The sequence below is a fragment of the Topomyia yanbarensis genome, chromosome 3 (genome assembly GCF_030247195.1).
Source record: "Topomyia yanbarensis strain Yona2022 chromosome 3, ASM3024719v1, whole genome shotgun sequence".
Classification (NCBI taxonomy): domain Eukaryota; kingdom Metazoa; phylum Arthropoda; class Insecta; order Diptera; family Culicidae; genus Topomyia; species Topomyia yanbarensis.
In genome coordinates, this window is record NC_080672.1 from 143,796,210 (window position 1) to 143,904,259 (window position 108,050).

The 108,050-nt window shown below is 38.7% G+C and overlaps 7 protein-coding genes and 5 long non-coding RNA genes across 20 annotated transcripts; 9 read left to right on the plus strand and 3 right to left on the minus strand.

Moving 5' to 3' along the window:
• Positions 1-3,170: 3,170 nt before the first annotated feature.
• Positions 3,171-28,966, plus strand: LOC131688366 (uncharacterized). 3 transcript variants are annotated; one of them, XM_058972572.1, is made up of 7 exons: positions 3,171-3,307; positions 13,080-15,761; positions 15,833-18,743; positions 26,405-27,591; positions 27,656-27,779; positions 28,021-28,200; positions 28,262-28,966. In XM_058972572.1, the coding sequence occupies exons 2-7, from the start codon at positions 13,147-13,149 to the stop codon at positions 28,553-28,555; spliced, it is 7,311 nt and encodes a 2,436-aa protein (XP_058828555.1). In that variant the 5' UTR covers positions 3,171-3,307; positions 13,080-13,146; the 3' UTR covers positions 28,556-28,966. The 3 variants fall into 3 exon arrangements, with proteins under 3 accessions (XP_058828555.1, XP_058828556.1, XP_058828557.1); XM_058972573.1 differs by lacking the exon at positions 3,171-3,307 and adding an exon at positions 3,930-4,133; XM_058972574.1 differs by lacking the exon at positions 3,171-3,307 and adding an exon at positions 4,179-4,496.
• A 628-nt stretch (positions 28,967-29,594) lies between these two features.
• On the minus strand, positions 29,595-73,108 carry LOC131687263 (uncharacterized). The gene is made up of 9 exons (XM_058971335.1): positions 72,781-73,108; positions 71,590-72,708; positions 43,388-44,902; positions 35,506-36,521; positions 35,393-35,450; positions 31,176-31,406; positions 30,874-31,119; positions 30,010-30,813; positions 29,595-29,947 (listed from the first exon to the last, which is right to left on the minus strand). The coding sequence occupies exons 1-9, from the start codon at positions 72,967-72,969 to the stop codon at positions 29,663-29,665; spliced, it is 5,463 nt and encodes a 1,820-aa protein (XP_058827318.1). The 5' UTR covers positions 72,970-73,108; the 3' UTR covers positions 29,595-29,662.
• LOC131694250 (zinc finger protein 28 homolog) lies at positions 35,006-37,210 on the minus strand. The gene is made up of 3 exons (XM_058982797.1): positions 36,829-37,210; positions 35,506-36,521; positions 35,006-35,450 (listed from the first exon to the last, which is right to left on the minus strand). Exons 1-3 carry the CDS (start codon positions 36,979-36,981, stop codon positions 35,222-35,224), a joined length of 1,398 nt encoding a protein of 465 aa, XP_058838780.1. The 5' UTR covers positions 36,982-37,210; the 3' UTR covers positions 35,006-35,221.
• LOC131694251 (zinc finger protein 417-like) lies at positions 40,016-42,538 on the plus strand. 4 transcript variants are annotated; one of them, XM_058982800.1, is made up of 3 exons: positions 40,016-40,102; positions 40,161-41,126; positions 41,178-42,538. In XM_058982800.1, exons 2-3 carry the CDS (start codon positions 40,210-40,212, stop codon positions 41,407-41,409), a joined length of 1,149 nt encoding a protein of 382 aa, XP_058838783.1. In that variant the 5' UTR covers positions 40,016-40,102; positions 40,161-40,209; the 3' UTR covers positions 41,410-42,538. The 4 variants fall into 4 exon arrangements, with proteins under 4 accessions (XP_058838783.1, XP_058838784.1, XP_058838782.1 ...); XM_058982799.1 differs by having other exon boundaries at positions 40,057-40,108; XM_058982798.1 differs by having other exon boundaries at positions 40,065-40,088; positions 40,144-41,126.
• On the minus strand, positions 42,938-45,049 carry LOC131694249 (uncharacterized). Its single transcript, XM_058982796.1, has one exon. The coding sequence runs from the start codon at positions 44,894-44,896 to the stop codon at positions 43,256-43,258; it is 1,641 nt and encodes a 546-aa protein (XP_058838779.1). The 5' UTR covers positions 44,897-45,049; the 3' UTR covers positions 42,938-43,255.
• Positions 67,536-70,558, plus strand: LOC131694252 (7-methylguanosine phosphate-specific 5'-nucleotidase). Its single transcript, XM_058982802.1, has 3 exons — positions 67,536-69,559; positions 69,707-70,133; positions 70,190-70,558. Exons 1-3 carry the CDS (start codon positions 69,195-69,197, stop codon positions 70,304-70,306), a joined length of 909 nt encoding a protein of 302 aa, XP_058838785.1. The 5' UTR covers positions 67,536-69,194; the 3' UTR covers positions 70,307-70,558.
• A 392-nt stretch (positions 73,109-73,500) lies between the features above and the next one.
• Positions 73,501-75,364, plus strand: LOC131691195 (uncharacterized). The gene is made up of 4 exons (XR_009305733.1): positions 73,501-74,004; positions 74,061-74,201; positions 74,280-74,479; positions 74,543-75,364. It is a non-coding gene; the product is annotated as an uncharacterized LOC131691195 (long non-coding RNA).
• A 1,250-nt stretch (positions 75,365-76,614) lies between these two features.
• On the plus strand, positions 76,615-79,363 carry LOC131690990 (uncharacterized). Of its 2 annotated transcripts, XR_009305670.1 has the most exons (6): positions 76,615-77,184; positions 77,241-77,381; positions 77,460-77,659; positions 77,723-77,975; positions 78,286-78,553; positions 78,616-79,363. It is a non-coding gene; the product is annotated as an uncharacterized LOC131690990 (long non-coding RNA). The 2 variants fall into 2 exon arrangements; XR_009305669.1 differs by having other exon boundaries at positions 77,723-78,553.
• Positions 79,364-79,794: 431 nt separating this feature from the next.
• On the plus strand, positions 79,795-82,362 carry LOC131691231 (uncharacterized). 2 transcript variants are annotated; one of them, XR_009305741.1, is made up of 6 exons: positions 79,795-80,364; positions 80,421-80,561; positions 80,640-80,839; positions 80,903-81,155; positions 81,466-81,733; positions 81,796-82,362. It is a non-coding gene; the product is annotated as an uncharacterized LOC131691231 (long non-coding RNA). The 2 variants fall into 2 exon arrangements; XR_009305740.1 differs by having other exon boundaries at positions 80,903-81,733.
• A 612-nt stretch (positions 82,363-82,974) lies between these two features.
• On the plus strand, positions 82,975-85,723 carry LOC131690974 (uncharacterized). Of its 2 annotated transcripts, XR_009305666.1 has the most exons (6): positions 82,975-83,544; positions 83,601-83,741; positions 83,820-84,019; positions 84,083-84,335; positions 84,646-84,913; positions 84,976-85,723. It is a non-coding gene; the product is annotated as an uncharacterized LOC131690974 (long non-coding RNA). The 2 variants fall into 2 exon arrangements; XR_009305665.1 differs by having other exon boundaries at positions 84,083-84,913.
• Positions 85,724-86,154: 431 nt separating this feature from the next.
• LOC131691241 (uncharacterized) lies at positions 86,155-88,084 on the plus strand. The gene is made up of 4 exons (XR_009305745.1): positions 86,155-86,724; positions 86,781-86,921; positions 87,000-87,199; positions 87,263-88,084. It is a non-coding gene; the product is annotated as an uncharacterized LOC131691241 (long non-coding RNA).
• Positions 88,085-100,124: 12,040 nt separating this feature from the next.
• On the plus strand, positions 100,125-102,438 carry LOC131691549 (DNA/RNA-binding protein KIN17). The gene is made up of 3 exons (XM_058978056.1): positions 100,125-100,240; positions 100,300-101,268; positions 102,122-102,438. The coding sequence occupies exons 2-3, from the start codon at positions 100,300-100,302 to the stop codon at positions 102,314-102,316; spliced, it is 1,164 nt and encodes a 387-aa protein (XP_058834039.1). The 5' UTR covers positions 100,125-100,240; the 3' UTR covers positions 102,317-102,438.
• The last annotated feature ends 5,612 nt before the right edge of the window (positions 102,439-108,050 follow it).

A 108,050-nucleotide genomic window follows, 5' to 3' on the forward strand; every position in this document is an offset into this window, starting at 1 on the left:
TAACTATTTGAAGCCTTTCCCATACTTTAAAAATTGTGTAGATACCCAGAAGGCATAAATGTGCGATCAACATGGGCAACGTGCCATTTGAGCCAGACGCTATTGATTCCTGATTTGAACAAAAACTAATGAAAAACACCAACAAATGCGTTCCAACGTGAAAAAAAACTTTTTTTGCGATTTTTTTTAGAACTTTGCGTGAAGCGAATTCAAAACTTTTGTACATTATGGTATATCATTCCAATAACATGCTGTAATTTTTCTATGCAAAAATATCGACAAACGACTCGGTGACGAAGCTCTTTGTAGAATTACGGCGCCGGTGGTTGAGTGGTAAGCGTGACCGCCACTCATTCCAGTTGGCCTGGGTTCAATTCCAGCCGAGTTCGTTGAGATTTTTCTGAGGTGAAAAATCGTCACGTTTTCCTTCGGAAGGGAAGTAAAGCCGTTGGTCCCCGGTCCTTGAAATTGGTGGATCGATATCTAGTCCAGGTAGTTGGAATCAACTTCTATACTCTTTCCAACAAAAATATCCTCCTCCCGTGATACTTGTGGAGTGCCCAGTAGTATATACGGCCTCTAGCAAAAGCAAGTATCGGACTAACCATTCCTTCCCTTTCCTTCCGCGATCTACGTTCGGGCCTGGCCGGTGCCGGTATTGATCAAAAACACTTTAGGATTACCAGGAGTTGCACATTGAAAGATGTTTCGCTACTCCCAAGCATAATTATCTACTGATTCCCTGTGCAACTTCATCTAGTCCCGATCGATAACGGAGTAGCAGCCAGGGGTGGTCGCACAACCTCAAGCTCGGTGATGAAGCTTTTTGTAGAATGTCTCTGGGAAAAAAATGATTTGCGGTGTTACCTGCCATTTAAAAACTACTTAACCGATTTCTTTCAAACTTTGCATACACATCCTATGTAAAGAATATCTAACCCCTACGCTGAGTTTTTGCGATAATTTTTCGATTGCCCCAAATTGTGCCAGAGCACCTACTTAATATTTATTTTCCGATGGGGATACTGTAGTTAGTATTCTGGCTCCAGCAACACAACCCATTCTAATTAAAATTGGTTGTGTCACTGACGCCAGTTCATTTTTCGGCTGATCTTTACCAAGTGCACGCAAGGTGCTTATACCGATTACTGAAAGTCTGCTGACCGATCCTAGCGCCGCCTAGCGACTAGATGTTGCTAGCCGATGCCATTTAAAAAACGATAATTATGTTTTTTCACACATTGGAAATATGACTGGAAAATAACATCCCATCGCAAAAAGTACAGTTACTTTTGGGATGGGTCGAAATTCACTTTAAGAGAAAATTCTAGAGTAACCATCATTCACAATAGTCTGGAGCACAGTTCACAATAGTCAACGAAAGAGATAAGAATACTTTTTTGTTTACTAGCAACAGATGTGTTTGATGAATGTTGGTTTGGAACTTCCCTTCAACGTAATTTTTTTGACAACGTGAATAATATGGCCATAGATGACAGACATTTAACCAACAAAATGTATGTAAAATCTGTGTAAACGTCTATTATCTGTGCTATGGCAGTGCCTCTTAATTATGCTCCTGATTTAGAGCCGCCATTGTATGTGCATCAGACAATAACTGCCGGGCGAATATTAGTTCGTAGAATTCGTCGTCTCTCGAGTCCAGCTACTCTTCAAATTCCTCGAAATTATGATATCTGAACAAAAATGTGTTATTAAATTCAACCATACAATTTTTATTGCTTCAAACGGCAAAATTATTGATATAAACAATTTCATAAAAGCAATAATTAGTTTTTAATCTCATTAAACATTTTCAGTTTAAATTATTGTTTTAATTTCAATAAATAATTATTGAAAAAATGAACGATATTTGTTACTGAATCAAAAAAAAATTCAATTTAATTAATAAATGCAATATTATTTTCATCGAATTTGCAATTATTACAATGCGAAGAAGCTATAATGACAACTATCTGGTATTTTCGCAACCTTTTCACGAACGACGACCGGTGCGGTACAGAGTGCCCAAATATAATATTAGGGCATGTTCAGGAGCGTTTTATTTTGTATAGCAGTTTCAAAGTTGAACTGGAACTGAAACATTCACATCCCCAGCAGAGCGGTTTGTTTTATAATTTCGAACAACTTTGTTTTAAAATTTAAAACTGTTATACGACGCCGTTCTATTTGTTGCTGATTTTAAAACACGTTTATAACTGTGTTTTAAATACGTGCACAGTTTTCAGCACACTTAGACCCGATAGACTGGGGAAAATAAATTTGAATGCAGTGACGCTGAAAGCGTGACGGCGTGACATGAATTTTAAACTGAATAGAACATCCACTAAAACTGCTTCTGGGGACAGCAAGTTCTAGTTTTAAAATTTTCAGTTTTATATAATAGAACTGTCAAAATTATGAATCTGAAACTGAAACACTCCTGAACATGCTCTTATATGCGGGGCAGGATTTATACTAAATAATAAAAAGGGATATGAGGATATGTTTAGGTAGTAACGAAAAATATTTCGAACAGTTTTGGTTTATTAAAAGGAAAAAACCTATGTCCTGATTTTGTCAATGTTCCCACTACATCATGGTGCTGATAAAACATATCATTACTGCATTTCGCAATGTTGATGATTTTGAGATACACAGGACACTAATGTCTTTCACTGAATTAAATTAAGTTACTTACAAACGTGAAATTTCTTATCAGGTAACCAAAACACAATAAAATAAGTTAATATTTGGCATTAAATGTATGGAGGATAGTACCGTACAGTATCGCAGTGACGCTTACCTTCTCTCCTTGTAACGCTTTTGTAAAAGTCGTTTAAACACTGAACCGTTTGATGCAGTTGAAAATAATGCTAACGGTGCTCAGATCATAAACGCTGCCTTTTTTGATCGACTCTAAACATATGATTACCTCCCAGCAATGTTTACCACCTCCCAACAGCACTTCCAACACTCCTCAACCACAATAACAACAACCACGTGCTGATGCCGGGCAGTTGAATAACAGAGAGAGAATGAACCCATCGAAGGGAAGCACGTGAGAACAAAGTGAGAGATTTGAAGACAAGTGAGCGTGAGTGCGCTCCCGTTTTCTCATCCTGATTTTGACAGCCACATTCTGAATCGACCGATCTAGGAAACAAACGCTTCATACATTTAGCTAAACATACGTCAAAGTGTGACGACCAAGTGTTCAGTCGTTTCAAGTGATATTTTGGTTTAATTACTTATTAGAATTTAGGTTTAGTGTGGTAATTTGTGACTTGGTAGCTGTAAACTACCGGTGGGTATTGTTTTCCAATGTTACAAATGCAGTTTACCGCAATATGTGTGATGAAAATGTTAGCTTTACCTACGGCAAGGTGGCCGCCATTTTCGTTTTCTGCTTCGACGGATTCCACCTGACAACCGTATTGTGAGTGTGTGTTTACACTGCGCACGTCATTTTTGTGTGATAAATGGTAACGCTGTTGCTTGAAAACGACGCACCTTGGAGAATATATCGTGAGAGTAGAAGTAGAAATGCATTTTATCCAATCGATTAGTAGAATTTCTGACTACTAATTTGAGCGTGCAAATAATCAGTATGACAAACGTTTTTTGTGAAGATTGGAAAGCTCTTGTTTTTGCGAACCTAGCAGAAATCCAACATGGCGGACAGCGAAACAAGATGGCCGCCATGTAGGTCGCTTAGCTTCTACGTTGCACGACGTTACGGGAAAAGCAGCCAACTTCACGATTTGTGTTTACATTTGCTGGTGCTCATGTCCCCCTTCGTGTTAGCTTAGTTGGCTCGTTATGTTTTGTTTTCCCAATGTAGCTGTCTCGCGCGCGCGTTAGTACGATACCATTACGAAACTTTTTTCATCACTTGCTCACGGGACGTATTTTGGCTCTCACCTCCATAGAGGCATTCATCGGTCGCACGTAGCCGAAGAACCATCACAGCTGAAACTGTTGTGTTACAGAGGCACGGTAGCAAAAGGAAACGCAAATCGTGAAGTTTGCTGGAAAGGATTTCCGAACGTGCTGCCCGATTGCACCAGATAAAAAAGTTGCTTTGTTTGATAAGGCGATTTCTTGCCAAGAGATGCAATGAAAATCTGACGGTAAATTGCTTCGAATTTTTTTCTGTGTTCGTCGAATGGTAGTGTTTTTTTCAGTGCGCATTAAAAGGTTAATGACAGCCATCTTATCTTTTGGGTTTATTAATAGTAATTTTGTGAAAAAAGAGGAAAAGGCGTTAGGAGGGCTGGGTTAATCGTGTTGGTTGATGAAAAATCAATAAATTTTGCTTAAATGAGTGGAATTTTCGTAAGATAATTAGTTTCTCATTAAATGTGAAGTGATTGAATGTGGGTGTGTCAAAACAACATTTAAGATATGTTTAATGACATTACATGTACAATATAACAGATTAGTACAAAACTAAATTGAAGTGTGACACCGGATGCAGTACAGTTTAGTAACAGGTAAAAATTACCCTGAAAAAAGTTATTACCGGCGTCCATTTTGTTTTCTCGAGAATATGTCGCCATGTTGGATTTTCATGCATAAATTACAACGAATATAAAATTTGAATAAGTGTTTATATAGCTTTTTCTTTCGGCTATTCAATATTAAGATGATATAATATTGTCAATTGACCTGCGCTGTGTATAAGAATACGAATTTCGTATACGTTCATTAGCAAAAAAACCTTCTCATCTTTTGTTGCCAAAACAGTGAAGAAGAGAACATTCTCTTAATATTTGTTTTTATGCAAACGGATCTATTAACTATGGGTAAAGAGCCCATTTCTATCTTTTTCCCAATCATCACCTTATCCATTTGAAGTCGATTCGAGCCAAAATACCCAGAAATAAAAGGTAGGTGACAATCGACCCTTGTATGGTTATTGGTAATCTTCCAAAATGTATAAAAGATAAGCAATTACATATATTTTCTATAAAAAATCGCTTTGCTTCCAGCAAAAATGCAATGGAATGTGTTTTGTAGTCATCATATAACAATTTGAACCAGTTACATACTGTTTCGAAATCCAATAAAAATGGGAACAATGCTGACCAGTTTTAAGGACGTTTATGTCGTTCGATTTGAAGCAGTTGATCCCGTTTTCTATAATCAATATAATCTACAATATTAATCTATGCAATGAGTATACATATTATAATGTACAATGCATGATGATCATAATGGTTATTGATGCATTTTTCCCACTTATCAACAAACATAAGTTTAAACTAAACAAAAATAACTTATTTAGTGCCACGTAATTAATTTTTGGGTTGCAAAAAGCGAACTGCAGAATCTCAAATTGACAATGGATGCTTCTTGAAAACAAACTATTGAAGTGTGGTGAAGAAAGGTCTACTTTATTGAAACTTTTTTCTGATTTATTTAGATTTCTATTGCGATCACTATTAATCTGTATTTTCACTTCAAGCTCAACAATAAATATGTATCAAAAACTATCATTGAATATGCGAGGAGATATATAGCTAAGATATTGATAGTATCTTTTACGCATTTTAAATCAATAAAGTGCATCATTAGTTTCCATACAAAATCATCGAAAACTCATACCTATAATCTTTGTGTTATAGCGCGCGTGTATGGTAGCAATAGATTAGCTTACCTGTATATTTCAATATTCCTTGGGTTAGAGCACCATTAGCCATCTTTGTTCAAAGCATTCGTTGGACAATAATTGGGACACCCGTTTTAAGCTATAGTTGCGCTTATTATACTAGTTTTTAGAAGCGAAATAAAGTTCTTGATACCAATTTTTAGGCAATCCATTGAATGAAGGGTGAGTAATTAATTAAATAACTCAGTTCTCTCCCTATTAGGCCATAATTGCATGCTCAACTTTTTGACATTAAAATTGGCTTTAAAACGGGTTGAGATAAAGGTTGCAACACTTGTTTCATTTACTTGTTTTATTTTACTACGACTCGAAGCAGCTCAAAGCTTTGAATTCACTTACATACTGAACGAAAAACAACCTTTTTACAAAAATATCTTCCGTTATTTACATACATAATTTGTATGTATGGGACATGTACTATGAACTAATTTTCTTGGGATATAATACAAGTTGGTTCCTGGTTAAGAATCTTTCGAAGAGTGATAAAGGATCATATTTGGAGAACAAAAATCGTTCTGCTCATACCATCAAATCTGAACAGTTACATAGTTACTGAACCTTTTGTGGAAATAACTTAATTAAAATACCTCTAACGCAAAAAGTATACTTTGTATTCCCATTCGATTAGGTCCGTTTGAAAGCTAAGGTAATTTCCTACTAAACAAAACCCTCATCTCTCAGTTAATGGGATTTAGGAACCATTTAGCAGTGAAGTAGTCAACATTTAGTGTTTTTGATTAGGTTTCTGTTAATTTTCTCAAAATAATGAATTATAAACATAATAATGCATATTATCCATAAGTTGTGTTTTAAAACGATCCATAATTTGTTCTACATCATATTCCTAATTTCTCGTTTTTTGTCATTTCGTTATTAAACTTTTATGTAATCAACTTGTAAGTATTTAAAAGGCTCTAGTCTTAAAAATATGGTTCACGTGCCTATTCGTTGAAAAGCTGAGAAAATTTCCTACAGAATTATGTACAAATGTCTTTTAGTTAAGAATACTAGTAAAGTAATTCAAAATTGACTTTTTCTCGGAGAGTTTTGTGATTACTCTAATTACATATTGATTAACAAAATTTATCATAACAATTTTTCATTTAATGCCTCTTAACATGCTCTACAACTTGTTTTATTGACCGCACAAATGCGGGGGAAATCATTGTCTTTGGATATTCAATAATGTTGTTAAAATGATTTTGTGTCGTAACGAAATGACTCTGACTGACTGGAATTATAGAACTTGCTTAAATGAAATATTTCGATAATAATCGTGGTATCGTTTGTTATTTGCCTTTTAGCCTCCAATTTACAGTTCTCTAGTTTCAATGAGTTTGTAATTTGAAATACAAATGATCGAGCCTTTTCAGGCTTTCGATTCTCTCACTGATAAAACCATAAAGTGGAGGCTTTCGATTCTTAGAAGCGATGCTTCTTGAAGTCAGAATTATAGCTTGCCTTTTCGAGGGTTAAGGAAAATTAATTAAAGATGGGTGGGTAATGTCAGAGACATAACCGGTGTGAAGTAGAATACACTTTAGGCTATTAATACGAATGCTAAAATTTTGACTATCTTCTGATAGGTTGTATTAAAACCAGCTATTTCGTTATTTCTAATAGAAATACCGAAATATCGGTACACGTACATCGAAACCTAACATATTCGAACATATTTATCCTCATATCGTCGCTGTTGTGCTATCTTATGGCAAATGCCATTTTGGGGTAAACTGAGTTAGATATGCCACATTACTCGTCTAACGAATCTCTACAAGATGGCGTTCCCAGAATTTTGAAATTTTGCTTGGTTATTGAAATCTAGCGAGAAAAGTGATTAGAAATTGTGAGTTTTTTGCTTCAAATCATTATAACTTGGGATTGGCTCAAGCTATAATGAAGTTTTAGTTGCTTTTAGGTGTAAAAATGTCTTAGGAACACAATGCCATAATAATTTTCAAAAGACAAATACATGTATTGGGAGAAAAACGCAGTTTTAGCTTTAAACTGGAAATATTGCCTATTTGGCAACACTGTAACCAAAAATAGCCATTTTTCCAAATTCCCTGACTCATTTCCTTCAAAATGCATCTAACAGATTGTTTATAGACCAAATTAAACGAAAGATATGAATAAAAATTAATAATTGATGCTTTATTTGTATGAAAAAAAAATCCATACACGATTATGACATGTCATACAATTTTTTCATCAATACACACCTATGACACGTGTGAGTGCGACTTTTGTTTACATTTTTAGTGAAAACTCGCAACAAAGTCAACCGATCTTCGTAATATTTGAGATATTAATACATAATAGGTAGAAGCATCAACTGTCTCCTCTGAATTGTTTCTACCATTTACAAGTTTCATGATACTCAATCTCAAACTTTAAAAATCGTTTTTCTCGAAATGTGCAAAATGGCGCCCCAAGTAGCAATTGCAACTTGTTGAAAGTTTTAAATGTTGCACAACTGCTACACAATATCTTTTATTGTTGGATATATTTGAAAAGAATTTCCACGGGTTTTTAAACAGATTGTGCAACTATGTAACCACAGAGAACAGACATCCATGATCGAACAAAAATATTTAAAAAACGTGTGTAAACATTTGAATTAATATACTAAAAACACTAGTGCCGCCACACCAACCTATCCCAACTATCCGTCAAATCGATTCCGGAACCGGTTCGAAATCCTGGATGGATTTTGCATAGAATCTTGCTCAAAGAAAACAACCGATTCCGACTCTATCGGTTGACGCATTTGAGCTGGAATTCATGCTGGAAGTCCGAATCGGTTCCGGACTAGTTTGACTGGGTAGAGGAATAACCGCTGTCAATTCTGTCGCACTCAGCCACAAAAAAAACATGACGACAGTAGCGCACCTGGTTTAGATATCCAAACTACCTTCGAAACCGTTAGAGATTTTACACAAGTTGAATGCTGAAGATGGACGTCTGTTCTCTGTGATGTAACTATAGAGCTGACCAATAGTGTTAAGTATGCAAACATCAATAACAGTTGTGAAACTAATCAGAAACTTTGCTAACTTGCACAAACAGTCTAACAAGTTGCAAATGCCTCTTTCTTTGCCATTCCACCCTAAAACAGAACAGTCCAACTACCCAGTGCTCGACAAATGGCACAGCTATTGTTTTCATTATTTTGCTGCAATTAGGAACATGTTGCACAACATACAAACAAAGTGCGCTTTTTCCATAACATAGTTGTTACCAAGAGAGTTACAAATACTATACAGTAACAAAGCGTGCTACTTGGGGCTTGTCATAAGATAGCACAACAGCGACGATATGGTAACCCTGAAAAGAGCATTTAATGAGAGTGCAACAATTCATTTGGCAACAGCAGAGAATCGAATATACTTGTACCGTTATTTCGCTATTTCCATTAGAAACACCGAATTAACTTATTTTAAACCTTTCAGGAATTAATAAAAATTGCAGCATTTGTATTAACAGCCTAAAATGTATGCTACTTCATTTCGGTAATGTCGTTGACATTACCTACCCATCTTAATAATCTAAAACAGAAAAATTGTTTTGAAAACCCAATAATTGCATAACCTAAGGCAACTTAAAGCTACACTTTTCTGATATCCCAACAAAAAACAAAATTACGTATTTGTCCAACGAGCTTTCTGCCCCGTTGTTGTAGTGAATTATGCCCCTTGATGTGGTGAAGTTTCCCCCGCGTTTTGCCTTGCCCATTTTTCAAAGTGTAATTTATAATGATTTTGAAACATTGCAAGCTTTACATGTTTTTGAAAATTTTGCAAAGGGTTATGATGGCGATTACAGGGGGAAATGTTGGTTGAATGATTTGAAATTTTGGTTTTTTACCAAATTTTCCTCCTTAGGGTGAAATATAGCGTAGTGGTTGAATGATATTTATTAGATTCTCCCAATTAATGTTCTATAGCTAAACTATGATCATATGTCCTTAGAGGGCGCGTTTTGCCCCATGTTTTTATAAATACTAATATACTCAAACCTTAACCAAGCAGGAAGGGGTGGTCGTGAAAATTCAATTCCATAAAATAATTTTTAATTAATATTTTGCGTACAGAAAAATGAAAAAAATTCTATTACGTATCTTTAACGTCAGCTGCATGGGAAGAAATTAAAAACAACATATGGCTTAATGACCCAATTGCTGGTGCAAAATCTTAGCAACGCTTTTGTGACGCTCGGTATAGGCTTGGTTGACTTGTACGCCTCGTCGGCATTATCCTGTTTGGATAACTATCATGTGGGATTCGATCACTAAAAAGAGTTCGCTCCGCTTGAGCCACAAGTTCGATGCAGTCTTGCCGCTGACGGCTGCTCCAACTGGTGAGGATTAGCCCCATGCACAGCTTTCTGCTTCCACTCTGCAATCTTCTTCGTAACCCGCAGATTGCAGTTGAAGTTGCAGTTCGCTTACGCTAGGTAAAGTGCGCTATAGTTGCGGTCCGCAGAACAAACTGCTTAATATACTCCATGTAGGTTGGCATTTTCCACAAAGTATTCAAAGAGTCGTCGCATCTGCGCTGCGCATAGTGCCTGGATATCGACTATTCCGGGTTCCCACTTTATCCTGTGACAATGTGAATTTCTCCATCACCGACTGAGTATTGCGCATTCCTGCTTGTCTAACGCCTTTCTCAATCTTCTCTCAAGTTCTACCAGGTCAGTCCAGCTCCATTTGATGACGCCGAAGCTGTAGGTTAACACAGGGACAGCAAACATATTGATTGCTCTGACCTTATTCCCCATATCCGGGAAAAACTTACCTCGGAGCTTAAGTTTTATGGTGGTGAGTTCCGGGGAGCTGCTGGAATCCGGGACACTTATGCGACTCGCCACAAACCATGTCCCGAATCATTTCGCCTTCGTCGATCTTATAGCCACCAGTGTCGACCAATCGCCCGAATAATAGCTGAACAGATCGACAGTTCTCTAAACCTTACTCCATGCCGATATCGTCACTTTCGACTAGTTGGACAACTACACCTAGCCGTTCCGTCGAGTCAGCATAGATCTTGAGATCGTCCATGTGGATGGTATGGGTTACCTCTTTCAGTGAGCTCCATGCCTTATCTGATAGCAATACCCGTTTCGACTGTGTGTCCTATTGAGGGGCTCATCGCTAAACAAAACCAAAGGGGGCTAGAGGAATCGCCTTGGAATGTCTCCCTTAAGATGCGGCGCGTTCTAAACCGGAACTCGTCTTCCCCACTTTTGAGTTGCAGTGTTGTCGTCCACCTCTACATATCGCCTTCCGCAGGAACCTCACAACTACAGGTTCAACTTTATACATCCCCAATACCTTGATAAGGGGCGGTGTGGAATGGGTGGTATGTCTTGTAATCGATATAGGCCATAATAAGGTTCCGTTGGTTACGCACTGCTTGTTGCGAGTCGCAATAGTCGTAGTTCGCATAACACCCTGTTGAAGCATACAGCCAACATAGGACGTACAACGGTCAGCTTCTTGTACTAAAAATTTTGGACACCGTCTGGTCCAGGTTCCACCCAATTTCTAAGGTATCGCGTAGCCTCTTGTACATAGTTGGTTTCGACGGAGACAGCTGACATCTCGTCAATTCTGTCGCCTACCGATTTCTCCTCGCGTCGTAGTCACGGTTGCCTTTCGCGATCTTGTACTTGGGACCTCCCAAATACTGGCCCCAAAGCGATATCCGGTAGACCTTCGCTGAAATTGGGCTTCTCGTGACTGATTTAGTCATAGATCCCTCGCTCGTAATCACTGAATATTCGATTTTATTATCCTCGCTTTGCACAGTCAGTGTAATGTATTTTTTGATAAGACACTCCATTTGAGTACTACGGCTGTCGAGTTTTTCCGTCAGCTGGGGAGCTTCCAGCATAAGAAGCTTAGTAGGTGCAATGATCGCATGATGACAATTTCGCATTTCAATAGCGGCACGTTTGTTCGAGATACTACTCTCCAATCTCCGCTGCCATGAAGGTGATGTTGAGGCGGGTCGTCTCTAGATGTAAGTCAGTATCCTAAACATCTAATGGTTGCCACCAGCTCCCTGCTAGGCAGCCATTTTGCCCTAGCCAACATCTGCCTCTGTTAAAAGGGACCATCCATAAATGACGTAGCATTATATGGGGGAGGGGGGAGTTTTGTATTTTGTGATGATGTGTGAAGACAGGGAGGTAGGGGGTCATGTCATGCTACGTAGCTTTTTTAAAGGGGAATAGGGGTTGACCTGATGTCACGAGAATCTTACCCGTTTCCTCTAACTAACATCGTTTTTGTTTTTTTTTAATTTTTTTACGGGGACAACGAGGGGGGTGAGGGTTACCGTCAAGCTACGTAATTACCAGGGGGTATATAGAAGTTTGTGACGAAATGATACGATGGGGGAGGGGGTGTTAAAAATCACTCAAAAAATGCTACGTCATTTATGGATCATCCCAAATCAATATAACCCAATGCTATTGCATGGACGATATGGGCCTAGAAGCTGCTAGGCCCATCATATGTTGATGACTGTCAAAGTCTGTATAACTCCATAGCGGATGACAGGGATGACACCCCTCTGGTTGCCACTGCAGCACAGAATACTATCAGCTGTATTTTCAAGTTCTGCGCACACTTCAGGTGCATTGGAAGAACTTTAGCATTGATGCCGTGAGGTTCGCAGATCAGCTTAAAAAATACTGCAGCTTCTGAATCATGGGGTGCGACATTGCATTCGTGTCGCGATACTGCGCAACCGCTTCGTCCATATTGAAGACCAAATCTCGTAGTAGCTGCCGATTAAAGGGTGGGTCTTTAAATTTTATTCTATCAAATTCTATTCTTTATATAGCGTACTTATATTCATTGTCAGGCAGCCACATTTACTTCTACCTCGGACCGTTGATGTTTCTGCTTTACTTCAATGACGTATTTTTAGTGCTGAAGACTCATCCCCGGTTCTTCGCAGGCGATCTCAAAACAATTTGTCTCATCTATTCAATTGAGGATGGCAGAATTCTCCAACAATAGCTTGGAACCTTCACTGACTGTGATGTAGCAAAAATTGATAATCCAGTCCTCATGAACGGCATTGTGGCAGTGCCCTGCCTGTCTCCGAATTTTTTTATGGCTGCCGCAAACCTAGGGAAAATTTTGCCAGGAACGTTCGAGCGAGTGGTGCACAATGAGGGTGGCGCGGGGTTGGGAGGATTACTGTTCCGACTGTCCTGTGTTTGCAGGTCTCCTTACATTCCTAAACAGCTTTTGAAAATAGACAGTGCCTAGGAAATTCATGTTTGTCCATAAAATGCATACACATGGCACACTTCAAATAAAACACAGTAGCCAATCTGAAAAAAACGAGCATACTTAACTACAACTGTTTCCTCTCTATTTCCGCAGGCATCGAAGCCGGTGCTCGGCAACCATGCTCAACGCTGACCAGTAATGACCTCCTAGAATTATTTTTATGGGTTTCGGAGAGCGGAACCGCCTAAGATCGCATCGCATTCCAGCCACCGAACGGGCTTTGTACGATCGCCTGTTCCGGAAGCTGGTCAAGCGATACCAAAACGGTGTTCCCGGACAGCTACTCTCGCCCGGTTTGCCGAGCGGACGGTGGAAGCCACGGAACCTGTACTATCGCCTGATGCATAAGCAGTATTTAACGCATGAATTGAATGCTCACCACCGCGGGCATTGTCTAGTGCTGAATAAACGGGTTGGAGCTCCTAGCAGGGGTATAATCCCGAGCTACTTCCGGAAGTGTATACTGAAGCAACGTCGCAAAGAAAAGTATCGAACTGACAGTGAAAAATCGAACGGGAGCGTGATTGTCGTGAATAGCGATTTTGGATCGAATACAGATACAAGCAACGACGACACTGTCCTTGTTGATGAAGAAGATCGCCATAAAGTCGGGACAAAGAAGCCTCTAGAGATTCCCGATCCGACGAAGTTCTCCATCCTTAAGCAGGAAATTAAGGAATATTGTGCCGTCCAGGAAAAGATTCAAATTGTTCTTGCAATGTTGAAGTCACGGGCAAATGAACTGGAACATGATCACGAGGTGGAAGACGAAAAGAAGCCGGAAATGGTGAAAAGTGATTCGGAGATAAAACATGAAGAAGCGGAATTTGATGCCGCAGAACTGGAATCGCTAGCAGAGAAATACTACGATAATTCGGATGATGAGGATGTCAAAGAAGTTAGGCCACTGGAAGAAATAGACTCTAAACCGGAAATAGCGTTTGTTGACATGAGTGCTTTGGACGACGATTCTGATCAAGATCTGGAGCAATCTGATTCCAAAGAGAACCTGATTCAACTCAAAAGTCTAAAGGATATTTCCACAACGGATCTACTCGACCCAACGTTCAGCACCATCAAACTGGAGCCTGTCAACAAAAAGCATTCTGTCGTTGATTCGTTGTTCAGTAAATTTAATTTGAAACTTCCAGATTCACCATCGAAAGCTACCTCTAACCCTTTGACTGAAGACGAAGAGAAGGTTATCGGAAGGCTTCGCGATCGTCGAAAGACGGGTTCAAAGCCATGCTACGTGGACGAGGAAGATGAACCAAAGAAACCGCGCCCATCCAAAATATTTGACACGATTCACAAGAAGTTAAATATCGAGCTGAATAATTCCAATTCTAATTCCTCTACAGAATTCTATGGTTTCGACGAAGGCGAAGTAGTTAAGCTGGATAAACCTACCGTTCCGGGGCTGCTACCGACGCCGATCGTAAAGAAATCTCGCCCAAATGCACCTTTCCTAGCGCATGGTACCTGTTCCGAGGACATCAAGATCGAGAACCGTGACGATCTGTTCCGCGAAGAAGGTCTCATCTCATTCGGTTCTCTTCCACCTCGGCTTGAGTGCCCCCGACGACCTGATGATATGGTCCGGCCAAGGACAGTGGCGCAGAAGCGTATTCTACTACAGAAGAAAAATGACGTTCGCTACCTCATGATTGATAACGAATCCAAGATTTTTTACGAACTTGAAAAACGTAGCAAAAACATTGACGCTGAATTGGACTTTGAACGAATGCAGGAACTACAGGATCAGAACATCCCTTTCACTCGAGATACATGGCGGGCATTGGCTTGGTTAAAAACCGAGAAGGGCAAATATTACTTCCAAACTCTCCGTGTCGACAACCATTCCATCAAGTTAAGTGGTTGCAGGGGCAACCACTCCAGTAAACGGCATAGTAAGAAGCAGCTCTCCGCTCCGGTAACCGTATCCCGCAAGCATTGCTGCCGTTGTCCCGAACTACCAGCAAACATTAATATAGATCTAAGTGCAATTGCCCCACCAGGTACAACGGAAGTGCTGGTAAAATCAGAGTGCGCAGAATTATCATCTGCCGTCTTCGAACCGGACAAGAAATTACTCTGCAGCGACACAAGCCGGGTAAACATGATTCGACCAGGACCTCTTTCATCTAAACTACGCTACAACAACGATATTCTTCGCCGTGCCGAAGAAGATGCCTATCTGGGTCCATTGGAAATTCTTGAAATGCCACGAGTGGAAATTGAAGTGATTCCTAGAATCGATCGACCCTTGGATCCAACCGTAAAATCGTACCTTAAAATGATTCTCCCGTTTCGAGGAATCACCGAGAAATGGGCCCGCTTTTCCGTTTCGACACTCAAAACACCGGATCGGGACGAGTCCGATTTCGGGTCGTTTTCATTCTCACTTCCTTACAACAACAATCAGCACAGGTTGCTTATTCGACGTAGATTGCTAGAGTCTACCACCCCTGCGAAGAAGCTTCCATTGTCAGCAGAAAGTTTGCAGAAGTTCGAGGCGGAACAAACGTTGCCACTAACGTTCCGAAAACATTTGGACGACACTAACGAGCCTGTTGATCCCGTAGAGAAGGAGTGTGCCGATGTGCTGTGTGAGATGACCGATGCTGTTGCAATTGGCTTGGCCGAAGACCTGTTCATTGAGCAGGATCCCGATTGCGATTACACGAAAGAGGATAAGCCAGTTCATAAACCAACCAGCGGACAGGATGTAGGTGGCAAATCCAGCGAGTGTGCGGCTAAATCTAAAAGAATGATGTGAGTAATTTTTGCAAAAACAGTTTTTTTTTCTCAATAAAATTTAACACCAAATGTTTTTTTGTTTTCAGACGTGAGATGAAACGTCTCAATGCGACTATTATCGAAACTATCCCAGAACAGCTGTCAACTACAGGTGTAGGAGAAGATCTAAAATCACGTTGCGACGTACAGTACTGCTCGAAGGGTTGCATCTGTGATGTGTTCACTGGCGGAAGACACACGACCAGTGGCATCCGAAGTCATTGTAGTAAAATAGATTGCATTTTCGGATGCGATTGTGGTTACGAGAAAAAACGAACGGCGTCAAGTGATGCACAGGGGAAAGATGGTTCGCCAGATCTGCGGGAAGATGGTCTCACTGCGCTGTCCAGTGAGGATGTCAAGTATTTGCGGGAGAAGGCAACAGCTCGGTTGGCCAAGGAAGAACGGGAGTTCACACCAACGGTTATTATGACCAACAATAGTACGGTACTAGTTCGGAATACGGAGATGGAGGCACGGAGACATAAGAAAAAACCAAAAAAGTATGAAGATTACTACAATGGGGACAGTGTGAGAAGTATTCTGAATGGGATCATTCCCAGTGAAGAAGAATCGAGCTATCGAGATGCTTCAACGAATCGTGTAAAACCAAATACGGTTATGGATCGTCCTTTGAGTACGCTGGATAAGATTAGGCACACCCACGTGGTATTGAACAAGTTACAAGATTTGGATGGAATCGAACCGTGGTGCATGATCCACTGTCTATATCGCTGCTACTGTCGAGGCAATGCCACATCTGGGAAACCGTTCAAATTCAACGAGGAAAATAATATCGTTTTACCTACGCCGGTGGTTGCTCCTCCGCCAGATGCGCTTCTACAGGTATACGAACCACGTCGAAGGCGTTTGTATTCGTTTGAAAAGCCGGATGATGTGGTGGAAGAGATTCGGCAACCGACACGGAAGCGTGATAGCTCGGAAGAATCATACAAACCGTGGAGCGAACGACGAAATAAGAAGAGGCGAACTCTGGACGACCAACAGCATGCGACATCATTGGAGGCCAAGGGACATAGCGAATCTGTACCTACTTCGACGAGAGCCTCCATTGAAAATTTACAGATTACCGACGGACAAACATGTCGGCGAGTGATTCCGATTAATAGGAATTTCTACAAAACGAGAAACTACTATCGAAAGGAGCGGTACCAACGAGATATTGCGGAATCCAAGCGTAAGAATCCCTTCGCAGAGAAACGTCTCCGACTGTTACTTGAACGGTGTGAGCAGTCCTTTATCGAAGAACGCAAGCGGGAACTAGAAGAGACGAGGCGAAGAACAGCTGCAAATACGAAAAACGCTACTGCGAAGCGCACACAGGAACCCATTTACATTGATATTGTTGGTGAGGACGAGAAGATCGGAAAGCATGCCTTGCTTAGTCCACTGTTGGACGCAAGTAAAGTACTACTATTTTGTGGGAAGAAAAAGTATTACGTAGAATGTGAGTCTATCCAAAGTGGAAAAGTGAATCTAATGAACATCGCAAAGAAATTCCGAACCACAGTGTACGTGATAAAGAAGGTTTCAAACGAACCGTTAGCTAAAAGCATCTCATTTAGCTATAAGCACCAAACCATCACTCTTCGAGGTCGAGCTTATCGTAAAAACCAACCATATGAGCAATCGGCTCATGAACATGTTGATCTGAATTCGAACTGTGACAGTGATGAACAATCATCCACTCCGTCGCTGGTACAGGAATCGGGTACAGAAACCGACGTACAGAAGTTGATGCTCGAGCAGGTGAACTCCGACATAATGCACACGATGCAGCACATCCGTGAAATGCTTCGGAGGAACTCCCTGAAACTTAACCCACCGAAAAAGGGCATCCTGTACTTATACCGGTGGGAGAAATTTTTGCAGGCCTTCAATGAAGAATTACTAGATGTGTGGGACATAACATTCCAAAACGGTGCCAAGCTGGTCATCATCACAACCGAAACCGCTAATAAAAGCACACCATCTTTCAAAAATACTAGCTCCGTTCGTCTCGTACGCCGGTGTACATTCGAAACCAAGGAAGTATCTTTGCTTACTCAGATGATACTATACCAGATCGATAATCCCGAAACGAACAAACTGTCATTGGTGCTTTTTGGAACGGAAAACTATTGGAGATTTTGTGGATTCATTCAATCGACTAACAGCACTCTGAACCAAGGCGTTGAAGTCCGCCCGACGCCAACATCTCATCCTAAGCTTGCCCCCAAGATCAATCGTTACTTTGAAGCATATGTGGCTAGTAAAAAGGTACAAACGGATGCATCCGCAGTCGCTACTACAACCAAGTTGTCCGCTTCTCCGACTCCAGTAGTAAAACAAACAACCTCATCTGCGACTGAAGTCCCAAAACCGATCAAAGAGGAAGAACCAATTCCAGTGCTACCCCCCGTGCAGCCTCCCATTCCGACGAAGATGTCAACCTTCAAATCTAACGTCAAACTAATGGAAACTAAAATCAAAGACTTCAAAAACATTGCCATCCCAAACGTTGGATCACGCCGCTGGTTTATGTTGAACGTTGTGAACGACTTCAGCGACATTTACATTCCGAGCTGGAAATCGTGTTTAACCTACGGAAGAATCCGACAGGCCATCCAGTTAGCCAACCGGTATGGGAAAACCGTCAAGCTGACGTCAATTGTGCTTCGAAACAGTCAAGAGGATGTACTGCCGCAGATCTATGCTGCTCCCGGGCAGGGTGATTGCATCTTTTTGGGACCGTACACGTATACGCAGAATATTGATCTGATGCTCTGTCAGAATGTAGATGGAAAAATGTACACCCGGGAGGAATACGAAAGAAATAATCATATCGTGCGGACGGAACAGACTACCGGCTCGTGGCTGTACATGAAACCGAGCGTGTTGACGGTGACAGCTATGCCAGTTTCAACGCCGGCTGCTAATCTGCAGGCGACGACAAAGGTAAATTGTTTGATATTCGTAACAAAACTAAAAAAAATATGTTTCAGAAGTGGAAACTTTTCTAACAAAAAAGCTTCAAAAAATAGCAGAAATTGTATTGCAATGTTATTAAAGATTTCACTCATTATTAATGTCCCTGGGCTTTAGCTGCTAGAATGAGGATTAAAAATTCAGAGCCTTTCTTATCATTTGTTTAAGTACCGCTTGAACTTCATAGGTAGTGTGTTACTAAGAACTGCAATTTCAGTTCCAGTGCTCAGATCGCAATAAAAATTGTAGTAAACGCTGCTGAGGATGTGTACTTTAAAAATTTGTTTAGCCAAGCACAACCTATACAACCCCTTAAGGGAACGACGGTAGTGAAACGTGTTTTCAAAACGTCGTGCTCAAAATTAATACCGTCTAAACCGTTAACTTTAGAAGTATAGTTTGTTCGGAAAAGTGCTGGTATTTATGATTGTGCAACTACAGGATATATCGTTCAGTGATTAATTCACCTCTAAGTGATATACGAAATTTATTTTCTGAATCAAATAAGATAAAGATTTTAGGTCTTCGGCAAAGTTGTAGCAAATATTACTATAAAAGAAGACATGTTTTAACTTTTTAGCCATTCTCCTCTGTTTTTGAAATATTCCACAGAAATGTTGGCGGTGTCGAATCACATATTTTTGTTACGCAAAGTAACTTCCTATCTGTTAGATTTAAAAATATTTCTGCAAGATCTAAGTCGTAATCGATTAAATCGTATCCTTTTTGAGTTTCTTGAAATTGTCGTCCAGTTTTGAGATAATTTGCTCCGTTATCAGTACTGGTTGATTATAGTTGCTTAGAATTTACATCAAACGTGTTTACGACGAACGTGAGATTCGTTCGAAAGCGCTTCGAACGAAAAGTAAACCCATTTGATTTTGCTGTAGGAAACGGGAATACAAACTAAAAAAACTAGAAAGAGAACTGCGGAGACTCCATTTTGGATCGATTGGATTCGCGTTTAGCTTTCAAAAAACAAATTCAAATCGAGCATTGCCTGTCCTTATAACATTGGACGTATTGCCATACAATGCCGGGGCATACGTTACCAAAAATGCTGTTTTCTGTTTTCGTGATTTTGTATTTCAAAACTTCGACAGTTTAAGAAGCATTGCCGTTCAGATCATTTTACATGTCTCATTTAAACGCCAGATTTCTCTAGATCCTCTGTAATGGTTTCACAGTTAATATTCGGTACTTTCAATGCTTTGGTTAGCGTACCAAGCAAATCAGCTACGTTGATCGAGCATATTTAACCCCAATCCACCTGCCTATATAGCCTTTTCAAACTGTTCGTTTTGTCGGTCATATAGGGTGACCATATCAGACGAGTAAAAACCAGGACAGTCGAAAGAGTACTGCTTCCCCCCCGTGGATCTTTTAATATTATCAATATGTAAATAAAAATAAATAAATCGAAGCGGTAGCGTAGTTGGTAAATCGATTGCCTTGTACGCAGCACACCTGGATTCGAGCCCCGACCCCGCACATAGGGTTAGAAATTTTCATAAGAGATTTTTCTAACCCGAAGAGGCGAATGACCTTAAGGTTAAAACCTCGAAATAAAAAAAATCGAATTTTATTGTGTATCCATCGGATCTTGTGTACGCGCTTTGTTACTTTGCGTAAAGATCTTATTTCTTATTGAAGATCGATTTATTTCATTGCCTCTTGTTGCTTATGGATCACTTAGTCCGCTTTCTCTCGGTTTATCGTTTTCGTTCATGCTATCCTCGCTGTTAATGTGCTATGGACTTTCACGATTACCTGGTTTGAGTTGTTTGTGGGGCCTACGGGTCACGATCGCGTATCCCTGTTCTTTGTTATTTACTGTATTATCGGTGGTGCTAGCAGCTGATTGGGAAGTAGTAGGCGCATCACAATGATCGGACACGCTGTGCGTAGGTTCTGTTGTTGCAGTATTCGTTGATGCCTGAGCTGCAACTCCGGTGGTTTGTGATTTAGTTGATGTTGATGAAGGGCTGTGTGATGGGTATACTTGCAGTTGTTATTGCTACGTTAGAGGTTTGTGTACATGGTTTCTCGTAGTATGTCTTCTTGTGTAACAACGTAGGGCACGCAGGGGTCTGTCCTTCATATGTGCACAGCGTGATTTGAGATTTGGTCAGGCGTTTTGCTTTGATTTGAAAGTTCACATATGACGGAATAGGTTCCGTCACTCGCATTTTCACGAAAGAAACAACGTTGGAAATACCTAGAAAAATTTTCTCCTGGTTTCAAACCTAAATCTTGCCTATTCCGGTATGATGGTTGTAATAAATTTATTAATAGTACCAAGGTGTAAATCGTGCAGACGCATATCAATCTTATCATTGTCAACATATACGGGTATCTTGGTCCTAATACTATGTTCACACTGCAGAGTTAAATCACGTTATAATAAATAGCAATAAGAAAAATGTCATCAAGATAGCGTTAAAACACGTTTTAACTCGTAGTGTGAACGTAGTATAACATTATCATGCTCAACGACGTATTGCATGTTGTCTTCCATAGCGTAGCTTTTCGTTATGGCCAAAGTTTTAATCGTTATCAGTAACGAGAGTGTGGTGGGCTTGTATAACGACGACTTCCGTTAGTCTGAACTGCATTTGCAAATTTGCTGTTGAATTTTGCTGTTGAGTTTCAAACATCTTAAAATGAATGATCGATATCGCACCGATGAAAGTAACGGTGCTTTATTGTTCACACTGGCTTGGGAAGAATTTTATTATTCGATTGCTTTGCTTGTTTATAATACTGGCATGGTACACATAGACAGCAGACTTTAGAAACGTTCGTTTGATTTACTGCACTGTTAACAAGCAGAGCAACTGAATAGGTACTGGTATCAACCCTGTAGTAATTCCATGATCCCCAGCTCAAGAGAGCACTCAATGAAATTTTTCCACGATGGTTGATATTTTTCTTTTTATGGAATGGTTTTCCAGTTAGATGAAAAAAAGCCACTAGCCAGTGAACACAAGTAGAAGCAGAAGCACCAAAACGCCGATGTGTCTTTTCAGAGGTACCAAAGGGAATTCTTCGAGTCCCGGATTGAAGGCGATTTGAGCCGAGAAGAAGCGCTGCTAACCATTGTTTCATCGATATTGACGAGGCACTCTTGAGAGATAAAAAAACCATCGGAAGGTACAATGGGGAGATTCGACTGTATTAAGTTTTGTTTGTGGCATTCCGATGGAGGATGAGTATACGTTGTAGTTATGGTTGCGGTCGGTCGTAACTCCGATCTGGAGCATAGTGAAAAGCGAAGACTGAATAAATCTAGGGGCAGATCACTTGTGATGTATTTTTAAAAATCAGCTAAATTAAATGCATTTCTTTCCATCAAAATAGAAATTCGTAATGTATTTTGCGTTGCGTGCAATGTATTTTGCGTTGCGTGTAAGACGTCAAAACCCTACAAAAATATCAGCCCTACATTCAACAAAACGTCGAATAAGTGAATCAGCGTAGGACGTTTGTTAAACAAATTTTTTTGCGAGGGAGTGCAAAGTTGATGCAAAAATGGAAATTAAATGCATTTTTTCTAATTTTATGAGAATTTGTTATATATTCTTAGAGTGATCTGCCCCTAGGAATAAATAGAAATATATTAGGCTTCCAGGAGAAAAACCAGGACAAATCAAACATTTTCCTCGACTTCCCAGGACACCAGGACAATCAATGCAAAACCAGGACATGTCCTGGGAAACCAGGACGTATGGTCACCCTAGGTCATATTCGCTACTAAACACATGACACACTTTGAAGGGGTTCTTTTTCTTGTGGTATAAAAGAAATCCTGGGAGAATTACAGAGATAGACAGAGCTACTGAGGAAGAAGAAATTACATAAAACCTCATAAGAAGGATCAATCTCATTTGATTTGGATTTTGACCTTATTATAGAAGATGCCGCATTATCATTTCAACACTGCGGCCTACAACTGATAGACTCTCCGAAAATTGGCATCAAACAGTCGCTATAAACGCAAAAATTGTAGAAATATTGTGTAATTATTTCAATTGAATAACTTGAATAATGACTAACATATAAACTGTACATTGTACAGTACTACCAGTACAATACAGAAGTATAATTGCGTTCTTTGTAAAGAAGGGCGAATCACTGTACTTTTCATATACTATTTATTTATTAATATGCACAGAATAGTATTGAGATATCTGATGTTTAAAATACGCACACTGAAATCTCGCATTTTTATACTACCGCCCTCTTCCCAAGCCCAGAAGCGGTTTGTTTGCCTTCCAATTCGCCGTGTAAAAGTTTTGGTTTCCTCCCAATTTAAACGTCAAAGCAGCACAATACCAACCCAGCTGGATAAGTCTATACATATTGCGCGCACGAAAGGTTCGTCCACGCGCTTCGCACGCGCTGACGTGCAAAAACTCTTACAGCCAAACCCGTGTGCGAGCGAAGAGTGTGGCGGTATGCTTCGCGCGCGCAGGATTAGATTGAAAAATTCATAACGCCGAAAATACTCAAATGTTCATTCCAAAATGTTAATGGCATTAAGAAAAATGTTTTGAGAAAATCATCAACCGACTCGTTAGTCGAACGAACGCCAGTTTTATACGAGGAGACTTTAACGCGTGGCCGTTATAGCTTGTTGGAAGCCCTGGCGAAGCTGGATGTAATTCTGTGCAACGAAGGTTCCGCTAAAACATTGCATAAAGACGATCGGCGATTCATTATCGACGTAACATTCGGCAGTTCTTCGCTGAATGATAACATGAATTGCTAACTAATACAATAGACTATTGGTCGGTGGAACTGTACTGTATGGCGGAGCACTTCGACAAGAGCCAAGCATACAGACAACTCCGCTCCAATTTCGAACGCCGATAAGCTGTCGGAAACACTAGCGAGGGAATTTAATGTAACGATCCCGAGGTAATTTTAACCGAGAAACAGCTAGCGTCCGGCGTATGGGTGGAATTAAAGGCTCAGAACCCTACGTGCTGCTTGCCTCAAAGCCAGGACACGCGTTCAGATAGCAAGATCAAAAGTTAGAGAAGAGCGAAAAGTGATATTCCGGCCGGCCTGGGTCACCTTAACGTGAGATGGTGTTGAGCAAGTCCACCGGCTACAAGGAACTGTGCAAAGAAGTTGACACCAACCCCTGGGACAACGCTTACCATGTCATGTCATGGCCGAGATCAGAGGTCCAACGACAACTGAAAGGTGCCCTGATAAATTGAGGGTCACTTACACCGCAGACAGTGGACATGTTGGTGACCATCGGGTCTCCACCGACCGGTTCCTTACACTGGAAAGAGGACTTTAAACTGAAAAAAGCTCCCGTCGAGATAGTATCCCCAACGTGGCGCTGAAGAACGCGGTCTTGGCTGTCCGGACATGTTCAGGAAAGTACTGCCTAGACAAAGACTATCTGCCAGGTGGATGAGAAATCAAGAAGATGGTGTTGCCAAAACCAGGAAAGCCACCAGGAGATCTAGCAGCATATCGGTCTATATACCTGCTGGATACTTTTGGTAAACTCCTGGAAAGAGTCATCCTCAACAGGCTGGTGAACTACGCTGAAAGTAAGTACGGGCTATCGCAGAGGTAGTTTTGATTCCGAAAAGGGACGGTAGATGGAGGTAAAGAACGCGTTCAACGGCGCCCGCTGAGTAGCTATCACCGTAAAGCTGCACAGTTGCAGCTGGTTCACCACAAGATGAAGGTAGTGCTAATCAGCAACCAAAAAAAATCTAACGCGCCGTGACCAATGCCGGCGGACCTTCAATTCAATGCGATGAAACCCCTGGGTGTGAAAGTCGACTATCGGTTAAATTTCAACAGCCACGTCGACTATTTATATGAGAAAGCTACGACACAGAGAAAAGGATCATGCTGAACATCGTAGGAGCAAGATGCAGCCAGCGGCGTCACCTGGCGGGTACCGCATCCTCGATACTAAGGAATGGCGTTCCGGCCCTGACTGCTGCGCTGAACTTAAAGCGGAACCACACGAAGTTTACAAACACGTTTCGCTTAATGACTGTTCGTGTCGCGAGTGCACACATAACGTCACGCCCCATTCTGAATCGCCGGATCGGCCTCAGCATTTTGCCAGTTTGTCCGCGGATGAGGAGATAGCCAGAAAACAGCGGATATTGTGCTGCAAGAACGAATGCCCTGGAGTAGTAGCAAGGCCCCTGCGAATGGAATTGCTGGCTCCAAACGGCGCAGTGAGATGCCGTCGAAATGCCATCAGGTTACTTTCTCCATCGAAGCAAGTATAGTGAACGTGCGGCATCCAACGGGCACAACACACATCTTCTCGCTGTACTTGCCTATATGATTTCAGCAGGACTATGTAGCCGGCTCCCAGTTCGTTCGATGTGCCGGCGATCGGATAGGATGTAACTGCCCGTTTTTAATGCAATCCACCACCACCAAGCAAATTTCCTGCGATGTTATGACCCTAGAAGTTACGAGTTTGTAGCTCGTCGTGTAGAAATTGGATGAAACCCGTGAACCAATTCTAGTTCTTTTTTCGTTACATGGATCTTTGCCGATTGTTCCGATCCCCGTTTTTTCTTGATTACTTGTAGCTTTATTTGTTTTGGACGATTTGTTAGGCCTACATCAACTCCCTGTCTCGTCGAAGGCTTACCATTTGGGAATTTTTTGTCGTCCATCACTCTACGTAACGGCAACCTTCAAGAAATACGTAAATCTTCCTACGGTATGGTTAAGGTGTACATTCCCTCATTCCCGCCAATATCGCAGAAGGCGGTGCTACCTAGTCATCACCGATCTATGTATGAAATGTCATCGTAAGACGCACGAGGAGGCATTTGATAGGAGTCTGCAAAAACGGGAAAGTATTCACTATTTGTTGGATTATGCTTGACATAACAACTTCCACATTCTGATACAGTTTTCCATTTAATGCACTGCCCATCATTGGTTACTTTCAAATGTTACAAATCACATTGCAAAACTGTAATATTGATTGGCCACCTCGTCCCTGCGATTTGATGTCCTTGGATTTCTTATGGTGCTACGTTAAGCTTTTCGCGGTGGGCATTGCGCGGGAAATTTATTCAGAACATTGAATTGTATGCCATACACTACAAAAATAAATAAACCACAGTTGCTGTCAACGCTTTTTGTATGTTTTATTCCACTTAAAAACGTTAAAGCCTACACCCAGGCATAGTGAACGTTTTGTTGGTGTATTCCAAAATGCGATATTACCTGCTACGAACAAACTAGGGCAAACCCATGTTGGAATATGAAAATTCTACGAGATTCGCTTTATTCATAGCCACCAGAAACGTTTTAGAGAGTTTCATTTCAAATATTTTTTTCTTAAACTAACAGACTTAGCCTTGAGTATTGTACATCACTCTGATTTTATTCCCTTACATTATTTCTCATAGCTCAAGAAGGCAAATAAATTTTATGCGATTTTTTGCATGATTAGAAAAATCAAATAGTCAAGAAATTTAGAAAATAATAATCAATTAAGGTGAATTTAAGGTTTGAACTATCTTGCCAGTTTTTATCAAGCTAGTTAAAAGTCAATTGCTATTACAATAATTCAAAATTCCACTCTATGTCAAAAAAACTAATCATCCACTCATTTCCAGATATTATCGCCCTCGCAAACGGCGACAGTAACATCCGCCAGCAACAACGATTGTGTCGTAATCGATGACGACGATGACGAGCCAGTGGCAACCCAGTCCAGCCCAACAAACGAGTCAGACCAAATACTGGATTCCCACATAAATAATAACAGTCATTTGGAATCGCTGATACATCAACTGTATGACAACTCCGACTCCGACGAGGGAACCAAAACGGAAGAATCGTCGTCGAATCCTGCTCCAAAACTAACCACTGCCCAAGACAAGCAACCAATCAAAAACAATATTTCGCAATTAGTTGATAAAACAATCGCCGAAAGTAAACAGCTTCGAGTGAACGCTATATCGAGCGACAGTGTCGCTTCCAGTAGACGAATGTCAGCCGGTGCCGATACCACTGTAAAGATGGTAACTGCTGAACAACCAACATTTGTTAAACTAACAGCCACAGCGCAGGAAACAAGCAACCTTAAAAGGAAATCACTGGGAGCAATCGAAGGAGTTGATTCAACCGCTCAAAAACCTAAAATAATGCGTGTATCCTTACCGGCTACCACTAGTACTGCCGATGAAGTTGTCTGTCTAGACGACGATGACGAAGATGATACACCGAAGGATTCTCCAGCCATTCCGCCTCCCAAAAAGATTCCTTCTAGCACAACAATTCTGAATAGTCAGCAGGCCGCTCTTATTGCCAGCAAGATTAATCTTCTAAATCCAAACCAGAAAGGCGTTATGTACAATCCCTCCACAGGAGTATTACGAATAAAACGCTCTCTGATGAATAGTCTTACGGAAGGTTCCACGTTGTCGATTCCGGCTATTGCATCCAGCTCCAAGTCGCAACCTACCTCGTCTGCTTCTTCAAAAACAATGCTGGAAAAATCACCTCCAGTCGTAAATCCTACCGGATGTACCATATCAAAACCATCAACCGCATCTCAACAACAATCTTCCCTGAAACAAACAGTATTTCCTCAGTCATCGACATCAGCAAACATGCAGCCCCGCGTTATCCCACCAAAAGTTCCAACCGAAGGGGCCTTGCGCAGTAACATCCCCGGCTTAGGTCTAGTTCCAGTTCTCTGGTCATCCAAAGATATCATTATAAAAGTACGTGAGCTGTCCGTTAAGCAGCAGTTCGTTCGACTGATGAATTTCGAAGCGGCCATCCTGTTGCTGAACCGGTATGGTACTAACGGCGTAGTTTATGTGGATGTACGAGTAATCGTTTGGTTTGATTTTTCTCAGGTTCATTCGGAAGAACACGTACACCTTCAAGCCGTTTTCGTTAACCATTGGATGGAAGTTTGAGCCCCGATCAATACCGTTACCAGCTGAGGAGAATCTCATCAACACTATTAGCTTGAGATGCGTAAGTATATTATCAACATTATCGTTACTAGAGTTTTTGGTGTTTGCGGCGATTGAAAAAGTATTTCTAAAACGATTTAGTTTTGATGAAATGAATATACGAGTGATCAGCTATTCACGATTGAGCAGCAAACTCTTATAATATACAATGGCAAAGTAAAGAGTTATGAAACAGAGGCATACCGCTTTAACATATATAATGTTTGCCCAATTCACGAATAAAAACTATTTTTCTTCTGCAGATTGTTTCTTCCGATGGTGTCATCGACTTGTACAAAGCGAGTGAAATCATTGCGTTCCAGAATACAAAACCCAACTTCTACGAAGAACTTCTTTTGCTGCGCCTCTCGATACTTTGCTGTAAAAAGGACCAATACGAGCAAGAAAAGTGCCATAAATTCTTCGAAAACATTTTCATGAAGGTTTGTGGATTGAACTCTGAAACCTATCGCACTACTAAGCCCTAACATTCACTATTCGCAGGCTACTGCCACCATCCGGGAGCTGAAATCAGCGTCGGAAGCGCTCACTACCCAAAGTACCTTCTTACAAGAACAACAGGCAAAACGGCGTTCCTATTTAAACAAGTTGAAAGCTAATATGGAAAACCGGTCATTGTCATCGGTCGGCCGGATGGTATCTAAACGAGTTTCCGTGCCGCAATCGATACTAGACCGTATATCGCAGTCCAATGCAGCAACAACTGATACTGAAACAGTGGATACTGCCAGCCAACAAAAACAAAAAGAAGCTGTGATTGTTATCGATGACGATTAGGTTCTGAATTGAATATTCTTGAACCAGTCGCTAGATTTTTAGGTATTCTAGAATACTTTTACTTCGTTCAAAACGGTTCAGCTAATGTTAAGACAATTTAATCTTTAATTCTCGGAAGAACAAAATTATTGCACTAGTCTAGTTGACGCGTTTTAGCTCATTTCATTAAAAATATGGAAGATTCAAAATTAATATTTCATAAGGAAAGCTAAATTGTTTGGATAAAGAATCAGTTTACTGTAAATAGATGCGCAAAATACAACTGAACTTTATTTTGTTTAAGGATCTCGGCTGAGTACACAAAGCATGTGTCCAGTTAAATAAGTCGACAGTCAACCCCGATCATGAAGTTTGAGGTTGCAAACAAATATAGTAAGCCAAACATCACAATTAAAAAAAAAATATTTTAAATCAGGCAAATATTGCAACTCACTGCGATGACATCCTTCCCGCCTAATTCACGCAAAGGATAATCTATTACCTATATCTCAACTGTATTTCTGAGTCGCGAATTCACATCTTGTATTGCTGTGCCAATAGCATACCTCAAATATTATCCGCGTATATTTGACTATGATTACACGTTCAAGGAACTTTAGGTGAGCGTCTATAAGTATTGAACGCTTGATAGTATGTGTTGGAAAAAAATATGTTCAGTTTTGCCATCGGTTTATCCTTCTCAAAACTCTAAAAGAATAGTAGTCGATTTATTAGGACATCACGATTCAAAATATGCAAAATAGCTGCTGGAAAAGTTATCGACATAGCTGAATGGTGCTTTTGAAAGTAATTTTTTGTCACTACCACACTGTGCTGGGACACGCCACACAACCGCGAGATGAAAAACCACAGCCGCTTTTTCAAAAGCGCCATTCCCCCGGTCAATGGTTTTTCCAACAACCATTTTGCATAATTTGAATCATGTTCAATTCTTATACATGCTCTTGACTTCAGCCTTAACGTAGGTTACTCCTTTTGCTTGCGAGGTAACGATTGTTCGGAAAATTGAAACAACTCTCGTATGTTCTTTCGACTCCTGTATAGATAGCTATATATTCTCATAACATAATCAAACAATTTAAACACATCCCTCTTGTCTTACCTATCCTAAAACTTGAGATGTCCTCTCTCGTCGAGCATATCCATCGCGACCAGTTCTTCGGCGTGTTTCGTCTTCAAGTGCACGCTGCGCGCTTTGTGATGGGCAAAGCCAATGCCACAGATTCGACACTGTAGCGGTTTCTCGCCGGTGTGCGTCCGCATGTGTATAATTTTGTGCGTCGATGTTCGGAACGTCTTCTCACATAGGTCACATTTGTGCGGGCGCTCGTTACTATGCACGTACAGATGCTTGTTCAACGTAGTTCTCATGAGAAACAACTTACCACAAACCTGCATTGATGTATATTGCAAAATAATAAATAGACCCTAGAAATTCATATCAATCGTTTTACCTGACATTCGTGCTTTTTGTCCTGTGTATGGGTCAACTTATGGCAACGCAGAGTTCCCGCGAACAGAAATGTTTTCGGGCATAGATCACACTGATATTTCCTATCTCCGTTATGAATTCGCTGATGACCCTTCAGATTGTTTTTCTCCAAAAATGCTTTTCCGCAAACCTCGCACTTGAAATCCCTTTTCTTCAAATGAACACTGTTAATGTGTGACTGCAGTTTGTTCCGAGAAGTAAAACTTTTTGGACATTGCTCACACTGATGCGGGCGAATATCCTCGTGGATAATCATGTGGCATTTGATATTGTTTACCAATGCTCCACAAATTGGACATATAGTTTTTTCTTTCGGTAGCCTATTCGAGCGTCTATCCCCCGCTTTTGTAATTATTTCTCGTGCCTTTCGTTCTCTTTTGCTAGATGAAAAATTTCTCAGTTTTACAGAGTTAAGAGGCTCATTTCTAATAACTACCGCTGTGACACCTTGTTCGTTCGTCTTCTCCGACTTCCAATCGCTATCCGAATCGTGATGGAGCAACATCCTTCCATCACTGTCATATTCGCTTACGACATCTCCATAAGGTAGACTGGTAGATCCTTCGTCAACTAAATTGACGAAATCGTTCAGATCTAGATTGAGGTCAGTTCCAGGGAAAATAAGCCCAAAACTGGCCACTTCCTTTTTTATCTCCTCCGTATCGAATTTCGGCACAGTACTTACTAATTCAGATCCCGCAGAACATGTTTGAACGTCATCCTTGGCGTGCTCTCGTATCTTTTCAATATTTAAGTCCTGAGGAAGCTAAAACCCAGCAGTGCAATGAATGTGTAATAACATATATATTGCTTTAGACTAACATACCTTTTTCAACAGCTCTTCGCAGTTTAATTCAGTGACATTTTTCGTCTTAGTTCGGCTGCGTCCAACATCTCTAACCACCGTACGAGCATCGGATTTTTTTAAATCTTCCGGAGAAATAGTTTTATCTCGTATCTTCTCTAGAATCCGCCGAGATTCATCGCACTTGTTCTTAAAATTAATTATAATGTTGCAGTTGCGCTCACATTTCTCACAAATGAAATTGGGCAAAGGATCTTTTTTGTCGATCTGTGAAATCAAACCCAAAATAACATGCTTTATTCTGCTGAGATGTACAATATTACCTTTTGGTCCAGCATCCGAAGGGCTTGCTTGATGAAATTCCGCACGTAGAACACATTCCGCCCCTGAACAATGCTGTACAGATTTACCAGCCGTTCGTTGGTCAGACAAAGCCGACATAACCGATCATAGTTCTCAACATAAAAACGAATCTTTTCTAGTTCCTTGTTTTTCTGTTCATTGACAGATTCCAGTTTCGAAGACTCCATTACCACCAAGCCGCAATTCAAATTCTAATTTATGATTTAAAACTATACAGAAACATCCGTCGGCTACGCGAAGCAGACGTAAACAAAATTTATGCACTATTTACTGCACACACCGGAGTTGCACCATTGCACTCGCCGAAAATGCACCGTTACTTTGACGAGCGGATCGTTATCGGTCCATTGATGCATTTTAGATTGGTTTCGGGTATGCATATTTGAGGGGTTCGCCAATATAGCATACTATAGAACAGCTCTACACTGAACTGCAAAAAAATATCGGTTTTATGTATTCAAATAGCCCATTTTCGGAAGTTATTCGAGCTGTCAAAAGAATGGGTACTTTTTTGTTTCCAACAATGAGAATTTTTTAATACATTTCAACCTCTCGATGAGGTAAAGCCAATGGGTATATTGATCCTAATAATGGGTGAAAAACCCTTTAAGAATAATTTCAAGTGAATTAACCTGCAAATTGTGAATCGTAGCGGAACCTGCAAATTATCGGCACGTAGCCGAAACCGTGCCGGAATCGGAACATTTCGGCAATGCTCTGAAAACAACGGCAGTTCCGCAATTATGACTGCTTTGGAAGCCAACAAAAATATTCTGACCAGTGACAGATTTTATTTAGTTTTATGGCTTTAGAACAGAATCCCTATCCAGTTATTTACGTGCCATAATGTCGGTCTAAATTGTTCAGTTCGTATTACGTTTAATTTCCCTTTTTGACAATAATCGTTTACGCCAGCTTGATAGCAACGCCCGGTTGAAGATGTCGGGCGTTCATTGAATAAACATCCAACGCATTGGACTAATGTAGGATGACCTAATCTCACTGGGTGGTTGACGTAAACGATATTTGCCAAAAAAGGGTCATAAAACGCATCACGAACTGAACAATTTAGACTGTCATTATGACACGCAAAAAGCTGGATACTTTCATGAGAAAGAAATATGTAATGTGAAATCGATGTTTTATAATGTCTTTTTTTTAAATACAGAAATAATTCTATTTTCAATATTTTTCAATCTATGGCGATTTTCATGAATGGGTATTTTTTACGCATTTTGATGCTACTGTTCTGCGAAATATAATGGATAAAACGTACCCAGGTTGACATATATGGCCTGTCCTCATTATTTGGTACAATCTCTTTGCCCATTAAGTGAGTTATTCCACTTTTATTAAAAATGCGTAGCTTTCTACGCATAAATGAGTACTTTATTTTATCAGTTTCCCAAGCAAGGAATATTACTGGACCGAGATGGCTTCCTTGTGGGATGCAGGATGTAGCGAGGAATGGTGCAGATACAGTCGGATATGTGGTTGCCTTCATCGAGGTAGGATCGAAACCAGCAGAAGTTGTCCATAAAAACCAAGTTTCTGCGCTATTGCGATATATGGTCGTTGTCGAAGGCCACAGATAGATCCATGTACACAACATCAGTTTGCAATCCATCAGCAAATACATATGTTGAGAACGAGAGCAGGTTGGTCCTAGATCGTTTACCCGGATAGAACTGTACAATAGAATTTACCCTACAAACCAACATAAAATAATAAATATTATAAAGTATGGTTTATGTTTTAGTGTTTCAGATTCTCCCCGTCAGTAACTAGCACCAACTGGGTGTCTAGTTAGACGATGTATCTAAACTAGTACCCAAAATAGCACTAGTTTGTCACTAAAATCCAAAAAGTCACACGTCTTATGTGAACACAAAACAACTGGCTTATACCGAGTGATGTCACGATAGTAAGCACAGAAGTTCTGTTTGCCGACGAGGAATATGAACCGAAACTGTCTTATGGTTTGAAGACTCAAAGCCTGAAATTATGCAAATTCCCAAATGGGAAAATTTTGGACGATACCAAAAAATAAAATTCCCCTTTGGGAATTTGTTGTGTTACGGGTTGTGGAGTGCGATCACATAGAAAACTCCGATTCAAACCGATACCGCGATGAATACAAAAAGGTGCTCTTATATATACTTACCAAGCGTAATAAGAATGAAAGACATTTCCATAATGTTATATTGTACGAACCAGCTATTAAATCATAGTTTGGAGAAATGAGAAAGGCACAATTGCACCTCTAGGTGGATTAAAACAGGTTTTTACTATAAAAATCGATTTTACATTGAAATTTACTGTAAAAACGACTAAGCTTATTGTTTTTGTGTGGTAGTATAACAGCATAACTTACTGTAAATTATTGTAAAATTACTGTACTGTCACAGTGAAAATCATGGTTTTGTTACTGTACATTTCTATTCGGGTAGGCATAAAACCATATTCATCGTCTGCAATGTAGTGTTTGTAGTAAAAGAAAATAGGATCTAAAACAAACAGCTCGAATAGTTTTTTTATAGTTTCCGGCACTTAAACACGAGATTCCTATACCATTTATTCAAAACGTCATATCTAACAAATATAAACAAACTGAGTTAATTATGCCAAATAAAAGCCAAGCATTGACTCTTTATCGTCCACAAATAATAGAGAAAAATAATAACTCTTTACATGGTAATTTAATCTCGAGTCAAAATGCCACATATAGTATACCAAAGCTTTGCTAATATTTTATAGATGTGATGTTTTACGTTGTGATGTTTTTCCAAGTCGACTGTAGTTAGCATCTTTTTCTAATGCCAAACCTCATTAATGTTTGCGCATTACCTCAGTCAATGAACTGATGCGGTGTAAAGCGGCTGAGAATGAGCTGTCAGCGAGCTTGTTTAAATTTGTTATCTACTAGTCTATCAGATTTATTCGAACATGGGGATTGATTCTTATTTCAAACATGAGCAGTTCTTTGTATTTTTGTCTACCCGATCGACTAAAACTTAAGTGTTCAATTCTTCATTCGATTTTCCCTTGAATCTGTATCAAAATCGAAAGGAATGTACATTTTGAAACGGAGTTTGGTGGGTTTTTAGAGCATTCCTTTGTTTGCTATATCGCATTAGCTTAAATGGTAGGATGAATGAGGGCGCGTTGTACACGAGTTTTCACTTCGCTCAAATAATTCTACATTTTCCAGGCCGGATTTTTGATTGTGTAACTTCTTAGGAACGAAACAAAGATGTTGAAATCTATTTAAACGCAATCCAGTAACCGTTGACCGAGTTATCAACAGAATAGTGTGACATCCTGACTAATGAGATTAGAAAGGACTCGTCTATCCTACATTGAGAACCATTGAAAACTATAACCGTATTTATATTATTCGCATTCACTGAATGAAAGGAATAATACGAACTTGGTTGAAAAAAGAATGTTCAGCCAAATAATCTTCTAAGTTTTGATACTTTCTGGCAAAAGGGTTGTCGGTTTTGTTTTTAATACTTTTTGAAGAGTAGTTTTCTGGCAACCTGCACTTTCTGGAAAATGCATTTCTGGGGAAAATGCATCGGTATTTTATTTTCTTAGGAATAGTTTTCGGGGAAATGTTGTAGAATCACATTAATAGATTTAAATACGCAATGACTCATCCCCTTAGGAAAAAAATTAAGCAAACCGAGCCATCTTGGCATTAAACCAGTGAACTAGCTCGAGAAATAATTCAAACGTCTACAACTATGCGATTAGTATTTCTTTCGACATCATACAGTCCAAATACTGAACACTTGCGTGCATTTTACTTAGTATATTTACATATCTACCGACATCATCATTATCTCAGCGTAAAAAGTAAGCGAATGCTAATCAGAGCATGGTTTTTGTACGATGACGACGAGTTTAACAGTTTACGGCACGTGCAGGCGTGCAACATCACGCATATGTTATGTAACTAACTCTATTGCTAGTACTAAGAGCTCAAGTGCTTTAAAACATCCTAATTTTCAGCACCAATAATTAGTTCTGACTCACACAAATCATTCGGTTCTGTGTGCAGTTCCCTTTTAAAGGCCACAAGTTTTCTGGGCGATTTCTCTTGGGTACGATCATGTATCTTCTTCTTATGCGTATGCATGTGAGTAGTTGTTGAAAACTTTTTTTGGCAAACATCGCATTGATACGGTTTTTCGCCGGTATGCGTCCTCAGATGCTTCACTAGAAGCCACCTGTAGAATAAGACAATTATAGATAAAAAAATTCAACTATGCTCACCTAACTTACTTGTAAAGAAACAACTTGGAGCAATAATCGCAAGCAAACTGTTTATCCTGGGTGTGAGATTTTTTGTGAACAGTCAGTGTTCCCGGTAGGGCAAACGTTTTGTTGCATCCTTCGTAATTGCATACATACTTACGTTCGCCACTATGGATAACTTTGTGATTTCGTAAATTACCAGAGTCGAGAAATTTCCTGTTACATACATCACAAGTGTACTTTCTGACCTTGAGATGTACACAATTTACATGTATTCTCAGTTTAGTGGCGGTTCGGAAAGATTTTTCACATTGATTACAAGCGAATGGTCGTTCTCCGGTATGGCACATCATATGATATTTTAAGCAAGTGGAAAATTTGCCGCACATCTTACACAACTGTCCTTTGTTTGATTTCATTGCAGAGATATCCAACTGTTCGAATACCTGTTGGCGTTCGTTCACTTTGTCATGTTCAGGCTTGCATTCAGTATACTCTCCATCCTCACGAAATACTGAATTCTGTTCGTCCGATGCAATATCGTCGTATGTTTCGATTACATACTCCGACTCAATCTCTGTTTCTCTTAGATCAACGTGATCATATGTTGTTTCATCTTGAACACTTTCTTCCTCGGCATCTAGAAATTCATAGTGCTCAACATGTTCAACAATCTGCGATAACTGTTGGGAGTTTGGTGACTCTATTTTCACACACACTTGGTCCGAGAAATTACTGCAAGAATCAATTTCCGCAATAGATTCCTCAACTGGGGGGTGAATTGGAACACTTTGAGGTGCTGCTTCGAAATTAGGTTCTATTTCAACATCCTCCAAACATTCATTTTTAAGCACTGACTGGGTATGAGACACTAGCAGAGGCTCTTGCGCTAGCTGCTGTTTTTGTTCTGCGGACGAAGAGGTAAGTGCTTCCACCAGAAGATCGTTTGCTTCCTGACACTGGTTCCTGAATTTGTAAAGCTGTCGTAAGAAATCTTTGCAATTAACGCATATCTTTTTGGGAAGGCCATCCTCTGGTTCTATCTGAAACGAAAGAGATATGTAAGTAAAAATAAGTACTGTTAAGACGATGTAAAACAAGAACAGGAATTCTAGAAGAGTAGGGCAGTTTATAAGAAAAGCACACAAACGAATCAAAAAATTCCAAGCAAAAGCCCTGGTCTTAAGTTGTTTAAAATAAACCAGAGTTGGTGGATTAGCTAAAGAGCATTCCAAACGATACGCTTTTCGTTGAAATGCTTGTTAAAAAGTATGTACAGAATTACATCCAAAAACAAAATCAGTCAATCACCTATATCATATTTTCGAAAAACCTTCTTGATATACTCACCGCTAGTCCCAGCATTTCAACGGTCTCGCGTACTAGCAAACCAAGCGACTCTTTCTGTGTCTTCGGATGTCGTTCGAAAATATTCACCAAATCAGAAAGGTTCAAGCACAATCGACAAATTTGGTCGAACTGCATCCGGTTTGGTCGATTCATGGCACCTTACTTGTAACAATAAAAAAAATCTGAGAATATTCAACAAGAGATTTCCTCCGCGTCGCAAACTTTTACATCGCAAGCACCAATGAAAACGTTCCTTCTCAGATAGTAAACAAAGGTACCGTACTGACTAATGTCAAATCGGTTTTAGATAAGGTTTTAGATTTTCTACCGGTCGTCCCATTCGATTAATTTCAAAACACCACAAATGTCACAATCCTTGGCTAAATGGATCAAAACAGCCCTCCGGCAACCCTATACCATCATATGGAGTTTGACAGCGACCTACATATGTGGGGCGTTATAGCTATAAAGCCCCAAACAAAGAATTATGTTCGGCACTATACACGATATTCAAGCATTTCACACGACGTTTTGCATCTTGTGGGATGATTTAATTATTGTTCATTTATTATTCAGAAAAACAACATTTATTAACTAATTACAGCTTTTAATCATTCGTTTCAAAATTCATGTTTTGATTTCCATAGCAGTGATGCTGGCTGTACAGAGACGTCGTCCTTGACAGGAGGCTGGATCAAAAGCAAGACGATACAGGTGTGCACATTTTTTTCTGTGTGTGAGTGCGGTTGTCATTTTTCTTCGGCGAAGCCGAAAAAACAAGGGGATATGAAGAAGAAAAGCACCAACAGTTGACGTAGCGAGCCCTTCTGTTGCCATAAGTTTTGTTTCGCTTCGGTCGTAGTTAATTTAATCGATTTTTTTCAAGGTAAAAAGTGTCCATAAGTGTTCTAATCGATAGATCCGAAGTGAAGCTCGGCCTCCATCTTGGATCAAAAGGTCTGAGCCAGGCTCCTGCTAGGTAGCCATTTTGTCCTAGCCAACATCTGCCTTTGTTATAATCAAAACAACCCAATGCTATTGCACGGGCGACATGGGCCTAGAGCCGGCTAGGCCCACATATCGACACAGATCTTTCATTAGGACCTAAGTCGCAATGTACTCAAATGGAGAAAAATCAGTTTCAATATTCGGCGAAGGTTTTCTAAATGTAGTTTTTATTGTAGGTATAAATTACTTTATGACCGTGTTTTTCCGGAAGCATTTTTCGTTAAACCTTATGACAATATAACAAAGAATTTAATTCCTATGTGCTTTTAGTGGGTAGAAACTAAAAAAATGCTTACGCCCAATTTGCATCCCAGTCATAATTTCGCCCTTCAGCAACCACCATTTGCGGAAGGGCTAAACCGTGTACATAATTTTCAGAAGGGCGCGGTAAATGGGCTAAACTGACTCTGTCTTTCTGGGTAGGGCTGGGTAAATGGGCGAGCTTGACAGTATACCTTTTAATAGGGCTCAGCAAATGGGCGCATAGAAATCCAATGTAAAAGAAAGGGCGCGTGAATCTTTTCTTCAAATTTCATGAAAACATCGAAATATTCGAATGTTTATGTGCAACAACTATCGAGTAGACATGATCATAGTAGATATTGCTTATCATTTATATAACAGAATCGCCGTTTATTCTTTTATTTGTGAATAATAACCGTACGCCCGCTTCTGTCTAAAAATGTAAGTTTGGCCTTTATATTCCATATGAGAAGAAGGGCCTAAGTCGAAATCTCGAAGAAAATGCATGTTTCGCCGTTTTGTTTTCTTTAATTATACATCGAACTAAAAACCATTTTAACTAATTTTCACCTCAATCTTGTAGTATTTTTGTTGCATAATGTCGTAATAGCGAAAACGCAGTTTGTTTACATTTGCGATTTAAGCCCTAATGAAAAATCTATGTCGATATGTTGACTACTGTCAAAGTCTGTATATCGACACAGATCTTTCAATAGGGCCAAAGTCGCAATGTACTCAAATGGAGAAAAATCAGTTTCAATATACAGCGATGCTTTTCTAAATGTAGTTTTTATTGTAGGTATAAATTACTTTATGACCATGTTTTTCCGGAAGCATCTTTGGTTAAACCTTATGACAATATAACAAAGAATTTAATTCCTATGTGCTTTTAGTGGGTAGAAACTAAAAAAATGCTTACGCCCAATTTGCATCCCAGTCGTGATTTCGCCCTTCAGCAACCACCATTTGCGGAAGGGCTAAACGTTGTACATAATTTTCAGAAGGGCGCGGTAAAAGGGCTAAACTGACTCTGTCTTGCTGGGTAGGGCTGGGTAAATGGGCGAGCTTGACAGTATACTTTTTAATAGGGCTCAGCAAATGGGCGCATAGAAACCCAATGTAAATGATAGGGCGCGTGCATCTTTTCTTCGAATTTCATGAAAATATCGAAATATTCGAATGTTTATGTGCAACAACTATCGAGTAGACATGATCCTAGTAGATATTGCTTATCATTTATATAATAGAACCGCCGTTTAAAGAATAATTTTGTGAATAATAACCGTACGCCCGGTTCTGTCAAAAAATGTAAGTTTAGCCTTTATATTCCATATGAGAAGAAGGGCCTAAGTCGAAATCTCGAAGAAAATGCATGTTTCGCCGTTTTGTTTTCTCTAATTATAAATCGAACTAAAAACCATTTTAACTAATTTTCACCTCAATCTTGTAGTATTTTTGTCGCATAATGTCATAATAGCGAAAACGCAGTTTGTTTACATTTGCGATTTAAGCCCTAATGAAAGATCTATGTCGATATCTCCATAGCGGATGACAGGAGTGACACCTCCTGGTCTGAGCCATCAAACGAAGAGAGAAAAAAAGATTTTAGATCACTTTCAACTATATACACGCAAAAATAAAACAACCTACAGAATAAGATCTTTTAACGTAAATTTAGGTACTTTTGCGTTGTGTGTCGCTTTCGCACTTGTTAGTGTTGTCAAAAACAAAACGAGAGATTCGACTCAGTCGAGGTCTTATAATTTTTGCCGTAGTTAAATGGAAACTTTCTACCACGAGATTGAGTCAAAAGAACTTAATTTTAGGTAGTTTAGGTAGAATACATCAGCGTTGCGAACAGCCTAACTGTATTAAATAATTAAAATTTTGTATTTGCTATATGCAACTAATTTTGACATTATATACCGGTGACGTATGGCGCTTGCCGTATCGTATGAATCGTGCTTTATTGATACCTGATTCTCACTCAATGAAGTCACAGCTGTTCGGTATTTTACCACCAGTGTTTGTATTTATTTGCATATTCTTACGCAAGCCTGCTAGTTTACACTGTGTTTCAGATCAAGGTGCGGTGTGTGGATAAACCAATAGAAACAAGGCGCAGAAAAAATGAACGATTCAGTTGATATTTCAGTGGAAAGTTATACTGTTATAAAAGCAGACTTTACGATCGTCTGCCGGTGTTGTTTGGCGTCCGATAATCTGGAAGACATTTTCTTGCAGAATCTGGCAATGAACGCCGATCTTGTAGAGTTGCTTCGACCGAACTACATTTCCGTGAGCCAGGGTGATGGGCTTCCGAATTTCCTGTGCACTGGATGCATAGATTCTCTGCGTGATTGGCACAATTTTCAAATAAAATGCACTGAATCGTATCGATTTCTCGAAGAGCTGGCCAGAAACCAAACCGAAGAAGCAGAAGAAATTTGTGTAGCTCCAGGGGTTATAATCGGCGATGTTAAGATCGAACAGTTGTATATTGAGGAGGAATCAGTAAGACTATTCGAGTCACAAGAGGTGCTGAGCAATGATGATCAGGATTCGGATACGAATGTGGAAAAGTTTGATCCAGCGCAATATGGTTCGATTGAAGCAAAAGATGATAACAGTAGGATGAATAAATTGGCGAACAAGAAACGTTATATTTACAGTCGCCAGTGTCCGATATGTGGATTAGTGTTGAAACGGGGTCTTAAGGAGCACCTGATGGTACACAATGATCCAACGGGAAGACCCTTCAAATGTGATCACTGCGATAAAACCTACTGCCGCAAGGAGAATCTTCGACAGCACCGAGAAAGGGAACATCTAATGATTCGATACCCCTGTGATATCTGTGGGAAGGTTTTCAGTACAAAGGATGTCCTTTCGGTGCACCGAAAGCTACACAATTCAGAAGTTCAGTATAAATGTGATGAGTGTGACATGGTTTTCAACTCAAATAAGTACCTTTATAAACATAAGCAGAAACATCTGGGAGTGAGGAAGTTTATCTGCTCTTTCTGCGGGAAATCTTTCATGGTTGGGTATGTGGTTATAAATAACGCAAATAATACGTGTAATCTATAATATTTTAGTCTTCATTTTAGGGAATACCTCAAAGACCACTTGCGAATTCACACGGGTGAGCGCCCATACGAGTGTAAACTTTGTAGCAAGAATTTTCGTACCATGAATCACTTGCGACAGCATGGCCGAACTCATCAGTCACAAGAGAGTGATGGACCCAGCAAAAAAGTACATTGTCGAAAGAACGCAAAGCATACGGCGGATGATGAGTTAAAAGTAGAAAAACGAAAAGAACACTAATATATAGAAATGTTTTATTGGAACAGTGTGTCAATATAAATCACATCGTTTACTCTATAAAACAATACTCTTTTTTATTTTGAATGGCATTTGAAATTTTGAAAAACTTATCGACAATAATTTCAATTTTAGGTGTTGGTTCGCTACAGTCTACACTTTGTCGTATGTTCACGTAGATTAGGGACTATTTATTATTTATATAACGGATATCAGGGGGAGTAACCTGACCATGACATGGAAAACAAATTAAAACGATTCGTAATTGGGACAGAATTGGCGGGAGAGGTGAAGAATATTTGGCGGTTTTTGACATTTTTTGTGCATGGTCCCCTAAGTAGCACAACCAATATGCAATCTTAAATTTTTGCTTTTGAGACGTCGAGGAAGTTCCACTCGCGCATATACCAACTATTTGAAGCGAAAAAGACGTCGTATCACTTTATAAATGTATGAAATCACATAATCAACCTAGTATGTCACCAAATACAAATTACATATTTGTATTTGATGTCACCGATTTTTAGCAGAAACTGTAATGATGTGATCATCAAGACACCAGTTTGGCCATACAAACTTGTAACGCTAGTGGAGGTGCGAAAACTGACGAATAAGAGTTGACAACAGCTTGAAGCAACATGATATTGCACCAAATGTATGTGATCCAACACTTGAACCCTCCATCCAGCCTAGCATAAGCCAGGCGCACTGTTATCGAGAAACTGGTATTATCCATTAACCCACGAAATTGTTTCCGAATTTTGTGATAAAAAATAACTTATATCACTTATTCATTGCCTCTTAAGGCTTTGGAACAATTCTTTCTAAGAAAACCATTGGTTTAAAACCAATTCTTGCGAAGAGGCACAAAACATAGCTGTATAGATCCAGGGGTTTGTGTTTTGACTTTGTCTCTTCAGAATCATGGCACTTGACTACTGCACCATGCCAACACTAGTCCATAATTGAAAGCACTAGTTATGAACACACTAAACAACTCCTAACTTGCTATGTACCGTAAGAGAAAAGTTCTGTTTGCGGAAGAAACGCAAACCCCTGGACGTGCATTTATGGGAAAAGGCAGTTTAGTTTTGTGCCTTTTCCCATAAATCGGTTTTAAACCAATGGTCTTCTTTGGGAAAATTTTTGCGTATTGCGTACATTGGCCAAGTTGGGAGACGTTTAGGGTGTTCACAAGTAGTGTTTCCAATTTACAAGAATGTATTGCATTCTACCAATAGAGGGAAATTTGAGATTACTTGTTTACTTCCCTACAGAGATATCGATTGTCCTTCATCCTTTGGGCGCTCATATTGCCTCACTTACTCCTTTAAACATCAAATGCATAGCAGCCACACCCTCGAGTTTCTAATATGATAGGATTCTTGAAACATACGGGATAATTATACGGTTACTACAACAATCCTTTTTAAACTTTAGACACTTGAGGCGTTGGGTGCATGTGGACTATGCAGGATTTTATTTGCTCTATCGGAATCAATTAATTTGTGTGTTCATACTTGTATTAAATAAAAAAAAACTTTTATTCAAAATTACATGCAATCAAACACTTTAGTGTTCAGTAGAACTAAATACTTGTACAATCATTATTTAAAATAAAGTTAATGGTAGACTTAAAGTAACGTGTATACATATGCATTTCATAAGACTCTATTAAAATAATAAATTGTGATGTTTCCTAATAAAATAGTGCCCACGTTAGACACACACATACAAATACCTACATAAACATAGACACAAATAAACAAAATTTAACCTACTGTCTGGCTTATAACACACACTTGATGTTATTCGTTTGAATTTCATTCATATTGAACGTCTGCCTAACCTACCATCTTCCTCTGTCTTGGCAGGTAAAGCTACAATCCGCCGCCTGAACGCTCGAGTCATGTGTCGCAATGGGAAATCTTTTAAATGGTCCCTTCCCGATAACTATGCAACCCCAAACGTTCAGGCGCACCAAGTGTTCCATCGGTATTTCGCCGACCACATTGTACAGTGTGATGTACTGAAGAGTTAATATCCGCAGTTTGCTCAATCTAACGAGTTGCACAAAATATCGGTAGCCAATACTAAGATAATTTTCGTGCTCATTGCGTATGCAGAGTTCCCGCAGTTCAGGACAGTGGGAACAAATACTGCTGAACAAGGCATTACAGTCGTACCCATGGCGTTCGGTGGAACATACCAATTCCAGCTGATTCAATTGAGGCAGATGGCGCATGTGTCGAACTAGTTTCAGTGAGCTGCTATTGATGTGTAAAGTGAGGTGTTGAAGATTCTCCAGTGAATCGAAAAAGTTTGGTGTCAACACCTGTTCCTCGTAGTAATCCATATCGATAATCTCGAGACGACATCCAACCTCCAGTAAGAAACGCTTGTAGTCACAACCGCGTAATGTTAGTCGTCGCAGTTCAGGCGTTACCAGTGTAAAACTACCCTGCGCGGGGGCCAATTCTACGTACTTCCACGTGAGTTCTTCTAAATGGACTAAATCAAGCGGAGAATTCAAGGAAAATAATGCCCCATTCATCCAGCCGTCCATGTGAACCTGTTTCAACGATAATAGACTCATGTTGTTGGCGAAGGACCCATCGTGCAGGCAAAAACCATTCAACATCAGCCGTTCAACTTTTTTGCAATTTCTAGTCAAATTAGACAGCATTATATCATTTGAGAAAACAAACTCAACGTAGCGTAGATTCGGCATGTTACGGAAAAGTAGGTTCCAGTCTCGCTCCTGGAATTCGTCACTGGCTCGACGTATCACCAATCGTTCCAATGTAGGTCTTTCAGTGGCAAAAAATCTCTCCCACATGGTGCAATTCAAATCAACTTCCAATGATTTCAGATTGTTGCACTCTACTATTTCGATCAGTGGGTCTGCCCAGTACATGGCTTCTTCGTTGGCTAACGAATCTAGTACTACAGATACCTCTTCCAAATTTGGAACTACCAGTCGAAATAGCATCCCCATAGGATTGGAACCTGTGTATACTTGTAGATAGTTGAACTTTTTAAGATTTCTAAAAGTAATTGTCTGTGCGGAAATCACAGGCCAAGCACGATCCATGGTAAATTCCAGGTTCAGCTCTGTGATCGAGTTGAACAAATTGGCGTTCAGGTTCATACAGTTAAGGACTTTGGGTGGATCTCCAACTAATGATACAAGCTTTACGTCCCATCGTTCAGCAGTCTCTGCAATAAGTTCAGACAATGCGGTGTCAGAATCATGGTTCAGCACTATTGTTATCTGTCGATAGTTTCGATTGCTCCATCGGATGACGCTGCGAAGATCAGTGGAGTAAGTCGGTCCTATACTGAAAATAATACTGCGAGCTAGGGCTGGACAGCTAAAGAGGACCTCATTCCATCTGCGACATACCAGCGAACAAGCAATACGATCTTTAAACTCTAGCTGGTGAAAAATAGTCTCCAATGGTTCCAACGGTAGTAATGTCCAGTCCATGTTAGACTAAAACGTAATTCACAAAAGTTCATACACTTAGACTAATTACAACAGATTAAAACAAAGCACTGTTTATTTACTCCTAGCCAAGCTACGACTGAAAATGTGATGGTGGTTCATGCAGGTGCGGGACCAGGTAAATCTCCCGCTGTGGAGGAGAGGACCTTGACAGCTGTTTAATGAAAAAAGCTTCAATGTTTTGCTCTCAAAGCATAACAGCAGAGCGGCGTTCGAAACGGTGAAGATCAGATGAAAAAAACATGGATTCCGTTATAGTGATGTAAAATTACATGTCATGATCGGTATTTACAAAAATTAAACGTAATAAATTTGTGACTTATTTGTTTGAATGTTTCACTGATTTTTTAATAGCAACCCAGTAAAGTTCAGCCGGAAATGAACTGGAATTCTGGCTGGTTCCAGTTCGTATTCCGGCTCCAGTGCAACAACCGATTCTAACTAGAATCGGTTGTGTCACTGGAGCCGGAATACGAACTGGCACCAGCCAGAATTCCGGTTCATTTCCGGCTGAGCTTAACTGGGAATAGTCTGCCGGCACTTGCATAACAGTCCCATATTCATGTTCATCAGTTTTGAGTTAGGTCTCATTTTTATTGTACTATCCAAATAACGCACTGAAAATAATTGATTTTTTCAAAAAATGAACAAAAAATACCAACTAATGTCAGTCCTATGAAAAGTACCCACACTGAGAAACAAAAATAGGCATAGTTAGCATACTTTTTATTCCCGTCTCTTTTCTTCTGCTGTGATTTTTATGCATTTTCATGCATATACTTCTAGTAAGCATTCAATGAGTGGATAGACCGAATATGTCCAATGCATAAAATTGCAGAAGAAACGAGAGGCAGATTGGCATTTTGCTACAAAGCTCAATTACCTGCTGCGACATCTACAGATTAATAGCATAAACAAGATAAGGTGGATGTTTGTGCGTTTTTCATATCTACGATAAGTAATTTGATGTAATTTTTTAATGTTTTTCCGTAAATACGCATCAATTATAGTAAATAATGGACTCAGAGGGGAAGAAAAACAAATTTGGAAGTTAATGATAATACTTTTTAGGAGATACACTCAAGTTAAACATAAGAAATCTTCGAAAATGTGTATACTGTGCTTCTAGGTTATGGTTCACAACCGACCGAGTTAAGAATATTTAAACAATCAATCATAGCATAACCAGTATAAATTCACTTTTGGCAAGAAATAGCTCTCATTTTGAACATACACAACCTCCAACGAAGTGGTTTTATACCGGTTCAGAAAGAAAAATTTAAATATATGATATATTATCCCCGCTTTGCATAATAAATCTATTACCATCTTGAAGGAAATTAGTTTTCTTCCACTTCACTTTCATTTTATTATACAACTAAGGCCAATTTTCTTAAAAATGCAAAAATTAGGGCATGTTCAGGAGCGTTTTGTTTTGTATACGAGTTTCAAAGTAAAACTGAAACTGAAACATTCACATCCCCAGCAGAGCGTTTTTTTTAATAATTTCGAACAGTTTTGTTTTAAAATTTAAAACTGTTATACGACGCCGTTCTATTTGTTGCTGATTTCAAAACACGTTTAGAACTATGTTTTAAATACATGCAGTTTTCAGCACAGACATTTAGACCAGATAGACTGGGGAAAAAAATTGAATGCAGTAACGCTGAAGGCATGGCGAGACATGAATTTTAAACCGAATAGAACATCCGCTAAAACTGCTGTTGGTGACATCAAGTTCTAGTTTTAAAATTTTTAGTTTTATATTATAGAACTGTCAAAATTATGAATCTAGGACTGAAACACTCATGCACAACATGCTGTAAACTTTTAAAGATTTGCTACTGATCTGACAGTTTATTCACAAAACATCCACCCCAAGCATGTAGCGCCCCCTACATATATTTTCTGGAAGCAAAGTGTTGCAGATTTGACTCTGTTCTGTCATAGTGCATATATTTTCTGTAAACATTGGTAAAAAAATAACTTTTAAACACCAAATCACCGATCAATTTGTTGATAATTGTTTATGAAAATGAAGGAAAACCATCATTTTACAAGATGATGAGTAATCATCTTACGAAATGGATGTAAAACATAGTGGTTTCTAATATTATTCGCAGTTATATGTGTGCTGTTCCGAAATGTAATTTGTTGAGCACCGTAGCCGCCACAACATTATTTCCCGTTCCTCCTAAGTTAAGCTAAACCTTCATGAGATGGTGTAAGTTCATGAAACTCTCTAGATCACGAGAGGAAAGCTAATAGGAAAGTGTCAGCTTTGCATCATACACAGCCGATCCTTCTCTCTGATAGTCTTCACTGAATCTCATACGTAGTCCAAAATATGAATTCAAGTTTGACATTGGTACTGATTGGGTCTCGGTTTCGAGTTGGAACTTTATTTATGGAACGATTTTTTATAACCGCAATAATACCTTGATTACATTTCGAAGAAATGTATGAGCCAAATAGTTGCAATTGTAATTTCAGAATAATTGCAAATAAAACTAAATTTCTTACTCGTTTCATTCATATTTTGGCAGTGGTAAGCTTTTTCCGAGAAGAAATGAAGTTTTTGTTATAAGCTACAACCTAGGGACAGATCACTCTAGAAATCTATAACAAATTTGCATCAAATTAGAAAAAAAAATGCATTTAATTTCCATTTTTGCATCAACTTTGCACTTCCTCGCAGATAAGTTTGTTTAACAAACGTCCTACGCTGATTCACCTTGTTCGACGTTTTGTTGAATGTAGGGCTAGTTTTTTGTAGGGTTTTGACGACTTACACGCAACGCAAAATACATTGCACGCAACGCAAAATACATTGTGCGCAACGCAAAATTCATTACGAATTTCTATTTTGATGGAAATGCATTTAATTTAGCTGATTTTTAAAAATGCATCACAAGTGATCTGCGCCTAGCATTAGACTCTTAATGGAATATCAAACTTATATGGTTATCATGTTGAAATTTGCATTCCTCTGCAGTTCAATTCTATCAGGTTTTCATATAGCATTTAAATTCCAGTGTCATACCCAAATTTATCAGCGCACTATATTATAACTATCATATTAAAAACATTTAGTGGTCCAATGAAATGTATGCGACACTTTGTTAAATGTATATGGAATGTTTAACGTGATAAAGGCTATGATGGTTTAATAAATTTATAAGAAATGTTACTTATTTAGATAGAAAGCTTTTTCCACGTAATAATTATATGAATCTCCAGTTTTCGGATGAGCTCCAAAATTATGGTGTTCATAGTATACCGATGAGTCGATTATTTTTCATAGTGAAAATAATGCAGCCATTATTTTCCTTGTAATGGAAGAATTATAATCTAAATAGAAGATAAAACATTTAATGTTTAATAATTCAGAACATATTTGTATATTTATATTAGGGTACCAATGATGAGGTAAAACTTTTGATTGAAGGATTTTGTTTTTGCAATTTTTTTGAGGCTCTAAAGCTTTTGCAGATTACTCGTCTTGAAAATTCAAAAATTAGATACAGAACCTAAAAATCAGCTAAATTAAATGCATTTCTTTCCATCAAAATAGAAATTCGTAATGTATTTTGCGTTGCGTGTAAGACGTTAGAAAAATTAGCCCTACATTCAACAAAACGTCGAACAAAATGAATCAGCGTAGGACGTTTGTTAAACAAACTTTTCTGCGTGGGAGTGCAAAGTTGATGCAAAAATGGAAGTTAAATGCAATTTTTTTCTAATTTGATGCAAATTTGTTATACATTTCTAGAGTGATCTGCCCCTAGGTCTAATGTCGCAATCATTGGAAATTCCATTAGCGCTGAATTATGAATATCATATAATATGAATGCAGCGATTCCGCTCAGTGTAGTTCACTTAAAAAGTTCAAAATCACTAAAACACCGTACAATTCGGCTTTTCGTGCTCTTTAAAATGTGCACTCTAGAAAAATCGTTAAATGAAATTTTCGTTCTGCTTTTGTGTATTTCATTCCGGTTTGATCAGAGCAATAATTCCGAAAGTATATTCTCAATTTTTTCATGCTGGCGTACACAAAGCTTTTAAAGAAAAGCTTTCAATTTTCTCTCTGTGTGCGTAACATAAATTTGGCTAGCAAAACAAAATTGAAACATAATACAGATTCAGACAAGATAAGTACCGAGCGTGAGCGAGTTTTTGCACGCCATATGAAGTGTTCATATTGTGTTTCTAAAGAAAATTTTCAGAAATATCGCTTTCAAAATCACCTACGTTAACATAAGTGAAGTTTTCGTCGGTGACCCTAACAAGTTAAACGATGAGAAATCTGAACAAAGCTAGAGAGCGCACAATGTTGTCGCGACGGATAAAACCTCAAAGCTTTATTTTGGAGTTTTCTCATATCGTGTGGAAAAATAACTATATTTTGCCGCTGTTAAAAAGTGAAATATCTAGATGATAGGTTCTGAAAAAACCATAAAACCACGAAAAAAATAGTTTTTAGCGTTTCCATAACTAGCACCATCTTGGTACCAATTAGATGATAAATCTAAACTAGCACCAAAATTAGCACTAGTTGGACGCTCAATCCTAAATCCAAAAAGTCGTCTTGTATGAACTAAGCAACTGGCAAGTTCCGAGTGATGTCTACTGTTATTTAAATGAGTATCACTTTTATTCTTGCTCACGACAAAAGTGAGGATTCGTTCGATAGCGATTCGAACGAACAGTGAGCCCATTTCTAGGGGCAGATCACTTGTGATGCATTTTGAAAAATCAGCGAAATTACATGCATTTCTTTCCATCAAAATAGAAATTCAAAATGTATTTTGCGTTGCGTGTAAGACGTCAAAACCCTACAAAAAACTAGCCCTATATTCAACACAACGTCTAATAAAGTGGATCGGCGTAGGACGATTGTTAAACAAACTTTTGTGCGAGGGAGTGCAAAGTTGATGCAAAAATGAAAATGAAATGCATTTTTTCTAATTTGATGCAAATTTGTTATATACATTCCTAGAGTGATCTGCCCCTAGGCCCATTTCAATATTTATTTGTAAAAAGGGCGATACTCACAAATGTAAACAAAATATTTTCTATCCAGCTTTTTACGTGCTATAATGGCGGTCTACAATGTTCAGTTCGTAATAAGTTTAATTGCCCTTTTTTGACAATTGGGTCATTAAATGAGAAAAAAATATCTTTTTTATTACATACATCGATAAAGCTGATTTTCGTGATTGCAACAATGTTTTTTTCCAATTCAGGAAACGTGAAAATAATATTAAAATTTAAAATAAAGGAATATGTTGACAGTTTGGATTTGACACTATCAAAAGCATTTAACATATCGAATTTCACGACAAATGATGCCCTGTCAGAAAAAATTAATTCAGCTTTTTGTTGGTGGCTGCGTTCTCAAAGGCGCACCCCATTTTGACAAGTCGTTCGTCCAGTGTCAATTTTATCAATCCTAGCAGGCCCTGTTTAAAACTTTTCTTGTGTCAAACAATAAGCGTCAATTTTGATTGGTTGTTGGTGCGTTTGCTTATAATTACCTTTTTCACTACTTCGCGAATCAATTTAAACACTGACCAATTAGTTCATAATCGTAATTCTGGTTATATGAAAACTGCTGTAAGTGTCGATATTTAAACCTGAACCGTTTGTCATAACTTTGCCCAAAGCACTGAGCGAACATCTCGGGCCCAGTCGATATTGATGATCATGATCGAATGTAGGCTTCCAGCTTGTTCGATGTTGAGCCGCCAGCATTTTCCTCGATTGCACACAGCCAGCAATTGCACGGTGTACTCCGAAGTCGATGGCTAGTTCCAGGTTATGTTCTAAACATAACTCAGGGTAGTTATCTCCGTGAAAACTACGTGACCTTTTAAGTCACATAAATACTTATAAACATGTACAGACCGATATGAAGCTCGGGCATCGGCATCGGAAGCTCGGCCCTCTGAATCATGCTTTCGAAGACGAAATTTGGAATGATTAAATAGGTGAAGGGTGGAAATTACAATCAAATGGTTTTAGTTTGGGTAGTATATATTTGAGGTAGCAATATAAATTATTCGATAAATAAAAAATACTGTAATGAACAACTTCATATCAATTTACGATAAATGTTGTTAACCACCAGATTTATCATAATCGTCATCTTGGACCATTTGCAGGGTAAGGATCCAGTCTAGATGTCGCATTACATGTGGTGCAGCAGACTTTCCTAGAAAGGGGATATTCACTAGAAATGAAAATTTAATAATTTCGATGGGAAACATACCTGTATGAAAATGTTTACAACACATGTAGTAATTGTTCACATTTCGGGGATTCATGTTTAGAGTTTCGAGTCCCCGCGCTTGCCGAAATTTCTCACGCGCAAAGTGGCCAGTAGGAGAGGAAATCCGGTTTTGACCTTTCCACAAACTGAATCCAAATCCGTCCACAATACAACGTGTTGACATTTGGATTCGCTATATGTTTTTCAAAACAGTTTAGCAACATTCCCTCTTCTACGCAAATGATGATCACAACGAGAAAAGGCTTCTAATAGCAAACGCACGAATATCAATAAAAAAATTTATTTTTATTGTTTGACACGAGAGCGAATTTTAAATAGGCATGCTAGGATTGATAAACTTGGATAAACACTGGACGAACGACTTGTCAAAATGGGGTGCGCATTTGGGAACGCAGCCACCAACAAAAAGCTGAATACATGTTTTCCCGCAGGGTTATTTTTATTTGACATAAACACCATCCATATAGTTTTTCTTTTCATTTTGGGTGTTGTCTTGAAAGGCCAGATGTAAACAACCGCCGTTTTCCTATGTATGGTTGCCAAGTTTACATATGATTTATTTTAACAAACAAAAATCGTTTTTACGTATTACCACAATTTTTTTTTTGAATAATGTTATATTATGTATATTGGACCTAAAATTTATCGAATGGAACGGAAAACTATATATAGCTTAATGATCCAATTGTGCCTTTATCATTTGTTTAAACTATGATTTAAAAGCTGGTTCGAAAAATATAACATTATGGAAATGTCTATTACACTCGTATTACACTAGGTAAGCATATATAAGGGCACGACTGTCACGAACCTGAAAAGAAGCATGTTGACGCTGACACGCTTGAAACAAACAAAAATATAAAATCAACGCTTTTTTTGTGAAAAGGGCGATACTTACAAATGTAAACATAAGGCTTTTTTCATACATGCGAATGAGGGCCTTGAAACGCAACAAATTAACCTAAAAATTTGGATTCTACGATATTGCTTTCTTAAACTACAGCAAAAAATACAACGGGCGAAACTGTATTTTTGTTTATTTAAAGTTTCGCCCTCCACGCTCCATGCAAACAAACAGGGCGATACTTTTTTTGCTAGCAGTTTAGAGGCGAAACTGTTTTTTTCGTATTTTTTTAGGATTATCAAGCTGATACCAGCTGTAAATAGTAACAATGATCGCTATTAAAAAAAACCCGGACGAAATCGGTGGTGTAAAACGGTAGTTATTGTAATAAAACGAAAGGGCGATACTTCAATGCTGATAGGTGGGAGCGAAAAAGTAAACAAAGGGGTGATACTACCATTTTGTCAATTTCAATAGCAAAAACCTATTTTAATCCACCTAGCGGTGCAATTGTGCCTTTCTCAATCATGAACACGTGAATGTTTGCATTGTTTATATTCATTAAAAGCTTTCAAATGAATATATTACATTTTATTATTATACATGACATGACAAATATACAAGAAAAAATCACTATTCGAGTTCTAAAATTTTGTAAAAGAAAAAACAGCTACATTAATATTAAATTGAAAAACCTGTTTTAATCCACCTAGAGGTGCAATTGTGCCTTTCTCATTTCTCCAAACTATGATTTAATAGCTGGTTCGTACAATATAACATTATGGAAATGTCTTTCATTCTTATTACACTTGGTAAGTATATATAAGAGCACGTTTTTGCATTCATCGCGGTATCGGTTTGATTCGGAGTTTTCTATGTGATCGCACTCCACAACCTGTAACTCCGGAGCCGGAAGTCGGATGGAGATGGAATTTAATATCAGTTTCCCACCTTTCATTTGAGACTAAGTTGATCAAATCGGTCTAGCCATTTTCGAGAAACCAATATAATCGTTATTCAGAATTTGGATGCTTCCGGATCCGTCGATGGGAGCCAGTGTGGCCAAAGAGACTTTGAATGACTGTTGGTGACCTAGATATACAAATTCAACAGTGGTGTTTACATTTTGGAAAAAATTTCCCCTTTTTACATTCATCGCAGAATTAGTTAGAATCGGGATTTGCTGCGTGATCGTACGTATCACCCTGTAATTCAGGAACCAGAACTCGGATCCACACAAAATTCAACAGCAGCTGATGGACCTTTCATTTAAAATTAAGTTTGTCAAAATCGGTTCAGAAAATTCCGAGAAACCGATGTGGACAAATCAACAAATTTTGTTTTGTAACCATACTCTTCAACTCGTAATCCGGAACAAGATGTCGGTTGAAAATGAAATTCAATAGCAACCTATGGGAATATTATACCTTTCATTTGAATCTTAGTTTGTAAAAATCGGTTCAGCCATCTCCGAGAAACCGATGTGGACATTTTGTTAACAAATCCGCACATACACACACATACATACATACATACATACATACACACATACATACACACAGATATTTTGCGATCTCGGCGAACTGACGCGAATGTTATATGAGACTCGGCCCTCCGGGCCTTGGTTAGAAAGTCGGTTTTTGGAGCCATTGCAGAACCTTTCTATATAAGAAAGGCAAAAGAATAATATTTAATTAGCTTAACAAGCATGAGTTCAATGTTATCTTCATGTGATTATAATTTGGAAAGGTTGGTGGAATGGGTTTGAACGTGTAGGGAATGGGGGGTTAGTAGAGTGGGAGTGGAGAATGCGTCAGAAATCCTTCATCTTATTTCGTATACGGGGTGGATGAAGGAAATGCGGGCGTGAGGGTGGTCCAAGAGGAGGGGAGTGATGAAGGAGGGAAGTGTAAGGGCAAGGCGGGGGGGGGAGGTGCTGCGACGCAATACTCAACTGCATATTTTGCCTTCCATTTGAGACTTGGTTTGAGAAAATCGGTTCAGTCATCACCGAAGAACCGATGTGACTTTAATTGTGGAATATGCCCGGAATTCCGGACTTCCGAAATCGTCGATAGTGGACAATATATTCAAAGAATGTTTGATTGGCAATCAGTGATCTAGATCTGCGATTAGAAGTAATTTGGTGACCATTTCAATAGTTTTAAGCCTCTGAGGTATTATGATTGTACCGATTTATATGGGAAATTCCAGTGTATCCTTACTAACACCCCTGTAACTCCGGAAGCAAGAGTCAGAACAGAATGAAATTCAGCAGCAGTCAATGGTATTACTGTATCTTTCATTTGAAATCAAGTTTGTAAAAATCGGTAGAGAATTCGTTGGGGAGTGGGTGTGATATTAGCTTAGGAACTTGGCGGATTCCCCGGGGGCGGCATGAACTGTCATAGGTGGCCAATGTGGTCAAAGCTGCTTTGATTGATCATTAGTGATCCAGACCCGCAAACTAGAGTAATGTTACATCAATTTTAATATGTTTTACATCATTTGAACATCATGGTGGTACCAGTTTATATGGGAATTTGCTGTGTGACCGCACTCTTCAACCCGTAACTCCGGAACCAAAAGTCGGATCAACTAAAAATTCAATAGCAGCTTATGGGAGCGTTATACCTTTCAGGTGAAACTAAGTTTGCGAAAATCGGTTCAGCCATCTCTGAGAAAATTGTGTGAGTTTAAATGACACACACACATACACACACACATACATACACCAGTGCTGGGAAAATAATAATCAAAAAAAATCAAACCGCAATCATGGCTGATAATTATCGCTTATGATTTTTTCGAAAATTCTCACTGCCGATAAAATCTTGCCGTGATCACTTTCTTAACTATCAAAAGATCATCCCACAAAAATCACTACCGATTTTTTCTTGGCCTCTATCAGTGGTGATTTTGATCTGTGGCTGAATTTGATAATTGAGAGGGTAATCCCGGCATGATTCTATCTGCAGCGAGCAATTCGGAAAAAATCACAAGTGAGCATTATCAGCCATGATTGCGATTTGATTTAATTCTTGGATCGATGATCATTATCTATTTTCGAACATTATGGATATGTTAGGGGTGTCAATGAGCCAAGCTGAAATTTTTTTCAACTTTTTGGGAAAGTGTTTTATATTGAAGGGCAAGTTGAGGGCTGTTGAAAATCAATAGTTTTGAACATTTTCAATGCACAGGGGGGTCCGCCGATGTGACAAAATGGATTTTTTTTCAACTTTTTGGGAAAGTGTTTTATATTGAAGGGCAAGTTGAGGGCTATTGAAAATCAATAGTTTTAAACATTTTCAATGCACAGGGGGGTCCGCCGATGCATCAAAATGGAATTTTTTTCAACTTTTTGGTAAAGTGTTTTATATTGAAAGGCAAGTTGAGGGCTGTTGAAAATCAATAGTTTTCAGGCATTGCATTTATCGCTCATATGAGTAAATGCGCCCGGATAGTTTGCTACTGCGACAATAAAAACTCACATTTTCACACGAAAAGTTATTGGCACTGACACAACTTCTCATGATAAATACAACGTGTTATTTCTCCGGATAAATAAAACAGCCGGAGAATGAGAGAATGAGTTTATCACGGTATCCTTCTTGTGTTCCCTGCTTTGCTGTCGTTATTCCAAAACACGATAAAACAAGTCTATCATACTTCTTTGCCGCTTTTCTTTGTAATTAAGTGTATTTTTTGCAGTTTTAATTGATTTCCACGAAATTAAAATTTTATCACCTTCTCCGGTGAGAAGGAAAAAGTCAAATAAATTTTATCCGGAAAATCATTCTCACGCTATTTGTGGAGACGGAGAATTTTGCGACTCATCTTATCTCGGAAAAGTTGGACATCGGATAAGCTACTTCTCGCGTGAGTGAGAGAGAATTACAATGCCTGATAGTTTTGGACATTTTCAATGCACAGGGGGGTCCGCTGATGCATCAAAATGGAATTTTTTCCAACTTTTTGGGAAAGTGTTTTATATTGAAAGGCAAGTTGAGGGCTGTTGAAAATCAATAGCTTTGGACATTTTCAATGCACAGGGGGTCCGACGATGCATCAAAATGGAATTTTTTCCAACTTTTTGGGAATGTGTTTTATATTGAAAGGCAAGTTGAGGGCTGTTGAAAATCAATAGTTTGGGACATTTTCAATGCACAAGGGAGTCCGCAGATGTGTCAAAATGGATTTTTTTTTCAACTTTTTGGGAAAGTGTTTTATATTGAAAGGCAAGTTGAGGGCTGTTGAAAATCAATAGTTTTGAACATTCTCAATGCACAGGGGGGTCCGCCGATGCATCAAAATGGATTTTTTTTTCAACTTTTTGGGAAAGTGTTTTATATTGAAAGGCAAGTTGAGGGCTGTTGAAAATCAATAGTTTTGGACATTTTCAATGCACAGGGGGTCCGACGATGCATCAAAATGGAATTTTTTCCAACTTTTTGGGAATGTGTTTTATATTGAAAGGCAAGTTGAGGGCTGTTGAAAATCAATAGTTTGGGACATTTTCAATGCACAAGGGAGTCCGCAGATGTGTCAAAATGGATTTTTTTTTCAACTTTTTGGGAAAGTGTTTTATATTGAAAGGCAAGTTGAGGGCTGTTGAAAATCAATAGCTTTGGACATTTTCAATGCACAGGGGGTCCGACGATGCATCAAAATGGAATTTTTTCCAACTTTTTGGGAATGTGTTTTATATTGAAAGGCAAGTTGAGGGCTGTTGAAAATCAATAGTTTGGGACATTTTCAATGCACAAGGGAGTCCGCAGATGTGTCAAAATGGATTTTTTTTTCAACTTTTTGGGAAAGTGTTTTATATTGAAAGGCAAGTTGAGGGCTGTTGAAAATCAATAGTTTTGAACATTCTCAATGCACAGGGGGGTCCGCCGATGCATCAAAATGGATTTTTTTTTCAACTTTTTGGGAAAGTGTTTTATATTGAAAGGCAAGTTGAGGGCTGTTGAAAATCAATAGTTTTGGACATTTTCAATGCACAGGGGGTCCGACGATGCATCAAAATGGAATTTTTTCCAACTTTTTGGGAATGTGTTTTATATTGAAAGGCAAGTTGAGGGCTGTTGAAAATCAATAGTTTGGGACATTTTCAATGCACAGGGGGTCCGCCGATGCATCAAAATGGAATTTTTTTCAACTTTTTGGGAAAGTGTTTTATATTGAAAGGCAAGTTGAGGGGTGTTGAAAATCAATAGTTTTGGACATTTTCAATGCACAGGGGGGTCCGCCGATGCATCAAAATGGATTTTTTTTTCAACTTTTTGGGAAAGTGTTTTATATTGAAAGGCAAGTTGAGGGCTGTTGAAAATCAATAGTTTTGAACATTTTCAATGCACAAGGGGGGGGGGGGGGGTCCGCCGATGCATCAAAATGGAATTTTTTCAACTTTTTGGGAAAGTGTTTTGATATTGAATGGCAAGTTGAGGGCTGTTGCAAATCAATAGTTTTGAACATTTTCAATGCACAGGGGGGTCCGCCGATGCATCAAAATGGATTTTTTTCCAACTTTTTGGGAAAGTGTTTTATATTGAAAGGAAAGTTGAGGGCTGTTGAAAATCAATAGTTTTGGACATTTTCAATGCACAGGGGGGGTCCGCCGATGCATCAAAATGGAATTTTTTCCAACTTTTTGGGAAAGTGTTTTATATTGAAAGGCAAGTTGAGGGCTGTTGAAAATCAATAGTTTTGGACATTTTCAAAACTTTGATATGTCAAAGTGGATTTTTTTTTCAACTTTTTGAAAAAGTGTTTTATATTGAAAGGCAAATCGAGGGCTGTTGAAAATCAATAGTTTTGAACATTTTCAAGGCACAGGGGGTTCGCCGATGCATCAAAATTAATTTTTTTTCAACTTTTTGGGAAAGTGTTTTATTTTGAAGGGCAAGCTGAGGGCCCAAAAAGTTGAAAAAATTCAATTTTAACGCATCGGCGGACCCCCTGTGCATTTAAACTGTCCAAAACTATTGATTTTCAACTACCAACAACTTGTCCTCCAATATAAAACACTTTCCCGAAAAGTTGAAAAAATTCCATTTTGGCGCATCGGCGGACCCCCCCCGTGCATTGAAAATGTCCAAAACTATCGATTTTCAACTACCAACGACTTGTCCTTCAATATGAAACACTTTCCCGAAAAGTTGTAAAAATTCCATTTTGGCACATCGGCGGACCCCCCTGTGCATTGAAAATGTCCAAAACTATTGATTTTCAACTACCAACAACTTGTCCTTCAATATACAACACTTTCCCGAAATGTTGAAAAAAATTCAATTTTGACACATCGGCGGACCCCCCTGTACATTGAAAATGTCCAAAACTATTGATTTTCAACTACCAACAACTTGTCCTTCAATATAAAACACTTTCCCGAAAAGTTGTAAAAATTCCATTTTGACACATCGGCGGACCCCCCTGTGCATTCAAAAAGTGTCCAAAACTATTGATTTTCAACTACCAACAACTTGTCCTTCAATATAAAACACTTTCCCGAAAACTTGAAAAAATTCCATTTTGACACATCGGCGGTCCCCCTGTGCATTGAAACTGTCCAAAACTATTGATTTTCAACTACCAACAACTTGTCCTTCAATATAAAACACTTTCCCGAAAAGTTGAAGAAAATTCCATTCTGGCACATCGGCGGACCCCCCTGTGCATTGAAAATGTCCAAAACTATCGATTTTCAACTACCAACGACTTGTCCTTCAATAAAAAACACTTTCCCGAAAACTTGTAAAAATTCCATTTTGACACATCGGCGGACCCCCCTGTGCATTGAAAATGTCCAAAACTATTGATTTTCAACTACCAACAACTTGTCCTTCAATATAAAACACTTTCCCGAAAAGTTGTAAAAATTCCATTTTGACACATCGGCGGACCCCCCTGTACATGGAAAATGTCCAAAACTATTGATTTTCAACTACCAACAACTTGTCCTTCAATATACAACACTTTCCCGAAATGTTGAAAAAAATTCAATTTTGACACATCAGCGGACCCCCCTGTACATTGAAAATGTCCGAAACTATTGATTCTCAACTACCAACAACTTGTCCTTCAATATAAAACACTTTCCCGAAAACTTGTAAAAATTCCATTTTGACACATCGGCGGACCCCCCTGTGCATTGAAAATGTCCAAAACTATTGATTTTCAACTACCAACAACTTGTCCTTCAATATAAAACACTTTCCCGAAAAGTTGTAAAAATTCCATTTTGACACATCGGCGGACCCCCCTGTACATGGAAAATGTCCAAAACTATTGATTTTCAACTACCAACAACTTGTCCTTCAATATACAACACTTTCCCGAAATGTTGAAAAAAATTTAATTTTGTCACATCAGCGGACCCCCCTGTACATTGAAAATGTCCAAAACTATTGATTTTCAACTACCAACAACTTGTCCTTCAATATACAACACTTTCCCGAAAAGTTGAAAAAAATTCAATTTTGACACATCAGCGGACCCCCCTGTACATTGAAAATGTCCAAAACTATTGATTTTCAACTACCAACAACTTGTCCTTCAATATAAAACACTTTCCCGAAAAGTTGTAAACATTCCATTTTGACACATCGGCGGACCTCCCTGTGCATTGAAAATGTCCAAAACTATTGATTTTCAACTACCAACAACTTGTCCTTCAATATAAAACACTTTCCCGAAAAGTTGAAAAAATTCCATTTTGACACATCGGCGGACCCCCCTGTGCATTGAAACTGTCCAAAACTTTTGATTTTCAACTACCAACAACTTGTCCTTCAATATACAATACTTTCCCGAAAAGTTGAAAAATTTCCATTTTAACACATCGGCGGACCCCCCTGTGCATTGAAAATGTCCAAAACTATTGATTTTCAACTACCAACAACTTGTCCTTCAATATAAAACACTTTCCCGAAAAGTTGTAAAAATTCCATTTTGACACATCGGCGGACCCCCCTGTACATTGAAAATGTCCAAAACTATTGATTTTCAACTACCAACAACTTGTCCTTCAATATACAACACTTTCCCGAAATGTTGAAAAAAATTCAATTTTGTCACATCAGCGGACCCCCCTGTACATTGAAAATGTCCAAAACTATTGATTTTCAACTACCAACAACTTGTCCTTCAATATACAACACTTTCCCGAAATGTTGAAAAAATTCAATTTTGACACATCAGCGGACCCCCCTGTACATTGAAAATGTCCAAAACTATTGATTTTCAAATACCAACAACTTGTCCTTCAATATAAAACACTTTCCCGAAAAGTTGTAAAAATTCCATTTTGACACATCGGCGGACCCCCCTGTACATTGAAAATGTCCAAAACTATTGATTTTCAACTACCAACAACTTGTCCTTCAATATACAACACTTTCCCGAAATGTTGAAAAAAATTCAATTTTGTCACATCAGCGGACCCCCCTGTACATTGAAAATGTCCAAAACTATTGATTTTCAACTACCAACAACTTGTCCTTCAATATACAACACTTTCCCGAAATGTTGAAAAAAATCAATTTTGACACATCAGCGGACCCCCCTGTACATTGAAAATGTCCAAAACTATTGATTTTCAACTACCAACAACTTGTCCTTCAATATAAAACACTTTCCCGAAAAGTTGTAAAAATTCCATTTTGACACATCGGCGGACCCCCCTGTACATTGAAAATGTCCAAAACTATTGATTTTCAACTACCAACAACTTGTCCTTCAATATAAAACACTTTCCCGAAAAGTTGTAAAAATTCCATTTTGACACATCGGCGGACCCCCCTGTGCATTGAAAAGGTCCAAAACTATTGATTTTCAACTACCAACAACTTGTCCTTCAATATAAAACACTTTCCCGAAAAGCTGAAATCGTTAGCATTTGGATTATTTTGCATCCCTACATGTGTGCTGGATCGCTCTCACTCCCAAAATCATTTGGCTAAATCATCATCATAAGGAGTTTCTTACAATAATCATGTACAATACCATCAACCCCGATTTTGCATCTTTTCTATCGTACCTGATTTTCTCAACTTCATAATCCTGATAAAAAAAAAATCATAATCAGGCCGTGATCACAGGCGGTGATTTTGTTGCAATGATTTTTTGCTAGCACATTATCGCTTCAGAGAAAATCACTAGCGATTTTTTATGGTTGTGATCACAGCACAGCATGATCAGCAGTGATAATTATCACTGATGATTTTTGATTTTTGGTGATTTTCCCAGCACTGACATACACACACACAGACATTTGCCGATCTCGACGAACTGAATCGAATGGTGTATGACACTCGGCCCTCCGGGCCTCGGTTAAAAAGTCGATTTTTACAGTGATTGCATAGCCTTTCTTTATATGAGAAAGGCAAAAAGGTGCGAAATCGGCAGTCCCAAAAAGTCGATCTTCATAAAAAAAATTTTTTCGAGATAACATAAAATCTCGACGTTTCATGCATTTTAAAGATGTTTGGCATCAAAAACGAATTTGATTTCTGAAATTTCATGGGGTCCCCCCTTTGAAAAAAAATTTAGTTCCGGCTTATATGGGAATTTCATATGTGACCGGATGGATTAGTCTATATTTCCGGACGCATCCAAGCGATCCGTACGAAATTTTATAGACATCTGTGGGGATACTATAGCTATCATTTGGGACAGTGTTTGTGAAAATCGGCCCAACCATTTCCGGGAAACTGATGTGAGTACGTCAATTTTGAAAGATGGCCGCTTTTCCCGGGCACTTCCGGAACCGTCTATGGTGGTCAATGTAGTCAACGAAAGTTTGGTTGGCCGTCGATGACCTAGAACAGCAAATTTAAGTTGTTTGAGAGACATTTTAGCGAAATTTTTACCTTTTTTGCTTTCATCTGAGTATCGGTTTGAATCGCAATTTGCTATGTGATCGCACGCCACAACCTGTAACTCCGGAACCGGAAGTCAGATCGGGATGAAATTAAATAACCATTTACGAAGGCGCAACACCTTTCATTTGAGACTAAGTTTGGTTGAATCGGTCTAGCCATCTCCGGGAAACCGATGTGACTGTTATTCTGAATTTGGATACTTCCGCCGGGGCTTCCAGAACCGATGATGGTGGCCAATGGGGCCAAAAAGACTTTGAATGGATGTTAGTGACCTAATACTACAAATCGAAGCAGTTGTGGTCATATTTTGGAAAAATTTTCACCTTTATACATTCATTGCAGAATTTATTAAAATCGACATTTTCTGCGTGATCGTGCTCACCACCCTGTAATTCCGGAACCGGAAGTCGGATCCATCAGAAATTCAATAGCAGCCTATGGGAACGTTGTATCTTTCATTTGAGACTAAGTTTGTCAAAATCGGTTCAGCCAGCTCTGAGAAAAATGAGTGACATTTTTGGTCACATACACACACAGACGCACATACACACACATACATACATACACACATACATACACACGCTCAGACATTTGCCGAACTCGACGAACTGAATCGAATGGTATATGCCACTCGGCCCTCCGGGCCTCCGTTAAAAAGTCGGTTTTCAGAGCAATTGCAATACCTTTCTATTGAGAAAGGCAAAAATTTTACCTTTTTACATTCATCGCAGAATTCGTTAGAATCGAGATTTGTTGCGTGATCGTACGTATCACCCTGTAATTCAGGAACCAGAACTCGGATCCACACAAAATTCAACAGCAGCTGATGGACCTTCCATTTAAAATCAAGTTTGTCAAAATCGGTTCAGAAAATTCCGAGAAACCGATGTGGACAAATCAACAAATTTTGTTTTGTAACCATACTCTTCAACTCGTAATCCGGAACAAGATGTCGGTTGAAAATGAAATTCAATAGCAACCTATGAGAATAGTATACCTTTCATTTGAATCTTAGTTTCTAAAAATCGGTTCAACCATCCCCGAGAAACCGATGTGGACATTTTGTTAACAAATCCGCACATACACACACATACATACATACATACATACATACATACATACATACATACATACATACATACATACATACATGCACACATACATACGCACATACAAACACACATACATACACACAGATCTTTTGCGATCTCGGCGAACTGAGTCGAATGTTATATGAGACTCGGCCCTCCGGGCTTCGGTTAGGAAGTCGGTTTTTGGAGCAATTGCATAACCTTTCTATATGAGAAAGGCAAAAGAATAGTATTTAATTACCTTAATCAGCATGAGTTCAATGTTATCTTCATGTAATTATATTTTAAAATGTTGGTGGAATGGGTTTGAAAGTGGAGGGAATGGGGGGTTAGTAGAGTGAGAGTGGAGGATGCGTCAGAAATCCTTCATCTTATTTCGGTATACGGGGTGGATGAAGGAAATGCGGGCGTGAGGCTGGTCCAAGGGGAGGGGAGTGATGAAGGAGGGAGGTGTAAGGGCAAGGCGGGGGTAGGAGGGGCGGCGACGTAATACTCAACTGCATATTTTGCCTTCCATTTGAGACTTGGTTTGAGAAAATCGGTTCAGTCATCACCGAAGAACCGATGTGACTTTAATTGTGGAATATGCCCGGAATTCCGGAATCGTCGATAGTGGACAATATATTCAAAGAATGTTTGATTGGCAATCAGTGATCTAGATCTGCGATTAGAAGTAATTTGGTGACCATTTCAATAGTTTTTAGCCTCTGAGGTATTACGATTGTACCGATTTATATGGGAAATTCCAGTGTATCCTTACTAACACCCCTGTAACTCCGGAAGCAAGAGTCAGAACAGAATGAAATTCAGCAGCAGTCAATGGCATTACTGTATCTTTCATTTGAAATCAAGTTTGTAAAAATCGGTAGAGAATTCGTTGGGGAATGGGTGTGATATTAGCTTAGGAACTTGGCGGGTTCCCCGGGGGCGTCATGAACCGTCATAGGTGGCCAATGTGATCAAAGCTGCTTTGATTGATCATTAGTGATCCAGACCCGCAAACTAGAGTAATGTTACATCAATTTTAATATGTTTTACATCATTTGAACATCATGGTGGTACCAGTTTATATGGGAATTTGCTGTGTGACCGCACTCTTCAACCCGTAACTCCGGAACCGGAAGTCGGATCAACTAAAAATTCAATAGCAGCTTATGGGAGCGTTATACCTTTCAGATGAAACTAAGTTTGCGAAAATCGGTTCAGCCATCTCTGAGAAAATTGTGTGAGTTTAAATGACACACACACATACACACACATACACACACATACATACACACACACAGACATTTGCCGATCTCGACGAACTGAATCGAATGGTGTATGACACTCGGCCCTCCGGGCCTCGGTTAAAAAGTCGATTTTTACAGTGATTGCATAGCCTTTCTTTATATGAGAAAGGCAAAACAAATTTTAATTTAATAATTTCAAATACTAAGTTTTGGGTTTCGATCCCTGAATCATGCAATCTAGCATGTAAAAAACACAATAGTTCTTAAATAGGAAATAAAACCAAGTCTGGAAATATTCACTGTTGATTTTCTTTGAATGGTGTCACTGCTAGTATCGCCCTTTTCAAGAAAAAGCGTTGAAATAATTGGCTAACCACTGTGGGTTCAATGTTGCCAAACTTTCTCCGGGAAACTTATGTGACTTTGTTAATTTTGAAAGATGACTACTTTTCCGGGGCACTTCCGGAACCGTCTATGGTGGTCAATGCGGTTAACGATACATCGGTTGGTCGTCAGTAACCTAGAATTGCAAATGCAACCCAAGTAACCACTAAGCCGTGAAAATGGTATCAATTCGGTTTTATAGTCGCTTATAGATCAAGGGTAGCAGAGCTTATAGGTGCAATATCGTACTTTAGTGTTGCTTAAAGGCCACTTTTGGCGAAATATTCGGCTGATATACTGCCTACTCCTACTTTTTCGACCGCGCCTATGGTGATATGTCAAAATAATTTGTGGTGGGTATAACCCACTGCTTGAAAAAAAAAACAAAACAAGAACAGGGAATAAAAAGTTTTCTCTCGTTCTTTCTTTCATGGTCTTTCTATCGCATGCGCCGTTTGATTTTTTTTTGCAGTGCGGCGTGCGTTCCAGGTTCGAACTTCTACCTTTAGAAGATTTGGAAGTTACTTTGCTCCAGCGCGTTTGCTGTTTGATCCATTTGGGAGTTGGTTAAACTAGCTGATATTTGCCTTTCTTATAATTGGGCGCAAGGTTTTGATCATATTTTTTAAAACTATCATTAGATATATGCTAAATTGAAACAAATCATGTATGGCTCGAAGGTTTTGTGTCCTTTAATTTGTTTACGACGACATGACCAAACCTCGGAAGCTGATAGTTTTCTTATGCTTAGAATGTATCTCATATCATATTTGTTTTGATTGGGAGTTTATTGTTTAGAGTTATGGAAATGTCAACTATAACAGGCATTAAAATGGCATCGGTGACTACCGTATCTGGCTTATATGAACAGGGTTTATAAGCTCTACAATAGAGCCTCATATACCCATATACGACCTGTTTTAATGCTTAAAATTCGTAGTGCTTATAAGCATTAGCAAAGCTTGTATAAAGCTTATAGACATTTGCAAGGCTTGTATAGAACCTATAAGCATCGAAAAGCTGTTATAAGGTGAATATAATGCTTGCTTTAATGCTTAGTGGTTACTTGGGAAGTTATTTGGCGCCGATTTTAGCAAAAATTTTACCTTTTTGCATTCATCGCGGTATCTGTTTAAATCGAAAATTTCTATGTGACCTTACTCCATAACACGTAACTTCGGAGCCGGAAGTCGGGTAATTATTCCGAATCGCGGCTTTTTCGAAAAAAGAGTTAATTTCTTTTGGAAATGGTTCTATAAGGCCTATTTTATAACAAGCAATGAAAATTCGGGGGGAAAGCTTTAAAGTACTTTAAACTGGAAAAATAAGTTGTTCCCACTTACCTTTATAACAATGACATTGCTCATTAGAAAATGACGTTAAGGGTGAAGGTAGTGTGATGCGGCTTTGCCGCATAGTCGAGTCCAAGGATTCGAAGCGGCGCAAAGCCGCTGAGAAACAGACGGACGGGGTGGTTTTGATCTTAGTAACAATAGGATAGTATTTATTTACAAAAATAAAATGTCAGTGCCGAATGTGGCTACGCCACATCGCTTCATTCGCTGCCGCTCAGTCAGACTTAAACTAGAGGTAACCCCTATGTATGAGTATACCTGGCAAACGAGTGGATTACAGGAATGATTGCACCCTTCGATAGCAAGATCAAAACCACCTCGTCCGTCGGTTTCTCAGCGGCTTTGCGCCGCTTCGAATCCTTGGACTCGACTACGTGGCAAAGCCGCATCACACTACCTTAACCCTTAACGTCACTTTCTCATGAGCAATGCCATTGTTAGTAAGGTAAGTGGGAACAACTTATTTTTCCAGTTTAAACTACTTTTAAGCTTTCCCCTCGAATCAGTTTCCAGGGACGCAGTACCTTTCATTTGAGACTAAATTGATCAAATCGGTCTAGCCATCCCCGAGAAACCGATATCACCGTTATTCTGAATTTGGATGCTTCTGCTGGGACTACTACAAATCTACAAATTCAAGCAGCTGTGGTTACATTTTGGAAAAATTTTCACCTTTTTACATTCATCGCAGAATTCGTTAGAATCGGGATTTGCTGCGTGATCGTACTCATCATCCTGTAATTCAGAAACCAGAACTCGGATCCACACAACATTCAATAGCAGCTGATGGAAACGTTGTACCTTGTTGTCGAAACCGGTTCAGAAAACTTCGAGAAACCGATGTGGACAAATCATAACAAATTTTTTTTGTAACCGTGCTCTTCAACTCGTAACTCCGGAACGAAATGTCGGATCAAAATGAAATTCAATAGCAACCTATGGTAATATAATACCTTTCATTTGAATCCAAGTTTGTAAAAATCGGTTTAGCCATCTGAGAAACCGATGTGGACATTTTGTAAATAAATCCGCACTTACACACACATACATACATACACTCAGGTTTTTTTTTACGCGGGGGATACGAACCGCGTAAATGAAAACCGCGTAAATTTCAAAATCCGCGTAAATGAAAACCGCGTAAATTTCAAAATCCGCGTAAATGAAAACCGCGTAAATTTCAAAATCCGCGTAAATGAAAACCGCGTAAATTTCAAAATCCGCGTAAATGAAAACCGCGTAAATTTCAAAATCCGCGTAAATGAAGACCACTTAAATTTAAGAATCCGCGATAAAGGGAACCTCATTGATGGATACCGCGTAAATTTCAAAATCCGCGTAAATGAAAACCGCGTAAATTTCAAAAACCGCGTAAATGAAAACCGCGTAAATTTCAAACTCCGCGTAAATGAAAACCGCGTAAATTTCAAAATCCGCGTAAAAAAAACCGCGTAAAAAAATACCGCGCAAAAAAAAACCGCGTAAAAAAAACTTGAGTGTACACACACAGTCATTTTGCGATCTCGAACTGAGTCGAATGGTATATGAGACTCAGCCCTCCGGGCCTCAGAATGTCAGTTTTTGGAACAATTGCATAACCTTTCTATATGAGAAAAGCAAAAAGTATAAAATTTAATTAGCTTAATCAGTATGAGTTCAATGGTATCTTCATGTGATTATATTTTGAAATGTTGGTGGAATAGGTTTGGAAGTGTAGGGGGGTTAGTAGAGTGTGAGTGGAGGATGCGTCAGAAATACTTCATCTTATGTGGATGAAGGAAATGCGGGTGTGACGGCGGTCCAAGGGGAGTGATGAAGGAGGGAGGTGTAAGTGCAAGGCGGGGAGTAAGATGGCGAAGGAATATTCAACTGCATATTTTGCCTTCCATTTGATTTGATAAAATCGGTTCACTCATCACCGAAGAACGGAAGTAACTTTGATTGTGGAATACGCCCGGAATTCCGGAATCGTGGATAGTGGACAATATATTCAAAGAATGTTTGGTTGGCAATCAGTGATCTAGACGTACGAATTGAAGTAATGTCTTGACTATTTCAATAGTTTTTAGTCAATTTCAATTCCAGTGTAACCTTACTAGCCAACCTGTAATTCCGGAACCAACATTCCAAGAGTCAGAACCGATTGAAAGTCAGCAGCAGTCAATGGTCTTGTATCTTTTTCATTTCAAATCATGTTTGTAAAAATCGGTAGAGAATTCACTGGGGAATAGGTGTGATATTAGCTTAGGAACTTGGCGAGTTCCCCGGGGATATCATGAACCGTCATTGTTGACTAATGTGCCCAAAGCTACTTTAATTGAGCATTAGTTATCCAGACCCGCAAACTATAGTCATGTTGCATACAAATTAATGCTTTACATCATTTGGACATCATGGTACCAGTTTATATGGGAATTAGCTGTGTGACCGCACTCTTCAACCCGTAACTCCGGAACCGGAAGTCGGATCAATCAAAAATTCAACAGCAGCTTATACGACCGTTATAGCTTAAGATGAAACTAGGTTTGTGAAAACCGGTTCATCCATCTCTGAGAAAATTGTGAGTTTAAATAACACACACATACGTACACACGCAGACGTTTTTCGATCTCGGCGAATCGAATGGTATATGACAGCTTCCAGGGCCTCGGTTCAAAAGCCGATTTTTAGTGATTGCATAGCTTTTCTTTATATGAGAAAGGCACAAATGATCTGTCCAGTGACTAGAGTCTCATAAAAGGCGTTCCTAATCAACCGTTTGATATTGTTAATATTGTTTGTAGATAAGGGTATTCAACATGTAATAAACAAACAATTCGTGGAAGCACAAGGGCCACAAGGATTGGAAAAAGCAGCACAGATACTGCTCTATCAGTAAATGTGTATAGGTGTCTAGAGTTTCATCGTATATTCATCTCAGCTGTTCGTCGAGTGCATTATCTTTCATGTTGGTTCTACAGTTCGCGTCGCAACACCAAGTGACTATTCGCACGAAAGAGAAAAATTTATAAATAAAAGCAAGAACACTCCGATAAATCGCTTTTACCTCCGCCTAGCTCCCCTCAGTTGCTAGGGTTTGACGTAAAACAAAAAAAAAGCTGACATCGCACGTTCGTGCAGAATCTGTACAGTGGTTCATCAGTTGTAAGCAAAATTCGTTTCTGGCAAGCATTCGTAGCAGCTCGAAGCATAATGGTGGGACAGCGAAGATTTCAGCTCGACGAAATAACCGTCCTGAAGGCAGGGCACGTGAACATTCGCGATCCGGACAAAGTGGAGCACATGCTGAACGAACTAGTCGCTGGAGGAATCGATAAACTGCAGTTGGTGACAGATTTCGATTACACAATAACTAAGCAAAAACTTAGCAGTGGGGAAAAGATTCTCACAAGTTTCGGAATGTTTCATGAATGCAAATCGATACCCGCGAGTGTCCTAAAAGAATTGGAGAAGTTATTTGATAAGTACCGGCCCATCGAAATCGATCCCCACATGCCACTGGATGAGAAAATAGTCTACATGATTGAGTGGTGGACTAAGACGGGTGAGCTGCTGAAGTGAGTATAAAAAGCTTTGTTTCTGTAGAAATACTTGCAACTGCCCGTAATGATACGTAGAATAGTTAGCTTATCGCGCAGAGACGCTACTGTTATTGAATCGTTACCTATAATTGCACAGCACTAAGGTTCGTCTTTCATTTCAAGGGGTTTTCCTCTACCACAGGAAGAAATTGCAGAAGTAGCCAAGCGGTTCAAGGAAGGTCTGCGCGATGGAACGCATCAAATGTTTAGTGATCTGAGTAACCTACGCGTACCGTGTCTGGTGTTTTCCGCCGGCCTGGGAGACTCGGTCGTATCGGTCCTTCGGCAGGCCAATGTAATGTACCCGAATGTAAAGGTGATCTCAAACTTTCTGCAATATGGTGCAGATGGAAAACTGAACGGATTACAGGATAAAATGATCCATACGTTCAACAAGAATGAAACTGCCCTGAAAGGGACTGAATATTATGATCTCGTGCACGACCGGGATCATGTTATTGTGATGGGGGACTCACTAGGAGACGCTGGTATGGCCGATGGCATTCCAACATCGTCACATGTGCTCAAAATTGGATTTCTGTTTGATCATGTAAGTGTTTGAAGTTGACGATGTGAAGAAATGCTAATATATATTTTGACCTACAGCCCGAACAGAATCTGCCCCGATACATGGACACCTTTGATATAGTGCTGATCGATGACCAGACAATGGACGTGCCGCGAGCGATATTAGAAATGGTCAAAAACAAGTCCCATCAGTAAAAAATTCTCTGGATTTGTGTGTTCAACAAATGTAACATCATAACAAAATCCACCTCTAACAATCGTTACACATTTTATTCTTTTTCTCCATGACCTCGGAAACCCTATCCTCTAGCCAATCATTAAGATGTATGTTTTTTCCTGAATGGTTTCCTAGCATAAATTCTACATAAAACTATGTGTAGTCCGTTGAACTTTTCGCTGTGTTGTTTGTCGCTTAAAATAAAATAAATGTTTATTTAGTTGACCATATACGCCAGCAATTTAACATAATGAAGTCATAACATAAGAGTCTAAAAAGCCAAAAAACAACCGGTACATACTCATAAGGGACCATTCATAAATTACGTAACGCTTTTAGGGGGGGGGGGGGGAGGTGGTACAACAAGTTGTGAGATTTTGTGACATAGGGGGGAAGGGGAGTTAGCTAGATCGTTACGTAACATGTTTTCGCCGAAGAAAAAAAAAATTCTAGGAATTTGTTACGTAACAGGGGAGGGGGGGATGAAGAAATTTGTGACAATTTGTTACATGGGGGGAGGGGGGAGTCAAATTTGGGCAATTTTTGCGTTACGTAATTTATGAATGGTCCCTAACATAAGAGTCTAAAAAGCCAAAAAAACAACCGGTACATACTCGCTTGAAAAAGCACTTAACATGCATACTACCGATCTGTACTTAATGATAGCTGTGTAGAAAATATATTAAACCATTCGCTCACTGAATACATATTTTAATATTTTTAAGAAGTTTAAAGGAATATGGCTTAATAGATATAGATATTGGAATGTATCACAACCGGGGCAGCCCATTTGGTAGGAAATTACTAAATCAGAATTTTAATGCGTTATGTGACTTAACACCGTTACAGTAAAATGTTTAACTGTAGGTAATTTAAGTACACGGTGATGGTGTACAACATCTGGAGAGAACTTCATCTTTGTTTTGGGATATGATTCAATTAAGCAACAATGCGAGAAACAATTGAAATGCTTTCTAGATATTTGTTCGACCCTTATAGACTCAGAACATTCCCGTTTTCCAGTTCTCACGTAGATTTTATTTTTACCCTACATTCTTTTTATACACTATTTAGTGTATAAAAAGAATGTAACATCCCGTTCGAATCAATCCCACATTTCAAACATATGAGCGTACGGACGAATGACCACCCGGTTAAAGCCCTCAATAAACAAATTACAATTATATATGACCGTGTTCGGATAAGTGAACATAGCATCTTCCTATGACCCTTTTATTGATAACTAAAACCGCTGCGCTTACCGATCTTTTTCCTGTGAATGCTCCAGCAAAATGTGCCTATCCAACGATTTTTTACTGGCGTACGCTACGCTTGTGCATTGTTTACATTGGAACACTTTCGCCTGTGTGTGCGTTCGATGATGCTGCTTGAGATGGCTTGATGTTCGGAAACTTTTTGGACATGAGCTACATTGGAACGGTTTTTCGCCAGTGTGAATCCGCATGTGCTGCTTCATTAATTCTTTAAATCGAAAACTTTTTCCACACTCGTTACAGCTAAACCGTTTACCTTCATGCACCACCATATGCTTGCGAAGGTAAATACGCTGCTGGAAGGTTTGCCTGCAAATATCACAACGGTACGTTTCGTCCATGTGCAATTTCTTGTGAATCCGCAGAACGTCTCGACTAACAAACTCTTTCTGGCATACATCACAACGATACCGCACGTTTTCATGAACCTGCCGAATATGATCCGCTAGGCTACGCTTAAACGAGTAGGCTTTTTCACATTTGTCACAGTTAAAGGGACGTCCCTCGGGAGCAGAATGTCGCAACATGTGGTGCTTCATCTTGGCCTTAACTACCCTACCACAAATGGGGCATTGCTTACCACAATTCTGTGGTTGAACATCATCAGAAGGGGTGCTTTTCCTAGCACGGGCCTTTCTTGTTTTATTGGTGGCTGAATGCGACTGCTTCGTTACTTTTTCTTCTTTAATGTCTGCTATAAGCGTGTCAGAAACGTCTGAATATTCTTCAAGAGAATATTTACATTCTTTGTCTTGCTCGCCAAAATCGTCCGAATTGTTATCGTCTACCCTTTCAACAATGGTAACGTCTTCAAGCGTTGTTTCTTCCGGTATACTTTGAAGATATTCAATTTCATAAATGCTTTCCGCTGCGGATAATACTTCCTCTTGTGTATATTTTTCATCACCTCCATCGCTTTTTTCGTCATCCTCTTCAGGAATAGGATTTTCTTTGACACGAACATCCAAATCAAGCTGTTCACGCACCTTTAGCAGCAAGTTTGTTGTTGCTGTGTAAACCTCCTGAAAGCGATGCCAGCGAACCAAATTGTCCACACATTTTTCACAAATATTATTTGGCAGACCGGTTTCCTGTTCCGGATCAAACTGTAAACGAACGAATAATGTTATGTTATGACAAAGATCATGAATCAAGGTAAGTTTTGGGTAAGTACTTGCCATGAAATACTTTTTGCCGAGCAAGAAACCTATGTTCCGCTCAGCGTTGAATATCCGTTTGTCACAATTACCGTCCAAGAAAATATTCAGCAGGTTTTTGGTCTCTGCACAGATCCTGCATAAGTTTCGATAATTCAACTTTACAAATTCGTAACGTTTATGCAATGCATCGAAGCTTTCCAGGTTCATTTTAATCGTGCTTATAACGAAATTATAAATAATTCAAACAAAATATTAGTTGATTTATATCGAACGCACACGAATTTTTCGGTTCGATCTCGATGCTGTTGATTCGGTTGATCGTTGATTCGACTTCATCAAACAAAAACAAAGTTCACTCCTAGCAGGGTGGCCAGATAGAATTCCTTAATATCGGTAGGGTCACTAAAAGTTTATCGGTAGTTATCGGTAGGCCGGGTTGTTGTCCCAAAAACGTAGTATTGACATAGAATTGTAAAATACTGACAACAGAACAAATCCAACCCAAAAAATGAATGTTGAGTAGGATGTGTCCAAAATCAATAAAAATCGGTAGTTTTCGGTAGGAATAACAAAATATCGGTAGTTTTGTCTTGGTCGTCTGTGAATCGGTAGGGAAGACCAAAATCGGTAGGACTACCGATAAATCGGTAGGTCTGGCCACCCTGACTCCTACACTGAACAAAAGTTGTTGCAATATAGCGTATGATTTGTCATATGAATAACCCAAAAGCTCAACGTTGACGATTTCGAAAGGCGATCATTCGAAAAAATAATGACTTGAAAATCGAATGACATCATGTCTGTATTGGAATGAAGAGGCTCGTGATTTTCAAATGAGTAACAAAACGTCAAATGAATTGCTTGCATTCGAAAAAGGTAAACGATGATGCCTATGATTATCATCTCAAAAACCAGCAGTGTATCATTCGTGTTTCATCATTGTTTAGTATTTGGGCTGAATCAAATGAGAATACATATAATTTTCACTGGAACGCCTAATGATTTTCATACAGCTGTCAGAAATATGAAAAATTAATAATCAAACAAAATAAAATGGCGATCAACTACTGATGCATCTGCTTATGTGAGAATTTACTAACATATAAATATTTTATTAAAAATGTAAAATAACAATCTTTCGAAACATAAAAGCGGTCACCTTTTTTTATTTGTACAATGTGGACGTCAACAAACTGCTTGATATTTATTGAGTAAACAACGAACGTCAATATTAGCATTCTGGTAAGTTATTATTATTTTTAATGAAAATCAAATATTTCCAATTATAATTCTAGCAGCTGCGACGCTAATGAAACTACTAGAATGCAGAAAAAATAATCTGGAACCACAAGACAAGGCGTCCTTGGAGCAAACACCAAAATCCAGCCCATTCCCCATCGGTTGCCATAACAGCGAAGACGAATTTATGTACATATCCGGTAATTTTATGAAACAATAACCAGCTGTTATTTCCCACTCTTCATAATCATCTTCCTGTCTATCCTGATGGATTTTAGGCAAATTAGAGCAAGTCTACATCGATGTAACATCCGTAAGTTATTGGAGAGACTGGTACCGCCAACTTACGCAAAAACGAACGCGCAGGCGTGGTTAGCCTACGGCATACTTTCCCACCAAGCAGGGTATCCACGGTACCAACAAATGATCACGTATAATCCTGTGGGGCGATAAAATTTACGGCAAGAAACATTTCTTGGTACACAAAAGTCTCTTCAAATTTGAAGTATTCCGACTAATATCCTTGAATTATTATTTTCAGTTTCATGGAGAACAAATAAAATCTGTTAGAATCCAATTTAAGCATTAACAGCGTACACGTGTCACTATTGATGAGTCATTGGTTCGAATGGAAACTATCTGACGAAAGTGACGGTAGTTTATCGATCTCCTTCGAAGTCGTATACCAACATAAAGGCTGCCACCATGAACCACCCATTGAAGCTCTCAATTTAAGTGAATGTGATGACGTTGATAGAAAAACCTTCGTTTTCGATTGATGAAAGATGGTTATGGTAAGGTTTTGCATTATCAGTGGAATTCATAGAAAATCTTTACGGAACACCGGAAGCTTCTGAAATCTTCCAAGTAGCCCTGATGGCTGGATGTTGGCTGGAAGTAACGAGATGACGTGACGGTAACCGTAAAAAGCATGCAAGTAGCACATCAAAGAGCAACAACACTTCGAGTTCTCCAATCGGACATTTTGATTTGCACATGAAACCAGATCTGGTTGGAAAACCCGATAGCTCGTCATCACCGTAGTTCCCAAACTTAGTAGACTGCGTAACGCAGCGACTTGACTGAGTTCGGTTATAATTGCAGTTTCTGTGAGTTGACTCATTTCAATCAAAGATGCAGTGGAATGCAATTGCGGTTCTAATCTTGGTACCCTTACTACTAAAAATACGATATTCTAAAAGTGAAACTAACGACAAAATTCCAGCAGATGAATTCATTCGATTAACACTGCTGCTGTGAATCGTAAAGAGCATGATAGTGGACGTACCCGATTGAGTTTTTTCTATTTATGCAGTCTCTAGGGTAGCAGAATACGAGCATTATATTAAGTGGGACGACAAACGCTTCTTGGGTATTTAAAGTCTCTACATTATATAACTAGTAGTTCGACTAACAACTTTCATTTATTTTCAGTCAAATTGAGAAAAAATGCAAAACCAGAGTTGGGATCTCATTCCACTTCAAATTCAGGACTTTGAAAAGCAACAGGCATTAACAATGCCTGTCCCAGCTAAATACCAGATTGCAAAGATCTGCGGAATAGTGAAAGGAGAGATGGAAGAATCTGGCTGAAATGAAATGTTGACGATAGTTTACGGTCTTAATTTTCAGATGAATAACGTCAGTACGTTCAAGGATTCAACTAGAAATGATGAAATTACTCACTATGTATAAAGAGTTTGGTCAAACGGCAGCAGAACGCAGAAATTTATTTCCATGGATATCAAACGGGAGATGGATTTTGATTTATCCAAAGGCTTCAACTTTAAAGCAAGATTTACACTTCGAGAAACTCGATCTCTTGATCTAAATTAAAGAAACCGTCACGGATTAAAATAAATAATCCCCAAGCCACAATATCGCAGAGAACGAACGTGTTGTTGAACGGCACACCGAAGCAAAGCAGCACCTTAATTTTTTTTTGATAACTTCACTGCACTGCAAAAAAGGGTAGAGCTAGGGGCAGAGTATATATTTCATCAGCAGTGTGATGTTTATTATCTAATACTATTATAGATGTAGATAAATATAGATATTTTAGATTTAGATTAGATTTGACTGATTATAAAGTTCCATTTGTAATGTACCACATGGCAGGAATATATAAACATAGGTTTCCTAATTTCCTCTGTGACTAAAATGAAGTAAAATAAAATGTTTCGATGAGAAGTATGAATCAGTAACAAAATCCTTGATTTGAACTAATGGTCTACTCAAAAACCAAAAAATATTGTCTTATTTTTCGATCAACTTTCATTCAACTTTTTGATGGCTCGAATGCGATTGAAGAATGGAAATAGTTCAATTGTCCTATTAGTACCATACACTAAATATAAGAATATCTGTTCAAATTCGACATTTTGTTTATTGAAAAACTAATGATTGCATTTCGAACCTGTACAATAGCTCTTTTAAAATTCAAAACTTTTGCTTCTACTTTTTGTATGACTATCATAAGATGCTTGCATACATGGACGAATTGTAGTCGCAACAAAAATCAAATGGCAATCATCCAAAATACATCTGCCAAATGTTAAAGGGCCGGTTCATAACGAATATCATTCGAATTCACTCGTCCGTTTTGGTACAGTGCACTGAACAAAAGTTGTTGCAATATAGCGTATGATTTGTCATATGAATAACCCAAAAGCTCAACGTTGACGATTTCGAAAGGCGATCATTCGAAAAAATAATGACTTGAAAATCGAATGACATCATGTCTGTATTGGAATGAAGAGGCTCGTGATTTTCAAATGAGTAACAAAACGTCAAATGAATTGCTTGCATTCGAAAAAGGTAAACGATGATGCCTATGATTATCATCTCAAAAACCAGCAGTGTATCATTCGTGTTTCATCATTGTTTAGTATTTGGGCTGAATCAAATGAGAATACATATAATTTTCACTGGAACGCCTAATGATTTTCATACAGCTGTCAGAAATATGAAAAATTAATAATCAAACAAAATAAAATGGCGATCAACTACTGATGCATCTGCTTATGTGAGAATTTACTAACATATAAATATTTTATTAAAAATGTAAAATAACAATCTTTCGAAACATAAAAGCGGTCACCTTTTTTTATTTGTACAATGTGGACGTCAACAAACTGCTTGATATTTATTGAGTAAACAACGAACGTCAATATTAGCATTCTGGTAAGTTATTATTATTTTTAATGAAAATCAAATATTTCCAATTATAATTCTAGCAGCTGCGACGCTAATGAAACTACTAGAATGCAGAAAAAATAATCTGGAACCACAAGACAAGGCGTCCTTGGAGCAAACACCAAAATCCAGCCCATTCCCCATCGGTTGCCATAACAGCGAAGACGAATTTATGTACATATCCGGTAATTTTATGAAACAATAACCAGCTGTTATTTCCCACTCTTCATAATCATCTTCCTGTCTATCCTGATGGATTTTAGGCAAATTAGAGCAAGTCTACATCGATGTAACATCCGTAAGTTATTGGAGAGACTGGTACCGCCAACTTACGCAAAAACGAACGCGCAGGCGTGGTTAGCCTACGGCATACTTTCCCACCAAGCAGGGTATCCACGGTACCAACAAATGATCACGTATAATCCTGTGGGGCGATAAAATTTACGGCAAGAAACATTTCTTGGTACACAAAAGTCTCTTCAAATTTGAAGTATTCCGACTAATATCCTTGAATTATTATTTTCAGTTTCATGGAGAACAAATAAAATCTGTTAGAATCCAATTTAAGCATTAACAGCGTACACGTGTCACTATTGATGAGTCATTGGTTCGAATGGAAACTATCTGACGAAAGTGACGGTAGTTTATCGATCTCCTTCGAAGTCGTATACCAACATAAAGGCTGCCACCATGAACCACCCATTGAAGCTCTCAATTTAAGTGAATGTGATGACGTTGATAGAAAAACCTTCGTTTTCGATTGATGAAAGATGGTTATGGTAAGGTTTTGCATTATCAGTGGAATTCATAGAAAATCTTTACGGAACACCGGAAGCTTCTGAAATCTTCCAAGTAGCCCTGATGGCTGGATGTTGGCTGGAAGTAACGAGATGACGTGACGGTAACCGTAAAAAGCATGCAAGTAGCACATCAAAGAGCAACAACACTTCGAGTTCTCCAATCGGACATTTTGATTTGCACATGAAACCAGATCTGGTTGGAAAACCCGATAGCTCGTCATCACCGTAGTTCCCAAACTTAGTAGACTGCGTAACGCAGCGACTTGACTGAGTTCGGTTATAATTGCAGTTTCTGTGAGTTGACTCATTTCAATCAAAGATGCAGTGGAATGCAATTGCGGTTCTAATCTTGGTACCCTTACTACTAAAAATACGATATTCTAAAAGTGAAACTAACGACAAAATTCCAGCAGATGAATTCATTCGATTAACACTGCTGCTGTGAATCGTAAAGAGCATGATAGTGGACGTACCCGATTGAGTTTTTTCTATTTATGCAGTCTCTAGGGTAGCAGAATACGAGCATTATATTAAGTGGGACGACAAACGCTTCTTGGGTATTTAAAGTCTCTACATTATATAACTAGTAGTTCGACTAACAACTTTCATTTATTTTCAGTCAAATTGAGAAAAAATGCAAAACCAGAGTTGGGATCTCATTCCACTTCAAATTCAGGACTTTGAAAAGCAACAGGCATTAACAATGCCTGTCCCAGCTAAATACCAGATTGCAAAGATCTGCGGAATAGTGAAAGGAGAGATGGAAGAATCTGGCTGAAATGAAATGTTGACGATAGTTTACGGTCTTAATTTTCAGATGAATAACGTCAGTACGTTCAAGGATTCAACTAGAAATGATGAAATTACTCACTATGTATAAAGAGTTTGGTCAAACGGCAGCAGAACGCAGAAATTTATTTCCATGGATATCAAACGGGAGATGGATTTTGATTTATCCAAAGGCTTCAACTTTAAAGCAAGATTTACACTTCGAGAAACTCGATCTCTTGATCTAAATTAAAGAAACCGTCACGGATTAAAATAAATAATCCCCAAGCCACAATATCGCAGAGAACGAACGTGTTGTTGAACGGCACACCGAAGCAAAGCAGCACCTTAATTTTTTTTTGATAACTTCACTGCACTGCAAAAAAGGGTAGAGCTAGGGGCAGAGTATATATTTCATCAGCAGTGTGATGTTTATTATCTAATACTATTATAGATATAGATAAATATAGATATTTTAGATTTAGATTAGATTTGACTGATTATAAAGTTCCATTTGTAATGTACCACATGGCAGGAATATATAAACATAGGTTTCCTAATTTCCTCTGTGACTAAAATGAAGTAAAATAAAATGTTTCGATGAGAAGTATGAATCAGTAACAAAATCCTTGATTTGAACTAATGGTCTACTCAAAAACCAAAAAATATTGTCTTATTTTTCGATCAACTTTCATTCAACTTTTTGATGGCTCGAATGCGATTGAAGAATGGAAATAGTTCAATTGTCCTATTAGTACCATACACTAAATATAAGAATATCTGTTCAAATTCGACATTTTGTTTATTGAAAAACTAATGATTGCATTTCGAACCTGTACAATAGCTCTTTTAAAATTCAAAACTTTTGCTTCTACTTTTTGTATGACTATCATAAGATGCTTGCATACATGGACGAATTGTAGTCGCAACAAAAATCAAATGGCAATCATCCAAAATACATCTGCCAAATGTTAAAGGGCCGGTTCATAACGAATATCATTCGAATTCACTCGTCCGTTTTGGTACAGTGCACTGAACAAAAGTTGTTGCAATATAGCGTATGATTTGTCATATGAATAACCCAAAAGCTCAACGTTGACGATTTCGAAAGGCGATCATTCGAAAAAATAATGACTTGAAAATCGAATGACATCATGTCTGTATTGGAATGAAGAGGCTCGTGATTTTCAAATGAGTAACAAAACGTCAAATGAATTGCTTGCATTCGAAAAAGGTAAACGATGATGCCTATGATTATCATCTCAAAAACCAGCAGTGTATCATTCGTGTTTCATCATTGTTTAGTATTTGGGCTGAATCAAATGAGAATACATATAATTTTCACTGGAACGCCTAATGATTTTCATACAGCTGTCAGAAATATGAAAAATTAATAATCAAACAAAATAAAATGGCGATCAACTACTGATGCATCTGCTTATGTGAGAATTTACTAACATATAAATATTTTATTAAAAATGTAAAATAACAATCTTTCGAAACATAAAAGCGGTCACCTTTTTTTATTTGTACAATGTGGACGTCAACAAACTGCTTGATATTTATTGAGTAAACAACGAACGTCAATATTAGCATTCTGGTAAGTTATTATTATTTTTAATGAAAATCAAATATTTCCAAGTATAATTCTAGCAGCTGCGACGCTAATGAAACTACTAGAATGCAGAAAAAATAATCTGGAACCACAAGACAAGGCGTCCTTGGAGCAAACACCAAAATCCAGCCCATTCCCCATCGGTTGCCATAACAGCGAAGACGAATTTATGTACATATCCGGTAATTTTATGAAACAATAACCAGCTGTTATTTCCCACTCTTCATAATCATCTTCCTGTCTATCCTGATGGATTTTAGGCAAATTAGAGCAAGTCTACATCGATGTAACATCCGTAAGTTATTGGAGAGACTGGTACCGCCAACTTACGCAAAAACGAACGCGCAGGCGTGGTTAGCCTACGGCATACTTTCCCACCAAGCAGGGTATCCACGGTACCAACAAATGATCACGTATAATCCTGTGGGGCGATAAAATTTACGGCAAGAAACATTTCTTGGTACACAAAAGTCTCTTCAAATTTGAAGTATTCCGACTAATATCCTTGAATTATTATTTTCAGTTTCATGGAGAACAAATAAAATCTGTTAGAATCCAATTTAAGCATTAACAGCGTACACGTGTCACTATTGATGAGTCATTGGTTCGAATGGAAACTATCTGACGAAAGTGACGGTAGTTTATCGATCTCCTTCGAAGTCGTATACCAACATAAAGGCTGCCACCATGAACCACCCATTGAAGCTCTCAATTTAAGTGAATGTGATGACGTTGATAGAAAAACCTTCGTTTTCGATTGATGAAAGATGGTTATGGTAAGGTTTTGCATTATCAGTGGAATTCATAGAAAATCTTTACGGAACACCGGAAGCTTCTGAAATCTTCCAAGTAGCCCTGATGGCTGGATGTTGGCTGGAAGTAACGAGATGACGTGACGGTAACCGTAAAAAGCATGCAAGTAGCACATCAAAGAGCAACAACACTTCGAGTTCTCCAATCGGACATTTTGATTTGCACATGAAACCAGATCTGGTTGGAAAACCCGATAGCTCGTCATCACCGTAGTTCCCAAACTTAGTAGACTGCGTAACGCAGCGACTTGACTGAGTTCGGTTATAATTGCAGTTTCTGTGAGTTGACTCATTTCAATCAAAGATGCAGTGGAATGCAATTGCGGTTCTAATCTTGGTACCCTTACTACTAAAAATACGATATTCTAAAAGTGAAACTAACGACAAAATTCCAGCAGATGAATTCATTCGATTAACACTGCTGCTGTGAATCGTAAAGAGCATGATAGTGGACGTACCCGATTGAGTTTTTTCTATTTATGCAGTCTCTAGGGTAGCAGAATACGAGCATTATATTAAGTGGGACGACAAACGCTTCTTGGGTATTTAAAGTCTCTACATTATATAACTAGTAGTTCGACTAACAACTTTCATTTATTTTCAGTCAAATTGAGAAAAAATGCAAAACCAGAGTTGGGATCTCATTCCACTTCAAATTCAGGACTTTGAAAAGCAACAGGCATTAACAATGCCTGTCCCAGCTAAATACCAGATTGCAAAGATCTGCGGAATAGTGAAAGGAGAGATGGAAGAATCTGGCTGAAATGAAATGTTGACGATAGTTTACGGTCTTAATTTTCAGATGAATAACGTCAGTACGTTCAAGGATTCAACTAGAAATGATGAAATTACTCACTATGTATAAAGAGTTTGGTCAAACGGCAGCAGAACGCAGAAATTTATTTCCATGGATATCAAACGGGAGATGGATTTTGATTTATCCAAAGGCTTCAACTTTAAAGCAAGATTTACACTTCGAGAAACTCGATCTCTTGATCTAAATTAAAGAAACCGTCACGGATTAAAATAAATAATCCCCAAGCCACAATATCGCAGAGAACGAACGTGTTGTTGAACGGCACACCGAAGCAAAGCAGCACCTTAATTTTTTTTTGATAACTTCACTGCACTGCAAAAAAGGGTAGAGCTAGGGGCAGAGTATATATTTCATCAGCAGTGTGATGTTTATTATCTAATACTATTATAGATGTAGATAAATATAGATATTTTAGATTTAGATTAGATTTGACTGATTATAAAGTTCCATTTGTAATGTACCACATGGCAGGAATATATAAACATAGGTTTCCTAATTTCCTCTGTGACTAAAATGAAGTAAAATAAAATGTTTCGATGAGAAGTATGAATCAGTAACAAAATCCTTGATTTGAACTAATGGTCTACTCAAAAACCAAAAAATATTGTCTTATTTTTCGATCAACTTTCATTCAACTTTTTGATGGCTCGAATGCGATTGAAGAATGGAAATAGTTCAATTGTCCTATTAGTACCATACACTAAATATAAGAATATCTGTTCAAATTCGACATTTTGTTTATTGAAAAACTAATGATTGCATTTCGAACCTGTACAATAGCTCTTTTAAAATTCAAAACTTTTGCTTCTACTTTTTGTATGACTATCATAAGATGCTTGCATACATGGACGAATTGTAGTCGCAACAAAAATCAAATGGCAATCATCCAAAATACATCTGCCAAATGTTAAAGGGCCGGTTCATAACGAATATCATTCGAATTCACTCGTCCGTTTTGGTACAGTGCACTGAACAAAAGTTGTTGCAATATAGCGTATGATTTGTCATATGAATAACCCAAAAGCTCAACGTTGACGATTTCGAAAGGCGATCATTCGAAAAAATAATGACTTGAAAATCGAATGACATCATGTCTGTATTGGAATGAAGAGGCTCGTGATTTTCAAATGAGTAACAAAACGTCAAATGAATTGCTTGCATTCGAAAAAGGTAAACGATGATGCCTATGATTATCATCTCAAAAACCAGCAGTGTATCATTCGTGTTTCATCATTGTTTAGTATTTGGGCTGAATCAAATGAGAATACATATAATTTTCACTGGAACGCCTAATGATTTTCATACAGCTGTCAGAAATATGAAAAATTAATAATCAAACAAAATAAAATGGCGATCAACTACTGATGCATCTGCTTATGTGAGAATTTACTAACATATAAATATTTTATTAAAAATGTAAAATAACAATCTTTCGAAACATAAAAGCGGTCACCTTTTTTTATTTGTACAATGTGGACGTCAACAAACTGCTTGATATTTATTGAGTAAACAACGAACGTCAATATTAGCATTCTGGTAAGTTATTATTATTTTTAATGAAAATCAAATATTTCCAATTATAATTCTAGCAGCTGCGACGCTAATGAAACTACTAGAATGCAGAAAAAATAATCTGGAACCACAAGACAAGGCGTCCTTGGAGCAAACACCAAAATCCAGCCCATTCCCCATCGGTTGCCATAACAGCGAAGACGAATTTATGTACATATCCGGTAATTTTATGAAACAATAACCAGCTGTTATTTCCCACTCTTCATAATCATCTTCCTGTCTATCCTGATGGATTTTAGGCAAATTAGAGCAAGTCTACATCGATGTAACATCCGTAAGTTATTGGAGAGACTGGTACCGCCAACTTACGCAAAAACGAACGCGCAGGCGTGGTTAGCCTACGGCATACTTTCCCACCAAGCAGGGTATCCACGGTACCAACAAATGATCACGTATAATCCTGTGGGGCGATAAAATTTACGGCAAGAAACATTTCTTGGTACACAAAAGTCTCTTCAAATTTGAAGTATTCCGACTAATATCCTTGAATTATTATTTTCAGTTTCATGGAGAACAAATAAAATCTGTTAGAATCCAATTTAAGCATTAACAGCGTACACGTGTCACTATTGATGAGTCATTGGTTCGAATGGAAACTATCTGACGAAAGTGACGGTAGTTTATCGATCTCCTTCGAAGTCGTATACCAACATAAAGGCTGCCACCATGAACCACCCATTGAAGCTCTCAATTTAAGTGAATGTGATGACGTTGATAGAAAAACCTTCGTTTTCGATTGATGAAAGATGGTTATGGTAAGGTTTTGCATTATCAGTGGAATTCATAGAAAATCTTTACGGAACACCGGAAGCTTCTGAAATCTTCCAAGTAGCCCTGATGGCTGGATGTTGGCTGGAAGTAACGAGATGACGTGACGGTAACCGTAAAAAGCATGCAAGTAGCACATCAAAGAGCAACAACACTTCGAGTTCTCCAATCGGACATTTTGATTTGCACATGAAACCAGATCTGGTTGGAAAACCCGATAGCTCGTCATCACCGTAGTTCCCAAACTTAGTAGACTGCGTAACGCAGCGACTTGACTGAGTTCGGTTATAATTGCAGTTTCTGTGAGTTGACTCATTTCAATCAAAGATGCAGTGGAATGCAATTGCGGTTCTAATCTTGGTACCCTTACTACTAAAAATACGATATTCTAAAAGTGAAACTAACGACAAAATTCCAGCAGATGAATTCATTCGATTAACACTGCTGCTGTGAATCGTAAAGAGCATGATAGTGGACGTACCCGATTGAGTTTTTTCTATTTATGCAGTCTCTAGGGTAGCAGAATACGAGCATTATATTAAGTGGGACGACAAACGCTTCTTGGGTATTTAAAGTCTCTACATTATATAACTAGTAGTTCGACTAACAACTTTCATTTATTTTCAGTCAAATTGAGAAAAAATGCAAAACCAGAGTTGGGATCTCATTCCACTTCAAATTCAGGACTTTGAAAAGCAACAGGCATTAACAATGCCTGTCCCAGCTAAATACCAGATTGCAAAGATCTGCGGAATAGTGAAAGGAGAGATGGAAGAATCTGGCTGAAATGAAATGTTGACGATAGTTTACGGTCTTAATTTTCAGATGAATAACGTCAGTACGTTCAAGGATTCAACTAGAAATGATGAAATTACTCACTATGTATAAAGAGTTTGGTCAAACGGCAGCAGAACGCAGAAATTTATTTCCATGGATATCAAACGGGAGATGGATTTTGATTTATCCAAAGGCTTCAACTTTAAAGCAAGATTTACACTTCGAGAAACTCGATCTCTTGATCTAAATTAAAGAAACCGTCACGGATTAAAATAAATAATCCCCAAGCCACAATATCGCAGAGAACGAACGTGTTGTTGAACGGCACACCGAAGCAAAGCAGCACCTTAATTTTTTTTTGATAACTTCACTGCACTGCAAAAAAGGGTAGAGCTAGGGGCAGAGTATATATTTCATCAGCAGTGTGATGTTTATTATCTAATACTATTATAGATATAGATAAATATAGATATTTTAGATTTAGATTAGATTTGACTGATTATAAAGTTCCATTTGTAATGTACCACATGGCAGGAATATATAAACATAGGTTTCCTAATTTCCTCTGTGACTAAAATGAAGTAAAATAAAATGTTTCGATGAGAAGTATGAATCAGTAACAAAATCCTTGATTTGAACTAATGGTCTACTCAAAAACCAAAAAATATTGTCTTATTTTTCGATCAACTTTCATTCAACTTTTTGATGGCTCGAATGCGATTGAAGAATGGAAATAGTTCAATTGTCCTATTAGTACCATACACTAAATATAAGAATATCTGTTCAAATTCGACATTTTGTTTATTGAAAAACTAATGATTGCATTTCGAACCTGTACAATAGCTCTTTTAAAATTCAAAACTTTTGCTTCTACTTTTTGTATGACTATCATAAGATGCTTGCATACATGGACGAATTGTAGTCGCAACAAAAATCAAATGGCAATCATCCAAAATACATCTGCCAAATGTTAAAGGGCCGGTTCATAACGAATATCATTCGAATTCACTCGTCCGTTTTGGTACAGTGCACTGAACAAAAGTTGTTGCAATATAGCGTATGATTTGTCATATGAATAACCCAAAAGCTCAACGTTGACGATTTCGAAAGGCGATCATTCGAAAAAATAATGACTTGAAAATCGAATGACATCATGTCTGTATTGGAATGAAGAGGCTCGTGATTTTCAAATGAGTAACAAAACGTCAAATGAATTGCTTGCATTCGAAAAAGGTAAACGATGATGCCTATGATTATCATCTCAAAAACCAGCAGTGTATCATTCGTGTTTCATCATTGTTTAGTATTTGGGCTGAATCAAATGAGAATACATATAATTTTCACTGGAACGCCTAATGATTTTCATACAGCTGTCAGAAATATGAAAAATTAATAATCAAACAAAATAAAATGGCGATCAACTACTGATGCATCTGCTTATGTGAGAATTTACTAACATATAAATATTTTATTAAAAATGTAAAATAACAATCTTTCGAAACATAAAAGCGGTCACCTTTTTTTATTTGTACAATGTGGACGTCAACAAACTGCTTGATATTTATTGAGTAAACAACGAACGTCAATATTAGCATTCTGGTAAGTTATTATTATTTTTAATGAAAATCAAATATTTCCAAGTATAATTCTAGCAGCTGCGACGCTAATGAAACTACTAGAATGCAGAAAAAATAATCTGGAACCACAAGACAAGGCGTCCTTGGAGCAAACACCAAAATCCAGCCCATTCCCCATCGGTTGCCATAACAGCGAAGACGAATTTATGTACATATCCGGTAATTTTATGAAACAATAACCAGCTGTTATTTCCCACTCTTCATAATCATCTTCCTGTCTATCCTGATGGATTTTAGGCAAATTAGAGCAAGTCTACATCGATGTAACATCCGTAAGTTATTGGAGAGACTGGTACCGCCAACTTACGCAAAAACGAACGCGCAGGCGTGGTTAGCCTACGGCATACTTTCCCACCAAGCAGGGTATCCACGGTACCAACAAATGATCACGTATAATCCTGTGGGGCGATAAAATTTACGGCAAGAAACATTTCTTGGTACACAAAAGTCTCTTCAAATTTGAAGTATTCCGACTAATATCCTTGAATTATTATTTTCAGTTTCATGGAGAACAAATAAAATCTGTTAGAATCCAATTTAAGCATTAACAGCGTACACGTGTCACTATTGATGAGTCATTGGTTCGAATGGAAACTATCTGACGAAAGTGACGGTAGTTTATCGATCTCCTTCGAAGTCGTATACCAACATAAAGGCTGCCACCATGAACCACCCATTGAAGCTCTCAATTTAAGTGAATGTGATGACGTTGATAGAAAAACCTTCGTTTTCGATTGATGAAAGATGGTTATGGTAAGGTTTTGCATTATCAGTGGAATTCATAGAAAATCTTTACGGAACACCGGAAGCTTCTGAAATCTTCCAAGTAGCCCTGATGGCTGGATGTTGGCTGGAAGTAACGAGATGACGTGACGGTAACCGTAAAAAGCATGCAAGTAGCACATCAAAGAGCAACAACACTTCGAGTTCTCCAATCGGACATTTTGATTTGCACATGAAACCAGATCTGGTTGGAAAACCCGATAGCTCGTCATCACCGTAGTTCCCAAACTTAGTAGACTGCGTAACGCAGCGACTTGACTGAGTTCGGTTATAATTGCAGTTTCTGTGAGTTGACTCATTTCAATCAAAGATGCAGTGGAATGCAATTGCGGTTCTAATCTTGGTACCCTTACTACTAAAAATACGATATTCTAAAAGTGAAACTAACGACAAAATTCCAGCAGATGAATTCATTCGATTAACACTGCTGCTGTGAATCGTAAAGAGCATGATAGTGGACGTACCCGATTGAGTTTTTTCTATTTATGCAGTCTCTAGGGTAGCAGAATACGAGCATTATATTAAGTGGGACGACAAACGCTTCTTGGGTATTTAAAGTCTCTACATTATATAACTAGTAGTTCGACTAACAACTTTCATTTATTTTCAGTCAAATTGAGAAAAAATGCAAAACCAGAGTTGGGATCTCATTCCACTTCAAATTCAGGACTTTGAAAAGCAACAGGCATTAACAATGCCTGTCCCAGCTAAATACCAGATTGCAAAGATCTGCGGAATAGTGAAAGGAGAGATGGAAGAATCTGGCTGAAATGAAATGTTGACGATAGTTTACGGTCTTAATTTTCAGATGAATAACGTCAGTACGTTCAAGGATTCAACTAGAAATGATGAAATTACTCACTATGTATAAAGAGTTTGGTCAAACGGCAGCAGAACGCAGAAATTTATTTCCATGGATATCAAACGGGAGATGGATTTTGATTTATCCAAAGGCTTCAACTTTAAAGCAAGATTTACACTTCGAGAAACTCGATCTCTTGATCTAAATTAAAGAAACCGTCACGGATTAAAATAAATAATCCCCAAGCCACAATATCGCAGAGAACGAACGTGTTGTTGAACGGCACACCGAAGCAAAGCAGCACCTTAATTTTTTTTTGATAACTTCACTGCACTGCAAAAAAGGGTAGAGCTAGGGGCAGAGTATATATTTCATCAGCAGTGTGATGTTTATTATCTAATACTATTATAGATATAGATAAATATAGATATTTTAGATTTAGATTAGATTTGACTGATTATAAAGTTCCATTTGTAATGTACCACATGGCAGGAATATATAAACATAGGTTTCCTAATTTCCTCTGTGACTAAAATGAAGTAAAATAAAATGTTTCGATGAGAAGTATGAATCAGTAACAAAATCCTTGATTTGAACTAATGGTCTACTCAAAAACCAAAAAATATTGTCTTATTTTTCGATCAACTTTCATTCAACTTTTTGATGGCTCGAATGCGATTGAAGAATGGAAATAGTTCAATTGTCCTATTAGTACCATACACTAAATATAAGAATATCTGTTCAAATTCGACATTTTGTTTATTGAAAAACTAATGATTGCATTTCGAACCTGTACAATAGCTCTTTTAAAATTCAAAACTTTTGCTTCTACTTTTTGTATGACTATCATAAGATGCTTGCATACATGGACGAATTGTAGTCGCAACAAAAATCAAATGGCAATCATCCAAAATACATCTGCCAAATGTTAAAGGGCCGGTTCATAACGAATATCATTCGAATTCACTCGTCCGTTTTGGTACAGTGTAGGTTCACTCTAGAGTGTCATACTAGCGCCCAAGTGGTGAAGTCGCTGAAGCCCCTACACACTGAAATTTCATTACCTACACCCGAGTGCATATAAGGAGAGTGACGACAGGACCTTGCCTCTATCGTTTATTTTGTTTTGTTCATAAGGGCATGTTCAGGAGTGTTTCAGTTATAGATGCATAATTTTGACAGTTCTTAAGTTAACAAGTTATTTGAAGCATATTATGTGTAATATGTCGCAAATATTAAAACGGCCAGGCCTACTGTGTAGAGTTTTGTTTAAAGATGTTTCAAAATTATACGGCAATTAAATTATTCATTTAATGAATAATCTAACTAATGAATTATTTTGAATCTTGAAGGAGGAAGAAACGAGGACAACCGTACCGACCGTTTCAGTGTAAAGGGGATATGATAAATCGTTGGGAGTGACTAGGCCAAGAAGGTTAATGTCACTCCTTTGGTCCTTTGGGATGCGACAGAGGTATTTACACCTTGCCTTGGCTAATGAGCCTAGGTTATAGCGCCTTTACTCGCTGTAAGTCTTTAGTGATTACTTATCGTACCGAAACTAGCATTATGTGCAATTTTAGCTTAAAAGAAGTATGTTTTTAAAACTTTGGGTGAATGTTGCTGTTAGAATATGGATATTCTTATCATTTAATAATATTTAGGGGAGTCTGGGGTTAGTCGACGGAATCTTTTTTTCTCCTTTTTTATTAGACATATGGCGCTGTCTCTAGTTCTGCACTTCAAGTACTGTGTAATACATTCTCCCATGACTTATGTTGCATTACATTATGTTTCGTTCACGTTGTAAGTGATATTGAGTTTTCGAGCGCATTAGAGTGAAGGGCCTACTTTAGTCGTATTACGAAGGGTGCCTCACCATTTCATTAATTACTCAGAATACAATTGATGCAATGCGTATGAATTGGCACCAATATCTTTGCTTTCTTCTTATGAACCATTATGATATCGAAAAACGCAATTTGAACCAATACGTTGAACAAAGATGGCTAACGCCGCTCTAACCAACGGTTTTACATGGTTAGGGCGAAAATAGGTTCATTACCCTAGGTAATGTGTTTAAATTTCAGCATTTTTGTTATTTAAGGCGAGTTCAAAGCTATTCCACGAATGACTAGATTTTTCGATAGCGCGCGAAAACAACTTTCCTTGGCCGTATATGTAACCACATGTAACCACAAGCAAAATTTGTTATTTGTTTGTTTTTTTGTTTGTTAACTTCAACGACTTCAACGACACGACTTGAAATTTAATGAAATAATCAGACGAAAAAGTGTCCGAGTGATTTACCGCCAGTTACCAGTACATCGAGTTACCCCTCGGCAATAATGAAAATTGCATTTCTCACGCAACACTGCTTTGATTTTCGTATCGAGGCAATCGATAAACTTTTTCGGAAAATAAACAAAACTTTTCAGAGGGAAAAGTTACAAAATATATTGAGAGGTGCCCAAGGAATAATCTAAGGTTTAAATGAGTTAAATAGAGAATAAACGTTAATAAATGCTTGGAAAAGCACTTCAATGAAGTGTGCAAGGCTGTTGCGTGTCTCTTCTTTCTCCAATGGGCGAAAATTTCAGGAAATAATGGACTGTATGTAGGCTAATTACGGTGATACAATGCCTATAGTGTAATTTGTTTTCACAGCGATCACTTCCATTCCATCATCCACGTAAGTCGAATTCTTCGGATATTAGATTCAAGTCAGACACTGATCCCCTCTTTCAGTCCACAGATGCAATTTGAACTGGTGTATAGTTTTGAACTGGCGGACTATCGTACGATTGATAACACAATTACAAATGCGTATTGTCGAGGAACCTTGGTAGATCTTAAATATTGTCAGCGGGATTCCGCCAAACTGTTTGAAACTTCAAGTGTTTCTGCATTAATAAATATACATCTATGTTAATCAAGACCTCGATCGAGGCGTTCGTTCGAAGCTCTTTTTGGAGTAATTTTATCACTATTATGTATGAGGCTATTATATGATTTTGATGCAAATTTACGTATAAAATCATAAAATTTTACAAGTTTCATAAAATTGGTTATAGTCCGATACTTTTTTGTTCTCGGTATCACCTAGAATCCTTGGAATTCAGTGCTCAAATAATACTCATACATTATCGTTATTTTTGTCAATGACTATCACCATGAATACTTTAATTTAAATGTTCGGAAATTGGTGCATGGTAAGTTTGAATCAATTTGAATGCCTGGCCTGGCTGTATATCTGGCTCTGTTTACGCCATATTTTGAATTTATACATATTCCAATATACAGAATCATCCATTAAAAATAGTCCCATATAAATCCTGAAGCACCGCGATCCTCTTGTGTACGATGTTTTCATTTTTTAAACAACGCTGTTTCCGAAACTTTTCTGGAAATTGAAACTCAAATTATTCGATCCATCGGTTTGATAAATTAGTGTGGCTGACGCGATAATCCTACTCTTTGTATGATCAATTATAAAACAACCACCTTTCTACATATATATATTCAGACCATTGAAAGTTTGGGAACTCACTTGAAAGTAATATTTCAAAAGCTGGCGATAATTAGTCATACTATCGTGTTTATTTCGAATATAAAATTAATAATATTGGTTACGGATGCTTTGGTGTTCGTTTCATTAGTAAATTCATTCAGATCTTCGCTTCTGATTGGCATAGTGTACCAACTATAAAAATCACACTTGTGCGGCGGGTGCATTTGCTTATGCCGCGTGAGGTTAAAGTTTATTAACATATTCCACATACGTCACACTTCCATATGTTTGAATCAGTATTTTCACCTTTTACAATGTGCTTGTTGACGATAACAGAACTCAAGGTATCCTTGCACTGTTAGGGGTTTTCATTGCTATGTATGTTGTGAAGTATAACTAATGTTTTGATTGCATCCTAATGGCACAAACTTCACGCTCAGATTTTTTGGGTTCCACAAACTGCCTCGCTTGCTAGCCGTCATCCAGAACAGTTCCATCGCTCTAACCGCCGCTCACATCCTATAGAGATATTGCGCCATATCCCATCTCATTTTCGCTCAAACTCTTCGCCAGCTAATCCTTTTTCCAAACAAACCACAAGCTGTTCTGTAACTCGGTCTGTTATTTCTCCAACAGGATATCCTTGTAATTTCCACCACTATAGTCTTTCCGGCACTGGCCAGATAATTCTCCGAAAACTTCTATCTCTCTTTCGACAATGGATTACCCACTCTGTTCGATGACCCATCCTTATAAATAATGTTCAAAACGTAGCAGAATCCTCCAGATACATGCTTCCCAGTTTCCTTCTCAACGCTATCTGCTCTGCGTGGCTTTAGCTTCCGGTTGATCCTTCCTCAGGCTACCCAGTGCATCGGAACTTTCTTATGGGAACGTTTCTGGACTGATATCTAGTATCGGTTTCATAAACAAAAGTATAACATGACGATTCTAATTCGAATAGGAAGGTAAACTTACCGAACACACATTTTTATACCAAATCGCGGCCGTTGTGGTTTCCTCGCCGATAGCAACTCCTTAACTTCGTTCAGATACGTACTCTTTGCCGGCAATAGATCATCGATTTCTGCCCTCTGTTCCGCTACATCACCACTAACGGCACCCTCAGCTTTTCTATTCGACCCTCGTAAAGCCGCTTTCAGCATCAATTCTTGCACTGTCTAGTCCAGATACTACAGCCACAGATGATCCCGACGATACTGTTAATCGTGCATTAGACGAAAGATGGCATCCGCCCTCTGAGCAAGCACGTGTTTTGTCTCGATGTCCAGATCTTCGTAAGCCCCATTTGATTCCTGTAGATCGGCAGGTAGGCTTAACCAATTTGAAATAGTTTAATACACAACCCGAGAAGAAAAAATATTTCGCTTTTTTCTTTGTTAAGCAAAAAAAAAGATGGGTGGGTAATGTCTGCGACATAACCGGAGAGATGTAGAATACATAAGGAACACGTTCTTCAAATATGTTGATACTCATTGGAATTTTCGGACAAAAGGTGATTTGGGCGAGGAATATTTCAAATTATTCTTTACAAAAATGATGGTGGTCCTGAAAAGGACCGGTTTTGTTGGCGTTGTTGGCCTTGGTGAGGGAGATGGCTAACGATGAAATTAATTGTTAGCATGAGGAAGTCGCGTAGTACTGGCCAATGGAAGAACAGATAATAATTGATTCCTGAAAATCAATTTTTCTTTATTCATGTAAATTATACATACTTACAAATCTAACAGAAGATTCCTGATCATATTTCTGAATCATTAGTGCGAACATTGTGTAATTTGGTTAAGTACAATGAAAGTTACAAACTTTCCAAACTCGACCTTCTGTTCATTCAGAAATATTGAAATGGGGTGTCGTGGTCACAATAAAAAAAGATGGGTGGGTAATGTCTGTCACATAACCGGAGCGTCGTGATTTCAATTCGAGACGTTAATTTAAATCTAATAATATTCAACAGAATCACGTTTGAATGGGAAATTTTCAAATAATTCTCTATGGTAATAATGGTGGTTCTGAAAAGAACCTTTGGTATCGGCGTTGGTGTTGATGGTGATGCGCTGGATCGTTGGATATTTTTGGCATGATAGTTACGTGCCTGGCGAACTGTTTTGTAGCCTCGAACAAAACGACAAGGCTGGCTTCTTCGGGTACCATTACGGCTGAACTTTATAAGCTTAGCTCGACTTTGAAATCCTGCACAATCTCACGAATCAGACACTGGTAGGGCCATTTTGTTTGCTACTAGCACGGAGCTGCACAAAAAATCATTTAATGCAGTTAGTTCACGGGGGCTGCCAAAAAGCTTGAATAGAAGCATGCGACTTCAACGTTTCTCTTAAACACATGCAACAACACATTCGTTTTGGTAATACTGATAATAACAGTAGAAAGGAATGGAAAAGCAGTGCACGAAACGAGCGAGAGGATAATTTAAATTTTTGTTCCGTGTGCAAGCTACTTCTTTCCACCCAACGTATTATGTTGCTTGTTGAAAATTTGCTACACACCTTAAAATAAAAGTTTCAGTTTAACTCTCACTAGAACACAATTGATTGGTCCTGAAAAGAACCGTTGCTTTTATTGTAATTTACGCCCACTGCCACAAACCGACCAAGTAGGCATCAGTGGCTTCATTACGGCTGAGTTTTGTAAGCGTAGCTCGACTTTGAAGTAATACACAACCTTACGAACCAGACGCTGGAATGTTAGCCAGCGGATTAGTTGCTCCGTTGCCCTTTAGTTGGGGCGAAATACTAGCATGGCGACAGTTCCTGATCGGTAGTTGGTTGCGATGGGCCACCAGTAGCTGGGGCACTTTTGCGGACCGTCATCATCGCCAACTGCTTTCCTCCGATGGACTGGCTGCTTGCTAGTGCTTGAACGAATACGAATGATGAGAAAAACCGACCGACCAATATTCATATATGAAAACACAAGAAAGCACTACTATCGCTCTCCCGCTCGTTTTCGTGCCATTCCTGTGCCTTTCCTTTCCGTTCGGCTACCAATACTAGCATAACCAAAACGAATATTCTGTCTTTCCATCGCCTTCAATCTAGTGGCCAGTGCTAGCAAACTTGCATGTTCAGTTTTTCAATAACAACATTCCAACAATATTTTCAAAGAATGTTGCAGATTTGAAAAGAAGGAAGGAGAAGATTTTCACAAATTTAAATTCTTTTGTTTTATTTGTTAGCGCTGATAAAGGCTATTTAGTTTGCTACTAGCAAGGAGCTGCACAAACAAATCGATTTATGCAGTTAATCAACGGAGGCTGCCAAAAAGTTCGAATAAAAGCATGCGACTAGTGTACTTTGCATGTTCTATATTTTATCAATACTAGAGAGGATCAATAAAATAATTCAAATTGTTATAGCGACATGGAATTGTGGCAACACTGGCCATGAGATGGTGGGGGAACACGCACATTCGTTTTAGTTATGATGGTAGTAGCAGCAGAAAGGAATGGAAAAGCAGTGCACGAAAACGAGCGAGAGAAGATAATTTAAATTCTCTTTCTTTCTTTCCACACATCGTATTTCTTATATTGCTTTCTGAAAATTATTTGTTATACACCATAAAATGTAAATTTCAGTTTAACTCTTATTAGAACACAATTAATTGGTCCTGTAAAGAACCGTTTATTGTTTTATTGCGGGAGCATAATTCAGACGCACTCCCCGCGGACACGGTGAGCTAGAAAGCACTATTTTGCATTCTCGAACAAACCGACCAAGTAGGCATCGTTGGCTTCTCGGGGCATCATTACGACTGAGCTTTGTAAGCGTAGCTCGACTTTGCAGTCCTGCACAATCTCACGACCCAGACGCTGGAACGATAGCCTACTCTGTTGCCCTTTAGTTGGGGCGAAATTCTTGCAGGGCGACAGTTCCGATGAGTCACCAGTAGCTGGGGCACTTTTTCCGTCCGTCGCTATTGCCAACTGCTTTCCTTCGGTGGACTGGCTGCTTGCTAGTGCTTGAACGAATACGAATGATCAGAAAAACCGAACGACCAATATTCATATACGAGAAAGCACTACTATCGCTCTCTCGCTCGTTTTCGTGCCATTCCTGCGCCTTTCCTTTCCGTTCGGCTACCAATACTAGCATAACCAAAACGAATATTCTGTCTTTCCATCGCCTTCAATCTAGTGGCCAATGCTAGCAAACTTGCATGTTCAGTTTTTCAATAACAACATTCAAACAATATTTTCAAAGAATGTTGCAGATTTGAAAAGAAGGAAGGAAAAGATTTTCACAAATTTAAATTCTTTCGTGTTATTTGTTAGCGCTGATAAAGGCTATCTAGTTTGCTACTAGAAAGGAGCTGCACAAACAAATCGATTTATGCAGTTAATCAACGGAGGCTGCCAAAAAGTTCGAATAAAAGCATGCGACTAGTGTACTTTGCACGTTCTATATTTTATCAATACTAGAGAGGATCAATAAAATAATTCAAATTGTAATAGCGACATGCAATTGTGGCAACACTGGTCATGAGATGGTGGGGGAACACGCACATTCGTTTTAGTTATGATGGTAGTAGCAGCAGAAAGGAATGGAAAAGCAGTGCACGAAAACGAGCGAGAGAAGATAATTTAAATTCTCTTTCTTTCTTTCCACACATCGTATTTCTTATATTGCTTTCTGAAAATTATTTGTTATACACCATAAAATGTAAATTTCAGTTTAACTCTTATTAGAACACAATTAATTGGTCCTGTAAAGAACCGTTTATTGTTTTATTGCGGGAGCATAATTCAGACGCACTCCCCGCGGACACGGTGAGCCAGTTTAACTCTTATTAGAACGCAGATTAGTTTCTCTGTTGCCCTTTAGTTGGGGCGAAATTCTTGCAGGGCGACAGTTCCTGATCGGGTTGCGATGAGTCACCAGTAGCTGGGGCACTTTTTCCGCCGTCGTCATCGCCGACTGCTTTTCTTCGGTGGACTGGCTGCTTGCTAGTGCTTGAACGAATACGAATGATGAGAAAAACCGACCGACAGATATTTATATAATCGCGCTAATATGCACTACTATCGCTTTCTCGCTCGTTCTCGTGCCGTGCATGAGCCTTTCCTTTCCGTCCGGCTTCTAATGGCCTAACCAAAGGAATATGCCGTCTTTCCCCCACCAAGTGCTCTCGTCAAGCAACCCAATGCGAATAACCATACGAACAAACATGTAATGGACCTATATATAAACTTTTCATTATTTTATTGTTCGGTTGGTCTACCATAACGACGGCTCTGTGCGGGATGGGCTGAAAATTTTCACTTTTCCGAGTCGTTTTCGAAAGATTTTTCAAAACACATTTTTTTTTGTTATTAGTACATGTTATACATACTTCAAATTTTAATACAGCATAGAGGAACATATTTGCAACAAATTGGTCTAAAAATCAAATCATTCTGTTAAGTATGATAAAAGTTATTAACGTTCAAAATCTGACGCGGCGCCGCAGCCGATATTTTGAAACGGGACCCCTATATTGAAACCTTAAATGTATTCTACATTAAAACGTAACCAATGGCTGCAACGGTAACTAAAGACAAATAACAGCAGATTTATCAGTGTTGCTAGATTCGTGCATTTTCTAATCAAATGTCAGTTTTGACACTACCAGTTACCTGAGTCACTGAGGGGTAGCTTTTTGTTGGTGGCTGCGTTCTCAAATGCGCACCCCATTTTGACAAGTCGTTCGTCCAGTGTCAATTTTATCAATCCTAGCAGGCCCTGTTTAAAACTTTTCTTGTGTCAAACAATAAGCGTCAATTTTGATTGGTTGTTGGTGCGTTTGCTTATAATTACCTTTTTCACTACTTCGCGAATCAATTTAAACACTGACCAATTAGTTCATAATCGTATTTCTGGTTATATGAAAACTGCTGTAAGTGTCGATATTTAAACCTGAACCGTTTGTCATAACTTTGCCCAAAGCACTGAGCGAACATCTCGGGCCCAGTCGATATTGATGATCATGATCCAATGTAGGCTTCCAGCTTGTTCGATGTTGAGCCGCCAGCATTTTCCTCGATTGCACACAGCCAGCAATTGCACGGTGTACTCCGAAGTCGATGGCTAGTTCCAGGTTATGTTCTAAACATAACTCAGGGTAGTTATCTCCGTGAAAACTACGTGACCTTTTAAGTCACATAAATACTTATAAACATGTACAGACCGATCTGAAGCTCGGGCCTCGGCATCGGAAGCTCGGCCCTCCGAATCATGCTTTCGAAGACGAAATTTGGAATGATTAAATAGGAGAAGGGTGGAAATTACAATCAAATGGTTTTAGTTTGGGTAGTATATATTTAAGGTAGCAATATAAATTATTCGATAAATAAAAAATACTGCAATGAACAACTTCATATCAATTTACGATAAATGTTGTTAACCACCAGATTTATCATAATCGTCATCTTGGACCATTTGCAGGGTAAGGATCCAGTCTAGATGTCGCATTACATGTGGTGCAGCAGACTTTCCTAGAAAGGGGATATTCACTAGAAATGAAAATTTAATGTTTTCGACGGGAAACATACCTGTATGAAAATGTTTACAACACATGTAGTAATTGTTCACATTTCGGGGATTCATGTTTAGAGTTTCGAGTCCCCGCGCTTGCCGAAATTTCTCACGCGCAAAGTGGCCAGTAGGAAAGGAAATCCGGTTTTGACCTTTCCACAAACTGAATCCAAATCCGTCCACAATACAACGCGTTGACATTTGGATTCGCTATATGTTTTTCAAAACAGTTTAGCAACATTCCCTCTTCTACGCAAATGATGATCACAACGAGAAAAGGCTTCTAATAGCAAACGCACGAATATCAATAAAAATTTTATTTTTATTGTTTGCAACGAGAGCGAATTTTAAATAGGCATGCTAGGATTGATAAACTTGGATAAACACTGGACGAACGAGTTGTCAAAATGGGGTGCGCATTTGAGAACGCAGACACCAACAAAAAGCTGAATAATGTAAAACTGAAAATTTTAAAACTAGAACTTGCTTTCCCCAGCAGCAGTTTTAGCGGGTGTTCTATTCAGTTTAAAATTCATGTCCCGCCATGCCTTCAGCGTTACTGCATTCAAATTTATTTTTCCCCAGTCTATCGGGCCTAAGTGTCTGTGCTGAGTACTCTTCATGTATTTAAAACACAGTTCTAAACGTGTTTTAAAATCAGCAACAAATAGAACGGCATCGTCCCAGTAAAGTTCAGTCGGAAATGAACTGGAATTCTGGCTGGTTTCAGTTCGTATTCCGGCTCCAGTGCAACAACCGATTCTAACTAGAATCGGTTGTGTCACTGGAGCCGGAATACGAACTGGAACCAGCCAGAATTCCGGTTCATTTCCGGCTGAGCTTAACTGGGGTATAACAGTTTTAAATTTTAAAACAAAACTGTTCGAAATTATAAAACAAAACGCTCTGCTGGGGATGTGATTGTTTCAGTTCCAGTTCTACTTTGAAACTCCTATACAAAATAAAACGCTCCTGAACATGCCCTAATGGATTTGCCAATAAGTAACTCACGGTTCCTCGAAATGTCAAACCCAATCAAGACCTTTAAGTGACAGCCAAAACACGGACACTCATTTATCTGTCTCCAAATGGTAAGGAAAAAATAACAACTAAAATGTATAAAAAAAAACAACTGAGCATTCTCTACTACGGGTGCGCTGGGCGATAAATCTGAAATGGAACTAAATTTCAACATGATGCAAGTCCTACATATTTAGAATGATAAATAATAAATAAGTTCAATTTAGTCATTTTTACTTTTTTAACGATAATAATTTTATTTGTCAGAAGTAATGACAATCTTTTCCTATAAATACAGCAACACTGCCAAACATCATTTCGCTATCTCTACACTAACATTGCGTACGGTGCAGAAAGTCAGAATCAACCAATTAGGAGCTGGACCATTCTGACGTAAAATTGAAACAAAAACGGCCCCCTATTGTCACGTCTTGTCTTATGGCGTTTTCGCTTGAACCTGAAACTGAGTCAGGTTCTAACCCCAACCGCTGTCAGTTCATACATTTTGACAGCAGTTGGGGTTAGAAACTGACTCAGTTTCGCCTCAAACAAACCACATTAGAGTATAATACACTCAAAGATGTCAAATGTTTCCACCTTTAATTTTCTGCATGTTGATCCTTATTAAACTCCGATGATTTCGCCACCTGGGCGCCAGTTTGACACTACAGAATGAACATTTGTTTACATTCGACACCAAAATCATCCAGTTTCATAGTTTGCTTGTTTATACGTACTTCGTTTGCAAATACAGAACAAAACATAAAGGTCTCAACTTGGTTGACACTGCTCTATCTACATTTTTCCAAAGGTAATATAGAAAACCACTTGCTATATTACATTACGATTTAATTATCTTTATCGACAAAGATGGGGAAAGGCAAGGCAGAAGTCGGTACGCCCAAGTACTTGGCCAACAAGATGAAAGCCAAGGGTCTGCAGAAGTTGCGCTGGTACTGCCAAATGTGTGAGAAACAATGTCGAGACGAAAACGGCTTCAAGTGCCACACAATGAGCGAATCACACCAGCGGCAGATTCTGCTGTTCGCTGGAAACGCTGGTAAATTTATCGATAGCTTCTCGTCGGAGTTCATGACCGGATATATGCAAATACTTCGTCGTCAGTTCGGGACGAAGCGAGTTGCAGCGAACAAGGTTTACCAGGAATATATTTCCGATCGGCATCATCTGCACATGAACGCTACCAAGTGGCATTCGCTATCCGAGTTTGTCAAGTTTCTGGGTCGAAACGGGCACTGCGTTGTGGATGAAACCGAGAAGGGCTGGTACATCTCATATATTGATCGAGATCCTGAAACTTTAGCCATGCAAGAAAAAATGGCAAAGAAACAAAAAATGGATAAGGACGATGCTGAACGGTTGGCTGAGTTCATCGAGGAGCAAGTTCGGCGAGGACAGAAAGAGGAGGAACCTACCACTTCTTATACGGAACTTAAACGAGATCATGAAGATGAAACCATTAAAATAGACTTGAAGCTTGGATCCTGTTCCAAAACCGAAACGAAACCTATTAAATTAGAGAAACGTCCACAGGATGTGCTCGAAGTAAAAAAGGAGAAGAAATTTAAATCAGGATCGACAAGTAGTGAGTTCAAAAAACCATCGGCATTAGATGAATTAATTCGCGAGGAAGAGATGAAAAAGGAAAAAAGTAATCGGAAGGATTACTGGTTGGCTGAAGGAATCGTTGTAAAACTCGTTACCAAATCGCTCGGTGATGACTACTACAAGGAAAAAGGTGTGGTAGTAGAGATGATAGATAAATATCGTGCAAAAATCAGACTGCTGGAAACGGGAGATAAGCTTAAGGTTGATCAGGTGAGCACCTTCTATGCATTAGCTAGATACTTTTTTAGTTTTACACGTACTCGTAAGCGGTGTCAGGCTATTTGGCATAAGCCCGATCGGCATATAGTCATTTGACAAAAAAGTCAATCGACTTTTGTGGTTTTCGTTTGAGTCGAAACTGAGTCAGTTCCTAACTCCAACTGCTGTCAAAATGTATGAACTGACAGCGGTTGGGGTTAGAACCTGACTCAGTTTCAGGTTCAAGAGAAATCGCCATTAATGGTCATATGGCATAAAGGTCATTTGGCGTAACGGTCATTTGACACAAGCACGGGAAGGAAAGCGGCGTAGCTACAGTAGACTGCGCCAGCCAACCGGTGAACCATTCGATTTCCCGGTTTACTCAAACATAGGGGCTGTGATTAATTTAAGCCCGGCTGGGCATTTTTTTTAATTCATGATTATTTAGTTTAGCAAGCATTTGGTTCAGTACAGTGGTTATCCCAAAAAAAAACCATTATACCGGATGACATATGTTAAAAGACCGATATGTCAAATGCCTTTAGGCCAAATGGTTCTATGCCAAACGGGGAAAACGCAATGCAATAGCTCTATGCCAAACGGGGAACAATCCTCATAAGAAAATTTTATGTGTATCCCTCGAAGAAATAAACAATCGATTAGAATCATTCAAATGATTAGGAGGATGTTCTTCAGTATTATTCGTCGTCTTCAATATCGTTTTCCTTGTATATTTAAATGCATGTAAATGTTTATTTCGACTTCAAACGATAGTTTCATAATTTGAACGTTTTGAATGTATTCTTGAATAATTGTAGCAAAAACATGACTATTCAATGTTTATTTTTGAAACCATTCACAGGCCCATTTAGAAACAGTTATTCCGGCGGTTGGTAAGCAGGTGAAGGTACTTAACGGCGGTTATCGGGGAAACATCGCAGTGCTTAAGGAAATCGACACCGACAATTATTGTGTGACAATCGAAATCGCCTCCGGTCCACTGAAGGGAAGGATCCTTAACAATATACAATACGAAGATATCAGTAAATTATTCTAGGATTAAAATTGTTTATTGAAATGTAAAGCAAAAATAAAATAACGGTGTGTGAACAAGTACCTACTATAGTTACTAAATTATAGTAACTATAGCACCTACCGCATATTTTTTTATGAAACCGACACTATATAGCATATATGCTTTTTGTTTTGGTCTTCAAACGACGTCCCTGTTTGCATTGCATCGTGATTTTTTTTATATTTGTTTCAGTTGCTGTTTCACGCATTGCTTGTCTGCTTCCGCTGCATTCGATAGCAGTTTCTCACCCGGCTTTCGCGTTCGTAAACAAAAGTATGCACATTCGAAATGCCTTACCCCACGGGTATAGCAGTAACAGGATAGTGCACATAAACAAGGAACGATGGAAGTGCGTAACATAACAAAGGAAACGAGTAATAATTTGGAGAATGCATGCTGATCACAGCGTGTTGTGAAGAAATTCTGTGCAGTTTGCTGCAGTGCTCGCCCACAACACGTTCTGCTCGCGTGCCTGTTCCTAACAGAGCTCACGAGCTGTGCTGTAAATGAAACGAGCTCATGTGGCTGTTCTATACAAAGAGCAATACTCTTGAAGTGAGATCGTGCGATTGTCATCTTTTAAGCCTGTGTACTTTGTCGTATTCGAGTTCTTACTTCTTGCTTCATCAAAAGCCGTGAGTTTTCTAGAATAAGATCATGTTACTGGGTCTGCTATGCTATCTTACGACAAGCGCCATTTAGCACATTTCGGTAGAACTTTTTTCAAAATTTAAAATTGTATACATATCTTAAAACTTATAAATGGTAAAAACCAGGGTTGTTAATATACGATACACTTTTCACGATAATTTGTCGGTGGTACATGTTAACGATGATGTATCGTCGTCGGAAAACCGGGGTGGAAGGGTAATGGTTTCAGCGTGAAAAAAATCACTTTTTTGAGATTTTTTAGAACTTTGCGTGAAGTCAATTGATCAAAACTTTTGTTCATTATAGTGTATCATTTCATTAACATGCTGTAATCTTTTCATGCAAAAATATCGACAAAAGACTCGGTGACGAAGCTTTTTGTACAATGTCTCTGGAAAAACATGGTTTGCGGTGTTACCTGCCATTCAAAAACTACTTAACCGATTTCTTTCAAAGTTTGCATACACATTCTATGTAAAAAATACCTAACGCTTACGTTGAGTTTTCGAGATAAATTTCCAATTAAGGGGGATTTATACTCATTATAAAAATAATTTTCTATTTTTCACCAAAAATTCCGCCATTTTTGAGTAATCACCCCCTTAAACACAAAATTATCTTAAAAACTCAACGTAGGGGTTAGGTATTTTTAATAAGAATGTGTATGCAAAGTTTGAAATAAATCGGTTAAGTAGTTTTTGAATGGCAGGTAACACCGCAAATTCTCCTTACGAGCCAGAAGAAAACCACCCTATGTACCTGTTCGTGATATCCTCGCTTTACGAGATCTTACATACATGGGCCATATTTGTCATTTCTTGAAAACAATAAATATTCAAATATAATTATCCCCACAATGTTTCTAGTTTTTTTTCCCTTGCTACCACAAACAATTTAGATTTCTTTGCAGTTAGTTAAGTTAGATAAAACGATATAAATAAAGAAAAAAAATTAACAAAGATTACAGAAAAACTATCAATAGGTTTACAATGAAATTCAAGAAAATAGAGTATAATTAAAAATATTCAAAGTGATGATTATCCTCAGTGTTAGCATTAGAAAGTGATTTTTTTTATAACGTGATAGTCTTAAGAACCTTTGTAACATGTTATGTAAAAAAAAGCTTTTGCAAATGCCGTGTCAAATAAACGTTATATGAAAAAACACCGCAAATTACAAGGGGTGATTTGCGCTTAGAACCATGTGCCATACAGACACTGTATCACCTACGATAACCCAGTATAAGAATACGATTATCAGTAATACACGATCATTTCACTCGTTACCACAATGTGTGGCACAATGAGGCACAGTTCTGACAACTCAAAGACTGTCAACAAAGTGAAGTTAAATAATCATAGCTGTTTGCTTGTGAGCACAATGCGATTTGTACTAAGACTACCCTTTGGCAAATCATGTTTTTTCCAGAGATGTTCTACAAAAAATTTCGTCACTGAGTCGTTTGTCGATATTTTTGAATGGAAAATTTACAGCATGTTATTGAAATGATACACTATAATGTACAAAAGTTTTGATCAATTCGCTTCACGCAAAGTTCTAAAAAACAATTCGCAAAAAAGCAACCCCTCCCCCTTAATTCAAAATGGTATTCTTTTAAATAAGCGTACGTATATTAAAGATAAGTCTAACCTTCTTTAGGTGTTTGGGGGCAATATAATTCCTAATGAACTTTCAAAACGCGATTGAAAGTTTTGCACCTCGAAGTTTGGAATTTCTAGACTTTTCTTCTTTCATGAAGAGCAACGAATTTCAATAAAGTTCAAAATTTTCAAACATTCCTGAAGGGTGGTACAACAAAAGTTGCGAATAATGTGTTAGCGTGTCATATTGGCACAGATTTCGAACTCAGTTTTAAGACACATTTTCAGCCAAATCTTAATGTACTTTTACCCAAATTGTTTGTTAGAGTTTCAATTTTCAGTTTCTGGTAAATATTGCAGTCTTTGACCTGGTTGGCCAATGGGAATCGGTGCTGAATGGGGCCATGTTTGGCAAACATAGATGTATGCAAAACCATCATCATAAATCACAGGTTTTCGTTGGCAGAATACTAATAATAAACACAAATGAAACTAAAATGAGAATGCAATCATCAGTTTTGTACATGATACGACCGATCTTGGATGTTCTGCATTGTGATTTCGATGCCGATTCCGATGGTACACCAGTTTTTCTCATAATACTGAACGAGCGATAATGTGGTCAATCAATAAAACTTATCCCAACGCTTTGTAATATTCTGAAAAGCTGATATAAAATTCCATCTGAAATAATAATGATACTCTGATTCAAATACTGAGCCTGGATTCTACGTGAAATTCATCCGAAAGATCCGCAACAAAGACCCTATTTGTGAACTGGCCAATTCTACGCCGGATCATCGGAAAGTTCAATGGGTCCCTGTCCCAGTCACAAATGAGCAGAGCCGTGCGGTTGGCCTCCGCCAAGGGCGCTAGCCTCAGAGGGGCGCTGAAATCATGACCGATTTTTTAATTTTTGTTAGGATAAATCTGGAGCGTTTTTAAAAGAAACATACCTACACTCATTGTTTATTTCCTCTTCTGTTAATAATTCGGTCGCTTTAACAATTATCCCTCAACTCTTTGCATAATATGCTAGTCAAAACCGCTGGCTTTCGATCGGTACTGTAAAACAAGTGAAAAGTGCTATAGTGACGTCGTAATAATCGAGAGAGAAAGTAAACAAAGAGAGTCACTCATTGTAGATATGTCGTTTTGAATAAAAGCTCTAGAAATCATGAAGTAAATCAAGATTTCCAAATGAGCTGAACACTGAAGAAGAGAATATAAGCACCAAAGGGTTGCAAAACTAATGCAGTTTTTGCTCGAGAAGAAACTGAGTCAGGTTTTAACTCCAACTGCTGTTTCATCTGACCGGGCTCTTAATGGGCATCTCGACCAGGGATGCAAACGGTACCTGTAAACTACATTTTTTTCGATATATTTACATTTGCACAAGCCGTACAGCCCGCTACAGCGACGCATCACTACTGCTCTTGCCAGAACGTTAGCCAAGCCGAGTACATTTTTCCGTACAGCAGTAAAATACTTTTTTGTTTTGCTGTTGTACTCCGCCTGCTCGGTGAGAGTGTGGCGTAGTAAAGTTTGTTATCTCGCTTTGTACACTTTTCTCTGCATAGTCAAAGGGACCCGCACACGTAAGCGTTGATGCCGGTCGTGGCGTAAATGAACCGCATTCATTGTCGTCGTTTGTGATTAAAAATATCGAATAAATTAAAAATATTAAAAAGTGTAAAATGAGGAGAGAGGGGGAGAGAGAGAGAGAAAGAGAAGCTGTACCGCTCGCGTCTGGTGGCTGTACTGGGGGCAGTAATTTTTTGTCATGTTACTGATTTGCTTACAGGCTGCCGTACAGCGCTGGGCGTCCTGCACTAGCGAAAGACAACAGCGTCATATGAGAAAGGAGAATGTAAGTAGAAAAATTACAGCCGTAGAAAAGGTAGGCATTTTGCATCCTTGATCTCGACCATCCAAACGTAACTTTGCCTACCTCCAGCGCTTTGACAGCAGCGGTTAGCGATAAACGAATTATCGCTGTCTGAATTCCTCCGTATCCCTTCCTTAACCGGATAGTCAAGCGCACCTCGCCCAGGTTACACTGCTGCTTCAGTGCACCTCTCAGCTCGTCTTCCGTCGTAATTTCTTCTGCTTTAACTTCTGTCTTTTCACCCATTGATTTAATAATAGTCTCTTGCAAGATCGAACTGCTAGTCGTGGGACCCTTCTTCAACTCGAAGAGCATATTGCCTTTTTGGGTGATTCTCAACCACGTTTTCACCACAAAGCCCTCAGCTCCGGGTCCTCTTCCTGATTCTTACGACGTTTTCCCCACAAATCCCTCAGCTCCGGGTCCTCTCTGATCTTCTTGAGCAGTGCTGCATAAGTTGTCGCGTCATTGGCTTCGACGAGCACAGCTTCTCCTTGTGGCGCCTTTTGACGATCCGAAGTCTTTCCTTTCCTCTTCTATTCCCCTTTTCGTTCTTCCTTCTGCTTTTGCTCTTTCCCGTATTTCTTCTTCCGACCTACAATGGTACTCCAGCTTTCTTCCTGTTAGATGACGTCCTTTCCTTCGGCAACACCAGCGTCCTCGAGCGTCTGCCTTTTGGGCCCGCCTGATCTTCCGTCTCCTGGGGAGGTTCTTGTCCTCTTTGAAGTCGCGGAAACTGGCGTGTTTTCCACTCCAATCCGCTTCTCCTTCCACTGCTTCTGAGGGTCTAGCAAGATAGTAGTCGACGCCAATGTTTGCTCAGCTACATCAGCGCCATTCTGAGAACCATCTCCTTAACCCTTTCATGCCCAACTTTTTTCTAGTGCATGTAGGGTTTCAAAACTTTTTTTCCTTTAAAACGGTTGGCTTATTTTCATAAAGATAGGTGCTTCCATGGCAGTGCTAGAAGCTGGTCAATTTTTACCTTCTAATGCTCAATACAATTCTCCCAGAATAATTACAATAGTTCAATTACGTGGAAAACGTAGTCAACGACAGTCTAAATTGATAAGTTTTAACAGTTTTCAATAATATTGCACCATAATGAAGGTATATGAAAAAATCATTTTACGTCGTCAACGTAAACTGTCCCTGGCAGCACTGGTCCATCTGAATCCAATTGCTAATTGCTATAACTTCAGTTCTAGAGCTGATCCTTGTTACTGTTAATACTCAAATTAAAGGTACTAATCACATTAATGAGCCTTACTTGTTTTTGTGAGCAAATCTCGTCTCAATCAAAAGTTATAGCTGTTTAAAAACGTCGTTGTCCACAAACAACATGGGCATGAATGGGTTAATGTCCTTATGGACATTATTTCGCGAGTCTACAAACTTCTACACCAAGTACCTCGCTGCCATTACTTTTGGCTTCTGTGAGGTGGAATTTTATTCCGCTCTTCTAAGGCTGTTGTTATAGCTGCTGTTGCTGATGTTCCTCATTCTCCTGATCTTGCTGAATGACTTCAGCTACTGCTGGTGGTGGTGACCTCACCAAACCACCTCTGTCGAACGG

What these genes read in the sequence shown, in the direction of transcription:
- LOC131687263 (XM_058971335.1), bottom strand. Translation starts at nt 72,969, where the DNA reads ATGAACCTGGAAAGCTTCGATGCATTGCATAAACGTTACGAATTTGTA. An exon ending in AAATACCGATGGAACACTTG is followed by an intron (nt 36,522 to 43,387) that starts GTGCGCCTGAAC and finishes CTTTCGTTTCAG; the next exon opens with ATAGAACCAGAGGATGGCCT. An exon ending in TTCGGATGCTGGACCAAAAG is followed by an intron (nt 31,120 to 31,175) that starts GTAATATTGTAC and finishes TTGATTTCACAG; the next exon opens with ATCGACAAAAAAGATCCTTT.
- LOC131694250 (XM_058982797.1), bottom strand. Translation starts at nt 36,981, where the DNA reads ATGAATCGACCAAACCGGATGCAGTTCGACCAAATTTGTCGATTGTGC. An exon ending in TTGAAATGCTGGGACTAGCG is followed by an intron (nt 36,522 to 36,828) that starts GTGAGTATATCA and finishes CTTTCGTTTCAG; the next exon opens with ATAGAACCAGAGGATGGCCT. An exon ending in TCCAAGTTGTTTCTTTACAA is followed by an intron (nt 35,451 to 35,505) that starts GTAAGTTAGGTG and finishes CTTATTCTACAG; the next exon opens with GTGGCTTCTAGTGAAGCATC.
- LOC131694249 (XM_058982796.1), bottom strand. Translation starts at nt 44,896, where the DNA reads ATGGACTGGACATTACTACCGTTGGAACCATTGGAGACTATTTTTCAC.
- LOC131694252 (XM_058982802.1), top strand. Translation starts at nt 69,195, where the DNA reads ATGGTGGGACAGCGAAGATTTCAGCTCGACGAAATAACCGTCCTGAAG. An exon ending in AAGACGGGTGAGCTGCTGAA is followed by an intron (nt 69,560 to 69,706) that starts GTGAGTATAAAA and finishes TTTCATTTCAAG; the next exon opens with GGGTTTTCCTCTACCACAGG. An exon ending in TTGGATTTCTGTTTGATCAT is followed by an intron (nt 70,134 to 70,189) that starts GTAAGTGTTTGA and finishes TTTGACCTACAG; the next exon opens with CCCGAACAGAATCTGCCCCG.
- LOC131694251 (XM_058982800.1), top strand. Translation starts at nt 40,210, where the DNA reads ATGAACGATTCAGTTGATATTTCAGTGGAAAGTTATACTGTTATAAAA. An exon ending in GGGAAATCTTTCATGGTTGG is followed by an intron (nt 41,127 to 41,177) that starts GTATGTGGTTAT and finishes ATAATATTTTAG; the next exon opens with TCTTCATTTTAGGGAATACC.
- LOC131691549 (XM_058978056.1), top strand. Translation starts at nt 100,300, where the DNA reads ATGGGGAAAGGCAAGGCAGAAGTCGGTACGCCCAAGTACTTGGCCAAC. An exon ending in ATAAGCTTAAGGTTGATCAG is followed by an intron (nt 101,269 to 102,121) that starts GTGAGCACCTTC and finishes AACCATTCACAG; the next exon opens with GCCCATTTAGAAACAGTTAT.
- LOC131688366 (XM_058972572.1), top strand. Translation starts at nt 13,147, where the DNA reads ATGGGTTTCGGAGAGCGGAACCGCCTAAGATCGCATCGCATTCCAGCC. An exon ending in ATCTGCAGGCGACGACAAAG is followed by an intron (nt 18,744 to 26,404) that starts GTAAATTGTTTG and finishes ACTCATTTCCAG; the next exon opens with ATATTATCGCCCTCGCAAAC. An exon ending in TCGAAAACATTTTCATGAAG is followed by an intron (nt 28,201 to 28,261) that starts GTTTGTGGATTG and finishes CACTATTCGCAG; the next exon opens with GCTACTGCCACCATCCGGGA.